Consider the following 144,179-nt stretch of genomic DNA (forward strand, 5'->3'; position numbering starts at 1 on the left):
CCCCTCCCACATTCCCTCATTGTCTGTCTCCGACCATGACTCACCTAGCTTATGTAAGGATTTATCTGACTCCTAAAAATAAAAAAAGGATAATCTGAACTGCCACAAATAAAACCTTGAGCTATCCAGACATGTCGGGCAGCTGTTTCCCAGCTTCTGGGGGTCCCTTTGATGCGGCCCCATCTGGGGAGTCTCACGGTGCAAAATCACTTGATGCCAAACTGAGCTACAGCTCGGTCTATCCCGAGAAAGTTCCAGTAGGTTTCACCCAGACCATCAGCTATCTGGATTCAAAGTGGAGCCAGATTCATACTCAATTTTTGGGCTGATGGCAATGCCACATTTTTGGCAATAATTCCTCAAATGTAGTTATCAAACACTTGTGACTAAGACGTTTAACTGAGATATTTTACAGTTTAACAAAAGACTCTATTTTCTAAAATTACATCAATGCACTCAAACATTGGACTTCACTAGAAATTGAAAATCAACTGCAACCGCAAAACCATAAACAACTACTCTCTGACAGTGAGACCTGTAAACGGCTTTTTAAACATCAATTTTTTTCTACTATTCCAGACAGTTTTCTTGGAAATTCTTGGTCAATTCAATAAGTAAAACACAAGCAATAGCGTTGTAAGTGTATAATGGACTTAAATGTTCAATCAAATTAAGCTCTCAGCTGACAGTTCCTGTCAGATCCAATCCAAACTCAACAGACGTTACTGTATATACAGTAGACCTCTACTATTGAGAGACCTAGCAGGGACTTTTCTGCACTTTGAAAGTGTGACTACAAGATTTATACTAAACCTCATCACACCAACATACTGTGAAGTGGATCAAATGCTGTAAAACCACAGAAAAAGCAAAAGAACAGACCACTTTGCCAACACTAAAGTCACTGCTGTGTAATAGAAAGCCAGGAGCAGACATCTTTATCAACACACAGTTTTTTCTGGGGTGTGAGATGAGAAGTTGGGGAAAAAAGAAAGGTGAAAATGAACTCTTTTGGACAAAGAAATAAAAAATAAAATGATTTAATGAAAGAAGGAGGTCAGGCACGGTCTCTGAGACAGAAAGTGCTGAGCGAGAGGAGGTGGTTAAGTAGTGAAGGTACTGTGCAGGTGGAAAGAGGGAGGACATGAGCAGACGGGTGGGGATGCAGGCGCACAGTGAGCAGCTGTGCCCCCGGAGGATGGAAGACACGGTGGAGAAAGACCATTGAAATGGGTGGAAAGATGGACGAGGGAATGGATGGAGAGTGGAGCAGCTGAACAGAGTCGGGTCTTACCTTCCTATCTGAGGAGTGTGTGCCTGTGCGGAGTCTGGGGCAGACTGAGAGAGGAGGCTGCCGTGAGCTGAAGTTACTCCTGATTGCATTACTCCACCCATCAAGGGCTAATTGAAAGCAGGGGAGGGGCTACTGCAAGCGAAGGGGGTGCCAGCAAGGGGGCAGGGAATCTTTTTTGAGATGATCTATAAATACAGTGGCGCTTCACAGAGATAACCCTAAGGCCCCCTTTCACTTGCTCATTCGGTCACCAGCAAAACCGTGTGGCCTTTTAAGGTCACTGAGTCGTTCACTCTCTCACTTACATTTTACTTCATCCTTCCAATATTTTTGTTTCTCCCCACAGCAGCCTGATCATATCATCCCTCCCTATCTCACTTCCTGGAGGAAAAGCAAGTCATTCTTCTCATTTACTGTTTTCATTTCGTCAGAGATATCTGTGGTTATCATTATCATAATATTACACACAAACCAATGTTGGAAAGAACATTTAATCAAGTACTGTACAAATGTAACATTTTAGAGCTACTTGTGCTTTTTACGCCACTACATTTATTTGACAACTTTAGTGACTATTGTTTGCAGATGTGTTGAAACAGCAGCAACATGGTGATGATAATGTGGTTGTCATCCTCACATTCAAAGTTTGACATCTGGGAAACACTATCCATCACCTTTGACTGCGTGTGAGCACCGAGCGTCAATGACGTAAACACAGAGTCCACCTCTCCTTGTTTCACTGAGCACTGAACACGATCCACTGTCTCTGATTTCCAGTTGTTTGGCCACCTTTTCCAGCTTTATCATTTAAGATATATGTGACATTTTGCAGAAACAACCATACGTGTGTTCTATATTTTTGAGTTGCGTACTTACATTATCTCAAATGTTTGCAATGCTGTTCAAACCCAGGAAAATCTGTTATTTTGTCCAGCTAACTCGTTATGTTTCATTTGGTCACCTGTCACTATAACTTTTGGGTGAGAGCTGCAAAGTCAGGAAGGAAGTCGGGGAGTGTGATAAAATAAATATAACATGAGTCCTGTCAGATAGATTTTCAGTAGCAGTGTTTGTTGTTTGATACTGAAGACAACAACTCCCATGATCCCACGCCGCTTACGTCTTTTGTTCAGTTTTGACTGACAGACCCCTAGCAGCCAAAATTACATGCTGTATAATTAAAGGTGCAATATGTAAGAATCTTAGTTGAACAAAAATGATCGACAGAAGGTGAAGAAAACCACAGTTTATTGTTATGATGTACATGTGTTATGTTGAAAAGATATCTTTAGCATGCTAACCAGCTAGTCACTTCCAGTCCCGGTCCAAAGCTACTGTGTTAGTGTTGTAAATACCTCCTCGGTGCTCCGAGCTCACAGTCTGGACTGCTAACTGCATGGCTAACTGAGCTAACTGGCTAGTGGCAGCTCCAGTTAATGGCAGTAAGTGGTTACTCCCAAGTCAGTGGTTAGGCTCCTCCCTGTTTGTTTTGAGTAGGAATTCGACAGGTGGCCAGTTCTTACATATTGCACCTTTAAAGTGATGAAGACATTAATGTGTATTTAATTATGATCCTGTTAAATAATGCTGTTTGCCTATTCTGAAATGAGCCCTACTGCAAAATGAGAAGTTTTATCTTTGTTAATAATTATAATACTTTTATAAATGCATGACATTTACTTGCTACTTTTCTTAAGTACAATCTGAGTACTTCCTCCACCTCTGACAAACACACACACACACACACACACACACACACACACATATACACAATGCACACTGTAACATAATGCCAACATCTACCTATAGACTGATGCTAATGGAAAAGATGGCAAGGGTCAAATGTTAAGAATTGTTGTCCTGTGAGATTTTGTCCCTATCTATGTCTCATCTGTCTCTACCTCTCTAGGTTTTACTCACAGGGGAATACGCATTCAATCCCAGACCTCCAATGTGTTGGGTACAGTGTCAAGGCCTGGTAATGACAGACACCTACATAGTTTCTAAGAAAATTGTAGCACTATTTTCTGAAGCCCCACACTCTCTAGTTCACAGACCACCCTCGTCCATCAACCACACGCTGTTCCTAACTTTCTCTCTCCCTCTCTGTTTGTCTGAAGCAGGTTTTCCTGACCCGATGCTCCCTGGACACTCTCCAGTTAGAAAATGCGTCACTAGATTCAAGGGCTATTTATAGACAGCCATAAAGAGATGGGTGCATCACAGAGTGTTGTGTTTGTGCTGCGTGTCCATGTGCATGCATGTATTCACATTTGTATGAGTTGTATCGTGTATGAAAAGAGATCTTTTCAGGCATGTTAGTGGCATAGTTTTATGTTGGACTGCCATTGTCATAAGATTGGATAGATACATTCATGTTCATCTCAGAACCTCAGTTGTCCCTTAACTTTACATATTTTGATTATTAACTCCACCCATGTTGGAGAGTATGGTGAATATTTTGGATGTTTTAGCTTAGAAAATGACTAAAACAACTTAAAACAAGTCAGCACACCTGATTTCTTCAGTGATGTGCACTCTAAAGAGTTCATTCTGTACTCACTTAGGTGTTCCTTTAAACACAGCAGCGCCCTGCAGATGTTCTTGTGCTGCTGCATCTGGTGCTCCTACAAATTCCACCATTCCTCTGAAAACACCTGGATTTTCTGAGTGTAAACTTTCATGGCGGCCACGCAGGGTGAGCTCAAACGCACCACAGAACTTTACACAGTCTATTTTCTTAAACAAGATGTGCCTGTTTTTGTTCCTCATTGTGTCTGTGGATCCCTATCCTGAGCCTTCATCAAGCTGAGTATTTACGATATTTACTCTACCACACATGCCAAGACGCAAAGCATTTTCCATGTGGCTCTTAACTTGTTCATGCCTTTGAACTTCTTCTGCAAAGTGTTTAATTCAGTCATAAATGACTAGATTCATGCTGGATCGGGTCCTGCTGTCTGAAAAAGGAAGCCGGGAAAGCAAAATAAGATGCCGACCTCACTGCATGCACTTAGACTTCTTAGCAAACCAGCTACATGAAAAAGACAGGGTGTACTGTCTATTGTCTTCCTCCGCCTTGCAATTGTTTTACGAAGTTGGTTGGTCTTTTCTGAAGTCTTCTGAGACTGAGATATGACAGGAAACAGGATGAGAGAAAGGGGGAGTGACACGCAGCATCCCCAGGTTGGGACTTAAACCCAAAGCCTCTGTATTTGGGACACATGCTCTACCAACTGAGCTAAATGGTGCCCCTAACTGCATTATAATTAGGTTTCTCATTTTAAAATTTCAAGTCTTATTCAGTGAGTGTTTATATGATTCTTCTTCATGTGGGGCAGGTGGGGTGGCACCCTAGCGCCCCCTATTGATTAGTCGCCCTTGCTGCTTAGCCCACTTGGCTAACACTTCAAAAGCCTTGAAAGTGCCACTGGTCCGTCAGTTATGATACCTTGTTACTTCGGCTAGATCCACAGAGTACAGAGTGTACTCGTATCGCCAATACCCGTTTTCTCAGTGACTTCACCGGTGACCTCTTCAGATTCTTAAAATGTGCTTATAGGCACATGTCTGCATGCTAACATGCCTAATTATGATGATGAACATGGCATACATGCTAAACATCAGCATGTTAGTGTTGCACATGTTTGTAGTCTATGTTAACGTTAGCTCATAGCACTGCAGTGTAGCTTCAGAGAGCTGCTAGCATGGCTGTAGATTCTTAACCTTAAATTTGCCATGGTATGGAGATATGAGTAACACAGTGTGCTCTACTTTTTATACAAAAACTAAATGTTTTCTTTACTGCTCATCAATGTAATGTTCTCCAAATATCAGCTGACAAATTTGATTAGCACCAGAGAATGTTTATTCTCTGTTTAGATGCAATCATGTAATTATTGCCACCCTAACCATGTTTTAAGAGACAACTGGGACGCTGTGTTGTTCAGTAGTAGGCAAAATTGAAGTCAGATGTCAGACAAGAGAGGATGTTGTATAAGTTACCAGGGCAATATTTGAAACAGTTTTAATTCGATTACTCTGCCTAACAGACATGTGGCATGTTTTTAGGATGTCCTAATAGTAAAAAAAAAAACTGAAAGGATTATTCTTTTAAAACTTGAGCAAAGATACATGCAAAAAACCACATGTTAATACTACTCTAATAATACTAAACGATTTAATTCAGGAAATCATGTTTATTCACTTAACCTGAAACATGTGGTCCAATGCCTCAAGGAAAAATCTTTTGTATGCCCAGAACTACCCCATCATGCCCTCAGTCCTTGCCTCACAGCCACAAGCCAATTTTGCCCGTGTCCAGAAGGCACACAGTTGTCCCTCCCCCGCTCTGTGCTCTGGATTGAGGCCTCCACCTCAGCTGCTAAGGCCAGGGGGATAAAGGTGCAGCTGTCTGGGCACTGCAAGGCTATCGTGATGCTAAAGCCTGGTGCTTACTTCTGCTGCAAATACAGCCATGTGGAAAGGTCAAGCCAGGCAGACCCCATCATCACCAGTGGACCATTATTATCATTAATGCCACAGCAACCAATTGGACTGGAATTTCTCTGGGTCATCCAAGATCCAATATGATCCTCTGGAAGAACTTCGCTGCACTGCAAGCAGTCAACCAGGTTGAAATGGATCCTAGCAACTGACGTAAAGGAACGTGCAGCGTCATAATGAACGTCCCAAATGGGCAATTAGAAGTGATGAAGAAGGACAGAATAATTTTGGGCTCCCAGTGTGGGAATAGGGTATACTTCTAGCTTAGCAAGTGTACAGCAGGACTTTGTTCAGGACTGCAAGCCTTGATTTGATGCTGAAGGCTCACAAGATTGGATTACCTACACCTACACTGAAATATGTAGTTTGATACAGTATTTTGCTAAGAGGTAAAATAAGAAGATACCCTCTTTATAGTATTCATGACCATTCATTGTAAGACTAAAACAAACATCCAGTTAGCTTAGCATAGCACCTACTGGGAACTGGGGAGACAGCTTGGCTCTGCTGTTAGAAAATCCACCTACCAGCACCTGTACAACTCCAATCCAAATCCTCCAATCCAAAAAATACAAAGTTTAAAAATGACAAGTTGCATTTTTTAGGGGCCAAAAAGACTTCAGGTGTATGTCATTTTTACACATTGTTTTTTGTACAGATGTGTTACCAGCTAGCTTGGCTGTTTTGGATCTTTATGCAAAGCAAAGCTATTCACATTAGGAGTGTTTGGGGGAAGCCATTTCCTTATTTTAGATCATGTGATTCAGTTAGTGTTACCTTACATCTTGTAATAATGATCATTCTGGACTGGACTGTACTTGACATACGGCTATTAAGGTCATGGCTTTTCTTTTTTTTTTGCCTGAGTGATCCAATTCTGCTGTCAATGGGGCAGTCTTGTCACTGATCCAGTTCTATCAAACTGCTTGATTAAATAAGATCAGGGCAAAACATTGGCCTATGTTGTTTTAAATGTCCTGAGATTGGGGCGATGGTGTGGCTACAGAAGGTCTTCGAGTTGCCAGTTATAGCCTTAACTAACTCCATCTAACCATGGGATTTGATTTGTGGTTATGTAACATAAGAATTAAGCCCCGAGCAGAAAAAAGTTAAAAATGTAAAAGTTGAATTAAGCCCCACTTAGTGTTAAATTGCTGTTTCAACTTGCTCCAACAATGTTTTTCAAATGATTCACTGAGGGAAATTTTGGTACAATTTGTGGAGGGGTTTTGATATAAAAAATTATGCAACAAAATGATGACAGCATGTGATTCTTTTTTCCAGCAACTGCTCAAACGAGCAAACTAAAATAATTAGCAATTGTAAAATATTTTTTTTCCCATGTACTGTATTGTGGGGCCTCACGTATCACTGCAGAATTAAGCAAAAAGATGCTTTGGCTGTAAGTCCAAGAGGTTTAAAGGTGTAATATGTCAAAACATTCAATTCCCTAGTCAATTTGTACCACAAGATGTGATAAACTACATCAGCACTCCCCTGGTGCTCCAAGATCCCAGTGCAAGTTGAGTTAGCCAATATGACCACTAGCTGCGTGGTTAACTAACGAGTAATATAGAAAATGGTGTCTGTTGTGATTACTTGTCCAAAGATACAAGAGATCAGCTGATTCTCTAGAATTGGATATTTGCTTGCAGAGGCTCTTGCTGATTAAATCATTCAGATGTTAGGGTTAGGGTATCCTAGCAGGCAATAGGAGAGATGGGCAGGGAAACGTACCGCCAGTCTATCACTAAACCGGAAAAGACAAAAAGTTTTACTAAATTTAAAGGGAGCCTCTGCTAATTCTATGTGTTCAAGTGTGTTTGTTACGGTCTTGGAGACCACTACTGCATGTGTGAAAATGAAAGTAAATGACCTGCTGTATATGATAAATTGCCTCCATTGATGTCACTGAATGACAGTTGCATTCTGGGTAATGTAGGCACCAGGTTTTTGGACCCAGAGTTGACATTTAGAACAGAAGTTGACCAAAATCAATACAGCAGAACCAGAGATATCCCCTTTTTTAATACCATGCATTCTTATTTTTTTTTCAAAACCTGGAGCCTGCATTGCCCACAATGCAATTAAGCCACTAAGTGACATCACTGGAGGCAATTTGTCAGCTTCCTCTGGAGCCACAAAATGCTTATAATACTTTTTTCAGATATGAAGTAGCACTCCCCAACACTTTAATGTGTAATGTGGGGAGTTACCCTTTAAGTTTTTAAACTTGAACAAGGGCCAAAACACGTTATTGGTTCTCGATATTCAAATGCGGGACATTATAGAATTTTTCCACACCTGTCTCCTTTGTTCACAAGGTGACACAGATGATTAAAAACCTCCTGTACACATTTTCACTCACTCTGTGCCGTAGGACAAATGTGGGTCTAAATACAGTCTATGACACAACAGGTCTTGAATCATTTAGCCTGGTGTTGTGTTCCCAGACTGCTAAATCCCTGCAGAGATTGGTGGAATGTTTTCAGCCACCAGACACTTTATTTAGATGCTGAAGTTTGTCTTTTCTCTTGGTTCAGTTTGACACAGGTTTTAATGGGATCTGAAGAGATCCTTAAAAACAGGGGCAGAAAGATCCATACAACAGCATTGATATTTTTCCCTTGAAAAATAATTTCCCAGCTTAGATCAGTTTGCATTTATTCATGTGAGGTTCATTGATTTAATGATACATGTCATTTTATTTGTATAGGTAAATACTTGTGTAGTCTCTTTGTGTATCTCTGTGGACAGTATGTGGACATTTCATTTTATCATTATCAAATTATTTATAGTGAAAGGTCCCAGTCTTAATAATTCCCTCCTGTTTCCATTCACAAACAGGGTGCTTCAGTCTCATCTGACCTCACTTATCTGGAGAACAACTGGGCCCCTCTCTGGCTCTGTTTATCTCACTAATTCTGTCAAAGCAGCAGCAGCTGTCATATGGCACTCTGGCAGCTAGTATCTACCAAGCCCTATGTCCCAGAATACAGATCCACAGGATCTGGGGGCTGGTGGAAGATCGAGCCTGCTGGTGGTGTGGTGGCAGCTGGGGGCCAACGCTCCCCCGCTTTTTATGGCTGTTAGGCTTCTACTTGTTTGGCCACTCTTAGAGCAAAGGCCTGGTTTGGTGGACGAGATGTTTTACTTTTGACTCATCAGAAAAGGTATCGGGTTTAGAACGAGAAGACTAGAGTTCAAAATTACAAATTAGTTCACTGACTTGAATCTTTCCATTGGGTTCAGTCCAAAGACATAAAGTCCCTGATTATGCCAATTGTACATCTTCTTTTTCTTTAGGCTAATCAATTGGACCATCGTTTGAACACACATCAGCGGTTGCCAAGAACGAATCCACTGTTGGACAGTGGATTTGTAATTTGATTACAATTTGTAATTGCTAATCCACTGGATATTTTTTGAGGAGATGTCGGGACAGCGGCCAAGAAAATAGACCCATAAAAAGTAGAATAAATGTGTGTGATAACATTTTCAAGCCATCCATTTTAACACTGCGCAACTCTGTAGGCTACTTTGTAGGAGGTGAATTGAACATTTAAAGGGACAGTCGTTTTTTGTAGAGAAATTGATAGCCTTCCCTGTTTCCAGTCCTTATGATAAGCTAAGCTAAACTAGGTTGAAGCTTCATATTAAAGGAACATTATGTCGAAATTGGCATTTTTTGCTGTTTGGCTCCCCCCAAAACGCAACACCAATGTGGTAAATACAAATCACTGTTACAAATCTGTTCCAATTTTGTCAGACGTAATATAGGTCCTAACTACAAACAAAACTCATTACTAAAATAATGCCATGTGTGTGTTAGATAAACTTTGATTGAACTGCAAGGTATTTTCTAATATCTAAACCTAATCATTATAACTTCATGAAGCAATAATCGATAGCAGGGTTTTTGTATTGTCCTGTGTTTAGACCAAACGTGAGGCAAATGATTTGTATGACTAGTTTACATTTACATTTACAAGTCAATGATAAAATATCAACATTTTCTTTGCATTTGGTCTGAACACACCATTACACTGTATTTGTTTTTGCTAGGTGTACTTAAAGGTGCAATCTGTAAGAATTGGCAGCGTTGAATTAACACTCCCAACAATTAGGGGGCAGTATCTACTGTTAGCTAGACATACTACAAAGGTGCATTTACACTGCTAGCAAAGGAGTTTTGGACCTTGGATGAAAAGGTTTTCAGGCCTAGCTGGTGAGCATGCTAACCTCAGTAGAAGTCTCTTGAACACAAAACATAGGGTTAATTAAAACACTGAGGGATGGTTTGGAGATGGTGTGCATAACACAGCTCCACCAAAATAAACAAAAAACAAACATATATGAATATATTTCATCATACACGTTCTCTACATTTTATGTGATTCACGTTTCACTCTGTCTGGAGGCCGCAGAATAGCAAACATAGCACAGGAGCCGCTGGCTCATCACGTACATCATCACCTTGAATCAGGTGGACTTAAAGAAGCCAAAATAAACATCTAGTTTCATCCGAGTTGTAACTATAGCTGTGCTCAGCTGCAGGGCTCTCAGCCATCACTCAGTGGGATGATTTTGTTCGGCTGGTGAGAATATGAGCGGCGTGGATCTAAAATGGAAGACATCCTGATTATAGCAGCAGCAGATAAAGTGTTGACAAGCCTTGATAATAAGTCAAGCTCCCCCTGGGCTGAGGAGTGGAGGGGCATGAAAGACTATACATTGCAATAATTTTACACTTTAACAGCAGCTTTGAATGATTATGCAATGTCAACTCTAAGTCAATGACCACACGCCGCCTTATCCTGTTATGTTCAAGGAAATTCAAAAATAGTTAGTGTAAACATCCAACTCAACTCATTCCAGTTATGCTGGAGTCAGCTGCGATCAAAGCAAGTTTAACTTAGTATGTGGATCTTCAACAGGAAATCATGCACTTGCACTTATTCCTTGAATCAGCTTCTAATCAGATAGATTTGTTATGTTATATCAAAGTCGTTGTCCATGTTGGATGAGTGTAGGTAGTTTGGTTTGGATCAGTTCACCAGTAGGTTTTGTTATTTTAGCATTCGGACACTAGTAAAGCCAAGTATGTGTGACGTGCACAAATGAAGATGAAGACGGCGTTTAGCTTGTCTGCTAGGCATGATCTGCCCCCTTGTGATGGGAAACTCTACATTTCAAGAGCCAAATACCTGCACAGTGAACTTGAAGTGCTTGACCTTTTATTTTCAGTTTCACATCCAGAAAACTCAGATGAGACTGCAGGCACCCTTCACTTGAGAAAAAACATGGTGCTTAATGCAGATATTGACCTATATACCCGAAGCTTCTGTAACAAAATAAAAGATCAAGATTTTTCACATAACTTGTACATCTTCTACCAAGTGCCAAAAGTTCGATGCTGTCTTCTCTTCTCTTTGTCTCAAGTGCAAAAATAGAGATACACTATATTGCACAAGGATTCACTCATCCATCTAAATAATTGAAATCAGGTGTTCCAATCACTTCCATGGCCACAGATGTATAAAAGCAAGCACCTAGGCATGCAGACTGTTTCTACAAACATTTGTGAGAGAATGTGTCGCTCTCAGGAGCTCAGTGAATTCCAGCGTGGTACTGTGATAGGATGCCACCTGTGCAACAAGTCCAGTTGTGAAATTTCCTCGCTCCTAAATATTCCACAGTCAACTGTCAGTGGTATAATAAAGTGGAAGCGATTGGGAACGACAGCAACTCAGCCAAGAAGTGGTAGGCCACATAAAATGACGGAGCGGGGTCAGCGGATGCTGAGGCGCATTGTGTGCGGAGGTCTCCAACTTTCTGCAGAGTTAATCGCTACAGATGTCCAAACTTCATGTGGCCTTCAGATTAGCTCAAGAACAGTGCGTAGAGAGCTTCATGGAATGGATTTCCATGGCTGAGCAGCTGCATCCAAGCCATACATCGGCAAGTGCAATGCAATGCGTTGGATGCAGTGGTGTAAAGCACGCCGCCACTGGACTCTAGAGCAGTGGAGACGCGTTCTCTGGAGTGACAAATTGCACTTCTCCATCTGGCGATCTGATGGACAAGTCTGGGTTTGGCGGTTGCCGGGAGTGTAACCTTTGGTTGAGGGGTGATTATGGTGTGGGGTTGTTTCTCAGGAGCTGGGCTTGGCCCCTTAGTACCAGTGAAAGGAACTCTGAATGCTTCAGCACACCAAGAGATGTTGGACAATTCCATGCTCCCAATTCTGTGGGAACAGTTTGGGGATGGCCCCTTCCTGTTCCAACATGACTGTGCACCAGTGCACAAAGCAAGGTCAATAGAGACATGGATGAGAGAGTTTGGTGTGGATGAACTTGACTGGCCTGCACAGAGTCCTGACCTCAACACCTTTAGGGTGAATTAGAGTGGAGACTGAGAGCCAGGCCTTCCCATGCAACATCAGTGTGTGACCTCACAAATGCACTTAGGGAAGAATGGTCAAAAATTCCCATAAACACACTCCTAAACCTTGTGGAAAGCCTTCCCAGAAGAGTTGAAGCTGTTATAGCTGCAAAGGGTGGATCGACGTCATATTAAACCCTACGGATTAAGAATAGGATGTCACTTAAATTCATATGCGAGTCAAGGCAGGTGAGCGAATACTTTCGGCAATATAGTTTATTGTCCCACCCATTGGCTGTGGTCTTGCAGAAAAATACAGAGGTTTTGGTGTATCATTGGGCAGGAAATCAGCCATTAATCTAGAGAGTTATCCATGATGCATACTACTTATATCAAACAGCTTTACGACTGATATATAGAAGAAGAATTTATAAAATGCTACAATTCAGTGCATGGAAGTTTAAACTTCAAAGATGGATAACAGACAAAGTCTCGCCTAAACCACCTTGGCATGAGGCCATACTCAAACATGCTTCTCTATGATATTTAACATGCATGCTACATTCTGAAGAGGATTTATTTCACAGAACGGGTATAAATGATGTAACGCCTCAGTCTTGTTCCTGTATAGATGTCAATAGGTCTGTGAGCAGAGATGATTTTTTTGTATTTTTATTTAAAAAAAAAAAATTGTGCCGCATTCTTGAAATCAATGAACGTGTTTTGTTGAAAAACTCAGATGAGTAGAGTTCATCATCGCCCTTCAAGTGTAGGAACAAAGATCAGACATGTGGAGGCGCTGTGGAACAAGGAACAAATAAATGAATCGGCATCAGTTTACCACAACTGACTTCAATTTATGAATGCTGCACATGAGGAACATGGTTAGTAAAATGGCAGGTTTGTTGTGAGTACCAGAGCTGTATGTTAAGATTTGTTTGAACTCGTTTAACAGGTGTGCAGTGGGTGACGAGGCATTTACAGTAGGTAACTGTAGGTCAGATTACAGGGACATGACGCAATCCTCTGGTTTACAGTTTAACCTCAGGAGCAAAACAGTGGAAAAGTTGTCAATAAATTAAGTCAAACACATTCTGGGAGGCTTGTTAACACAACTTTCATCTTTATTGACTCGTTACTTCACACATCCTATTTAAAAGGTTAAACATCATGATATAGACTGACTTGCAAAAACAGAGGTAACACTTTATAATAATTCTGTTAATAAACCAATTATTAAGCAATTTATAATGGCCTTCCAAATGATGTTTGTAGATGAAGTACACAGTATCTATTTACTATTTAGAGTCTTATAGACATGAGTTGAAACTTTACAATAAACAGTTGCTTAATGCATGGCTTATAAAGCCCTTTAAGGTATGTCAACAGTGACATAACTATTAATTAGATTCTAATAAACTATAGATGGACCATAAGTTAATGGAGGTAAATATACACAAAATATATATATATATATTTTTTAAATATCATATATTTAAAAAAAAGATTCAAGGGTATGGCGGACTTAAAAAAATAACACAAAATGATTACATAAAAATGTAAGATACCTTTCATTTTGCACTGTGCCCAAAACATTTTTAAAATTTAAAAAAACCTAAAACTAAAAAAACATTAAAAAAAAAACAAACAAAAAAAACAAAACAGAACACAAACAAGACCTTGACCAAGAAAGAAAAATGTTTCCCCTCCTCCAGGTCAACTTTCAATCAGCTCCACTTTATGATTCACTTCATCTGTCATCACTAGTAATACTGAAGAAAAAACCTGACTCATTTTTACCATGTTGTTAAATATAACCTGTTTGCATGCAACCACTGACTCACTGTCAGTGTTTATCCAACATCCATCATGCAACGCTTGCACATATTTTCAGGACACATGTAGAGCTTATTAATCATACCCTGATATTCTACAGTGTGTTCCGCTTGCTTGTCCCCGACCAGTATGAAAACAAGGAGGGACCCAGGGCTGACCCCACTCGAGCTAAATCTCCATCAATACTGTTTAACATAAATCCTCTCTACTGGTTAGTAACAACACACTATGGCGTATAAAACCTAAATTTGTATTCTCCTCAAAGTTTCTAGAAGCTCAAATAATGTACTTGTTTCAGTTCCCTTATCTGTGCCCTTATGTTGACACTTCTTTAATTTTCCTGCGTGGAAAGCTGATATTATCTTATTTCAGCATAGTCTCATGATTTCATAATGGGGGCTGGAGCATTCAGTGGAAATGTGACTGTTTTGTGTGGTTTGATCATGCCACATGGTCATGAAGTCAGTCAGATGTCCCAAATTACTGGAAATACAGCAGTTGACAAAACAGCTACAAGGAGATCCATTATAAATACTAACATAGCAAATCTTTTTTGTGCCATTGTTTGTTCAGTTGAATCTCAACATCTCTTCCTTTTTTCTGCAAGTGTAGAGAAATCTGCAGGGGCAGTGGCCAGTAAATGAACTTGTTGTGCCACTGTATTAAGCACTGTTGAAATCATGAATGGGTAGAAGTTGAGGCGGGCTGACCTTTAAGAGTTCACCAGACTCCTGATAAAAATCTCTTTCATTAAGATGAACACAGAAAAACAGCAAGCATCCCATTGTCATCGGCAAGGGGCGACATAGTCCCCCAGAGTTAGTCCCTTTCCTCTGGCGTTGCCCTATACTGGTCCCGGCGCTGGTGACGTCACCAACGGGACCAGCGATCAAGCTGTGAGAAAAGAGCAGGGTTTCACCGGAAATCAGATGGTGTTCCTCCACAATTAAGGGTTTCTTTTTCCTCGTTAACTGTAAATGAATTCTAGAGGGGAGTTCATCAGAAGGTTAAGATATTGAAGGAAAATATACAATGCAATGAAATATTAGAATAATAATTATGAGTACAGATTACTAGAGGATAAGTGAGTAAAGACAATCATTACAGCTTTTAATTGACATTTAATTGTCCCGTTCTTTATGGAAATTATGTGTGCGTATTTTTATGTATGTAATTGTGAGACTGATGATCTATGCTTGTGCTCCTTTTTTCTGAATTTAAATATTTGCAAAGCTCCGAGCTGCAACAGTGAAAAACTGTTTATGCTTGTATGCATCTGTAATAATACTCTACTAATATAATAAGTAATGATATTTTTTGAAGGGGCAGCTCTTGCAGAAACAGTCATGTATTTTAGATCACAAAATAACAACCCAAAGCCAATTGCTTATTTGATTGTGGTTCAGATTTACTTTGACCAACAAGCTGTTTTATTTTGAAAACCGATAACGGAAGTCGATTGTTGAGCCGGACTAGCTAGCTTGATAGGAGTGATCGATGTGGAGTCAGTCAGCCTGCGACAGAAAAATAAGCGAGGATAGGTCGGGCAGTACATTGTCAGCCCATGTTTAAAAGGGCAGAAACATAGTGAAACCCAAGGATATGTGGATTTAAGCGTCATTTTTGTCGCTTTTCCGCAGGCTTAGTTACCAACTGTTCGGTACGGGGCTGCTGTTTTCGGCGTGCTGAGTGTCGCCGCTTGCCCATTCTCACTGGAGTGAACACTAAGGTAAGCCCCGAGCCGTAAATGAACTGTGTAAGTTGGTGCAGTTGGACGGGCTACTTTGCTCCACTCAGGCGCTGTGTAGGGGTCTCTTTTTCCTTTTACTTTCCACACGGAAATTTTCTGCCAAACTGTCGTAAAAGTTGGGACAAAAATTGCATCTGGCTCGTGACACTTTGTATAATTTGACGCTGGCTCTTTGTCCACTCAGATGAGCTTTAACTAGACGTTGTGCTTATAGCCTCGGTGAGCCTCGCATTTGTCCCGGTTAGCGTTGAATAACGCACTCTGTGTGGGTTAATTTTTCACCCTCACAACTAAAAAAGCGAGTTTTAATTTATCCACTTTGCCATTTCGCGTTGTTTACACTGGGCCACTTCTTAAAAGGCCTGTAAGCGATGGCTACTACAGCAGGTCTGTAGACACCTCTGTTCTCCAAAACATCTGTCCTGTTTGACTTGTTTACCAGATTTGTCTGCTTTCTTTACTTATATCAAAAACACGTTCAGTCCTTTGTTTCACGCCAGAGTGCGTGCCGTGCGGCTGAGATGCTGTTAAAAACCTAATGGCTTAAACAATGGACCACATTTGCCAGAACACCATAGATTGGCGACTGGTGGCACATGCCGAGCTTGTCAATGTTTCTAGTGGCTTTTCATGGTAACTGCAACTTGTATCCCTCACACCAACCCCAATAAAAGATGGGCTGCATTGTCTTTCCTTTTTGTCTGGAGAAGTTGCCCATTAAAATGTCCATGAATTCATACTTATCAATTGAAGAGACAGGGAGAAAGGTGTTTGTTTGTTTTTGTCTCAGGCAATCTAGTGATCCAGGCTACTTTAAGACGCAGCCAAGCAGATGTACTTTCATGGCACACCTTTTGTGCAGACACACCCTCTGTTAAGGGCACGATAGTTAAACAGTGTGCTGGACAAGGTTCGCTCAGCAATGACAGGTATGTGGAAGGCAGGTGCAGTGATAGACAGCTGGGCCTGTATTACAGAAACTTCCTATCTTGCATCAGAAGTGAAGAACTCTCGAGGTAAAGCGAATGTGACTCAGAATGCTTGGCATATTTCATATTTTCAACGTGTTTGAAAACAGACTAAAACTACTCCACTACATTTCTGGGGGAAATGTTGTACTTTTACGCCTCTACGTTTATCTGCAAACTTATTGATTGCGGCACTTTGCAATAGGGCTGCACAATTAATAGAAACTTTATCAAAAAAGCAATGTCCAAATCGTAGAGCCCTGGCCTACAAATTGTGTTGATAACATTTTTGCCTGTTACACACCCATCAAATGTCACATTTTGAATTATAAGAAAACATATGTTGATACAAAAAGTACTAATTCTCAGTCATAATGCAATTGCAATTTATGTAAAAATAATTGCAATATCATATTTTTTGCTAATCATGATTTTAAATTTGAGTTAGGCCTTCTGTCACTGTGTATATTTTTTATATTCTGGTACTGTTTGTATCACCACACAGTTATTGTTCAGTAAACTTAATTTTAAAAGTTGTTCAAAAAACAAACCATAATGAACCATACATAATCAAATGTAATTATTTTCATCCCGTACTTGCCTGACTTGTATTTACAATTTGAGTACCTCCATGTTTTCTTGTCACTCTCATCTCTTCATTTTCTCTGGCAAAAATATGAAAATCACAATAATGTCACATTTGTTGCGATCTGTACCAAACAAACATGTTGTCTTTAGGCCAGGTCATTTCTGCAGCACTTTATTATTATGCTGTTTTGTAATACATTTTGCCTTAATCAAAGAAAGGGCACACCTCTGTGCTTTGGATATTGCTCTTTTCCTTATTTCTATTAATTGCTTATCCATAATTTCTATTAACCATTATATTGCCGATTTCTAAATTTAGGTACACATCTGAATGCAGGACAGTTTATTTTTTACTCTTTTCACTGTATTGCTACTTTAGCTTAATTAAAATATATCAGTACTTTTTTCTCCCACTGTCTTATAAAGTAGATTTAATGTGAAGACCTGTTTAGTGAAACCCTCAGTAGTTGGCAGGAAATTAATCAGCAACGTTCAAGACTGTTGAATATCGTTGTCATTTTTTTAAGCAAAAATGGAAAAGCGATTATCTTGTTCAAGCTCTTAAAAGAATAGCATTTGCTGTAAACTGTGTATCTGTAGGGAACATTGTGCTGGCTATTATTTCTTTTTTATGTTAGTAACCAAACAATTACCAGATTGATTGAGAACGTTATCAGTAGAAATAATGGGCAGGTGCAGCTCTGCTGTTGCACTGTGTTTATTTAGCTTGACAGCAGGGTTTCACCTTATGTAATGTATTTGTCAAAGGGTCAAGACTCAGCACAATACCCGTCAAGTCTCATGTAAGTTAAGCTGTCATCCATTTACTAGTTAGGCTGCTTCTTGTAAATATTATGAATCCTGGAGGCCAAATACACATGAAAGCATGAATCATTTTCTTGTTGAAGTGAAACTAGACACGTAAAACGGATTTATTCATTCAGGCAACACATCTTACAAAAACAAAACACTTCTCTCTGTCAGGCTGTGTCGACTCCCAGAGGTACAGCTTATGTGAAATCCCCTCAGATGATTAAAGTTGAAAGGCAGGACGAATCATTGTTTTAATGCTTCCCGATTACTGCATTGTAAGTTTTATATTTTGTGGTTTTCGACTGTTGGTTTGACACAGTAAGACATTTTAAAACCTCACTTTTGGCTATAGGAATTTATCATGAAAATTAAAAAAAATATTTTCTGATTTTTTTACAGACAAAACTTTGACTGAGAAAGTAAATGACTGATTAATTAATAGTAAAAATAATCTTCTAGTTGTAGCACTTTAAGTTAATGTGTAATGTAAAGGCTGGCAGGGTGAACCTGTGCCCCTGGTCCACATGAGATGGTTTAGACTCGACTGTAGAGTCCACCTCACAGAGATGAAAGCTGTCAACCCTCAGGAAGTTGGTGTTAAATACCAGCCATAAACATAAGCAAGTTTTATAAAGCCAGAGTTTAAAGTACAGGTTATGTATTTGAAGACATAGTGGAAAAGTGGCATACAACACTAGGTTAATGGTAGATATATTACCATTATTTACATTGTCTACAGCAAGTGTGTGTGAGTAGCTCTAACAGTGTACATGTAATGATTAACTTCATATCCAGGCCGATGAAAGAACAAACAGAGATGGTAAAGCTTGACTTTCACTGTTAACTCGCAGTGGCATTCTCATTGGTCCGATTAATTTGATATATTATTACTTTATTATTAGACTGACAACCACATAGAAACACATTCCAAGAAGATGAAACAAAGTCGTTTGATATTTCCTGATTCTCTCGAATCAAATGTAGTGTGTTAGAAAGTTGATCAAGAAAACACAGGATTTCTCTGTCCTTTGTTGAGTCATTATTCAAGGCAGCCATGTCTACTTATTATGATGTGTTTGTTCTTAAACTAAAGATACATTTGACCAGTTTGACTCATATATGGGGAGATAAATAAGGTGTTTTTTTAGGCCTGGTCTTACTTGACATACTGAAAGGAAAATGTATTGCACTGAGTTGCATCAATTAATTGTTTCATTTATTAGTTCACAGCATTTAAATTAACCACAAACTATTTTTGAGTATTTTTTTAAGGGGAAACAAAATTCCAATTTACCATAATATGAATGTTTTCTGGTTTATTTACTCCACCATGAAAATAAACAGTAATCTGTGGGTTGTAAACAAAACTGACCTTTTAGACCAAACAACTTATCAATTATTCAAGAGAATAATCATCAGGTGAATAACCAAAGACAGTAATTGGTAGTTGCAGCCCAGTTTGTTTTTGTTTGGTTTACATCGCTTGCATTGAACATTGAATTGAAACTGAATGTTTTCTCTTTCATGGGTTGGCTTCTTAAGTCAAACGCTTAGCACACAGACTTGTCATTTGAGCCACGCCTTTGCAGACGAGATAATAAGCACCTTCCTCCTCCTTCTCTATATTTGATTGCACAGTTATGAGCTGAGACTAATTACTCTGCTCCTCTTCACACACTGTAAGTGATTAAAATCACACAGTGCCTACACAGCGTTTTGTTCCTCTACTTTGTTCCTATGAGTAGGAGTTGATGTTATAACGAGAGATGTGTTCCCTCTTTCTTTAAAACTATCTTGTGTAATCTGAACTTGATGGTGTATTTTTACTAAAACATGACTGGTCTTAATACTGTATCCAAAGGTACAATGAGTCTAGGATATGTGATAATAATTATACATTTAGTAGTCTTTGATAATTTAGAAAATTAAATATTCATACTTTAATAATGTAATTGATAATTAAATAATTTAGAATAGTAATTTCAAAACTGGGTGAAATATCTACCATATTAAAGTTGATTGCATCATCCTCTTATATTTAATGACCCATAATAAATGGAGTCGCTCCAGGAAAATGAATTCTAAATGGAATTATATGTCACTTTAAAACACTTAATTACAATCTGTCATTCTAGATTTAGCACAGTTTTAGTCCACTGTAATAGCGCTTCATCCTGTTTGTGCCCTCAGCTGCATATTTTTCAGTGCTATCTGGACACCACAAACAAAATAACATGACTTTTTATTCATCTATGACAGTCTGCCTCTCTGGTGTATATGATGAAATGGTTTACAGTTTAAGTTAACATACTCGTTGAGCGTCTCCATCAGTCCTTCAGGAAGCTACAGTGCAGCAAAGAAAACCATGCAGGGAATACAGATTGCTGTCAAAATTGGTATTTTGGCTTTGTGGAAAGTGAAATATTTGCCTCCCTCAGGAAATCCTAATCTCTCTAGGAGAGGAGAAGGAATTAATAAGTGCAGGCACAGATGGCCGGTCAGGAGACGTGGAGCCACGCTCACAAAGAGCATCATGTTGGTCGCGAGATAAAGGTCATCCCATTGTCCTTGTAATTATCTGTAATCTGGGGAATAGGCATCCATTAAACTCAGAGTACACACAGTTATGACAATAGACCTTCTCTCTGTGACCCATGATCTTTGAAGAGAAAGAGGATTTGTGCTACCGAACAGAAAGCAGACAGTGACAATTAAACAGTATGTGTCCTTTCAGCAAAATAGCCTAATAGTGTTTGTCATTAGTACTGTGTCTTTAGAATATATATACAACTTCCTGTGTCATCAATCATTTTCCTCTCCCATGTTGCTGCAACACAATAATGTGTCTTCATGGCTATGATTTTAAGCTATGTGAGGCTCCATGAATGGATTGCTGTGAAATTTTGTACAGAGATTCAAGTCCCCAGTAGATGAATAGCGTTGAATCTGGTGATCCCCCATCTTTTCCTCTGACACCATCATGAGGTTGACATCTGTTTGACAGATTACCACAAAATTCAGAACAGATATTCATGTTGCCCACAGGGTGAATTCTAATGATTATGGTGATCCCGATTACTTTTCTTGTAACACCACCAGCAGTATTCTGCAAAGCATCTTAACAGCTACATGGTGGATAGGCCCCAAAACAGTCCTTTGACTTTTTTTTTTTGAATGAATCGGCTGCAGGTCAATTTTTTTACTTGCCCGATACCCAAATACCATTTCCATCATCCTCAGCTACACTTTGTGCATGTGTTTCATGCCAACATGTTTAAATAAGATGGTGACCACCTGCGTTCATGTCTGGAGGTAGGGATAGAAGGGTAGAGAAAATTGTTGGGGCTGCATGGCCCTCTAAATGCAGGATTTTCAGAGGCATGCCTAAACCCGAGGTTATGAGAACTCTGTGTTTTCATTGTGATATGGTCTGTTTCAACAAACACGAAAAACAGTCACCTCTAGTTTACTGATGTCTCTTTAGACAGCTGGGTAGCTAACCTCTCTTACCTAGTTCTTGCTTATTTGTGCACGACAGTCCTGCATTTCAACATATTTTAATGTTGTATTCCTCCCCATGATGGCATATGATGCCCAAGATTTTGCTCTAAAAGTGAGGTTACCACACCTTTTACTGCTCCTCTAGTATCAGTGCAGACTGATACTAGAGGAGCAATGGTTGCTAATGTTAGGCTATAAAGCACCGCTAGTGGTCAGGTGATGAAGCCGTGTTTATTTTTTATTTGATGACTTGCTTGATTGTATGAAGTTGTGAATGAATTGCAAACTAGTATGCTTTTCTATTTTGACACTGTAAAGCAAGGGTTGGGGGCAATAATCTGAAATGGCATTGGGCCAAATACTTGTTTGAAAAAAATAGGTGATATAGCATCAATCTCTTTTGCCTGTAATTTACACCTTCGTTGAGTCACTACTATATTTTCTGCTTCTGATCAGCAGTTTGGAGTTTTAGCTGTCTGCCCTGAATGTTCCTCTTTTGTTCCTTTTAGTTTGTCCATTCTCTCCTCCTTGTCCTTCATCTCTGTTATCACCTCCCTCCTCTGTCACCCGGCTTGAGTTCCTAATTCATGCCCAACAACTGAACTAACAGCCTGTTGGCTCCAGTGTCCTTGTGTCACCACTGGGCATCGAGCCTAATCCTGCTCTGGGACACTGGGGGGGAGAGCATGAAGGAGTTGGAGTTCAAGAGGAAGGGAGGACACTCGGAGTGAGTAAAGCTGGTTATAATATGATGGTACAGTGTCTAAGCCTCACACTCACTTGGTCAACAAACCACACCCGAGGACTTTGTAATCTGTAGATGGTGCATGATGATGTCAGGCCTGCGATGGCATTGAAGGTAATCATAGGTGAAGGAGTCCAAGAACTTGAAACATGATGATTAAGGAAACATAATAATGTTGAATATTATTGTAAAAGCTGAAAGACCAGCAGAGAGCTCTGAAATTCATCTCCATTGCTGGTAATGTTTCTTATTTAATGGAGTGATGCAAAAGAGATCTAAGGGCGCAAGGGGACTGTAAACCTCCTGAGGTCTTCAGGGAGATCACTGTGGGGATTAGATTCGTAAATTTGACTCCTCCTACCTCAACAGACAAACGTGACCATAAACTCACAAACAGACCGAGAACTGCTCGTTAAATCTTAATCAAGGGTCAGCGACTCCCTCACACTTTCCTGCTGTGTGTGTGGTTCATGTTACATAGCAGAAAATTGGTACTTAAGGCTATGAAGAGAGACAGAGTGAGGAATGAAACTCGACACTTCTTAGCAGGACAGTATAAACTTTGGACAAAAGTTCAGGGCCTTATGTGCCTCTACATGCCAATGCAGGCACATACTCACACACACACACACACACACACACACACACACACACACACACACACCCCCCCCAATCAAACTATTTCTCCTAAGGTGCAGATTCTGATACACAAAGCACTGGCTAACATGGAGTACTGATGACAGTTCTTTTTATTTTAATACAATATGTAATATCAGGCTTTGTTTCCAGAGCCGCGCTCCTTAAAAAGCTTTGTTAAACTTTTGATAAAATGGATTCCAGATATTTGGACCGCAGGTGCAGCAAATGTCTAAATCCATTGTCAAAAAACATACAGAGTAAATCCTAAATAATATTGGTTAACTGCAGAAGTCTGCTACCAGTTACTTCACATTACAATGCATTTATTGTGAAACACATGCAGGATGGGGTGAATTATTGATAGCTTTATTGATATTATATCACTGTTAATGATTGGGGTGGACAGAAAAACTGTATATGATGAAAATTGGTGAACCTTTTTCATAAGATCAACATTGGTGCACCCCTAAATAAAGCAGATATCGTCAGATAAATCAAAAATGAAAATAATTAGTTGTACCCCCACCAAAATCTTAGAAAAAACAAATGAAGACGAAACCTGTACCCCCGATGAAACTGCCCAGCAAGTCTTAATTTACCTAATTTATTAACAATCATATGATCTTGTTTAGATGGCTTGCGATGTCTAATAATACGTAAAAGTGGAAATAAAGAGACTGCTTATGCATCATTGCAGTTTCTGAGACTCATGAAAAGAGTTAAGCTATCGTTTGAGTTTATTCCATCATGTTGTTTTCAGTGGAGGCTTCAACAGGCCCTTCATGCTCTAATTGATTTAATTAAGTGGACATTCTCCCCTTTGGCGGTCCTGATGCACAAACCAGCAGTATGCAGACAAACATTGAGTTATCTCACCCGGAGCACAAGGGTTTTTGCTTATCTGTATTTCACAGAATGATCCACGTTCCAAGTTCCCCACAGAGCATCACAGCCCACATTACGCAGATCCCTCTGAGGTTCAGACTCATTAACAATCTCTCGCCATTCCTGTGGATGCTCCGAAAGGCATCGACGCTCTAGTAAACACTATGATTCACATTTGTTCAGGGTCTGCCCTCATCAGCAATGAAGAATTGTTCCACACACTGTGATAGGCAGACATACACATTTATTGTAATCTCGATTTCTACAACAACCTTGTTGCTTTAGTCAAATTCTACTCTGCTTGATTTTAATGAAGTCTAATTATTTTTACTTACCCTTGTTTACTCCCAATTTGGAATACCTAATTACCCATACACTGTTAACTTTGATGTGGTCCTCAGTGACTCGTGTTTCCAGCTGTGCTTCTTACCCCCCAGCAATAAACTTTACCAATAAGGAATAGCAAGTAGGTGCTTCAAGCTATGACCCCAGTTCCACCCCCAGTGTGCACGAGCCCCAGCCATCCAGTGCGATTTGTGTAGTTGCTGTTTCTATAACAACATGGCACTCCCTTTCACAAAATGAAATGACTTAATATCTGGCAGCTGGTTATATCAGATGCATCTTATGAACCTTAATGTCAAAACTAACTTGATTATAATTAAAAATTAAAACTTTTGAGTGTTATCTGACAAACATAATTTCAGTTGGTGTCCTGGTGAGTAAATAGAAACATCGCTCAGCAGCACCACTCTACAGCCACCGTCAGTTTATCGTCTGTGTTTGCAGTCTGCAGCTCAGTGAAGGTTGCATCAGTTTCAAGCCACAGGTTGTAGCAGATTGTAACCACAGGTTTTTATCGTTTATTCTCAAAACTCAAAAATACTATTGAACCCAAACCCTCCTACTGCTCCCTTTTTTTAAAGAATTATTTTTCAAATAACTAAACAGTGATGAGTCCTTGTTGCGATCAAGTGTCTGGTGACCAGACTAATGACTCTAAACGTACACCACAAAGTTGTGCTACGTAGTCAACACAGTGGAAGGGATGGGAATAGATAACACTGTATTGATAGCAGTAGGATATACACAGGAGTTCAGCATCAACACAACTCTTATTATCTCTGAGGGCAAAAAACAGCATGCATATGATCACAGCATCATCTTCCAGACATTACAATTAGCTCTGTTGTCATCTTTCTTGTGAAATGAAGACATGCTTTGCTCGTTTCTTCCTCTCCACTATTACATTTCCTTGTTACAAGTTTCCAGAAGTGTATCCACAAATTCGACACCATAGTTTTGCATTTTGAAACTGTCAGAAAAGCATGCCGGCTTCAATGAAAGCAGTGAATACGCTTGGAGGCATAAGATTCCACTGAATCGGATGATTTGGAATCAGTTCTCAACTTGAACCAGTTCTCAATTTTCATCCCTACACAGCAGGATGGTGTTACAGCTTTAGGGTATCGTTAAAAATGATTTCCTCATATACACCTTTTGGATACCCATTTCATGAAATCTGTTTTTTAAAAAAGATTGCATTACACGTACATGTGGTGAGCCCTTTATCAGGGTGTAAACTCGTGTTTTTCCTTAATGCCTCAAGACAGCCAATCATGAGCACTATTAGATCTTGGCACAGCAAGCATGCTGCATGCCTATTGGCTCACTGATGCCGTTGGATAATAAAATTTGGTCTTGAATGACAAGAATATTTTTGATACTCAATCGAAGTTTGATACCCAGCCCCAAACACCCATGTAAAGAATTCAGCAGATGTGTAGCATCTTTTGCTTGGAAGTGTCGAACAGAATAAAACTTTGAGGGTGTTTTATGACTTGATGAGTTTAAGTGATCTAAAATTTGTTCCATGTTACTGTGCAGTCACTGGTGTCAAGGGCTCTGCAGGTTTTCACAGCTGCTGATTTCCCGATTAGCACACCTTCAACCAGATATGGATTGGAGTGAAATAAGCTTGTTTTGCAATTTGTTGGATTTAAAATAATGCACACTCTCAGCTCTCTAGTGTGTTTTCACCTCTGGGCCACAGGATATGTAAGCATGCACCGGATGGCCAATTTCTTATCTTAAATTAATGGTTGGATTTAATCATTATGACACTCCCCCTGAGAGCAAACACCTTGATCACTCGTGTGGTTTAATGCCGCAGAGAGGATTTGGAAATGTAATTTCCCGCAAGATGATTGAGAAATCTCTGTTATTAAGGGAAATTGCCCACACTACACACAAAGAAAGAGAAAGTAAGAGCTTCTCAAGGTGTATCAATAGTGTTGCTGGGACATGCATTATGGGAGGGATTATTTGGATGGAATTCAACTCTAGTGAAGACCTGCCACCAGCTCAGCTGCTTCTACAATGGGGGAGCTGAACAATGTTGTCAGAATTACACAATGAGCGAGACAAGACACGACACAGAATGGCCAAGTGATAATAGCTACATATTTGACAACTGTAGTGTGCAGAGAGCTCTGAACTGCCAGGCCTCCTGTCACATATTGTTAGATGGTTATATTTTCTGATCTGAGGCCACTCTATTGAAACAGCACGAGTGTTAACACAGGGCCAGATTCTGTATTTCTGCTGTTTACCTTACCATGGTTGCGACGAAAGATAAAATGATTGTTGCAGTGATAACTTTCCAGAGTTGTAAAACTGCTGTCTGATACTATTATAAATTGTTGGGCAGTATTTTGCTGCCTCATAAGCCTTTAGACTCATGGACCCATTACTACAACTGGACTTCCTGGAGCAACACTCCCTCCGCATTGCAGCCGTGCTTTGAACTGTTTTCTAACTGAACAACCCCTTAAGGAGGAGTAGCATTTTTTTGTCTCATTTGTACATCTGTTGAACATTAACACAGAAGTCCCCAAGATAAATGGCTTTAAAAACTTTGATGACTCTCACCTGACGTGTCCCACATTCAGGGTCCACAGAATGAAAGAGGGTTTTTTTTCCATCACACTTCACTTGAATTGTCGTTTTAATCTTCCCTTGCGCTCTGATTTCCTGCCACGTTGCTGTAATGTTTTCATTCTCAGTTGGCTTGTCACATATTTTTAATACCACGCTAATTGTGTTGTATGTCCTTGACCTCTGAAATAATTAGGTTACTAGCAGCTGGGTGACGATGATCCTTGATATTTTTATCCTAAATGTCTTTGTGGTATATAAAAGAACTGGAGTGACTTAAGCATATAAAGATCATACAGAGATATAAAGAAGCAACAAGCTTGTCATGTGACAGCAGTTTAGCTAATCATGGCGATAATTCAGACTCATGAAATCTGTATGAGGCTAGATTAATGTTTTGAAAACAAGAGGTCAATTTTGATATTTCTGCTCTAAATATCCTTAAATATTTCATGACAGATAATCAACTAGAATCACTAGTTCATGTATTTTTTAAACATATAGGATACAAAGATTGCATGTCTTCATTTATTTGTCCTGAAATGTTCTGCTGCGTGCTACAGAGTAGATTCAGTTGCTGAATGGAGCAATTTGATAGGCCACCTATAATCCATTTGTGCCTTTCTCTTGCTCTCTTATTTTCAGACACACACACACACACACACACACACACACACACACACACACACACACACACAGGGCTGCAGCTGAAGGAAATCCTGCTTTATTTATGAGATGTATAGCTCAGAGAGCCACAGGGTTCTCCTGAGAATTCAAGACTGCACACACACAGCATTTCGCCTGTGGAATCTCTCCTTCTTTCAGCTCTCTCTCACACACACACAGTCACATGAATGCTGCAGGGCATCTGTTTACGCTATCTGCTGTTTTGGCTGGGCAGAACCACAGTTGTTTGAACGTGACCTCAGTCTTCCTCAGGAGCAGGCACAGAGCTGCAGGCAGATGCCTGCTGAATGTGGTGCTATAGTGTTTTATGTGGCAGCGGTTGAGTGGAAGGAGTGATATCATCTGCATGTCAGGGAAGCAGAAATGCCATCCCATGCTCAGGCCACGCTAAATCACTGTAGTGGCATTCGGGTGCATTTAAAATGTCAAGCAACTATAATAGGATCAATAGAGCTGAAACGGAGAGAAGAAGTATTTCAGATGTTTAAATGATCAGTCGAAGCACTGAACAGAAACGAATATGATGGCATGGAGAAAACACCATGTCTTTGGGCCTCAGCTGAAGTGCAAAAATGAAACCTTAGTAGTTCAAATGATTTAAAGGTGTCAGGAAAAAATCTTGTTCATATAGTAGGGAGCCAGGTGTTACTTTTTTGTTTTGTACTCGCTCTTTGAATTTTGGCACTTAACACCAGAGGCTTAACTGCTAACAAACATGCAATATTTTTTGGTGAAACCAAAGAAAAACAAAGATCAAGAGTAAGTGTAAAGCAACTATAGTCAATACTTTTTTAATAACAATGCATCAAATGGCAATATGAAAACAATGTGATGGTTTCAATGGGATCATTTGTAGTGATGGACCTACAGAGTATTACCACCCAAATCTGTAGCTTTAATCATCTTTACAGAGCTATAGCAAGTTTTAGCTCATTGTTAGCTGTCAGGCCCCCAACTGAACAGTTTTAAGTTAAATCTTACTGCTCCCATAGTTCTGTTTTTTGTTGTAGTTGCAGCTGTTATCACTGTAAAAGCTCCAAACAGTAAAAACCCACAGTATACACTGTTGTTTATTGTTAACATTTTAAAACAAGAGAGAATCAGACCAAAATTAAAATACAGGTTAAGTTGTGATTAGAAATGCAATTTGCAGCACAGACACTCATTACTAATCTACTATGCTCCCTTTAAAATATCCACTTAACCTCTTACCGATAGTTGGATGAGAAGATCCCTCAGTCCTGTCATCACTGTGAGGTTGCCAGGAAATTAGTCAAGCAACCAGTGAAAGCTCCAGGATGTGACTGTGCCCGTTTTTAAGACTTTGTCTCATACATTACGCATAAAACAACCAAGACAAGTGACTTGCTGTTACTTTTTTTTAAAGGATTAGCCAGAGATGGAACGAGATATATCATGTTTAATGGTGAGCCTTACAGGAACCAGGGAACAGATTTTGTTACTGTTGCACAGAGGTTTTCCAGTCTTTATGCTAAGCTAAGCTAAACTGCTTTCTTCTGACTGCATCGTTATATTCCTGTGCAAACACTTAGTGGTTACTTACTGGTTTAGATCAACTCATCTAATTCTCAACAAAAGAGAGCGTATAATAATACTTCCCTAAACGTTTAACCATTCCTTTAACCACCTTTTGTTGCTTTTTGTACTGAAGAAAAATCATACCTAACTTCACATGCAGACATTGGTGCCTGAAATGACAATGTCAATGATGACAAATCAACTTTCAAACTAGTCAAACATTCCTGAGATATGCTTCAAGTGAGTGGTGGAGAGGGCAGTATAGAAACTAAAGAATAACAACTTCCCTTCATTTGTGTTAAGTGGTTGCTTCCTGTACTCATTCCCATAACTTTCTTTCTACCGGCTGAATGTCTTGACAGAGGTCAATGTCTCTCTGGAGATTTGGCAAAGCCGGTTCTGATGCTGTGAAAGAGCAGATACATACAGAGATCTCATTCCGTGTCGTGTCCATTTGATGTTGAAACATGGTGTTGAGAACTGACAGATGCACACCATGTATACACAGAAAAGAGAGGTAGATTTTACATATGTCATTTCTGTTTTCTGCATACTCTTCTGGTCCTCCCACGTGACTCTGACATCCACACAGGTTATGTAACATAGATAAACAAACATTCACAAGAAAGACAAGCAGGATACCAGAAACGACTCTCTGCTCCTGCTCCTCAGGAAGAGTTACCATGTGTCCTGGAAGACCTGGATAAATTTAGACTTTTTTCCATCGGTCATGGAAAATGACAGTCGCTTAGAAAATAAACAGCAAGGTATAATGTCCCAGAAAGTGTTTGTCTTTCCTGAAAATATCTGACAAATTCTCACCTTCCCTATTTGCTGGAAAACAAGACTGTCTGATCTCTTTGCAACGGTTGCTGAAGCTGTGTAACACTGATTTGCTAATATTGAGACTTCTATATGATAAAAGGAATACGAAGAATTAATGACAACAAACTACTATGAGCAAATAGTAGCACTCTTTGCAAGCTTTTCATTTTATAACCTTCCATTGATCTACTGATATTTTTGGAATGTTGATCAGAAAAAACAGCAAAATTCCCTTTTTTTATTTTATCCACTCAAATAGGACAAGAGTTATGTCCTTTACCAAGCATATGTGATTACCTTTAGTAAACAATATACATTTATTCAACATCTAAGTCTTTTGTCCATCTCTTCACCTACCATCGACACTAATTGGATTGATGGTGTTCAGACGGTTTTGCAAGAAAAGTTTTCTTGAGGGCAGACACTCATTATATCTATCCTTTTTTATTGTTTATCTCACACATCTGGAGAGCGTGTGAGATAAACAATAAAAAAGGATAGATATAATGAGTGTCTGCCCTCAAGAGTCATGATGAAGATATGTGACCATGGCATGTCTGGATTGTTATCACCTTCAGTAGGAACTGAGTAAAAGATTCACGTCTGTACTTGGCCGATGGCGGTTTGAGTCGTCCAACAGGTCTGCATTGCGTTGCACCAGCCTTTTCTGCATTGCTCTCGCTACATCAGTCTTTTCTCTCTTGGGAGCCTCAAGGTAGCACCTGATCAAAGAGAATAATTCAGGTCCATAGCTGAGGGAGGAGCGGCGAGAAGACCGTTGGAGCAGAGGGTACAAAGAGAAGGTAAAGCTCAAGCTGGGATAATGTCAACGGTGGTTTGTGTTACACAGGGAAGAAGAAAGGTACTAAGAGACTATTTCTGCACCATGTTTCCACATGAGCTAACCTTATTTTACAATATATTCTCTTACAACTTACCCATAGAGGACGTAGTTTAAAATTGAAGTTGGCAGTCCATTGGGTGATTATGAGTTTATTTCACACAGCACAGGGTCGTCAGTAGTGTTACTGCCTACACACTTATCACAAATAAAGCATACAGAGAATTAACTCACGGATGCAAATTGTGCCAGCAACACAATCACACACAGCTTGTTTAATTTCCCTCCCATGTTACCTCATTAAGAGTAATCTCTTCCTACCATTTGTTGCTTACAGGCATCCGCACAGATGCACCGTAATGTATAGGATTACCTACGTGAGTGTAGAGGTGGATGATTGAGAGTAAAACCCCCGTAATCCATTCCTCAAGGAAGGTTTTCTTTCCCTCTAATGCTCTGTTTTTTTTTTTCCTCGTTCGGTTCCTTTTTTTTAATCCATGCATATACTTGTTTTCCAAAAAAAGATCCACACCGAGGTCGGGGGATTATCCAAACTAACTGGGGCATTGTTTCTGGAAAGAGACACTGAATGTAATTTTTCACTGCTGTGAGCACCGCTAATAAAACTGTTCCATTACCTACATTGTGCTCTGGTGGTGACAGATATTTCCAAACCTGAAGAAATGGAGCCAAAACTTTCTGCATGGCTACATACCAAAAGGCAAAGTTAGGTTTTTTTTTGTGGTTTAAAGTTAACTGACCCTTAGATATAATCAGGCAATTTTTTTTTCATGCGCGGTCAGTGTGCTTTCCACTTAAATGCAGGATCCATCAGTTTGTAAAAAGTAGCTGTCAGGGCTGTGAAGAGAACAGTAATGGGAGGCTCGTAGGAGTACAAGGCAATTTAAAAGTAAAGACACAGCAATGCTGCTGCTGCTTCTGCATCCCTAGATGGGAGTTGTAAACAGCACAACATTTCAGGAGCAGAAGCAAAACAACATTAACAGGCTCACAGATCACCCCTGTGTTTTCATGTGTCATGTGAATATTGTTTGTGTGCGTGGCCTAGATTGTTTTGCACGGAATTCACACTCCCAAATGTTAAGAAGTTATATACACTCCTTCAGTAAATTGTTGCCTCTGTAGTTCAAACTTTGACAAACACAGGGAGCGCAGGGTTAAGTGCTTCCCTGCAGTGGACGAGGGACTAGAGCTGCATTCAAAATTGCATACTTTTTCTTTTTTACTTTTCGTATGTACATCAGCTGCCTCTTACACATGTGCATACATAGTGCTTAATCATAAAATTTAACCTTGAGCACTGACCCTCTTGATCACACGTCTGTCCCAGTCCTTAGCGTCTGTACTACCTAATGAGTTGTCATCTGTGTGTACTCTCTGGCAGCTTAATTGATTTGACATGTTAGCCACAATAGCCTGCTGGTTTGCACACTGCAAAATGCCACCGGATGCTGTAGAGTCGGACGTAATAAATCTTTTTCCAGGCATAATAAGATAGATGGCAGGAAACTGGTCATCACATGCTCTTAGTTCAACATGTAGGAGTGTATTAGAAAGTGTTGTATGTGACCCTGTGGCCATGTAGTTGCTTTCTTTCTCTAATAAAAAGGACTGTAACTTTGTGTGAAGTTGCTGTAATGATACCAAAGATTTTTGCTTGTGATTTGTTGTTTTGATAAAGGATGAGCAGGTTCACCAATATCTGCATTTGTATCTATATTTGTATACCAACTAAATTATCCATATCTCAATCCATACTCAGAATTAGTGGGGCGTAAACCAAAAATCGACAGTGTTCAAGTTGAGTGGGCAGGTCTTACAGGAAGTTATTGACTAAAACCTGAAATTGATATGGGTTGATCAGAAGTGGCTATATTTTTTTTTTTTTTTTTTTTTACAGAACAGCCTCATAATTATCTTCAATCAGCTTACCCAATGAGAATTTTCTGTCATTGCGAGTATGTTTGTTCACACATTTTACTCAGATTACCGTTCAAAACTACATACATTATATGTACTAATAGCTTGTTTCAGCCCTACTGTGTATAAGACTTCACACAAACTTTCGGAATGCTTCCTGGGAAGTACGTGTTACTCAACGAACCAACCACACAACTCTGAATAATACATTATTTTTTTCTACTCGTGCATAGTGTGTAAGATTGTTGCAAACTAGAGTTGTTCGGATTCCAACACCAGTATTGGAAATGCTGCAAATACTTCGGATAAATGAAGGTATCTGCACCGGCGAGTACTTAAGTCTAGGCACTGATCCGATACCACATATTTTAGAAATGGGACCCCGCGACTTCCCATTCAGCTCTGTTAGCTCTGCTCAACATTACACACCAGAAATCAATTTGTCTTCACTGCTCTAAAAGCCAACACAGGAAATTGTGCTGTGCTGCTCTTGGTGACTACTGTTTTTAGAGTTAGCAACATGTCAGCCATTTGTCAATATTTTACACTTGATGACCCCACCAGTAAAACGGTAACATGTTCGGTATGTAATATATGTACTTGCTACCAGAAATTAACTATTTACAGCCAGATGTGGTCACACATTGAACCATCCGATAGCAGCAGGAAAGGGACTCCTCAGATCTGAGAGCAGTTTGCAGGTCATTTTTCAAGCCCACCAGGTCTTCATCAGATATAATGGTTTGTGGGGAATGGGTCCATTCCTAAATTTAGACAACTTTAAAGATTATAAAGATTAAATTAACCTAAGTTTTAGCACCAATATAAAGCCCCTTTTCCCCATTTAATAAAATAAGCCAAGTGCATTTTTTTAATCTTGTCTTAACATTCAGAAGCCAAAAATGATCTTTGCCAAATAAAATATCATCGCGTTCAGTACCCAGCCCTGTTTTAGCCTGCTCCCAGAATTATCACTGTGGTGTAGCTGACTGAGCAACGTGGGTCTCATTGCCAAGATGCATAATTAGCACATTGTTTATTTATATTGTAACTCATTTTCTTTCGCTTATTTCATGTGACCACTTCATGATCTTGTCTCCTCTGGAAAAATAAACAAAAGGAAGAAGAAATGATACTGACATTAATTACCTTATTTACATATTAGATTTTCCTGACAGCCGCAGCTGTTGTCACATTCAACCAGAAGTGGACAGCTGTGAAGATTTTTGCATCTTGTTAAACGTGTTATCCAAACCAGAAGAAGACACAGTGGAAATCATGATAGTTGTGCTGTATTTTCATTCATAACCCTGCTTGCAGATGTAAAATAGGTGTAGTATCAGTATGCCTCATTTGCCTGACTCATTCATTCATTCATGGAGAGTATACAACATCTGGATGTTTATAATATCTGATCACTCCTTACAAGTACATAGCAAGTGTATCCTCTTACTGCTGAGTGCTCCTGTTAGATAGTCTCTGGTTAGCTAATTGACCATATTGACTATATGGGTGTAAGGAAAGCTGAAATGCAGGGCTTGACTTGCTCAGGGCATTTTGTCTATTTGATTTTCTGCTGCTCATATTTAACAAAGTAAAGTTTCCAAGTAAATAAGACACTGCAGTGTGGAAAGGTTTCTCGCCTCCAGTCTCAAAATGTTCGATAAGGCACAGAGCATCTCTTGTTCTCTGAACGTCCTGCAGCCTTTTTCTTTTTTGGCTTGTTGTTGTTGTTCAGCTCAGCCCTGCTTCAGGTGACTGATGAAGTACAAAACTAGCTGTGGTGTTGGTGAGAGAGAAAACAACCGGCCGGGTTGATTTTCAAAATTGTAGTTTACGACCAAAAATGATTTTGAGGTTGATTTTATAGGTTGTTTTCAGACCACATTTTAAACAATAAAAACTGTCTAAATCTGTGCACTGATTGCAACTATCTGACCTGCCAATTCAGATCTTCTCTCTGTCTAAGAGCTATAATTAACAGCTTACACAAACATGTTTGTTATATTTTTAAAGAAATTTCAATTGTATGTTCATAATAAAACTGACTATTAAATAACTAATCCAAAAAACAAGTTTTAAGCAATTTTAATGGTACGTTACAGAAATGTCCAAGTGAATTTTAGATTTCTACTACAGGCATTTATGCCGTGCATACTAGTTTTGCCTCAAACTTTATTGTGAAAGTTAAAAACAGAAGGAGTCTGTCTGTAATGCAGAAAACCGGCTAATTATAGTCCCTGGCCAATCAGTCCTTGCATCTCTAAGTCTGTTCTTGTCCATCATTTTTTGGTCAGCAGAAATCAAAATTGCCACCATCACAGGTTTAGGATACAGACGCCTGATGGTTCAGGTTCACCCTTCAATGTGTCCCATTCAGCTCTCTGTGGTAACATTTTGTATTTAAATGCAGCCAGCCTCATAATTTAATTGTTCTCCATTACATGTTTTTTAATATTTCTTTTGTCAGGAAACTGAACAGACATGAATTAGTGATTTAATTGAAGCTCATAAATACTACCTCTTAGCAAGACATGTTTCCTCAACTGCTGTGTTTTGACCCGAGTCAAATCATGCATGATTACAAACTCGTTTAACATAATCAGGGAAGGAAGAAAGGACAGGCAGTAGTTTTGCCCTGAAGCACACTTGCATCATAATTTTCCAAAAGCCAAGTTGTCATCGCCTGCATGCGTTTTAAGTTTTTCTGCTCTGTGTGACGACTTGTTTTTTTAAAAAGACTCTTAAACTTTTAGGGTGTTAGTTTAGTCTTTACGTACTGGGGCAGAATGTCCCTGGAGACGTGCTTTATGATGAGGGGTTAGTAAAATGGATCCAAATTTACAGTGTGTGGTACGGTTCATTTGACAACAATAGCTTATAGCGCGGGCAACATCTTTGTTGTTTGACCTAGTAGTGACCTGTGTATCACAGATACTTTATTCCTCTCTTTATCTTTCTCTCTGTCAGACACAAACACACCATCACCTCCGGGTTTTCTCCGTCTGCTCCAGTCAGAGGAAAACGGCTGGCGTTGTACATCAAAGCCGTGTTCGCTACATTTGCCCCGCTGTGCTTTACAGTGCTCGTCTTTTGTTGTTCTGCCAGGGGACATGGATACCAGACTGTCACATACAGAGTTAAAAATAGAGACACTCCTTCCCATTTTATGAACCAAAGCTGTAAGGAAAACAATAAAAAGGACACGAGGAAACCTATGCTGATAGATGATGGCTCGCGGCACCGAGAGGTTCTGTACAGAGGAGTGTGTTACAGACCTTACAGAGAACAAGCTGCTCAGAAGAGACGACTCATCATGTGTTTGGAGTGCAGGGAGCTATGCAAAGTGAACAAGCGCTGCTCTGTTATGGAAAGAGGTAAAGTGGGCATCAAGGAGCAGAGAAAACAACCCAAGTTTGAAAGCAGCTATTTATGGCTGAGGAGAAAAAATAAATCAATGCAACAGGGATTCAACGTTGTTTATCTTCTTTCAGGGAAATCATTATGATTGAATAGTATTAAAATTAACTTGAAGCAGTACTCTGTGCCTTAACTAAACAGATACTAATTAAAATGGCAATTCACATAATGTGGCATCTGGCAAATCATGGACTGTAGGTGGATGCTTTGGTAGAAAATAATCAATATCCCCCATCTGTCTGCAAAGATAATGTGTAATACAGGGATTAAATAACAGTGGTGATGCACAATTATACCCCAATGTAATGCCATCATTCTGCTGTCAAAATATGGTGTTAGTACATATTCCCAAGTCATTTCTGGGGACACTCCTGGAGATGTTGTGCTCTCTATCCTCTTTAATCCTCTGCTTTTCTCTCTGACTTTAATGGGGGGAAGCAGAACCTTTTGTTGAAACCACCCCGCTGTGGGTGCAGAGACTACATGCACCTTTTTGTAGAATGAACGCTGATCCTTTTGTAAAGAAATATCGAAAATCTAAAAGTGAAGGGCTCAACGTCGGATTCTTTGGGGCACGCCCATGTCAGTAAAAAAATGGGACCACCCATCGACTGTTGTCATGGAGACTCACTCAACAATGTTGGATCCTCTGAGGAGAGGAGGGCAGAGGCAATGACAGAAAATGAAAGTGACATGTGAAAAATTGCTTTTAAAGAGAGGCTGGGGGAAGGACGGTCCGGTTAAAGAAAGAAGGGAATTCCACCTTTCTGTCAGCATCCATTGAGGCAAGTTAAGATTTAAGGGATTTTTCCCTGGAAGTGTGTGAAAGTGCAACATTTCTGCTTCAGGCCAACATGACTCAACCTGTAACACCAAATTTGTTTATTTGAAGTGTTAGATCACAGATATACCATATACACTATATATCGATTAAAAAGTTGCAAAAAGGGGAAATTTGAAAAAATACACTAAATAGGGGGTTCAAACCTTTCTTTTTACTTGCTCCTCCTGTCCTGAACAGCCAATCATAGTGATTTCCCTCAGTAAGGGCGTGCTGCAGATTCAACCTGCTCTGTTGGCTGAAACAATGGCCGACTGATGCTAACACAGATCATTCAGTGCAAGCTTTCAGCACTGTTATGTTAGTCCGTGCAATAGACACATTTTGATCTTGAAAACCTTTTCAGGAAGGGGGTTTAGATATCCAAGCCTACTTGTAATGCTTCCATATAACAGTCTTTAGATCACCCCTGTCAAAGCAGTCAATACACTGACTAATACCCACACTTGAATCTTGTATTATGAGTAAACATGCTGGCTTTTATCTGGCACTTTTGAGAAGTGCTGTCCTCTGTGAAGTCTGTGCCATCTGTGGTTCAGCTCATGACACTCATGGGAACAATCAGGTGTTTTTTTTGTGCTCAAAGCTGCTGCAAGAATTGAACCGAGGCTATAATAAAATAACAGATAATTCTTTGAGTAGGGATGGCTGTGTGCAAGCTACATGGTAGCATGTGTACACAACATCAATTTAATTTGCGCAGGATGATAAACTTACAAGCGTGACAATGTATTCTGTGCAAACAAACTGTGTCGTTCATAGTGATGATAGTCGCCCACAGCGAATTATCACCTGATTCTGCAGCTCCCCTTGGCTTTATGCAGCTTTACAGAGCTTAAAAAGAGTGAATATTGGGCTAACATTCATCAGGTGGACACACGCACAACTCCAAATGAATGGTCATTTTGCTCAGCAACTGCTGGATGTGGAAATAAAATGTTTGATATAACGTTTGCCTGTATCAGCTAAAAAAGGTGATGATATGTGGGTGTTGTTGTGGCTGGCAATGGCCTATGAAATCAGTTATTGCAACTTTAAAGCAGTTTATCATAATTAAGAGGAATTTAAAGGATTTTATTTATGTGCTTGGTTTTATTTGTCATCTGGTTTAGATTGAGATATTAACCACAGTTCAGAATTGGTTGATAAAGATTCCTCTTCTGTCGTCAAATTTGCCGTCATATGGTGTGCTGATATCAGCCTTTGAGCCGATTGTGTGGTCAGAGTGTGCCATTCTTCTCTGCCCTATTTTGAGCTGACCACGAGGAACCCTCCCGATGTTGTACTTGAGACTTCTTTGCATGGTTTGAGTTTTGGTCATTTTGATGGCATCCACATGTACTGTACTCATTTTCTCCCCTGAAACTTAAGAAGAGCAACCACTGAACCGCATCACAGAGAGGCAGATGAGCTTATGTCATATACCACACCCTCAGACTTGGGCCCTGTGAGTGTGTGAATATGTCCTGTCTGTGCGTGAGTGACAGACTGAGAGCTTGTTGGGGTTGCCCGTTTCACAATATAGCTGTCACTTTGCAGCTGTGCATGTGGAAAACATTGTTCACACTGACTGCATGTGAAAGGCATCTAATTATGTGCTGGCCTGGTTTTGTTGTCAGAGACAAGTCTTTCTGTGAAGAAGATCATTAGATCCACGGTGGCTGTTACAGTGAGTCTGGCATCCGCATGTTTCAGTCTGTTCACTTCACTCCTAATGCTTCAGACACTGATTGCCAGTAAAACAGTGGTCCACCACTACTGCTAACAGTGTGGAGTGGAGGGGGAGGGTGTTAGAAATGTCTCCCATTGGCTGAATCCTGCCTGTCGTTGACCTGAATGCCAAACACAGAGAGCTCTGCCAGACGTTTTTTTTTCTTTAAAACATCCCCTCTTTTTTATAATCCTCTTTTACTTTCCCTTTCTCTTTGTGTGGTGTTGAAAGAGCCTGCGAGCACCCCCCCCCCACCCCCCTTCAGTGAATCGAGTTGTGAAGTGCTAGTGAAGCCCAGCTCAGCAGTCTGTCGCTCATCTTTCCTCTTTTAACTCTCTCAGCAGAGGAATGAGGGGTCACAAAGAGCTCGAGCTCTCAGGCTTTCCCTCTTTTTAAACCTGCTCTTTCTGAGATCTGTTTGTTTTCTTTTGTGTGTGTTTGTGGGCTCTCCCTCACAGGAAACGCGTCTTTATTTGTTCAGCCATCTGTCTGTGAACCATATCAAGGAAAGTGAGTAAGTGGCTCTGATTAAATGGCGAGTGTAATACGACATTTTCTGTTAAGTGGATTCAGTTTCCACGCACAGTTGACTCGAGCACAAATGGTTTCAGACCAGACTTTCCGATTGATTTCTGTATAAGCTTCCCTCATGGATTTCATTGGCACGTTAACTGTCATGGCATGTGAGCAGGCATCAGAATGAGCAGTGGTGTGCAGTATGTACTGTAGCTGCCTGTCTGACATACATGGTTGCCAATGGAGGAGGATGGACTTGATTTGGAGTGGCGTTCCCATCACTCAGCCTAACGAGCAAGGTTGTCAAGGAGACAGAGCTATTGGTATCATGGATTGGGGGGAAGCACTCAAGCTAGTATGGGAGAGTAGCACATGTTATTCTGCCAAGTTCCACAAAGCCACAAGTGGAAAGAAATGACACTGAGCTAGAATGGTTGTGGAAGTGATTTGTTGTGTATGAGAACGCTTCAGAAGGTGCTTTCACACCTAACTTGTTTGGTTTTGTTCAACTCTGGAGTGTTTGCCTGTTTGGTCCACTTTGTGTTGGCTGATGTAAATGCTGTCCTATGCAACCCGCACCACAGGGCCAATCTTCAGTGCAGTTAAATTTTGCTGTGAAAGTAAAACGCACAAAACCTTAGGATTTTTAAGGAGACATGTGATGCAAATTTTCTTGGGGCGCACCCAAACATGGCCCAGTTAGTCTGTACAGGGCTGGAGCACAATTGTCCCTCTTCCCCATTCCCTCACTGGCCTGCACTCGCATTGCTTCGCCCACACAAAGTCATGGAATTAAAGGCAGGACCACTGACGAGGCGTTTCAGGAACAGTGTTTTCTGTGGGAGACAGCTTCTGCTGGTGTGGACTTTGACCCTTTTATCTTTGTAGATCATGTAAAACACTGAAGGAAAGGGGGGGGGGAGACAAAAAAAACAGAACACTTTACTTCTGTACCAGTTCAGTACTTCATAAGCTTAAATACCAACCTAAGTCAATTTTCTGGCCATGATGAGTTGAAAATAAATAATTGTGCTCCATCGCCAGTCAGCAATACCGGCAATAGTCAACAATCGTGTAACAAGCCAGCCACTTGACTGACTTCCTTCCTCTCTGTGTAATGAATCATCGAGTGTTTCCCCTGGAAATTATTGCAAGTAGAGGGAGTAGAGGGGATTTGGTATTGACAGGCGTCCAAAAAAAACACACCATCCAGTGATTTTAATCCAGAAATGTTACTTGTCATTTCTTTGAAGCGTCGTGTGGACTGACCTTATGCTGATTCCAGGTCTCCATGACAGCCATAATCTTTAAATCTTTGCTCAGAGCTAGAAATGAACACCACTGAACCCTTATTTGATCTACTTTGTATTTCAATCTCTCAAATGTTGCGAATGTATCACCATGGAGCGAATCCAACAGATACAATCAGGTTTTTTCATCCATCCATCCATGCCAGGAGGAACAAATGCAATAAAATGAAAGGAAAGTGGCAGCCTGGGCCTGAGGCGGATAGAGGCCACAGCACGTTCACATACCTCCTGTCTCCTGGAAGAGTTGACGTCACCGTCCCTCATCTTGTCATAAATCTGCCCTTCCACTTTTATTTCCTGTGCTCTGAAAAAGAATCACAGCTGTGTTTTTGTCTCGTCCTTTGTTCGTTCCACCATCTTCCTTCTGCTGCCTTTGTTGGCGCAGTAAATGTTGTCACATCCGGGGAAGTTGCAAACCTAACTTACGGTGAACTTGACATCAATTCTCCCAGTGGTGTGTTGCACAACCCCACCGCCCCCTCCACCTCCGCCCTCCTCCTCTGTTGTCCCTGTCCCGGCCTGTGAAGAAATCCAGTTTGACAGCTTTAGTGATGGCAAGCAGAGGCACATTCACAAGTGCAACGCTCCACTGTACAAACTGTTGCACTTTTCACAGCTTCTTGTAGAGATAGAAGAGAAGCTATTTGACACGTCTCAAGCAGTGACACACAAGCCTGCCTTTGGCCGTGGCTGTAACTGTAAGAATGTATTCAGTCGTGGCTGCACTGTCTCTGTGGTTGTGGCCTAATTGAGGTGGAATTGAATATCTTTGGGTGAAAAAACAGCCAGCTCCCATTTGCATTTCATAAAATGTAGCCTTCACAGAAGATATCAATCTTTCCACCAGTAATGGAATCTTTTTATATGCTCTAATTTGTGCTGCTACATTTCTCATCAGTCACAATTCTGTTTTGTGGTTTACGCTTTATCTGTGCTCTGCCCTCTCATTAAAGAATGAAATGTAAATGACAATATGAGTTAAGGAAAATATAGTCCCCCCTGCATCTTTAATGTGTGCCAGTGGAAAATTGTGCATTGTTGTGCACATATACTTAATATGCATGAATGTACTCATCCACATGCTTCCTTGCACATTTATCAGATGTGATCTTTCCATTAAATAGTTTGACTCAGCTTGGTTACTTATAAGCTCTGTAATAAGTATATATTACGTGTAATTGTCTTGTAGAGGATATTTAACTGTTACCGTGTCGCTGCCATAAATCATAGTGTCCCACAATAGCTACTGATAACCTCACATGAGATTAGATATGAAGTAGACAGTTTTACGTCATTATTCAGGCAGAACAATTGCAGACACTGAAGCTTTACAGCATCACTATTCATTCTGTATCTTTAAATTCACTGCTATCTTCAAAGAGCTTCTTCACCGCTGAACCATTTTTTCCGTCCTTTTATTTATTCCAGCAATGTTGTTTCCAGCCGCAGACTCATAACTCGGCGGCGAGCTAAATATAAACCGGATTGCTCGGATAGTTCTCATACCGTGAGAAGCCTTCCATCACCAAAAAAAGAAAAAAAAAGTTTTTGCAGAGCAAACTTTACTGATCCTTTTCCTGCATATTCTGAAAAACAGGCAATCTCTTTCCTGTTTGCCTGTCCGATGAGCAGATGCATGTAATTCCTCAGCAGCTAAGGTGGTCCAGCAAGCCCATGTCAAATCACTTCACCTAAGGCCTGGTGAAATAGAGCATGTAATCGCTCACTGTCTGTCTCAAAAACTAATAGGCAAGGCTTTGCGTGCGTGTGTTTGTGTGCGTGTGAGCATGCAGAATGAGCACATAAATTGATTTTGTGTGTTCATGCAGCTTTCTACCAAAGAAACCTTTTTCAGAGGTGCTTTTTTTGGGCCTGAATGTTGCAGTGTAGAGGCGCTGTTGTCATTAGACCTGTGTGCCTAGTCATGTTTTCAACTGTTGAAAATAATTCTTAATACATTCTATGTACGCGCTCCATTTTTCTCTCACATACCTGTCCGACCAACATGGACAATTGTACGTGATGATTGCACCCTTAGTGATACATCCACAATGTATAGTAATATACTACAAAATTGATTTGTACAGAGAAACTGGATTGCACAGCATGCAAACAGGATACCAACAGGATACACAACAGTTGCATAGTCTTATGTATAAATATAGTATGTAAACTGTGTAGCATTTGTTATACATTTACATGTGTATAATAGATATAAATATGAATAATCAGTGTTCCCCAGAGCCCAAGATGTTGTCCTCAAATGTCTTGTTTTGTCCCGGGCTCTGATGTGACCAACTATGTTTGATGACGTAGCTGGTTTCCTCTTTGAGCGTGTGGTTTAACAGAAAGTTTGTCTCTAACCTTACTGTCAAAGAGGAGTCAAAATAATGAATAATAACATTTAAAAAGATGGAATTGGAAGTTGTTTCTCCTTAATGATTTACAAAAAAAATTCAATCAGTTCTCAAAATCAAACTGGTTAACTGTGGAGCTTTGCTCTACAGTTTAGGAGTGTGTTGTGGTTGTGACTGCTCTGTTTTATGGGGACTGGTGATTGTGATGTAAGCAATTTGAGATTGTGCCATAATTTCATTCAAGGAATTGTCAGTTCAAGTGCCAGTTTAGGCTCTGGATATTACCACTAAACTGTAAACTCATATTTAGTTTGGTTATGTAATTAAGCCTGGTGATGAACCGGCAACCTGTCCATGATGTATCCTGTCTAATGCCCACTGTGAGCTGGGATAAGCGGTTTAAAAATCGTGTGCATGGATGGATATGGATTATTTTGTAATGACTTGTCACTTTTCACAGCAAGACCTCACAGCCTCACCCACAACAAACACACACACCTCAAAATAAGACTCTACGATAGAGAGTGATTAAATGTGTGAACACATTCACAGATTAAAGAGTTGATATACTATGTAGTCTTGTTTCAGTCATGGATTTTGACGGAAAGTCATTCACGCACTTATAAATCTTATCAGTTCATTCAAGTAGTCATGATCAACCCATCTGCCCCCTAGTGGCTGCATGAAGGTGTTGCAATATTTACAATATTTTACAATATTTTCATTTGAACCAGTAGCCTATATACCACTTTTTTTTTGTTTTTCATCTTTACCCTGTGACAAATTGTTGCTATGCTAATAGTAACATCGAAGCTGCCACAATCCTCTTTGTGGTACTTCTTGAGCCATCTTACTCCTCGGCTCACCCCAGTCCTTGTCTTCTCCACAGGAGGACTCCATGAAAGATGACAGAGGAGGTGATTGTTGTAGCCAAGTGGGACTACACGGCCCAGCAGGACCAGGAACTTGACATCCGTAAAAACGAGCGTCTCTTCCTCCTGGACGACTCAAAGACCTGGTGGCGTGTCCGCAACGCCTCCAACCAGACTGGGTACGTCCCATCGAACTATGTCGAGCGCAAGAACAGTCTGAAGAAAGGCTCGCTGGTGAAGAACATTAAAGACACGCTGGGTAAGAACAATTTTAGTTGCACTCTGCTTGGAATTTAAAGGTTGCTTGTGTGTGCAAAAGTGGAGTCAATGTCAAAATATTTTTTATCATTATTATTATAGTGGAAAGTCCGTGCACTTCCTGTCTAATGCTCTGTGTTGGGAGATGAGGTGTGATCATTAACACTGGTCAGTATGTGTGGATGCATGTATTAGCCTCAGTCCTCATGAAGTAAAATGATTCCCTCACTGTGTCTCTATCTCAGCTGGGAGCTATCACTGCATACTCCAGGGATCCTGTTGAGTTGGCTGTTGCTCTCAGCTGTCAGCACACTGTCTCTCAGTCCCCCAGTCACGACTTGAATACATTGGACTGTCCGTGTAACCATAGCTGCCAACCTTTTAAAAGGGACTGCGGTGCATATAGTATGAGTGGATTTGTCTGGGAACAAAGATAAACAGGCGATTAATAAGCTTCTCAAAAATAAATGGGGCTTTTAGCTCCTTCATAGCCTGCTATAAAGATAATAACGGATCTAAGAAAATGAAATAATGGCTTTTATACATATAAGCCAAGGTCATTTTTAAAGGTTCCCCTGTAACAGTGAGACAGGACCAACGTGTCATTTCAGGCCCTAGTCCACACATACAGATATTTTTCTAAATGGGGTTTTAAGCACTGTTTCAGTGATAATCTCCGTCCACTGGGCACGCATGTGCCGTTGTAAACAGGAAGCAGATTGTATACTCTGGTCGGTTGCCTTGTTTCAGAATCTGCTATGAATGAAGCAGTGAAACGTGACTGCTCATCACAGAATCTGGATAACTTGTCAGCAGACATTGTAAGCACCCCTTTGTGTCCATCTAAATATAACTTTAAACAGTACATCATCCATTCCTTCTCTGTACAAGCTAAAGTACTCCAATATCATGACACATACTCCGAGTTAACGTTAGCCAATGTGTGGGTGTCCACAAATGTCAGTTTCTGCCCGCACAGACGTAAACAATGAAAACAGAATTTCTGAATATCTTCACCCTGGGAGGACTTTACCAAAAGCTCAACTGTCTAACCTTAACAAGTGTTTATTTGTGTGTGAGAGGCCAAAACACAGAGCTTTGTTTTGAGCAATACCTTTGTTTATGTGGACAGAGCCTCAGAAAACACAGAATACACATTTAATTTACATTTTAAAGTTGGCTGCCTTGTTCAAAATGGATGAATAGAAACAAAGACCCCACAGCTGGACATCCCAATACTTTTCGTGTTCATAGCATTATAGTATAGCATTGAGCTGTCAAAAATAGAATTGCAAACCAGGTACTGTTACTTGACATCCAACAGTTGATTTGTCAGTTGATTGAGTCTGACTTTCTTAACAGTGGATCATATTCTCTCACCCTATTTTTTTTTTTCAATGCACGGGTGATCTGAACATGTGCACATCACTCTCTAACTGGCCGAGCTTTGAACCAATCGAATCAATTGCCTGTTCCAGCTTTTTAAAATACAGAGTTTTTGTCTGTTTTATAGTTTGTTCGTAAGTGAAAACCTTTTATGTTGACTGGACGGACAAAGTGATTTGAAGAAGTCCGCGCAGGTTCTGGGAAATTGTGACAAGCATTTTTCAGTATTTGCTGTGTGTGCCATGTGGTTCTTTGTTTTGAGTATGAATAACATGACCTGACTGTTCATACACACTTTATTTCAAGGATGATGTGAAAATGTATGCACACCAGGCAAGCATAAGACTGAAGCTTGAAGTGCTGCAGTGTTTGTGTGTGTGTGTGTGTGTGTGTGTGTGTGTTTGAGACACACATAACACCCCCACATGTCTGTGAGCTGTGGTTTTAACCTTTTCCTGACACAATTATCTTGTTCTTTGGTATTTTGATATTTGCCAGAGAGCTCTTTGTACAGCTGTCGACTCTGAGCCTTCAGCTTTAGAACATGTGCATGTCACTGAGCCATCATGAAATTGGTTTAATTTATTAAGACAGATAGTGAGAAAAATGATCTCATAACCAGTTTGTAATACATATCAGGCTTCCCAACAGACAAATCTAATTTATTTGTTGGATTGTGAATATATAATATAATTTGGGGGCTACTGAAGCTCCCCATCAGCTGCAGATGCCACAGATGTGACAGCTAGAAAGCAGCCTTGACAGAGTAAAATGGCCTCAGTGCTAAACTGGGCTGTGTCGGCACGTAGTTCAAGTTGAGAATAAAATAATTAAGCAACGAATCATGAGCTTGCTCTACTTTCTTTGAAGTGGGGAGAGGGCAGGTTGGAGCATGGCACGGAAATCCTTCTGTTTTGACAGTTTTCGCATCAGTTACTACTACCACACAGAATGATCCGGAAGTACGTTTGTTATGAAAACAGTAACTGAGTGGCTTTTGACAGGCAGCCATATTTAGAGTTGGGGATGAGGAGAATAGAAAAAGATGCAGGCAGTCTGGTCTAATGCGCTGATTCCTGTTGGCTCTGTGGATACCAGCCCTCAGGGGAAAACTCTGCAGCTTTATGTGGGCCAGCGTGGCACAGCCTGCCACTGTCACCCACACCCAGGGTCTATTGTGCGCTGAGACAGCATGTACACACCCCACACCCCCGCCCCCCTCCCACTTCAATACAGTTAACATCAGACCCCTTTCTGTGTCGCGGTAGGTCGCTGCTTTTCTATGATCAGTAGATTGATTGGTGGAGAAATCAGCAGCCTAATGGTTGTGCTGGAGTGATGGATTACCTCTCTGTCCCCGACTGCTACATTTCAGCTACAACATTATATTCCATTTCAGTCTAAGTAGTTTGCTTCCAGCCTGGTAGCCCTTTAGTGTTAAAAGCCTGAGCAAATACGATAGGCGAGAACATTTTCACGATGAGGTGATGAGCAATAGGTGAGGTCAGGGGCTAATGGAAATTACTCACACACTTGAAAAGAGAATCTGACTGGCTGAGAGCGTGATTACTTCATCCGGGCTCCTTTTCTCTCTTTTTCGGCTCTTCGGCACGTCTACGTCGTGATTATGGACCTTGCAGGTAGTCAGCGGCTGCTGTCAGCTCCAGCTTTCCCCCCTCATTTACTGTGCTTTTAATGTGGTTATATCATCGACAATCCATACAGACAGAATTGAATTGTAAATGGCTTCATGCTGCTTCGTGCCCCAGTTTCCTCTCACAGGAAATAAAAACAGTAATGGGTGAAAGAATTCAGCAGTAATATTACTCACTGCTGAAACTGGGCCATTGCTCACCAGTAGAACCAACTGCAAGTACGATTTCAACAGTTTCTACCTGGCAGCTCTGCGGTCATCAGTTAGTGCGTGGGTGAGGTGTTTTAAAAGTACTTTGGCTTGTCCGCAGGTCAAAAAGCATTACACATCTGCACTCCATTTCACTCTGTACTTTCTAATGAACATAGTTATTGTAAGCGCTAAGCGAAATAGCCCCAATTTTCTGCTCAAACAAGCTCAAAAGTGGGCAGAAAATGTTCAGGAGGGTAAAACACTGTGTGGTCTACAGTAGTTTATTCAGAAAGCTTCTGGTAAGATCTTGGATTTCTGCTACAGCCTCCACAGATCTCTCTCTTCTCTAGGCTGTTTTTCCAGAGCCTATCAGGTATAAGGGTTACATTTTCTAGTCACTTGCACACATGAATAAAAGATTTGTGGGGTCTGCAGGTGGCCTGTTGGTCTAATATGGACTATACAGCTGCATGTTCTCACTTCCAAGTCCAATGTTTAAGTCATGCTGGTCACAAGTTTCTCTGAGGTCACTGGGGAAATGATTATGGATGATACATCTGGTGTTCATAGTATTACAATTACTGACACATTGTTTGCACTTTTAGGGAATTAGGAGCCTTAGCTAAGTGGGCAAAGCAATAATAATAGAGTTAGTAGCGTTCACTCAATAAAGTTGCTCACCAAGGTCGTCATGAATGAATGTTAAACTGTACCAATCACTTTAAGAAAGATTATTTGCATCCTGTTACTATGGAAAACTCTGGTTCCGGTTAAGGGACAGGATGCGCCAAAAGTCATCGCAATAATTTGTGAAAGATATCATGGAGGTAAGGAATGAGGTAGATAGGCATGGCTCTAGAAAATGGCAAGAGATGGTTTTGTGTCAGTCAGTCCCCCACTTTGGTCCAAAGTGAGTAGGGGACAGATTGCCATAAAATGTAGCAGATGTTCACATCCCCCTCAGGATGAATGGCGTTCAGGTCCAAATGCAAATGTTGTTTGTGACCAAATACCTTCAAAGTTGATGACATTCTCTTCAGGCTTAGCTGAACTTCATGCTTTGTACTAACTATCAAATATGAACTGCTGAATAAAAAGCAAATACAACATGTAAGTAAGTCAGTGTGAGTATACTAAAGTTTGCATTTAGCTCAAAGCACAACCCTGCCCAAGCACTGCCCAAAAGAACCATGAGCACGGCTGGAGAGTCACCCGATCTCCTCTGCGGGTATGTGCACTCTCTACAACAATGAATGTGTACATACTAACGCAAGTCTAACCCTTGTCAGTGCAGGAGCTGCCATTGTGCTGCTTTACATTTGCCAAGAAGAAACAAATAGTTTTGACTTTCAGCCTTTATTTGATAGGATGGCTTAGAGAGTGACACGAAACGAGAGTGGGGTAAAACACCAGCAAAGGACCACTGGGTGGAAGTGAACCCCGACCACTGCTGATGGTGGACCAGATGAGCCGTAAGGGCACCCCAAGAACTTGATGTACGTTTAACAAGCCAATTCAACCATTTGATTAAGGCTAAATGCCAAAACCTTACTTTTAAAGTAAGTAGTAATTTAAACCTTCAAGTGACTCATTCTTGCACATAATTCATGGCACGTTTAGAGGCATGAATTATGTGCAAGAAGAGTGTGTGATGTGCAGGCGGCTGCGGGTTAAAGCTTTCCAATTTATTTTCATTTGTCTCTCTGAGCCCCTGTTCAGGTGTTACTAGTTTCACACACAGTAATGCATTAAGACCCTGTGGCACTTATGGAATATTGAGAACAGAGCAACGCTGCGAGGGTTATTAAAGGGCTGCGTGGCTCGTCTGTCATCCACTTTAGAATACTCTTTAAAATCACAGCACTCGCTGACACTGTACTAATGCTTCATTTAGGGGCCAGGTTGTGCTTTTTCATTACTGCACACACTGGGCTGGTGGGTGGCGTGGTATCGTGCACACTCATTTATTACAGTGACTTCCGCACTGCCCTCTACTGTAAGTGACGGAGTGAAGCAATATGCTGCAACATGCAGTCATGGAGGCTTTCATCAACTCAGCTCCCCCTGAGTTGGAGTCCTCTGGGCTTGAATATCTTGTCTCCTTCCACAAGATGAAGAGGTAGGTGAAGGTTTGCAGTGAATGTGTGGGAGGAGGGAATATGGTCTGCTGCTGCTCTAACCAGCAGGCCAGTGCCTTGAAGTGGAAATGACTGACGTAGAAAAGTGTGTATGTTTCTGTGTGCAAGTGTTTTCGCTTGACTCAGGAGAGTGTGTTCTTCTTGTGCGTGTCTCTTCTGTACCTCATGGCAGTGACGGTCCATTTCATTTTTCCTAAGGGGGCACCTGATGTAGGCCCGGGACTCCACCTTTGTCTTTGGTTTACAGTCAAGAGATGGAATCTTCTCGCGCACACACCGCTATCAGATATGTAGGATACACACCGCTATCCATAAACATGATCTGCTTGTTATTCCCGTCTCATCCTTCTTCTTTGCGTTTTTGTCAGCTGTGGCCTCTGATGTGCTCGGTCTACTGTCTGTGTGAGAAACAGCTGCCAAGGGACCCCTCGCCTTTTTTTCCACAGCTCTCTTCCTCTTCTTCCTCTTCTCACTGCCAACAAGTTTCATGCTACTCTCTGTGAACCCAGCAATTTTCCAAACAATGCAAATGTTCCATTCACCACTGACATTTCTGTGGCATTTCAGCAGGCTCTGTGAAGGGGGGGGGGGGGGGGGGGGAGCTGGGTGATTAGCTGTCAGGAAACTCACTTCAGTCATTAGCAGCACACACCAGCGTATGCTGACACCAGCCTCAACTGTCAAGTGAGCAGTTTTAAAACGTTGTCAGCCACATGGTGTATCATTATTATTTTAGTATGAATTTGAAAAGGGGACCTCCTCTGTTATGTTCAGCTGAGACTCTTTAGAAACTTTAAGTTCTGACGTGTGCAAACACACATTTAAAGATGTCTTTGAAAGTACCTGAATGGGAAAAGTCAGAGACAGGTAAGACAGGGGCTGACTTTGTTCCTGGATATGTCTGTCATTATCAAGCCCATGGTGCCTGCTCCACTTTTCATTCCCTGTCTGCACCACCTATTTTCATCCCTTTGATTAGTATAGATGTGTATACGATGTGTAGATGGTGTCGACAGAATACCAAGCAGATAATGAGCTTTCGTTCCAGTGGGCATGAGTAAAAGGATGTGGTTCACTCAGTGCGCAGCTCTGTGTTAATTCTATTATCAGGCGTATCGATCTGTCCTTCACCACTGAGGTTTCTCATAGGATATCCTGCATCCTCTATTTTCTGATGTAGTTTTAGTGCATCTGAAGGGTCCATGAGTGCAACTTGCAGCCTCAATTAGTTTCCTGCTGACCTAAACTGCCTCCTCTCCCGGTGGACCTTTCTCTTCTTTCTAAAATCTTCTTTCAGTCTTAACGGCTATAAAACTGCTACAATCAATATTTTTTATGATAGCAATGGATCAAATGACTACTTATGAAAAAAGGATGCTAGTAGTGACAAACCAACAGAGTATTATCACCTGACTCTGTAGCTCCCCTCAGCTCTACAGAGAATGTTAGTATCTTTTAGTGCAATGTTTTGATTTAATACCTCAAAACGTATCGCATCAGTCCATTCCCACCGCTTTCATCAGCGTTATTTCCCACACATAGACTTTACTATTATGTGTGTATATTTAGCTACCAATTTTAGCATTTTTTAACTTTATTTTTGTTTATCCATCTGAGAAAAACGATGCCATCCATGATCAATTAAATATTGGACAATTTCCCCTTGCACTGCACTGCCTACCTACTGACAAGTCAACATGCTCTGCAGAGAGACAGAGGGGTTGTTCTCTGGCCCTTCCCTGTAAATACACTGTGATATTCCATGTAACACTCTTTGTGCTGTTGTCTTGTAAAAGCTTGTAAGTGCACCTGGTTTGTAGGGGTGGTGAAAAAAAACGATTATTGATTAATCGCGATTATAAAATTGACAATTATGATTCGATTATTAAATTTCCAATAATCTATTTAAATTTATTTTTTTATTTTTTTATTGTAATACAAACTGGAGTCCTCCTCTTACTGGCTTCCGCTACATGGTCCACAGTCTGGAGCCAAGATATGTTATTCCATCCCGGAGCTTTTTCACACTTAAATCGATTCCAAATCTTTACAAGGAGACAAACCTTTCCGTGCAAGAGTCCCTCAACTCTGCTCACAGGGTAGCAATAACCTGCGATGCCTGGACATCCAGAGCTACAGTCTCATACGTGATCGTTACAGCTCATTATGTCAGCAATTGTTGGAAGCTAATGTCCTACGTAGTTCAGACGAAAGCTATGGATGATAGCCACACAAGCGCACATATGTGTGAGTTTCTCAAAGCAATGGCAGACGAGTGGGGAATAGAGAAACACGCCCTGCTTCTCGTCACCAACAATGGTTCTAACATGAGTCCGGCTGCTGAGCTTGGCAGCTTTCTTTTAACAGTGAAACACTACATTTAAAACAAATTAAAAAATATTAATTTTGATATTACAGTTACACTATACAATATTGAAGGTGCTGTGAGGTGTTACTCAAAAGAGAATTAAAATAATTCAGCAGCTGACTGATGTTAAATGGAAGATCAATAATCGTTAATAATTGAAAATCGAATCGGTAATTGTTAATAATCGAAAATCGATTTGTAATCGAATCGAGACTTCAATAATTGGAATCGAATCGGGAAATTGGGCCGATTAACCGCCCCTACTGGTTTGGTACCTCGTTGGTTTGGATAGTCAAAATTGGCTGCATTCTTGACAACAAACCTCTACCACATGCAGCTCACCTATTGTCATGAAAACGTAATCCAAGGTAAAAAAAAAAAATCCAAAACACAATGTGTGTTTCCTGGCTATACTACTTACGAAGAAAGTGTGTGTGTGTGTCTGTGTGTGTGTCTGTGTGTGTGACACACTACTAAGTAGACAACATTAGTGAGTGAATTTTGGACTTGCATTCATTAACTAAATTCAAACATGATTCCAGATGTTGCTCCATGTCTGCTGGATGTTTCAATAAGTAAGTGTTTGCTAACACCTTTGCCATGTGAACTTTCTGAGGTGATGATATTTCAATCTTGGCAACGACCAATGTTTTCTACGTTGAATTGCCAGCGTGAGAGACACAAGGATGGATGTCAAACAGCATTTTTAGCTGATCTGTATGAACCAATATCTGTGCAGAATTTCTTTAGAATGCTAAATGCACATGCACTGTTTACCTGCATGCAAACAAAGCTGATTGGTCAGTACTCCTCGGACTACCACCACAAACTAGAATGCTTGTGGAAAACGCGTCCCCTTTCTACTGGATCTGCATTCATGGGCTGAAGTCTGGTTTATTTTGTTGATTTGTTTCATCAAATGTAGGTTTAGAGTCAATTTAAAGCAAATGGGAGGAAAAACAATTTGGCTCTTGTTGTCTGTTTAACAATTTTCTCTTATTTTCTGTTTATTGTGCAGGTCTGGGAAAAACTAAGAGGAAGACAAGCGCCCGTGATGCTTCCCCAACGCCGAGCTCAGACACAGAGTACCCGTCCAATGGCAGCGGGGGCGGAGGGGGTGGAGGAGGAGCAGCTGAAAGAATCTATGACCTCAACATCCCCGCTGTGGTCAAGTTTGCATACACAGCAGAGCGAGAAGACGAGCTGAGTCTGGTCAAGGGCTCCAGAGTCATCGTGATGGAGAAGTGTAGTGACGGATGGTGGCGGGGCAGTCAGACAGGCCGCGTGGGCTGGTTTCCCTCCAATTACGTCCAGGAGGAGCTCGGAGGGGCCGATGACCGAGGGGAGGGAGATTCCTCGAGGGTCTACCACGGAGGCTCTCAAGGGACTTTGCTGGCCAACGGGCGTGCAGGCGGCCGCGTCGAAGTGCTCCATTTGGTCCAAACACTCTACCCTTTCAGCTCTGTGACCGAAGAGGAGCTGAACTTTGAGAAGGGAGAGGTCATGGAGGTGGTGGAGAAGCCCGAGAACGACCCAGAATGGTGGAGGTGTAAGAACTCACGTGGCATGGTGGGCCTGGTACCTAAAAACTATGTGATGGTGCTGGACGAGCGGCCCGACCTGCCGACGTCGAGCTCCCCGCAGAACCGCTTTGTGGCACCGGCGCGCTCAGGGAAGTTCGCTGGGAGGGATTGGTACTATGGCAACATCACCAGACACCAGGCTGAGTGTACACTCAACGAGAGAGGAGAGGAGGGTGACTTCCTCGTACGAGACAGCGAGTCATCGGTGAGTGTGTAGAGTGAGGTCATGGCAGAAGTGTTTTAGTAATGCTGGGGGAAGAGAAGATTTGATCAATTCTAGCAGAAGGAAGAGCAGGTTTTAGAAAATTTTGCTCCAAAGTAAAAATAAATATGAACCATATCCTGTATGACGTGTTCTGCATCTATATTTAAGAGCCAGGTGTAAAAACATTGAAGAAGTGCCAAGCTGATTACACAGTGATACAAATAAATGCTCAGCCCAGGAAGAGCCAATCAGACACATGATTTAATCCTAAATCTATCTTTTTGATCACGATTATAAGAAAACAACATTTTGTCAGTGAAGGAATTTGTGACAACTGGTGAACTCGTTTGTGAAGATTGTCAGGAGAATATGATGTCTTACACTGGAGCTTTTATTGAAGCTCAGTCGAGGAGAGTAGCCATAAGAGATACAAGTGAGAACATTGTTTAGTGCCACACCAATTCTGCTTGACAGAGTTTCAATTAACGCTCCAGCGTAAGTTCAGGAGACGTCAGGATTTCTATCTTCAGTAAAAAATAGATCAATTCTCAAGTAATCCTTGCCTAATTGGTGCAACAATCAAGATCCTAAGAAAATGATTAGTAAGTGCAACATTTCTTGTATTTTGCATTGCCGTGTCTGTGTTTGATAAAGTGACTAGTGTATTTATTTTTTTCATTTGAGCATCTGAAACCTGAGTCAGAGCTCAGTATCTCGGTAATGTCGATTAGGCTGCGTGTGCAGCAGACCTCTCAGTTGATGCTCAAATTAATTTTGATTGAAGTAGAAGAGAAAGAAAAATTCCGTCACATATCTATCCTGCAAATATTTATGTTTTTCAATATTTTTTTTGGGATGAAATTTACGTCAAACCATAATTTCACATGTGAAATAAACAATACATGAATTAAACTTTTAAAGATCCCCTATACACATGTATTAAGGTCATATAAACATCTGTAATGTATGACTCAAATGTTTTTGTGGAAAAAAAAAGGTATGTCCACATTGAAATCCTTAAAATGACACTTATTCCTTCTCTCCCATTTAAAAAATACCAGAATATATGAATATGTAATTAAAAGTGCTGGACACGAGATGCTTCCTGCACTGTAAAGTCTGGTCTCTGTGTTTAGAAGCTTCAAGTTTCCACTTCACCTTTTTGTGTGCTTGATAATGGACCATTTTCAATGAGCATGGATAATTTACACTTTGAGCAATGAATGTGTGAACAGCCTTCCAGTGTCAAACTGTGCACTTCCATCACTGCACATGTTGAAGCTCAAACATTCAACTGACAGAACAAGAAGGAAAGGATACTTAATACAAGGGGGACTTTTATGTCACCACTAGTAATAAACATGTGAAATACACCTTTAATTAACTCATTAAGCATGTCTAATTTAAAATAAATGTTACAAGGACCTGTTTTGTTTTTTTTTTTTCGTTTTGAAGTTGTGGACCTGAAGGATTTTTTTCTTTTAATTCTGTCTTTAAGGACCAACATTTCTAATTAAGCAGTTGGATAAACTGTGTTCAGATCTTTAAACGTGAGAGTACACTGCCACCTGCTGGAGTAGAGCAGTCTGTCTTTAAAATTCATTGCATCGGTCTTTTTGTTATACATCTAACCCTATCAATGACTGTCTCCTCTGTGTGCTTTCAGCCCAATGACTTCTCTGTGTCTCTGAAGGCGGCCGGTAAGAATAAGCACTTTAAAGTGCAGCAGTTGGACGGAGCGTACTGCATCGGCCAGCGCAGGTTCACCTCCATGGACGAACTAGTGGAGCACTACAAGAAAGCCCCCATCTTCACCAGCGAACATGGAGAAAAGCTGTACCTGGTCAAAGCGCTGCTGTGATTCACACATCCTCACACCTACACTGGATCTCACACACACACACACAAACACAAACAAACACACAGGCTTCATACACACTAAATACACTTAATACTAATGCCACTCCCTAACCGTCTTAACTCAAGCCTTAGCTCTGGACCCTCTGGCTGTGGCGCTTGTAACCACATCCAGATCGCAGTCACTCCTCTGAGGTTTCAAGTCTGTCGCCCTCTGGTGGCGACCAAGTGAAGCTCGTTCTAGCTGTTCAACCAAGCAGTCAACCCCAAAGACAGTGAGCACTGTGTCAGCCGCTTCCTCCACGTACAGCACAGTGCAGAACAAGCCTGTCTCCTGGATGTGCTGTGGCCACGTCCGCCGCTAACAGAACGCCTGAGGCCTTGTTAGGGGTCGAGCTCTCCTTCTGATGTCATACATGATGTCCATTTACTATCACGCACATTGTAGGTTACACCATTGCTCTTAAACCGCACAGGAGGACAGACAATAACAGCTTGAAAAGGACTTGAGCCTCTGAGGGACCTTAATCTGGTGTTGTCCTGTCAACTTGCTGGCCATTATTTTATTTTTAAAGAAATGCTTGTTCCTGCGTTAACTACTTCTTCTTCTTCTTCTTCTTTTTTTTTTTAAAGATAATTTAAATTCCTCTCGGGATGTTTGAATCATTGCTCTTTCATACAATGACTTCACAAAGTGACCAGAACCACTCTCTTGCCTTTTTTCTCCTAATTTTCATCATTCCTCGACATGATTTCTCTTCCCATTTGAACTTATGTCTTCTGTCACTTTCTCAACTTCCTCCACAGACCTGGTCAGTAGTAGTGACGTTATTGAGAATCCGAACACAAGACTTTCTTTGGTACTTCTGAGGCGCAGTGTTGGGAGCACTAATGCAATAGGGGAGACCTCTGATTTCCTGTAGAGTCTGAATGTTTTTCAATGTAACCAAATGTGCCACCCTGTACCCATACTACTGGCTCCAGGTCTGCACTGCACTCACCACACTTGGCATTCATTCATAGCTCTATGCTCATGCTTTATATCGTGTCACATTAAACATGTTCCTGCCCTGTTCTCCAATATGTGTCTGTAGCTACATGAGGATACTGACTGAAGAATGATTTAAAAAAAAAAAAAAAAAGAAGCTTCTCTTGGTAACACTTTGGAGTGACTACACTTGATCTAGATCTGAACAAATGCAGTTATGAAAGAGTTCCTCTTCTGATGGAGCATTTGTCAGAGATAAGTGCGTCTTTGCAAATCGTGTGATTACACAGAAGAGAATGTAGCAGGAACAGTGTAATTGTTCTCAATTAACTGAACAATTTAGTGATTGACTAAGACCCCAATTACAGAGTAACAGAGAAGGGGCAGCCCTGAGCCCTCCACTAATGAATCACAAATTATTGTCAATAAAGGATTTGGAAATGCACAATTAATGAGACACTACAGCAACAGACTGCAAGGTGACGGCTATTGACCGCTCGCTCAGTCCCTCCCCAGAGCGGTGATTTACAAATCATAGTGTAGCAAATACAGAAATGCAAGGCAGGTCTGTCTAAAAGTAAGCCAACGAGAGAAGGTGTAAATCCCAAGCCTAGAGAAGCAGATTAAATGATGTGATTATCTGTTCTAATGTCATTGACCAGTTAGATGCCTGGCTAACGAGCATTCTTCATAACCCAATTACCAGAATAAAATGTGTGCATTGTGCATATTGGGTCTAGGCACAAAGGCGCTTGGTTGGGGGTTTGAAAAAATACGCCACAAACGCATCTGGAAGATAAAAATAATCTAATTTTGTAGTTGTTTCTTGCTGGGCAGCCATCTTGGCTAAGTCTCATGCCAGCAAAGGTCCCTCCTTTTCTCTCCTGACAAGATAGTCAGCTCAAATACATCATCTGAGCATTATAGGTGTCACACATGGTAGAAATGTTGATATGATGCATAGAAAACATGCACATTTATCCCAGTCGTGCTTTTGTTGAAATGTACAACGACAACGTTTTATTCTGGCAACTGGTCTGTACCACCTGTAGCAGTAAGGAGACATCACTTACAACATGATTAGCCAGTTAGCCACAGCAGATAAAATCTGTCAGCGATGGTTGTCGTTCAGGATGGCAAAATCTATGAGAAGCCAGCCTGATGTCTGCCTCTGAAATCAAGTACAAATGTTGAGTCGTTAAAGTGCCATCGTTTGCATTTTAAACCGAAGCTGATGCTGTGCGAGAATGGAACGTTGGGCAGACGGAGCAACAGAAGCCAAGGGCAGTGGGACTTATCGAACGATCAATTTCCCTCATCTTGTCCTGTCAACAAACCAAATATACGGTCATCTGGTCTATAATGAAAAAGTACTAGTCCTACCAAACGTTTTCAGTGTTTCTCTTCTTTTGCTATGTGCATTTGTTTACCAATGGAAGTGTTGTTGATCACGGGGTCCTCAGCTTTTATATGATATATCTGAATGTTATTGAGCATTGTTATTTAATTCTTGTCTCCACTGTATGTATATATTCAAAATAAGATGAGGTGCATATATGAATCGTTAAGATCAAACTATGGTACTGTATCACCGACTACGTGATGAGAATTGAAATACTTTTGTTCAATAAAACTTTTTGAAGAATACTAAAAAATCAAACGTGTTGTAATGTATGATTGGTTGTAATCTTCACAGTGCTGCTGGTTATTGTTTAAATGAAGCTACTGTGAAGCTGTGTCTCCCTGTTACCGCGACCGGGAGGCCACTCGCCAACTAAACGCTTAAATAAGAAAGCTTGGTAAGGAACAATCTGGGATTCAGTGTCTCTCTCAAGGACACCTTGACGGGCGAACAGGAGGAGCCACAGATTGAACAATCAACCCTGCGCGTAATGACCGACACACACGGCCACCTGAGCCTCAGCTGCCCGATCTGTCTTCCAAACCTGTGTTCCACAGGTACAAAAAGGCTCACACAGCCACCAAAATTACAAACAGGAGTTGAAGTTAAGAATGGGTGTCAAATAAAAGGGAAACCCAAAACAAAGTGTTCGATTGTACAAGAGTCTGCAACCCTATCAGAAGGATGGAACACCATTCTGTCTGAGTGCCGTCTAACACGTCCCGTATGTTTTCAACAATATGTTGTTTTTTGTAGGTGCCATTAGGCTTTGAAACCATTGAGTGAGTCCCTGTGTTCTGCGGATTGTGGCATTGTCATCCCTGCAAAGGTCACTCCCATCAGGATAGAAACATTTCCTTATTGTTATCCTAGGATAAGCTGATAACTCAGAACAATTTTATTGATTTGCTGCCAATCTTCTCTCTATGGGAAAAAGTGAACAAGACCATACCAGCAAAATGCTCCTCCACATCATAACAGAGCTACCGTTTGCATGTTTCTCCAGTCATTTATTTACATTTTCCTTGGATTTTTCACATGTCTGTACACTCTATTATGCACTCAATGAACATTGGTAATTTGGGATTAAAATAGGCTTACACTTGGAAACCATAGCTTGAAGAAAACAAGCTTAAGGATGAGTTCATCCAGAAATGAAAATCCAGTTAATATCCCCCCCAACGCTGATGGAGAGTCAAGTGAAGTTCAAAAAATGTTTCGGGAGTTTCGCGGCGAAACAACGTCATGTCATTCTCCTAAACATCTGAAGTAGATGGGGACTTGTTTTCACAGGCAAAAAACGGAAATGTGAAAACTTCAGACGAGTTGACATCGTATTTGGGGCGAGTAGATAATGAGTGAATTTTCATTTTTGGGTGAATGCATCCAATAATTCAGGTCTCATGTACTAAATCACTCTGAATGATTTTATACTGAAGAGTAGAGTAGACCCGATTTAAAAAACAGTTCATTCAAGGAGTGTACAGGTGTGACTGGGTGCTTGTATTTTGTACTCAAAATGTATTATAAGCTCGTCAATGATTAGTTATTTTGCAGAATGTTAAACTTCACATTTGACCAAACTCAGACTGCAATATATAACTATAAACTATAATGTTGTCTTAATATGGCCTTTTTTCAGTAGCCTAAATCTTACATCGGATCACTGTGGTGCTTCTACATTCTGAGAGTTTGTCCTGTGTATAAACTCTGTCAGCCATCATCAATCCCCTCAGGCCGCTCGAGCCCTGTCTTCGAACAGCTCCGTCCCTCACACTGTATCCGTCAGCTGGTGCTCCCACATTCTGCCTAATCTTCAAGGTCACCGGAGAGTGTTTTGCATCTGCATCAGTCACGATTAGACCACCATCTGCCTCAGCTTTGATGGCAGAGAGCTGCCAACAGTTGGGATTACATGTTTCTATGTGAGGCTGACAACCGCAGCCTCTCAGCACACCTCCTCACAGCGTTGTGGTTTATTTTCTATACCTGAGAGCACGTTCCCCTGTGGAGGGATGTCTGCTTCCCACAGGAACATCTGAAAAGGACAGCATTTTTTGTTATGGTTAATGGAAAAACAATGGAGGAGGAGATATTTTGACATTGCAGAACTGTTGATGAAGTGTGAGCTGCAGTGCCGGCAAATCACCACACGATGGCAGTATTGGGCTTCTCGTGTTGAGAGCACAGCATCATTTCAGGTTGCTTTCCAGTTAATTCAATGTCCTGTAGTGACACTAGGATTATGCACTTGAATGTCAGCGACTTTTGTTCCCCGTGTGACTTCCTGCTGTCTGGGCAGAACCGTTCACAACGAGCTCAGTGCAGAAACAGTTTATTGAAAGCAGAACACGGGGGGCAGCTCAGCCTGTCGACTGTGCCCCTCGTTCATGTAATTTGAAATGAAAGAATTCAAGTTTGGCTTAGTATCAGAATCTTTTAAAGTTAAAATCTGTGTTGCATTAAGGGCTTCAGTTTCAAAAAGTAAGCAATAGGGAAGACCACACATGAGCTGTCCCTTAGGAGAAAATGAGTGGAGGTCAGGGTAAAGAGCCGACTGCTACCAGGTTAAAGGTTTAGTGTGTAGGATTTAGAGGGCTCTGTCGGCAGAAATGGAATATAAAACTCATAATAATGTTTTCATGAGCGTCTGATCACCTGAAATTGAGAATTGTTGTGCTTTTCATTACCTTAGAACAGCCTTTTATGTATACAGAGAGAGCAGGTCCTCCTCCACGGGGTCCACCACGTTTCTACAGAAGCCCAGAATGGACACGCCAAACACACAGTGCTTTAGAGAGGGCCAGATGAGAGTTATTATGTGTGTTTCAATCTGCAAACTCTTCTCTAAAGGCCACTCAGTCCTACACACTGGGTCTTTAAAAAATAACTCGACATCTTGAATCTACCTTTGTGTCAGTGTATGTTCAGTTCTCTTATTTTGCTATCAATCGATTAAACATTGTCAGCCAAGCAGACATCGTAAATAAACAGCAAAATGTAAAAGAACTAACCAAACATCAATAGCTGAACACACATTGATACATAGAGGACAAAGGGCTAGAAAACCAATCCTTCCACCCAAAATCTTAAATGATGTTAATGATAATACTAATGATATGATCATATGATTATGATTCGATTCATATTACTAAACCTCACTTTTACTTTTGTGTTGAAGTAGGAAGCCTCCTCATAAACTGCAAATTTCATAACAGTGTTCCCAGAGAGTTTTTCTGCGGCAGTTTTTTATATATATTATTATTATTATATTATTATTATTTGTATCTATTATTATTTGTATATATTATTATTATTTCGGTGGTTGTCTTGTCCATTGGCCAATCGGGGTGGGTGAAGTTAGGAGGGAAAACTCTTGTGGGGCAATTAATAGCCGGTGATTGTAATATTATACGTGGATAAACAAGAGTATCCAGCTTGTATTGTTAGGGTTAAAATGATCATTGTCAGGTGTTATATACATATATACAAATATATTTGAAAGCTGTCATAGTCAACCTAACCACCAGTATTGGGAGAAAAAAAAATGGATCAAAGAAAATGTTATACAGTTATAAAGTTTCATGTACAAGTGGTTCGAGGCTGTACCTATAAGGATAAGAGGGCTGTGGGCTTATACAGGAACTGAAATCTGTTGTTTGGCATAAAATAGAGCACTTCCACAGAGAAGTGTGTGGGAGAGGCAAAGGTAAGTATAGTTTATAAAGTGCAGATGAGTGAAGGTATGATGAGAATGATCGCTTTGCAGTGCGACAACATAAAGGGTGTACTTTGTGGAGGATTCTGTCAAAAGAGAACCAGAAACAGAAATGACAGACAGATTGGAGTAAATGGAGTATTTGGAGGGCAGAATATATGACGCCTCATCAATACAGCAGCCGGGTTGTTAGGAAGCATTAATACAGACAGGATAATGATTCCTCCGTCTTGCTCTTTACGTTTCTTCTCCTCAAGCCTCTCTCTACATTATTCAGCCCCTTGATACGCTTTGCCCTAATGGAAATGCTTTTATCCGATCCCTTTCTCTACATTTTCACTCGCTCCATGTCCCTTCGACATGAGGTGGCTTCTTTCTCCAAGGATAAAGGCTGGAGATGTTTCTTTAATGGTCTTATTGTTGAATCTTGTGAAAGGCCCAAAAGCATCAATGAATTTATCACATAAACACATGAATATGTCATACTATTTATCGAGCATATTTGCTTTAAGAAAAAAAAAAAAAAAAAAGACTTAAAGCAACATTATGTTCCTTTTGTACCTTGAAATAAAGTGATGTTGATGGTACAGTGTCTTTAATAGGGTGAATTTGTTTTTGCAGTATGTGACTTCAGTGAGAGGGTAGATCACAGCGTTACATACGTGTTTACTTCAACATACATGTTTTCAACACATAGCATTGTTATGACGTAAAGAGTTTCGTTTGTAGTCAGCACCTACAGTACGTCTGACAAACTGTTACAGACCAGGGGTTTTGATTTACCACATTGTTGTTACACTCAGGAACTGTGGGGGGTGCCAAATCACACAAAATGCCAATTTCTACGTAATGTTGCTATAAACTATCAATTGACCACCAAAACAGTTACATTTTTGTTACACGAAATTGTGTTTATTTAGTCATATTTTCTTTTAATCTAAGTTTTGTGTTTCTACACTGTCGGATATTTATTTATTTTACGACTTAAGCCGTTAAAAAATCATTCAAATGAAGCAATCTAAGAGGCCGTCCGTACGAAAACGCTCTTTTGCGAAAACGCACATTTTTTGTATCATTTTGGCCGACCGTCCACACGGATCCTGAAAACGCATTTTTTAGAAAACGGGTCTCAGGGCGGAAAAATCAGAAAACGCAACCCTCCCGATCTCGTGTGGACAGCGAATCCGAATACTTTCCGAAACGATGACGCCATCGCCCCACCCCTCAAAGATTGTTTTCGTCCGCGTGGACCATCCCTAATGGAGAGAAAAAAAACCAAACTCCGTCTGGATCGCTCAAAACTCTTGTTTACATGGCGGTTACACAACCTGTAACCAAGTCTGGACAAGTAGGCCCCGACTTGTTTTTAGGTGTTACAAGTTAAGTAAGTCAGATGCCATTGAATTCTATTGCTTTCAAGAACGATTCCAATTACATCAATGTTGAGGTTCATCCTGACTCACACACACACATGCACGCACGCACGCACGCACACACACACACACACAGACACACAGCATCCGGCTGCTGTAAACAAACCAGTGCACAAGCCTCTGCCTGATGCAGGTGCCCACACACAGCTCTCTCACAGTTTCAACTTGCTTGTGCCATCACCTAAAACTCTGCATTACAAGTTGGTCATGAATATGCTATTCGCAACTCTTGTTACAGACCATGGTGAAACTATCAAGTAAACTTCCTCATATACATATTTAAGATTAGTCCTCTCTGTCACATAAACGCAAACTTGAAAATGTTTCGGTCAGGCAGAAATGTAACGGTGAGGTAATGTATTCCTTTTACATTTTAAACACCTTCACCGGCTTCCTCGGTCGCTCTCTGATGCTTAGTCTGAGAAATCTCACACACCATTACTTTAAATACAACGATGGATTCCCTTGGTTTGAACATTTTTAAAAACATTTACACAACTCAACAAAATAGCCAACAAAGGTCTAATTGTTTTGGGACATTTAATACAAAAATGTTACATTATATCTTTAAACTTGAGCTTGTGATAAAGCGATAGATAAAATTCAGTTTTTGCACTGGAGGACATGCTTCTCCTTGTCAGATAAAAAGAGGTTTATCTCGGACAATTCATTTGCCTTTGCCTGACATACAGGGACGCACTCTGCAAAAATTCCTCTTTTCATTTTATCGACAGTAAATTGCCACATCACCGTGCACTGGGGCTGGCGGGCACACTTATCTGTAAAGCTATTACCACCATCTTAACCATGTGAACAGCTAGATCCATACATCGTAAAATGCGGTTCCTTCCTGGGACTTCAAGTCACTTCTGTCAGTGCGTGTTATCTCTCTATCGTGCAGAGGGCAGTGCATGTAACTCTAAAACACTTTCCACAAACTGGATCAAACGTTTTCGAAAGCATAGTCAGGCAGACAAACCCTATCTGCACCATCAGAAAGAGAAAAATAGAGAGAGAGATAGAAATCACGATCACAGATAAAGATGTATGTAAACAATGAATGCAACACGACATATAACAGGTTCTTAAGCCAGTGCTCAGAATAGAAACAAAGCCACACTTGGAAATTGTGCAAGTTTATGTAATTTTGTGCAATTTGCAAAGTTTTCAAAGCTAAAGGCTGTAAAACCCAGTTAAATCATACACACATGTGCTCGAAATCTCACTTCCAGTTCATTGGTTTCATTTGCATCAATCATCCAGAGGCTGGTTTGTAAAGTGGCTCAGGAGAGAGTTGATGGGACAACCAGTGGATCTCTAGCTCTGGCTATGAAATCACTCATTGGCTATGGTGGGCATAGGAGCTCATAACTTCAAATGAAGTGTCAGTCAATAGCTCAGAAGTTGGTAGCCAGCTTAGGTAAATCTGTGTGGTGTTTTGCTTTCATTTGCGGAGTTCTTTGTCACACAACCTGTTTCTGGCTCTGTACAGCATGTCTGCTGTGCTGTGGCGGCTAATAATCCTCAGTGAGAGAGAAATGGACAGAGAAATGGAAAGGAAAGGAAAGGAAGATAAGAATGTTTACACAAATTTCAGACGCCCTGGGGAGAAGAATTCCCATTTCAATCACCAATCAAAGTCTAAAAACAGTCACATTTGTTGCTAGTCATGTTGCCATCTCGTCAAAATATTTAGCTGAAATGGACCTACTGGACATTTGGGAATAACAGAAGGCGACTTTTGTTGGAGGGGCGGCTGTAGCTCAGCGGGTAGAGCAGGTAGGCTAGTGACCGGAATGTCGCTGGTTCAAATCCTTGTGTCCTTGAGCAAGATACTGAACCCAAAATTGCTCCTGAGTGCCCTGCGATGAGCTTGTGACTTGTCAAGGGAGTACCCTGCCTTCGCCCGGAGACAGCTGGGATTGGCTCCAGCAACAAACCCCGCAACCCCTTGAAAAAGGGATAAAGCGGTTACAGGCGATGACATGACTTTTGTTGGATTTTGAAAACACAAAATCAATCAATACATTTGAAATGCAGAATAGAAGTTTCTTGATCAGCGGTCTCAAACCTTTGGACTTTGGAAAAATGGGCAGCAATCATTTTCACTCTGTGAAATAGCTGAAAGTAACCAAGTCTGAGAGGTTCGTCTTCTGTCGGAGCGCTGTGACTCGTCCTCTGGCCAACAACAGAAAGACACAGCATGAATTCTCTGAATGTCCTCAGAGAAAAACAAACATTGGCGGACAGGATAAATGGATGGATATTAGAAAAAAACAAAACAAAACACCTACTTTACACCCAGTGGCTGAATGGTGGGACAGTCTGTCTGGACACCAGGTGTGAAAACTGTCTGGTACATACCAGGCGTGAAAACTGCCTGATGCATGCATGCATGCTTCATCTGCTTCCGTTTCCACTCTCCCCTTTTAACCTCAGAAAGATCCAAATTAGTGCAGCAGCTCAAGGCTAAAAATCTCCCGCTGAGCTCTTGATGGTTGTGACAACAACAGTTAAATATATATCGTAATAAAAATAATTTGTCTGTCGATATGAGAGGAGGGCCAGCGGCTGGATCCAGATGTGACCTCTCCTTTATTTTACCTCACCTTGCCTAAAAACACGAGATTTTGACAACAAATGGGGACATTTTTACACCATGAAACGCTGAACAGACATGAGACGTGTGAAAGGAGCTCTGTGATGTGCTTTGTGGACAGGCGGGCAGGTGTGAAGAGGCGAGATGTGCAAAACAAACATGCACGCCTTCCTGTCTACTTCTAATCAAGTTGCAGCCTTCTTCCTGGGATCAGTCAGAGAGGGAGAGGATGAGCGAGAGCAGCATGAGCGTAATCTCCGGCAGCTCAGGTGAGACGAGATGGAGGAGGATATATGATGGGGCAAAGATGTACATGGAAGCTTTTTAAAATTCTTCATGGATGCACGCAGTAATGTGGCGGCCTGTTCTCAGGGACATGTAACATTTCAGCAGCCAATGTTTTTTAAAATTCTGATTGAGATGCTCTATTCACACACACACACACACACACACACACACACGTTTCTCCAGGATTACTTTATTTCATCTCTTTTGTCTTTCAGTTCCTGGGAGCATGCGAGCTCTGTGTGTGTCAGTGCTGCTCGTCTCCCTTCTGCTCAGCCTCCTGCCGTCTATAGGTACATCAGCGGCTCACACAGAGCATTACACATGAGCGGTCTTGACAGTGTAATATGCAGTAATTCTGACATGATGGACAAAGTGTGAAATAATGTTCACACCTCTCTCTCTGTCTCCGTCTTTCTTGACAGGAGCAGAGGAGAGCGTCGCCGGCGGGAGGAGGGAGGACAGGGAGAAACGAAGCCCACCCTACTGGGGCCTGTGGTCGTCAGACTTTTATGGGTGGCTGGAGGAGCTGCGAGCTCGGGCAGATCACGAGGGGATGCAGGACCTGGCTCGCACCTTCTGGTCTCACTTCCCCATCAGCACCGGGCTGGGCTACGATAGTCCCCAGTCTGACCCGAAACCTGAGGAGTGAGGATGAAGAGAGACAGGGTGCAGATTTAAGAGTGTGAGGGTGGGTGGAAGTGTCCTTCAACATGTGTTTACATGTTCACAGCATGGGGACGTAGATATTTTAACACTCATTGATGTCTGTATTTATGACAAATACATGTCTTATACATGTCTTATACAACACTTTATATATCATATTTGTTGCAATTGCCAGAATAAATGTCGACAATGTTTATTTCTGCAAACTACAGATATGTTCAAACATTTCTTTGTGTTTCTGCTTATTAATTCTTTAGATTCTATTTTCAGTTCATTCTTGTGACAATGCTGTGCTTATAGTGTGATCAGGCGTAAGCACAAAAACCACTTACCAGAAGAAAAAAATATGATTTGGCTTAAAATACTTATTTTGTTCGTGACAAACTGCCTCGACATGTACCTTGGTCTAGTTAAAAGTTTGGTTTGTAGAAATGTTTACTGCCACCATTGCAAGGCGACTGAGCTTCTGCCCCAAATGATAATGAGACAAATTAATTTACATTGTGTTTTCCTACAGTGATGTTATGTTTTAGCAGCTTTACTGTTTATGTTTAATTCAGTCTAATACAACACTTGTGCAAAAATCTTCTCTTCATGAAAATTTGAAGGTTCTTTTCATCCTTTCAACCCTCATGATTTTCATTGTCTCCTCTTGGGGTCACACTTCTCTTGTTTTCTCTCCCGAATATTTTTCCCTTTTAGTTATCACAACCTGTTTCTGGCTCTGTACAGCATGTAGTCTGCTGTGCTGTGGCGGCTAATAATCCTCAGTGAGAGAGAAATGGACAGAGAAATGGAAAGGAAAGGAAAGGAAGATAAGAATGTTTACACAAATTTCAGACGCCCTGGGGAGAAGAATTCCCATTTCAATCACCTTGAGGAGGCTGCAGGGCATTGGCGTGGGCAGACTCTCTAAGGGGCAGGGGCAAAACATGGACCAAATACTACTTTATGCCGCAGATATACACAAGTTCACACATTGTTTCCTGAGAATTATTTATTTTGTTGTTCAAAAAGGTGTTTAATCAACTGTAGGACCCTTCTGTAGTAGGACAGTATCAGACAGCATTAGTTTGAGCTCAGTGTGGCTAATTAACTGCCAACTAACACATTTTGTTGATTATTATGGATATCAGTCTGCAGGACTTTTTTCGATCAACTATTCTAACATTGCTGTGCACTTTTGCTGAAGTTAAGGATCTGAGTACTTCCACCACCGGGCGTTTCAGAGACTCCAAACTGACGTAAAGCATAATTTTTTCTGCAGCAGATTTGGACATGAAAAATACCTTAATGGTTCATAATCCTCTTTATAGGCATTCTCATGAAAATGTAAGGAAGAGAGAGTCAACATGATAAAACAAGGTAAATGAACCTCAGGGTTTTTTTTTAAAATCTTTTAGCTTAGTAAAATGTGTCCTCTGTGGTTTTGATCTTGAGAGTCGTCTTTTGAGAGTGTTGCTGTAAGCCTTCAGGGACGTCTGTGTGCCGAACTGTGAGACAGACACTAAAGTGAATCTGAGTTGGCTCAGTCGAGTCAAGTCTGAGGAGAAAGGGAGAGGGATGATGGAGTCGAATACATTGCATATATTTACATCTGACACATTTACCTTATTTTCACTTGGATGATACTTTCATGCTTTTTCGGGCAAATAAAAATAAAGCTCTGTACATGAGTTGTCGTGTCCAGGGATGGTTCTATATAATGTAGTATATAGTGTGTGACATTCTTGTTTTCTGTCTTTATTTGAATGTCCAGGATAACTTCTAATCTAATAGCTGTTAACAAAAATGTGCAACAATTTGAAAACAGAAGACGGCGTATGTGAAAACCAATGTACTGTAGGTCAAAGCGACCACAATCCCGGCTTACGGCAACAGCAAGGAGATGAAGAGGGAGAAGAATTCTCCAGACTCCCTCTTAAAATCTCTGAATTTTGTGTGTGGTTGAGTTGAGAGAAATGTTATAAGCTTTGTACAATGCTTTCCACGATCAATTCTTAATCACTTGGTCCTTCTTGTAAATTCGGCAAATGTTTGTTGTGACCAGAATTGTCACCCCGAATCCTCAGGACCTCAACTCTGTAAACACTGGAGGGAGAGAAGATTGAATGATCACACAGAGTCAAAATTAACTTTCGCCTGTTGCAAGAGGGAGAACTCAACAGCTCAATACAGATCACGTGACCTGCTCCTGCAGCTGTACCCCAAGAGTTCCGAGTTTTCCGTTGTTTGCAGGCTCGTTTTATTGCAATCAAAGGGGCGTTACATTTCATAAAGCATAACCATATTTAGATACATTTTACAGTTTGCTCCACATCTTGTTGTTTGGTTGGGGGTGTTTTTAGGGTAGGGGGTGTTTTAAGCCATAAATGGGTGCATTCACACTTTGCTTCATATCCTGGTTGGGGGTGTTTTGCTTCCCCCCCCTGTCGTACCATCCCCTGTGCTCAAGGACGCATATTTGTATCTTACTCCTCTGCTTCACTTTTGCTTTTGTAACTTTCCACTCTTCTCCTATACAGGGGTTACTCTATGTGTGCATAATAGACTGTTTGTCATCTGAATATCATAAAGCATAGAGAATATAAAAATCCACAATTCCCCCTTTTGAACTCATATATAGAGTTCAACACCAATAAAATTCAAAACAAACACACACTTGATATAAAAACAGCAAGAAGTATGGATACAGTATAAATCAGCGAGTAAAAAATAGCATAGTTAAGCTAAAAACGGTCAGCAACATCTTCTTCATCTGAGTCTGGAGATTTATCGGTCAGAAGCGGCACCATGCGAGTGGAATCTTGTGAGTGAGGAGCGATAGCTGTTGTGATTATGATTCACATGCATGTGGTTCCTGTAAGAGCTAGTTTGGTCAAAGCCCAAGCAAATGCTCCTAAAATAGCTAACCAACATAAGACAAGAATGAAAACAGTGAGATCCTTCATCCCATCTAAGACGACGACCTAAAGGTTCAAAACATACACTCAATCACACTCAAATAAAAAAATAAAAAAAAAATAAGAGAATAAACAAAAAAGCCCTGTTTTTTGGTGGTAGTTTGGCACACTACATGTAGGAGAGGAGCGCTATTTCACCTCCTCCCAGCCGGGGTTTCTTCGTTCTTCAGACTCCAGGGGTAGACTACCCTGGAGTCTTTGGTCACTGCAGGGGATTATTCTGCCCCTTTCTTGGCAGGACCTTCTACTGAGTCAGCCGACTCAGCGTTCTGCTCCTGGAGGTTTCTGTGTATGTCGGCCACAGTACGTTGTGGCTCCTCTGCTGCTGCGCACTGGCTCCAGTGGAACCAGGTGTCCCCCTTTCCTTTAAGGCGGACGGCGTGTGTTGTTCTCTCGGTGATCTGGAACGGACCTGTCCACCTAGGCTCCGTCCACTTTCTTTTGATTACTCTCAGTAACACCCACCCCACCTCTGGGGATGTGTGTCCACTCTCCTCCGTGCGTTGGCTCTGGACCTGTTTGGAGAAATGTGACACCAAACTATGCAGTTCGTTATAATACGCTCTTTTAGTCATTGTTTGTCCCTCCTCTTCTGTTAGAGGAAGTTTAGAGCTTGGTCCTGGGAAAGCTCTCCCTGTTTGTAGCTCGTGGGGAGTAAAACCTGTCGAGGTATTTACCGAGCTACGTATTGACATTAGGGCTAGTGGTAGGGCATCTACCCAATTGAGTTTGGTCTGTGCACAGATTTTTGCCAATTTGGTTTTGACTGATTGATTCATCCTTTCCACTTTTCCCTGGGACTGTGGATGATACACTGTCCCAAACCCATGTTTTAAACCCAGCATTGCCTCCACCTGCTGGAGGTCTTTATTTTTGAAATGTGTTCCATTGTCAGATCTAATTTTCTCAGGGAACCCGTGTCTAGGGATGTAATGGTTAATCAGACTTTTAATCACAGTCTGGCTGTCCTCCCTCTTTGCTGGCCATGCTTCCGGCCACCCTGTGTATGCATCCACACACATCAATATGTATCGATACCCTCGAACTGTCTGGATCATGTCAGTATAGTCTATTATGATCTCTTTTCCTGGGTTGGTCTGTAAAGGGTATCGTCCTGGTTCTGGCTTTATTGTTGGTTTCACATTAAACTGTGTACACTGTTCACACGTTTTAGTCAGGTATTGAGCCATGTCTTTCATGTACGGATGCCACCAGTGGTTCAGGTTCCTCATCATCTGAGCGACTCCTACGTGGCCTATCCCATGTGCTTCTTCCATAGCTGTCTGTCTAATTTCAGGAGGTAAAAGTGGTCTGCCGTCTGGACCACGCCATAGTCCATCTACTTCAGTCGCCCCTCGTGCTTTCCACAGAGTTTTCTCCTGTGGAGAGGCTTTGGTCTGTAAGTCAACTAGTCTTTTTAGGTCGATCGGTGGTCCGGTCTCTGTCTCGGAGCATAGTAGTATGGCTCTTTCTACGTACCCTGCTGCTTGTTCGCTGTCTGATCAGCTGCATTGTTCCCTCTGGCTATTTTGTCTTTCCCTGTGCTGTGCCCTTTGCACTTGATGATTGCTACTTTCTTTGGTAACAATAATGCTTCTGCTAGTTCTTTCATTTCGGTCTCATGTTTGATTGGTTTGTCTCCAGCTGTTATGAATCCTGCTCTGAGCCACTGTCCTAATTCCACATGGACTGCTCCAGTGGCATAGGCTGAGTCTGTGTAGATGTTTACTTCCTGTTCTTGTGCTATTTTTAGAGCCTCTATTACAGCCACTACTTCTGCTCTTTGGGCGGATTGTGTTCCTTCAAGTCTCTCTGCTTTTAAGACAACTGTCTCTTTGCCCTGATCTTCTACTACTGCGTATGCAGCGCGGAGTCCATCTTGTTCGTGTCGGAAACAACATCCGTCTGTGAAAAGATCTCTAGCTCCTTCTATCGGGCTGGCCTGTAGGTCTGTTCTAACCTTTTCATCTTTTGCTGCTCTTTCTACACATAGGTGTGGTTCTCCTGCACCTATCTGGTCTGCCATGTTTATCCCCTCGTGTGTAAAGGTGATGTTTGGTGCTTCTAAGATTTTACTTAGTCGTCTCTGTCTCAGTGTGGTCAGCGTAAAAGTTTCTGAGTTAACATACGCTACTACACTGTGTGTTGTCAGGATTTTAAGCTGGTGCCCCATGACGATGTGCGCAGTTTTTTGGATGATTTTTGCTATCCCTGCCGCATGTTGCGTGCAAGGAGGATGCCTTCTTTCCATGTTATCTAGCATTATGCTCACAAACATGAGAATCACTCTCTCTCCCCCTTTTCTCTGGAACAGGATGCCATTTATGCATCCTTCTGTTCCAGAGACATCAAGAAAAAATGGCTGTTTGTAATCAGGTGTTGCAAGTTCAGCAGCAGTTGCAAGGGATTGTTTTAGTTCGATAAAGGCTTTTTCCGCCAGTTGTGTCCATTCTACTTTAGCCGAAAGATTTCGCATGCCCTGATCCCTGACCAGCTGCCGGAGTGGTTGAGTCAATCCCGTGTAGTTTGCCACGAAGTTTCTACTGTAGCCTGTCAAGCCAAGAAATGATAATACGTCTTTTACCTTCTCAGGTTTGGGGTGATGTAAGATCGTTGATCGATGCGCTGGAGACAAGCCCACCCCCTTTTGTGATACCATTCTTCCCAGAAATGAGACCTGTTTACGAGCAATTTGTAATTTTGATTTGCTGACTTTGAACCCTGTTTTGGCCAAATGTTCAAGGATAGTTTTGGTGGCAGCTAGACAAAGGGCGGCGGAGGGCGCGGCGATCAATAAATCATCAACGTATTGGACCAGAGTGGTGTTTTCTGGTAGCGCGCAATCCTTTAAAACTTGCTTTAGTACCTGATTAAAGATACCTGGGGAAAGGGCGAAACCCTGTGGGAGTCTGGTATATCGCAGCTGCCTGCCTTGATATGTAAAAGAAAAAATGTCACGGCATTCTTCAGCGAGTGGTAGACAGAAAAATGCGTTGGCTAAGTCAATGCATGAAAACCATGTTTGTGATGGATCGAGGTTAGCCAGAGCCACATAGGGGTTAGGCACTGGCACCGTGGGCGTAAGAAGTATGTCATTAATACACCTTAAGTCATGTGCCATTCGATATTTCCCTGTACCTTTCTTCTCTACTGGTAAAATAGGGGTGTTCCAAGAGGAGTATGATTGCTCTAAAACACCGGCTTGTAACAATCCTTCGATTGTGTCTGCTATGCCTGCCTCTGCCTGAGGTTTATGCGGATATTGTCTTATCCATAGCGGCGAATCAGTTTTCACTTTAAATGTTACTGGAGTGCATTTAGTGAGTCCCACGTCCGTGGGACCCTCAGCCCACAAATGGTCAGGCAGTGAGGAAAGAATTTCCTGTGCCAGGTAGTGATCTGTTTTTTCTCTACCGTGCGAGCGAGTGATTTGGTCATGTTGTAACGTCGCTATATCTGAGCTGTTTGTCAAGATTTTATAGGTGCGCGTAGAGTCAGAGAATAAAACCTGCGGAATTTCAGTATGTCTCCAATCCGAGACACTTAATGCCCTTTTTACCATCCCACCTAATTCTTTAGCCTGATGCTGAGGATGTACAGCCAGCGAAACATGAGGGGCAGCTTCGTCCTCCATCATGTACCACTGCAACTGTTCAGGAGCCAAATCAACACCCGCAGCCACCCCTTCTGGTGCAACGTAAATGTTTTGACTATGTACATCCCAACACACCCCTTCAAGTTGATCCCTGAATTTCTCCTGATACCAATCAGTTTGTTGTCTATCATAAAACAGAGTCACATGCGGAGGGTCGGGGGGAGAGACAAACGGTTCGATTTGGGCTATCAAGGGCTTCCACTGCAGGTACGCAGAGAGGATGCCAGATGTGTCGGGGGTCTCTGGCTTTATCATGCCCCAGTATATGTCCGCGCATGCTTCTTCGACGGGAGCCATCAAATATTGACCTCCGGAGGGAGTGCCTGAGCAGTGTAAGGTGGTACGGTCTGGTAAAGTCACTGCGAGCCCGTCCGGGCTACACAAAATGGAGGCTCCCAGTTTGATGAGGAGGTCCCTCCCCAACAAATTCGCAGGGACGGTGGGGGAGTGGACAAAACTGTGCATCAGTGTTTGCCCCCCAATTTGAGTCGTTAGTGGAATAGTAATTGGCAGAGTTTGTTTTTCCCCAGAGAAGCCCATGACCGTAATGCGCTGTTTCGAGAGTTTGTCAGGTGGTGCCTGAATAAGTGTGGAACAGGTAGCACCCGTATCCACTAGGAAAGGGAGCACGTCTGTGTCGACCTTTATCGACAGCATCGGGTCTGCCGGATTGCTGCTGTCGGAGCCTCTCCGTGGGGTGTGCTATTGTTGTTGGTGCGCCTCTCCGTCCCAGCGTTCCCATCCGAACGCGGGAAGCTGGCGTGCAGCTGGAGCACTCTGCCCGCGAGGCTGTGGAGGTTTCTGCTCTCCAATGTGTGGACAATCTCTCACCCAGTGTCCTGTCTCCTCACAATAGTAGCAACGACCTCTCCCTTGTCCTCCCCTAGGTGGACCGCCCCTTCCACGCCCGCCTCCCCATGAGCCTCTGCCCCTACCATACCCCCGCGTGGGCCTCTGCTGTTGGTTTTGATTTTGATAAGGAGGTGGCTGGACCCAGGGTGGTGTTGGGTAAAGGTCTGGGGTTCCTGCGGCGCCCTGTGTAGCTACCAGCACCTTTTTATCAGGCTTTTTCTTATCATTAGTTTTTTGCCTGGCCTCTGCCAGCTGTATTTTCAGTAATTGAGCCTGCAGGTCTTTTACTGTCTGACTCTCATCCTCTACTTTATCCTGAGCTCGCAACAAATGATGTATGAGGTGGCGGTCCCATACTGTGGAATCGCAACCTGCCATGTCGGGGTTATTCTCCATGGCTTTTCTCACCTCCTCTGGAACACCCTTTAAGACGGCCGCCCTATACCACTCTCTCTGTACGCCTTCTTTTCCGGGGTGGCACCCGGTTTGTTTGATCCACATGTCCTTACTATGGTCTAAATACTCACGCGGGCTTTGTTTTGTGTCCCATTTTAGCTTTGGTACTGCAGCGGCACTAGGAAGAGGATATTTAACCCTCATGGCCTGACCCATTTTTGTGCTAACAGTAGTAAAAGGGATATCATCTCTGTCTTTATTTGTGCCTGCATCTTCCTCAAGGTCCCGTACATCAGACCCTGTAAGGCATCTACTTATTACTGCCCTGAAATCTCCTAACGCGAGCTTTTGGCCAGCTGTCAATTTATCTAGCTGACTCAACCATAAGGACCCTCCTTCTGCCACGGGGGGTAGTTTATCCACTAAGGCTTGGACATCACCTATGGGGAATGGACGGTACTGCATAGTATTGCTCGAACCTGCCTGTATCAGTGGGAGTTGATATCGGATAGGTGGTCTAGATGAATGTCCTGTCTGAGACCTAGTTTGCATGCGGGCCTTTTCGGTCAGTTCCTTCATAACCCGGTGTGACTCTTCGATCTCTTGTTCTAGCTGTTCTAACGCTTTTCCGTCGTTATCTTCGCCCCATACTCCCCTCGCATGCATTGCCACCTCAGCTTCCTCGTCCCTATAGGGTCCTGATTCCCATCTGCCTTTTGCTGACATTTCAATCTCCCCTTCTCTGTCTTCCCTTTCATGTAGGAATCGGGCAATTTTGTCTTCGACTATTTTTTCTTTTTCCTCCTGCAATTGTATCTGTGTCAATTTTTCTCTAAGTAGTCTCTTTCTTTCTTCTGATTTGTCTTTTCCTCCCTGTGCTCCCTGCACCCACCTATCTATATCGGGCCCGCAGGCCCCTTCTGGTGTCTTTGCTCCCTCCTTTTCTTTCGGCCGCATCCATTTTATCAAATCCGCCTCAGAAAGGCCTAACTGCACTTCCTGATTTGTTCCGTCTCTCTGTCCCCTTAATAAAAACGGCTCTGGCTCAATATGATTTGTCTGCTTCTGAGCAGTGTCCTGCCTTTGGGGTGTGGGAAGCGGTGCGTGAGATGTTATTTCTGAAGCTGCCGTAACGCTTATACTGCTACGTGATTCTGTCCAGTCACTATCTTGGGCGTTATCTATATAGATTTTCCCTGATGTTATCTGCAGTGAGGGATATATACCCGGTGTAGGTTTAGTAAGCGGAGCACTTGGACATGCAGTCGAGTACGGTGGGGGATTTGGAACCGGGGGGTTGTCTATTTTTTGTTTTTTGGATTCTTCTATCATGAGGTGTTTTACTCCCTGCCACCACATAGCCCATTTGCTCCATTGAGCTCTCTCCTCACTGGCTTTTGCCTGTGCTTTCTTATGCTTTCCCTTATTTATGAGTCCGCATATTTTCCCTTCCTCTATCTCTTTCTCCTCCCTTTGCTTGGCTTCCTCTTCTTTTTCCAAAACTCAGCCTTTAAGTTACCTTGACCTTGCATGCTTCTCTTTTTCTCCTGCATCAATTTTATCACTGCTGCTTTTAGCTTAGATTTTTCTTCTGCCGCTGACCGGGGTTCGTGTGTTCGATCTATCACTTTATTGAGAGCCAACACCTGCTCCTCGACAGTCCTAAGTCCCGTAATCGGTCCCCACCCGTCATCATCTATTTCTCTGTCAAACTCGCCGTCCATTGTTTTTCTCAGTTATTTCAGTTGGCGGTGTACTACAAGTTTTGTTCCTCTCCGTACTACAAGATGTTACTTCCTCAATTCAGAGTTTGAGTGACTTACTTCAACAGGCCACTGCGTATGTTAACACCGTTAGGTTTCAACAGTGCTGCTGCTTCAGTTCACTTTTGCTCTGACATTCACACACATACACATTCATTCATTACCCTCTAATTATGGACTGCTCACAGTAGCGCTATGGTCTTGCTAGTCCCTGGCCTGCTCACATTTATTTCACTGGTCTTGCTAAGCCTGTTAGCTCACATTTATTTCACTGGTCTTGCTAACTTTTATTCTGAGTAGCTCACATTTATTTCACTGGTCTTGCTACTCTGTGTGTGTTTTCTCGTGTTCTGGAAAGGAATGCTTTGACTCACAGGACTTATCTTCTCTGTTCTTGCTGCTTCAGAGCATTTAGAGACAACTCACGTGGGATGTCATGCGATCTTGAAGTCTCCAAATGTTAAAACAGCTCACAGTTATTTTTTATTTTATTTATTTTTTTTTTTCTGGTCTCGTTATCTCAGGGGCTGGAGATAACTCACAGTTAATTGCTACATATGTGTTTGTGTTCCTATCCCAAGTTCTGGCCGACTGGAAACTATGGCACGCTATGTCCCTGGTATCCAGTCCTTGCTGTGAATCTAATCTTCACAACTGACACCAAAACTTTATATATCTGTAATTTGAGATTCCGTCCACTTACTGCAGCGACCACCTAGATAGTGCGATCGTGTTTCAGTTTTCAGTCACTCAACATTCACACCATGTGTTTTGCCTGGTCTTGCCTTTTCTTTTTTCTAGCTTTCCTTGATTTAGCATTTGGGGATCCTCAGCCCCCGGGACTCAAACCCAGCTGTACAGCCCTGCTGTTTTAACAGCCCCTCGTCAGAGAACTGTGGGAGTCGCCACTCTCAGGATTTACACACACTTCCTTATTCTTAAGTTCATTCACTCACTCTATATATCATAGTGTAATCATTCACCTCGTCCCCCACTAAATTTGCAGACTTTAACTACTAGGATTTAGGACACAATAATTTAGTTCTATGCCAATGCAGAATAAAGATCTGCTTACCTTAAGTATGCCGGCTTGTGTCCCTCGTCCGTTCGTATCGGTCTTTCGTTTCTCAAATCACGTGATGAGGTCCGCTTTTGTCAACTTGGAGTTGATCCCGGACGAGCCCCCAAAATTGTTGTGACCAGAATTGTCACCCCGAATCCTCAGGACCTCAACTCTGTAAACACTGGAGGGAGAGAAGATTGAATGATCACACAGAGTCAAAATTAACTTTCGCCTGTTGCAAGAGGGAGAACTCAACAGCTCAATACAGATCACGTGACCTGCTCCTGCAGCTGTACCCCAAGAGTTCCGAGTTTTCCGTTGTTTGCAGGCTCGTTTTATTGCAATCAAAGGGGCGTTACATTTCATAAAGCATAACCATATTTAGATACATTTTACAGTTTGCTCCACATCTTGTTGTTTGGTTGGGGGTGTTTTTAGGGTAGGGGGTGTTTTAAGCCATAAATGGGTGCATTCACACTTTGCTTCATATCCTGGTTGGGGGTGTTTTGCTTCCCCCCCCTGTCGTACCATCCCCTGTGCTCAAGGACGCATATTTGTATCTTACTCCTCTGCTTCACTTTTGCTTTTGTAACTTTCCACTCTTCTCCTATACAGGGGTTACTCTATGTGTGCATAATAGACTGTTTGTCATCTGAATATCATAAAGCATAGAGAATATAAAAATCCACATGTTATACAGAAATATAGACATCTCATAGTGGAGAGGAGTGGTTCTAACATGGATCTGCCTGTTTGTGACAGTTAACAGAGACTCCGCTGAAAATAATTCACGGTGGGGATGCCAGGAGCTTCCACTCCCCCCCTAAAGCAGTGGCTTTTGTGGAGACTCTCAGGTGAACTACATGAGTCACTAGCCAATCTGGATGAAAACTGTTTTGAAACGTTTTGAACTAAGTTTGTTTATGGGCAGATCATATATCTATTTTCATAATGATGCTGACTCATAAAGCTAAACTGAATAATTTCAAATGTCAACCTTTGCCCTACTATCCTTTGTTTATGGCTGGCTGATAACATGATGTGTAGACCAATTAGTGCAGAGTACTTTAATTAGTTTTTTGTGGGGGCATGAGACTTTTTTCTTTCTTTTTTTTCTCACTGTTTTGTTGGTCTGTTCACCCTGTGGATATCATTATCATTCTGGTAGTGTTATCTGAGCTTGGAGCTGTAAGAGAAGTTAGTCAAGTTAGTGTCTAGTTATGAAGAAGGTTATGGCAGTCCCCTGGTTATCACGTGGGGAAGGTTCCTCCAACAGTGTTGACACATCTGTTATTTGTAATGTGTGTTGTCTGTTTTTTGTTCCTTAGCTGGCTTACAACTAGGTACAGAATCAACATAGAGATTTCAATACCTTTGGGAGCTTAAATCTTTTCAGTAAAAAATGTTACGACCTGTGACACATTGAGACTGTGCACTTTGGATATAAGGGGAAGCCACTTGCCCATCAACAGGAAAAATTGCAATCTTTAAAAAAGGAAAAAATTGCCATCACTATGTTGCAAGAAACACACCTTAATGGTGAAGAGCATTTAAAGTTGCAACAGTGCAGCTTTGATCAAGTATATTTCTCATTGTTCACCACCAAAAGCAGAGGGCTGGCAATACTCATTAGGAAAAAATTACCAGTTAAAGTGTCAAGGTGTATCAAAGATAAATATGGACTGTTTGTACTTATACCAGCCTCCTTACATGGGGAGGATTTTGCTCTCTTAAATGTAAAATTTTTTGATGGAGACATTTGCCAAGTTGTCTGATCTTGTGATTGATGGAACTTTTGGTGGGAGAGGACTTTAATTGTCTTATGAATCCTTTGATGAACAGGTTCCCTTTGGGGGCCTTACCCCTATCAAAACAGTCGAAACAAATGATGGTCTGGTCTGGACGTCTGGAGGACAATTCACCCTGCAGATAATCAATTCACCTTTTTTTCTAACCTTCACAACTGTTACACAAGTTGATTTGAAAAGTTTAAGTATATCAGAGAGGGAATATGTCAAGCAACCTACAGCAGCTAAACTGAAGGAAATAAGTGCTATTCACTCTACATTAGACTCTTCATTAACAAAGAAGGCGAAAGGAAAAACAAGATAAGATATGGAGAGATAGAACAATCTTCCCATATCATGGCTGGGCCGAATCTCACTTCTGAAAATGAATATCCTTCCATGTTTGCCCTATCCAATGCAAATGATTCCCATCTTATTCAATCATAAAATTGTGAAAAAACTGAATGGTTGTTTTAGTTCTTTTATCTGGTGTAAGCGAAGACCACGGATCAGGATGTCGGTATTACAGTTACCAAGTGCTATGGGTGTGCCTGATCTCCCAGATATTAAAAGATATCAATTGAGTGCCCATCTAAGATATAAAGCTTAATTGTTAAAAAGCGATGCTTCCTCTTCCTGGCTTGATATTGAGAAGTCCCCATCCAATTGTCCTCTAAAAAAATCTACTTTTTATTGATAAACTGAAATGTATTAAAAAGCTTTTCAGCAAGTCTGTTACAATTAATACTATTAGAGCATAGAAGATCACACAGCATATGGAAGGCAGATCAGGACTTAGATCAGTTTTCACCCCGACTACTGATAACCCTGACTTTCTCCCAGGGATCTTGGACAGGGCTTTCAAATGCCGGACAGCTAAGGGAATTTCTTCCTTGGGTGACCTTACTGATCGTCCTACCCTCATGACTTTCAATCAAGTTATGGAAAAAATATGGCATATCAAGAAATGATCTTTTTCGTTATCTTCAGGTCAGAGATTTTATTATAAAAAACACATCGCTGCTTGCTGATGTTAATGTCACACAGATAGAAAAACAAGTGCTTCTTTTTCCATTAGAACCTTTTATGCCGTTCTGAGGGGTCGCTAAAATCTCGGTGCTCGGATGCTGGGGGTGATCTGGGAGAGGGAGCTGGGTGTTGTTATAACTGAAGAGATGTTGGATGACATCTGGGAAAATGCACGGAAAATAACGGTTTGTAATCGGACAAGAGCGATGCAACTTAAGATACTGCACAGAGCACATGTTGCCCCAAACCGTCTCTCCAAATACAGAAAGGATGTCTCTCCACTTTGTCTTAAATGTAAGACAGAAATTGGTGATCCAACTCACTGTTTCTGGTCCCGTGTTAAGATACAGAAGTATTGGAGTGATGTCTGAAGGAGCTTGAAATTGAACCAGTTTACCTCCTTCTGGGTCTTCCCCTTTGGCCATGTAACTGATATGTAATGGAAAAAACTGTGTAATGTTATGAGATTTTGTGCCAGGAAAAACATTCTTCTGCAGTGGATCTCAGATAAAAAATATGTCTCAGATAATGGAATATATACCTCTGAGACTGACCTGTCTCCTGCACTACAAAACGAATGCCTTTGAAAGAATATGGAAACCATTTCTTGATTACATTTAAGTAAATTTTTCGCCTATAATGACCAGAGCATTTGTATTAAAACAACTGTATAATTTTTCTTTATTTAGCTCCCATTGTATTTCACCCTGTGCAGTATCCGTCACATTTACCCGGAGCTGATCTTTCCATTTGTGTTTGTTTTTTTATGTTGTTATTCCCAGCTTGTTTTTGTTTGTTTTTTTTGTTTTTTTTATAAAAAAAAAAAATCTATAAACACTTTTGAAAATAAATAAGTAAAAAATCTTTCAGGCGTAGCTGCAGCCCCCTCAGCAAACCCACCTTCTCGCGTCCACTGTCGGGTCCACATACCCCAACACTCAGTGTGGTGTACGTGTGACGTGAGTGAAGACCAGACCAGATGTCAGATGAGGGTTTCCGATCATTAAATATTTCTTCCTGTCAGAAAAGCTATGTTCTCTCTGCGCCACATGTCTTTCATCCCCTCATTCTCATCCTCCCCTCTTGTTCCAGTCTTCTCCGTGGTGGCTGAAGGATTACAAATGGACCCAGAGGGACACATGACTGATCAGTGTGTGTGTGTCTGTTTCCACTATGTGTTTTGGGGGGATTTAAGGCAAAGATCTGTGAATTTCACGCTCAGGAAATCTGTATTCCTATCTCGTAGATTCACAGACATCTGTTTTCCCTTTAGTATTTTTGTTTTTCATCCACAATGAGAATGTGTGCCTGAGGACATTGAGCCATTCATGAGATCCACTGTAGACAGAGAAGCCAGGGACGCAGACAGCTCCTTCTCAGAGGTATCTGATGAATAAAAACGCAGGGGAAATCATATCTATCTGCAGCCAGAGGTTTGAGCCTTTTTCGGCTCACACTGTGAGATGACTCACACTGTTCAGTTCAATTCAATTCAGTTAAAGATGAACTGAACATCTTTTCTTTCCAGTATCCACATGTGAGTGTGCAGCAGAAATGCTTGCGAGGGAGGGAGTACACAGGTAAAACTCATCTTTTCATATAGAAGACACCTATGGCAGAGCTCGAACAATGGAGTGCATTAACATTCATCCTCACTCTATATGCATCTACTTTTCAAGCCCTCCCCTCTTTCTGTCTGTCTGTCTGTCTGTCTTTCTGATTTGTTGCTCAATTCAACACCTTTCAGAATCCAGCGTAAAAGTACTGCAGTCGTCCGCAAGCTTCTGGGTTTCCTGCATTCTGAGAGAGAGAGGGACTCTTTTTAGATCCAAACCAAACACACACACACACACACACACACACACACACACACACACACACACACACGCACACACACGCACACACACACACAGTGAGAGTAGGAATTCGTCAATGAAACCTCAGAAAGGCTGTGATGACTGTGTGTACAGTGGTTTTATGTGGAATTTATGACTGAGTTACACTAACAGCAGTCAGCGGTCATCAAAGTGAATCTAACAACAAACAGTACATCACAACCTTCCCTTAACAAATGAAAAGTTATATTTATAAGAAATGAAAACCACATTCTGTCAGTTTAATGCACTTGTTACTTGACAGGTAACCTGTGGTGGCTAGTGTTAGCAAATATGTGTTAACACTGGCTAATGTTTGGAAAACCTTTAGTAGGTCTTGAGCATGGATGTTATAAGTGAGCTGGACACAGCGTTGCCTTAAAGCTAATGGTCCGCTGGCCACTTGCGGTACTGTTATGATAAAACTGCGCACATTTTCCCATTGAGCATCATCACAACAGAGATGTCTGTAAAACTGTTGACAGGACACCTCGAACTGCAAACACACTGAAGTACCAGCCTGACGCCTGTACCGTTCCAACACGTGACTATTCTGCAGAAGCCAAGACATTATAACATGAGTACTCAGTACTTAGGGGTCAGACTAGAACCATCTTCAAAATCTTTTCTAAAATTTGATCTCTATAGACCAGTCAAGTTTCAAGATGAAATAACTGGTCCACAGGAGGCTGGCAACATACACCTGACAATGTACACCTGACACACTGCTCAAGCTGCTGGCAGTTACTAGCTGTGACAGCATTGGCTGGTAAAGTTTTCACTGTGAGAGTCTGTGTTTGTCATTTAGGCAAAATGTGGTTCTGTAGACACCTACTGTAGCCTGGACTACTTAAGAAGTGGTTTGCATATTTTGTCAAGTGTTAATATGTATATCATATATATGATTTTTGTCTGCTGGATTGCATCACGACTGTGCAAGATGCAGACATTAAACTTCACAGGTGTGCAGCTGAGAGTGTAGAAAGCTATTCTGATGTACATGTGTGGCCCGCACAAGTCAAAAACAATCCTGTAAGATATAAAACGTATTTGCCAAACGCGGGAACATTTTCATTCAATTGAAAAGTTGCTATCTTTGCTGGAAACTTGAGGACAGAGGTTATGTTAAAAAAAGAATGGCAGTCAGTAGAGCACACCCCCTCCAAGGGCCTAATGTCTGCTTTTGTAGTCGTTACTCCCTGAAAAATGATCAAAAATGTTGGCCTATCTCGAGATAGAGACAGTGAGAATATATTCCTGGATCCACATCAAAAGTGAATGGGGTCTCTTCTGGGCTGAGAGCCATTCTCCATCCAAGTTCAGTGGCAAGGGCGTAAGTTTGGTCTCAGCTTTGGTAGGGACACTGCCCAGCAACCTATTGAGTGTTAATGTTAGGCTAGGAGGCTTGCATTGTGTAGGTGGTTAGCTAACTAACAACAGCCTAGCAGCTAGAATATTACTTACTCTTTGGGTGGTGCAGCTTTGGATGTCTCTTTTCTTTTTTCGGTGGCATTTTCTATCTACAAAGCAGAAAATGTTGAGACCAAACGAAATACTGATGTGAGGAATTACTTTCATGATTTCCTGGTGTATTTACGTCAGCACAGTCTGCAACAGCCAGCCTGATATCTTACCGTCAGTCCTGCTAGCTTGCAGCAGCTCTGCCACACAACGCGTCTTCTTCACGACAGGTGACGAGAGGGGGTTTGATATCTTCATGTGCTGAGAACGTAATAACCCTTCAGCCAATCAAGCTGCAGCATATCTAAACGTGTTGCCTTGCAGGTTACACTGAAGACTGCATTGATAGTGCTCTACATGTGCTTAATACTAAGAATTAGTTTACGAAAAATATTATATTCAATGCATTATGTAAAAATAAAATGTGTTGTGTTAAAATATATCAAAATATTGGTAGGGACAACTCTGTCTTTCCCAAACTTTGGTCTTGACTTATCCCTATCATCCCTCTGCAAACTTACGCTCTTGTTAAGTGGAAATTAGGGGTGGGCGATACGATACTAAGTAATTACAGAGCCAGTATTGCCGATACCAATACTGATACTTTTTACTTGAAAATTCCTGATCATTGAATGATTTTGTACTTCAGCCTTTAATTAGTTAATCATGATTATGATCAAAAGAAAACACAGGACAAAGATTTTAGCCAATTAAGTAATATTTAACATAATTAAATCTGTAACCTATCTGCATGTAGCCCAAATAGGAATACTTATGTTCCTTCAACAAAGGGCTATTATACTCTTATTAGGTTTGAGGTAGGCTATATATCTAAATATAAGTACATATTTTTGAGCTCCAGTAAAACAATTAAGATTTATTTCAACTGTCTGACTATAAGATAATAGTTTAATCACTAAAATTACACCTCTGACCACCAATTAGACTAACAGCATTAATCAATGCTGGAAATAACTACCTGGATATTATTGAGGTTTTTTCTTCTAAAGGTCTCTGTCGGTGAAGTCTGTCTCTGTACCAGGGGTCTGGCTCAGGTTTGGAGAGCTCCCTCCTACTCCTCCCTTCGTTTGCTTTGCAGCTCAGCGTTTTGGGTGTACTGCTTTTAAATGTGTATACAAGTTAGTGGTTTTACCACAGAAACGTACTGATTTCCTACATTAGTAACAGGTAGCAGTTTATCTGTCTGAAACTGGGAAATAACTCCAAACAGCACTCCTCTAAGGGTCGCCAGTCTGTCTATGCTCTGGCAGGCAGCACAGGAGGGGAGGGGGAGGTGCACAGTGAACCTAGAGAGACGCTGCGCTCACAAAAGCTCTGTGAAGAAAAACGAGTGATTTGCTGAACTTATAGAAGAGAAACTACAACAAAAATATCGATCTCATCACGCTCCAATCCTCACCTTGGTATCGATACTCTCTCCTCTGCAGAGGTAAATATGTGAGAAATGTTTTACAAAATGGCATTTCTGATGATGATCACAAGATTAAGTCATGACACAGGGCGTGTACATTGCTTTAGCACTGTGGGATCTAATAGGGCTTAAGGTTTTATATTAAAAACCCACAGTTGTATCTTGTTAAAGCAGCACATGCAATTAAACTGAAGATATTTGAAATTCATGCTGCATTTAGCTTGTTTCATGTGCAGCCTCGTGCTGTATTCTCACTGCAGTAATTAAGCCTTTTTTATATTCCTAGTTGATGAGACACCCGCTGCCCCCACAGACCTGCTCTGCCTCTCATACTGTCAGCACACAGACCCTCAGGTGGCTCACTGTTGCCACTGACTTCCTGTTGAAACTGTAACTGTTGCCACAGCTCAGTTTTACAGCTTTAATCCATCTTAATGTTACACAAAGCTGCTGCAGTGAATATTACAGAAACACATTCAAAAAGTTTGAATTGAGTGCACATGATTTACATTTGCTTCACTTGAATTCTTTGCAGACGGTGAAATCATTTTCTTGTTAAACGGAAACAGATCAATTTATGACAAATGTGTCCTGCCACAGAAAGCGCTTCTCACTGAGTCGACCCGCGTGAAAAAAAAACTGATTCAGTTACATGTGTTTTCTTCCGTCTCGCAGCTGTTCCTGTGCTGTAAGCAAGGGAGATGGAAAAGAACCTGGGACACACATGAAAATCCATTAAAGAGCGGAAAAGCTCCCGGCTGCAGCCTTGTGTCTGTAGGCAGGAGGTAAGAGACATTCCACCTCCATAGGCCAGTTTTCCACTTGGAAAGTTTGGGTGTCCGCCCACTCTTCCTTCTGCTTGTGCAGCAGCTCATGGACAGTTGTAGCCTTTAAGCAGCCCTGTAAAGACTGAGAGGGGACAAGATGGCATCCCAGCAGTTCTACATGAGGTTAATGGGGCTGGCTGTGTTGCTGACACTGCTGGCTCTTAGGGGTGAGCTCAATCCTCTTCTTTCTTTGGCTTTCCTTCTGCTTCACTAACAATTTGCTTTTAAAACGTCACATTCTTTCATCCACGTTAGTCCGTCCTGCATCATCTGGTTCTGTACTCCTGTCCACTGTTCTGGGATTTCTTAGGTTTCTGACAGCACTGTCAGTCAGAAAGATGAATTGCTGCATATCAAAGTGTGTGGGATGTTATCTAAGAGAGGTCATTCTTGGAAAACATGAAAGGAGAAGGCAACATTCCTACAGGATTTTAAAGCCTTGTGAATTCTGTGTCACTGTTTTCTTATCTCCTTGAGACTCAGGGTAACTTCGAAGATTAAAATTCAGTTTAGAGAAAAACGATTCAATGGTAGACAAGAGAGCCGATTTAAAAGGTTTGGCAAATTATTTTATCCATTCACTTTGGATCGGCATAGTCTACATTTCCGCTGCACAGTTTTTTCAAAGCACTTTCCAAACATCTGTTTGAATATATTTCATCAATCTTTGATGCAGACTTTCCATTTTCTTCATTTCAGTTTGGTGAGAAACTCAAACAAAGACTTTAAAACTTGCTTGAGATAGAAGAAGGAGAAGGAGAAGACTTTCAGGGTTTCTTTTTCTTTTGGTTTTCAGAGAATGGGAAATCCATTACAGTGATACCACATCTGCTCCCCTCATGGTCTAAGTTTAACCCTTGGGCAGAACTGTATTTGAGGGGGTTTACATAAGACTGAAAAGACTGTTGTAATTAAGTGTCATTCAGTTTTATTCGATCAATCATGTCATTTTTAAGGTGTCATGTCCATCTGCACACCCTTCAAACAAAATGTTGTCAAATATGCCATTCTTCAGAAAGTAGCTGGTAGTAATCTGAAGTACATCAGGTAAAAAAAAGGAGAAGACAAAAACACTGGATTGGACCTTTACTGAGAAATATGTCACTAATATTTTATTGTTATCGGACAGGCATTTTATCAAATCCACTATTTAGACAGCTGAGGTTGTAAACATTCATTTCAAATCTTCATTTCAAACTTCTCATTCTGCAGTAAATGCAAAGTCTGTTTCACAGTGTGAATCATGTAGTTGCTACAGCTGCAGAGCACTCCGTTGTTTAAGGAGGTAACTCGCCAATCTATTTTTTTCTTTTCTTCCAAGCTCGGCCTGGTATTAAATCATCCATATCTGCAGCTGCAGTGGTGTGCCACCGGGCTCTACTTTAGAACCAGTGCTTTTTAACCTGTAGTGGTCCTTGCTGCCTGCTTTGCTCGCTCGCTGGCTGCGTCGCTGAGCTGCTGCTGCTGCTCACTCACATGTTTGTAACATAGCATTTTCCTTTGATAATAATCAATACATATCATTTTCATTTAACCCCTGTTAAAAGAGTGTGAAATTGGGAGAGAGGGAAAGAGAGAGGGAGGGGGAGAAAGCAAAGCAGAGAGCAAAGAGAGTGCACAGAAAGAAAAAAAAAACTGCCCTTCACCTGCTGTGTGTATGTTCTTCATTTTTCTGATGCATTATACAGATACAGACATTTATACTAGTGAAATGCTGGTATGAGGTACAATTTGACTGTCTACAGCTCGTTTTCAGGCCTATTTTTGCAGAAAGGTGTGCATTTGTTCGGTAAAAATAGGCGAGACTCTGAATCTCTAAATGAAGCATCGCTGCAGCCTCGCTTGACACGTGTATCTGCTCTAAACTGTTGACATTGACACCGAAATGAAAGGCAGTGTGTTCAGCCTGTAAGTTTTGGCTATGTCGAAACAATTACATGGTTTGGATCTCAGTGGTCACCAATGTCAACTAATTCTGTGAGCAGAAAGAGAACTTGAAATGTATGACATGTCTTTTTCGGTTTTTAACACAGTCATGCTAGCAGCTGTGTGAGGCCGTATCGCAGCCCTGTTTATCGTGCTGAGCATCTTAATTTATAACATGCAAACATGACCCGATGCCAAAGTGATTACAATGTCACACATTTGCATAATTTATGCCTATATTCATAGCTGAAGTGAAGCTAACTGGAAGCTAAAAACACAGTGGAGCTGACAAAAGAAATGGTGAATGGTGCCGTCTCAGGCGCGTGTGAGCCAACCAATCAGAGTAGACCTGCGAACCTGAAAATGAGCCTGATATATCTCCTTTAAATGCAAATTTAAATAATTTCATGTTCCTTAAGACTTCAGTGTTGTTCTGCCTCTGACTTTGTTTGCTTTACATCTTGAGAAGTGCCATTTTATCCTTTTTATGGTTATTATATGGCGACGGTACTGCAGCCATTCAAACGCACTGAATAAGATGATAACTGCACTATTGTAGGAGTGTTATTCAAGGAAGTCGCCACTGTGCTCTCTAACAATGGCTGTGGATCCACCAACTCCATTCATAAGCTGTGTAAAGAATGACTCATAGTGTACAGTTTACATCATGTACAGACTGCAACAGTGATGAGAAAAGGTCTGCAGGAGTGTTTCTTTCAAAGCTCAGGCATCAGAAACCGGAGAAAAAGAACACGTGAGCAAGTTTCTCTAACTGTGTCCTTGACATTTTACTGCACAGTGAAAATGTTTAGTGCATAAGCAAGAGTCAATCTTAAGATATAGACTGGATTTCTGTTCATATTCTTAAGAACATGGTATTTGGAGGTGGGTTTAGCAGTTTTCAGCTTTTTAGATGGGTTAAACTCTCTGAGGACCAAATGTAGGGAGGGATTTCAGTGCTGTGAGAGTCAACTCCCACTCCAAGTGTTGTGAAAGATAAACTGACTCAACCTGCTGTGTGCAGCGAGCTACAACACACCTCATTAGTGCACACTTTGACTGCATGGACTTTCGCCACACGCAGTGCAGCTCGATCGCTCCACCTGGAATTAAGAGTTGCAGGAAGGAAGTCACTGTTGCAAAAAGGTAATTGGCCACAAACTCAGTTATTTGGATGTGTGTTGGCAACTTCTCCTTCGTCTCCTTAAATTACACTTTAAAGTTGGCACCTATAATGAATACTGAGAACAAACTAATCTGTGAAGATGGTTTAGTTAAAGGATAAGTTCAACCAAAAATGAGAATTCAGTCATTATCTACTCACCCCGATGCCGATGGGAAGCTGAATGAAGTTTCATTGCCACAAAACATGTCTGGAGCTTCACAGCGTTGCAGCATTCTTCTGAACAACTGAAGCAGATAGGGAGTTGTTTTAAAACATTCAAAAACATCTGTAACATTTTGCTCATCCTAATCGATTTGAAATGGTGTTATGAGCATCCTTTGAAAGAGACTTGGATCACGCTGGACGAGCTGTCGGAGCCATTTCATGTTTATTTTAATCAGTTTTCTTTAAATGTCAGTTGTTTATGAGAATGCTGCGGTGCCATTTTGTTTGCCATTTTTGTATGACGGTGAGTAGATCATGACAGCGTCCTCATTTCTGGGTGAACTGTTCCTACAACTGAAATGAAGGAATGTGAAGAATCAGCTGAAGAGGCAGCGGCATAATTAGAAAAATTTTAAAAAATGCCATTTTGATGAAGCTTTGACAATGAAATGGAAGCTAGAAGGTCTGATGAACCATCTCTGTATGAGCATCCTTACACTTGTACACAAATAGAAATATGGTTTGTCCATTCAAAAAAAAAATCTACCTCACCCGTTTTCTGCCTGACACAACTGGCAAAAGCCTATGATTTACACCAAACAACCATAGTGTGCGACTCTTTAGAAATGAGTGACAGCTGACAAGGTTGTGGTTTAATCTTTAATCAACAGTGTAACTCACCCAGCTTGAAGTAGGGCGTTTCATACTGCCACTCATTAGCTCTCTTTTGACTCTCCTGAACAGATGTGTCCAGTGACAGCAGCTTGCACCGGATCTTGAGGAAAAGAGACGGTACCATTTGACACCACAGTATTTTCTTTCGCTGATTCAAATAACAACTCAAGTGAAAGGTGTTCTGAAAATGCCTCTCATTCTGCTGCTTCCATCCAGTGGCAGGAGCAGGTACTGCTCTCTCAAAGTCCTCTGTAGCCGTCCCCTCTTCCAAGGCTCTGGAGTTCCTGTCCAAACTGAGCAGAACCAAGAGGAACGTCTGGGATCGCAGCAGACCGGACGTACAGCAGTGGATTATGCAGTTTATGTACATGGGATTTGATGAGCAGGTGGGTTGCTTGTTCTTCCAAGAGAGTTCAGGTTTTATCTGAACTCCTGAAGCCTTTCAAACACAAGGATCAATATCCAGTGGAGGCGGCAACATGTCGGGTATACTTCAAAACAAAACTGATCTACATAACAAAAACAGCAGATAGATTTACAGCCTTTTGAGAAATTACTTTTCACATGGGAACAAAAGACACAAACAAACACACACACACACACACACTCACACACCAGAAACACAATAAGTCGCTCACAGTTTGTCTCTAACAACGAGCTCATTTCACCAGAAATTCTCTCATATGTTTCTTATATTTTTGTATAAATGAGTTTCCATGTCCTCATGTGTCATTAAATATTGAGAACATCGTTTGTGTACACAGAGTTTACTAAAAAGAAAGTTTCTGAACAACTCACGCTACCAGTAGCTTGTTCTGCTCGCCGTCGTCCTGCCAGTCGAGAAGTGTCGATCTCCGAACGCAACGTAACGTGGAGGACTTTTGTTGGCTAACGCACCCAGATTGTAAAGCATCTGTCTGTCTGTTCTGTAGTTTTAGATATCAAACTGAGATTACCCTGATGAGTTGGAGTTATCTCCTCAGAAACAACATTTTACAGTTCTTGCCAGATGAGAAGTAGCATTTGTGAGTCTAAATTTAGTGAAAATAATCTCCTAGAAACCAAAATGACATCATCAGATTGTTTCTTTGGTCCATCCAGCGGCCCAGAACTCAACGACTGATCATTTTCTATTATACTTGAAAATGTCTGTTTGACAGAAACAACTAATTGATTATCAAAATTGTTGACAATCAGTTCTTTTTCAATCAGCTAATTGTCTTATTGTTGTAGCTCTAGTGAATTTTGGCTTCACAATCCGTGGCGGTACACTTTTAGTGTGTAGTTTTTAACCCATATGGAGAGGGGAAGTCCGGCCCCTTCCAGTTGGCCCCATGGGACGCTGTTTCAGAAAGAACATTTAAGGTGGTTCCTATTGGAAGACAAAGACATTTTTTTGATTTTTTTTTTTTTGATCCCGTTTGAATTTGGTCTCGAGTTTCACATGGGATGTTTGCTGATTTAAAAACTAAGTAGCAAGTTTATTAAGTTGCAGGTTGTTGGGAAGTTATGGAACTTCCTAAATTTCCCTCAGGATCCATCTATCCATCTAACACCATAAGGTTTCGCTTAGTGGTACTGGAGAGTGTTAAAAAACAAGACGACAACGAAGTGACTGTTGTGTTTGTAGTCTTCACAAGTATTTACTTTCAGTCTTATTCTTAATTAGTTTTATGTCAAACTGTAACTTTCTTGAAAAATGTAAAAATCGCTTTCTAACTGTCGAGCATCATATGTGTGACTCATGGCAGAATTTAATCATTTCCCATAAATTATCTGCGTCTACTTTCTAGGTCACCACTGCCATATATATTTTTTCTAAATCCCATGGCAGGCTTCACTGGAGGGGGGCGGGGCTTTACCTCTCTGGGGTTTTGTGCATCAATCTGCCTACTGCAATATTTGAAGGTTGACATACGTATCCTAGCTGATGCTGCCACCATCAATAGAACCATACCCACATAGTTTGATAAAGAAGACTCATTATTAAGTTTCAAATTATTAATAAATAACACATGAGAAGAATGTTGCTTCTTTAATCAGGAAAATTTTATTTTATTTAGAAAAAGTGGATTGTCAGGTTCTCTGAACCTGATTAAAAGATAGACGACGCAAAAAGGATAAATAAGAACCACAGACAATTATAAAATATACTACTCTGGAGTTGTATGCTTTATATGGCAGATATTTGAAGGGAAACGTGGAGTGACAAGGATGAAGTAACCTGAAGTCTGGTCTAAAAGATGGTCTTTTCTAAAGGCACAGTTATCCTCAGACTGATGCCATCCGGCTGAATGAATAAGTACAAGTGTGGAAGTGAATACAGCAGTTCCTTCCGTCACACACAGATATAACCCCACTTGCAGAGACTGTCTGAGCTTTCCTTCAGGTCACTGACTGTGATGTACAATTCACCTGGGACGGCCAGGAATGGAGGGAGCAGATCATAACAACAGATAAAAAGGGAGCAGAGTGCACAAAATAACCCTCTCCCACTGTTTTTGACAGCCGACAGCCTTTTCCGTTTCACCCAGCTGGATTGGGATGCCATTTGCTGTGAAAGCATTGGCCTTTTCAACATTTGCCTTTTCATGCATCTCTGCAGCTGATGGTCTCAGTGGACACCTTATCAGCTGCCTCTGTGTCTACTAGCTTGAGGTTTGTCGAGTTTCCTAACGAGTCACGTCCGTGGCGTGGGTTTTGTTTCCTTACCAGAGGCTGGAGGCCGACCTGTCGTACTGGATGGACCACGCTCGCTCCACTGACCAAGGCCGTCAGCACCACTATGATGAAAATGCCCCCATCGGCCCGCGTGACCCTGGTTCTTACAGACATGGAGCTAATGTCAACTACGACTACTATTGACTCGAGCCTGTGATGACTCAACGCAGCTAACAAAATTCAAGTACTCCACAGCTGCATCTTTGTTTCTTTGTCACATCCACCAGTATAATCCATTCTCATAAGTTTCTCTTCATCAATATATTTTATTTCCTTTTCACTGCTCTCCAAATTCAGTTTTGGGGCAGCTGATTTGTATGAAATACTGTTCAAATTTGATGTTGTGACGTCTCTTTTTCTTATCACTAGATTCTTGTAATAAAGATGTGGCTTTGTACTGTCCCCTGCTGCTTAGCTCTCTATCCCTCTCGCTCTATATATCTCACACACACTCTCACACACGCACCTAATTATATCATACATGAAATATTTGAAATATTTTATTAAAATAACATCTTCATCTGAAATCGATAATGCACATCCTGACATGAGATTTCACAATGTAGAACACACTGATGTTCTGATAAACACGGAGTGATGCTAAACAGTCTGTCTGAGAGATTTGCAGGATCCTGTGGTGCGCTGCATGATCAGCCAACAGGGTGCACACCGCTGGTAAGAGGACAAACAATCCAGTGGAAAAACAAAGTCAGGTAGCTCATCTCCAGAGGAAAAACACCATAAAACTGATTAAATAAACATGAAGCACTGATGCACAGTACAAGCTGTTTGCAAGATTCTTGAGTCGGTAATTTTAAATAGCAAAAAGCACAAATTCACAAAAGAAGGCAGGCTGGGTTTCAGATTTCTTGCCTCAAATTTCTGGTTTTGATTCCTGTCCACCCAACACACAAGTACCGGTAAGGAAGACCTTATCCCACAGTGCATCTGCAGCTCCGACGCAAGGCAACATCGTCTTTTTTTAAAGAGACTTTTAAGAGAAAGTTGTCTCTGCGTCTCAGATAAGACACCATATCTCAGAGCTCTTCACTCAACACTGTATTTCAGAGAGGGGAAGTCTTCTGAGGGTCCTCCGAGGAGTCTGATCATCCTTCTGTGTTTCAGGAGAGTCTGTGGCGGGACACCAGACTTCAGTTGTGTCTGGGTCGTCCTTTCTTCATGCGGGCAGCTTTAGGTTTGGGGATATACTGGTTGTTGGCCTGGTGTTCCAGTTCCCTACTGAAATACTGGATGGTTTTGTTCAAGCCTTCCTCCAGGGGCACCTGTCAACACAATAATGTGACATAAAGATACTGCCATACCACATGTTGCATGTATATTAATGTAATGATACAAGAAGTAGTAGTCAGATATTGGCTAAAAGTAAATGAGGTATAATGACCCGATAATGATGGCGGCTGCTCTCTAAACACGGCTTATACTCATTTTGTGATCCATTAATACTTTTAATCGTACAATGTTTTGTCACTGTATCTATCTAAGGGTCTCATGCATCACAGAGTTTCTCCTGTGATTTAAATGATACACTGGGTCGTAACAAGCTGGACTTACCTATATATATGAAAAATAAATATACATTTCAGTGTTTTATTGACAACTGACGGACTTCAGATTGAAAATACATATTACAGAAGTCTACAGATTGCTAAAAAAAGAAAACGAATCAGCCTGACAGATATTAGCGTATCACCATGCCCACACAGAGTCTGCAGCTGAAGAAATGACGATTTTCCACAGAATTTAAGGGAGTAGAGTTGCTGCTTGCAAAACTCATCGAGACATCTCCATCCCCCTTGTGCATGTGTGAGACAGTCATGCGCCATTTTCACGTGATGATCAAAGTTTGTGGTGCAGTGTGACGATGTGTCAAAAATGACATTTGCTGCTGAGGACGTAAGAGGTTAATACTTCATTCAAGCTGCTTGAGCTCATTTTTACTCAAAAAAAAAATCTTTGTTATCTGAAAAAAATCTGCAGATTACATTTGAGTCCGCTGATCACAGATACTAAACTGGTTTATATACTGTGCACGTTGGGCAAACGAGTAACAAAAATTACAGTACAGAAATACCCAAGGTATGAGAGCTGTTTGGTTTTCAACTGTAAAATGTTCCATTCAGTAAATATATTTGTCACAATTCAAATGTAATCAAAATGGATGGATGTTCAAAAATGTTAGTGTTATGCATCAATGTTACAAGAAGAATTATGGGCCGATATTAAATATTAATATCAGTATTGTCCTAAAACAATCTTGTATTAAAGGACTTCACTTTGTATAACTTCTGAAAGGATTTTTCTTTTCCACTGGGTTTAAAATCCTCATTATGTGACTTTGAGTACTCATATCAAGAGAACGTTATAATGATGGTTTTAATATTAAGGTTGTTAATCCACTAATATTTAAACATTTCTGTATTAGCTTGCAAGACAAATTACACTTCTCAGAATCTCCACTGCACTTATCAGGAGACAGAAAATTAGGGGCTTTTATGTGTTCACTGTGATGATGAGACACCAACCAGCTGGTGTAACTGATCAGATCTGCAGCATTGTGACAGTAGGTTTGGAGGTGCGTGTGTGAGCATATGAGCATTCATCTCATAACACTGAGTTAGCCGTGTGTCACACATACCACTGGCTCCCAGCCGAGCATCATCTTGGCTTTCCGGATGTCAGGTCGTCTCCTCTGTGGGTCGTCCTGGGCCTCTGGAAGGAACTGGATCTGACTACGACTCACTGTGTGTGTGTGTGTGTGTGTGTGTGTGGTTCATGGACAAGTGCACAGAGAGAATGGTATTGTTAGTATTCTTCTCCATGTTCCTTTAATACTGTTCATGCTCACAGTTTAATTGGACAGAGTGAGACGAATGAAGGCAGTTTGTTGATGTGTCTGTGTCAGGATGTTGTGGTGGCTTCATGTGTAGGTGTGCTAACTCTGCCACAGGAACTACTGGGGCTGAAGTACAAAAACATGACCTCAGGTTGTGGCTGTGAAGATACCACATGGATCACCATAACTGTGACTTGACCGCTTAGGCAGCTTGTTTGTTCTCCTACATGATTCTGATGTCTCTAGAGTTATCAAGCAAAGCCACTTCCAGTGCAAACTTTGTCACTGCAGCTACTGCCGCTCTCTATCACAGCGAATGGGATAATGTCAATATGATCACTTTGTGTATACAGCACAGTTACCGTAAGATACAGTTTGATGATACCAGACGCATACATTGTTACAACAATAAAAGGTATTTAGTCCTATTCTGAGATCAATTTCAATTCCAGGACCACCATGACACAGAAGCACACTGTAAATCTACTTTTAAAAAAAAAAAAAAAAAAGTGAAACAGAACGGACAAGAGGAAAAATGAAATAGAAAATAAAGAGTTTGCACAGACACAGGATGATATCGTAATCAAACCAACACCTTACCAACGAGACTTTTGATAAGACGAGCAAACTCCAATATAGTGTGTTCCTCTGGGTTCCCCTGCGAACAGATTTCAAAAGCCTCCATCACATCAGTGTCAACTGGAGACAAACATTCAATTAAGGTTGGTTGCCCTGTGTGAAATTAACTTTCTGTTTACGATTTGACAAACACAGCTGGGTAAGATGAGCTCACCAGATTGACTGGACTGCTGATGTTACTGTTCATCAACAACACCAGGCCGTTCACCAGGTCGCTGGAAAACAAAATCAGACAGCAAAGCAGATACATTAAAATCTTTTTTTTTCTCTTGTGATTTGAACATATTTGAACAAGAAGTCAGAGCTGGGGAGGATATCGAGATCCAATCTGACTGAAAACTCTGCATTTGCCCTGGCAGTAAACATGTTGGTCACAGCCTAGCCATGTCCTAAAGCATACTCTGTTTAATTATATTCTTTAGTTGGAATGGGACCATGATAAACAAAATGGACATCATGCTGTATTTAACAACTGAGATCATAAACCAATTAGGAATCTTGGGTAATAAATAAATCATGATAAACAAAAGAAGTATGGTAATTTTCTCATAAGCTTACATACAATTGAACTTCTGGCTATAAGATAAAATGCATGTGAATGGCACTTCCACATTGGCTTCACTTTTCAGGTCAGGAAGCTTTCTCCAAATATCACACTGTCAATGGTTTAGCACAAGACAAAGTACAGCTGAAGCAAATGGAACGTTGTCATAAATCAAAGTATTAAAAAAATCATGATGATGCTAGATAAAATAATCAAGAGATCACCAAAGTTATTGCAGTTCATAGTAAGTTGTCTAGACATGTCAGTTAAAGCCAAAAGGATAAACCTGATGTTTTCTCAAGAGGAAAAGTCAAAAGTCAAAGGACCATCAACCTCTGTAAGATGAATCTTCTCAGGACAGTAATTAATAATAATAATAATCATAAATTCCATGGCAACCTATCTACTCACTGACACATTTTAGACTGGAATAAAGTGACGGACCAACTGACCAACAGATAGACCACCTGCAAGAGTGTTATTGAAGATAAAGAAAACCAATTCACATCATTCTCATAACACTGTTGTTAGACCTTCTTGTCAACAACAAATGTAATAAGTTACTAATTGCAGAGATAAACTGTGTAATTATAACCGATAAGAGAAATCATAATAACAACTGATTAAATCTCCCATCCTGCCTTGGTTTCCAGCTTTTGAAACTGATGTTGCCCACAGAGAAACACATAACATTCATTAGTAGAATTCTGTCAATATGTATTAGACCTTGACATTAGCAGGCATGTGCAAACAGAGATAATCATATGACGGGCTGCCTCACAGGTCAGGGAATAGTGGATACAGCTTTACTACAAAAATGTAATCCCCAACACCGCACTGTATCCCTATCAGCTCTCTCCCAAATGCCAAATTTGCATTCATGCATATATACATGATACAGAGATGTATTTTGTCCTTCACATTCATACAATGAGGCACGATAAATATCCCAAACGCCTCGAGAATGCATTACAGCTCACAAGCAGCGAGAACTACATCTTCGCCAATGACAATACAGTTAAATAGATACTCTCCTTGTGCATACTTGAGGTCTAACAAATATGTTGAATGCATTTCTTTCAAAGCCATTTTCTCCTCCCACAATGACATGATGTTCTCACCCATTTCTGCTTGTTTTGTTACCGGGTTGGTTAGTTTGTCAGTATGACTACACAGAAACTACCAAATGGATTTCCACAAAACTTGGATGGAGGATGGCTATCGTCCCAGAATTGACGCCATTAACTTTTAGTGTAGAGCCAAATACAATTTTTCCTCCATTTCTTCAACATTGTAAGATGGAGAGATTTTCTCTATGCAATATAGTCACCGGAGCAGATCACGCCCGTCCTAGACAATGCTTGTGTTTCCACTGGCTGTCAGAAATATTGTCATTAAAAACATTTAAAACGGACAGATAAAGACATAACTACTCAGCTTACTCAACCACAGTAAAGCATAAAAAAATCAAGTTAAAACGATTAAATAATCGTCCGAGCAAGTCAGGCAAGCATGTAGCTCCACAGCTGCGCACACATAGGCACCTTTAAGGAGATGCTAAGGGGGCTGAACACTGATATTTGTGAGCATTTGTGGGATTTCTCTCCTCTCTCTGTTTCTTTAGTTCCTCATTTTCGTTGGCATGATTTTTCATATGCTTGAACAAATTTGTAGTGTTACCACTGTATTTTGCTCCCTTCTTACAAATGATACAGGTTGCCGTTGTGTCATTTTTGGCCTGAAAATATAACCACAGGGCGCTCCTCTTCCTCTCTGGCAATTCTGGCTCAGTCTCTGCTTCCTTTTTTGCCTGCCGCTGCTGAGTCACGTGACGGTACAACAAACAATCACAAGAGGGGGGAGGAGGAGCAAAGTGTGCCTGCTCCGTGCTGTGAGGAGCAGCACTTGAAAGCAGCGGACACAGACAGTCAGGCTGCCACATTAATGAAACCGCCGCAGTGCATACAGGAGAGAAACTGAAACCAGTAGTACAAACCAAGTATTAATCTCATCACACTGGTATCAATCAATATCAATACTACCACTGGTATCGATATAATCGATATCTGGACCAATCCGCCCACCCCCATCTATAATGAAGGATATCATGTAAGTTTACCAAAGTCATTTTGGAATTTTCTGAGAGTTTAATTTGAAGGACAGTTTATCAAACAACCTTGGCTTTTCCCTGCTTACATAACACTAAGATCATAAAGCAGCAGGGGAATGTTTCCCAGAGATATGAGAGCTTCAAATGATCTGTGTCTCTGATGTCTCTTCTTCAAACTGACCAAATTAATCTCATCATCACCTGCACACAAGTCAATAAATACTCCTTTAAACCTACAACATACACACATAGTCTGCTCTTTCGGGCAGAAATGCACATGATGGTATTTAATAATAAATATTAAAGTTTAATTTCAAATACCTTTGATATTCTTCAGACACTGGAAGAACAATCTGGTGGTCTGTCTCAGTGGCCCCTAATTCAATAATTAACTACAAAAAAGAACAACCAACTGAAGGGTAGAAAACAACCCTGAAAGGTCAGGTTTACGTTTAGTAATCTTACCTTACATACTGAAAGGCTCTTGTTTGGGAACCAGTGCCATACACCTAAAACAAGAGAAAACTGATCAGCACTGCTGCATGATGCACATGTGCATCTCACCAAAAGGTAAATATTTGTTACCTCAACATAGTTAAAAAATGAGCACACTGGCTGTAATCATGTTCAAGTTCATTGGATTTTGGAAATTTTAATTCTGAAGAAATTCTAAAAAACAAATGGGAAATTTGCCATGTACAGCACTCCTGACCATTTATTTTAAGTCTTACATTATGTTCAGCTTTGTGCATCAAAATAAATTGTTTTGAAACCATATTTAAAATATTCAATTTAATTCAGAAATTTCAAACCGACCTGTACTGGATTAGGAACACTGAAGTGTCTGACTTTTCAGTTAACATCATACTCAATCAGAGGAAGAGTGCCAGTGTTTTTCCATATGTTCTTATGTAATACAATCAACAGCGGTAATCAATCACCATCTCACTGAGGCTAACTAAGGAATACTGGAGAAGCTTTAAGTGCGTACTGTGAGAGGTTCTCCCTGTAGAGCCTGCAGGATGAAGTTGCTGACAACACGTCCATCATTCATGTGCATTCGAGAGCCAAACGTGTTGAAGATCCTCGCCACCCTCACCTCCACCCCCTCCTGTGAGCAAACAAAACAAGACAGTGGACGACTCGTTAGTCATTTTGAACTTGTTGCATCCCAGTCTCAGGCTTTTTTTTATTATCCAACATTTTACTATAGTGTTTTAATGTATCAAGTCAAACCATTTTTATTTATATAGCCCAAAATCACAATCACATTGCTTCAGTTGGCTTTACAATCCGTCAGTGAACCACATCCTCTGTCCTCAGACTTTTGTTTCGTCATATTGGAAAACTTTTTATACAGAGAACATTGGATACCATGTTGTAAAAACTGTAGTTTATTTATTATATCATTTTTGTTTTCATTTATTGGAGGAGTATTTATGCACAAATATATCATAAAAATGTAATTTTTTCACACCTGGAATAATATGTATACATGAATTAATGACTCATGCAAACAAAAATGGCAGTTTATAGCCATATAATTCTAAATTGCTTGGCCCCAATAAATAAGTTACTGAAAGTCAAGATAAATGAGCAGCAAAGCAGACAGCAGCCTTGAGTTCCCCCTGTGATCAATTATTAGCAGCACATATGAAATTTCTGCTATTTGCCATCATGACCTATAAGACACATAAGACACAGACAAGCATTAAAATGTTAGATGCTTAGTATATCAAAGCTAAATATCAGTTATCCATCAGGATTTATTATGAGCTACAGGGGGAATATAAAACAAGGCTGTGAACACTTGTCAATCACTCATCTCTGAAAAGTTTAACTTGCTAACTTTTTGTCTTTTATTCAAAACAATCAAAATGTGACTCAGTGTTTAGTATTCATCAGAAAACCAGTTATACAGTACACCCTATAATACCCAAACCCCAACACTCAGTAACAAATTAAGCTCCTTTATCTCAAACCAGATATTTCTCCCTCGCCCATTTACGGACAGAACAATCTACCACTTCATCAAAATCGGTTCTCTTCCCTGATTGCAGGATTTAAATAGCTGCTTATATACTCTGAGCTAAAATGGTTAGGTGTTCCTCTAAGAGTTTGGAATACCTTCCACCCATCACTTAGAGGTGTCACAATTCTCCAAATCCAACATTCGATGTGACTTGATTTTAAGATGGTTCAAAACAACTTTTTCTTTGCACCAACAGCTATGCCATTGTTTGACTGTTCCAATCTGGATATGTAAAGATATACAGATTGTTGGTTTTATGCTCTGACAAATGTCATTTACATTTTCAAATTCTCCTTTACAAACACATGCAGTTTTTTTTTTCTACAACAACAGCCTGAGATTGTCATGGTGGCTTCGGGTTTGGCAAGTTCAAGATTCTAGAGTGCAACAAAAAACCTCCACAAAAGATAGAAATTAAATTTGTTTCATATCAACCCAACTTCCCCAAACAATGTCTGACTTATTTCCAGAAGTAGTTGATTGTCGACGTGTGTATTTTTTTCCTTTGGGTGTTTGAATTTAGGCAAGTGGAGAGAAACAAAATACAAGGAGAATCACAGATCCTGCTTTTGAGATCTTTAAGTGGAATTAATAGCTCATTTTGATGTTTTGTTTTTTTTTTTTATTTCAAAATAAATCTCCTGACACCCCATAAACTACTTTTGATTTTTTTGATCTACCTACTAGTTGATCTGATTTCGTCCGGGTCTACATTTCAAGATGGTGTCACCATATTTCACCGTACATGTTACTTGTTGAACAACTGGAATTTTTATTGGATTCTCTGAATGCCTTCTGACATCTGGCCTTGGAAGAAATCAAAATGGTCCCTTTTGGCATCAATGATCAATACAAGTCGTCCCAACAGATAGACCTAGACTTTATGGTGTCAAATTTAGCACATAGATCATTTACGTCCCATGCTCCCTTAGCTTTCAGCAATTCCTTACACAGATCATTAAATGACCAATGAATTGTGAGCAGATGTATCAAAGGAAATAAAGCTGACCTCTTACAGCATGATGATATAGCCTTACATATTTTCCAATGAAGAATTAATTCATGAGGCCAACTATATCATAGATAATCCCTCTGATCCCAACGATGTAGAAAACACCTCCTTTTAAAAAATTCCAGGGCCTTCATAAATCAGCCTTATTGCATCAATAAATGTAACTTCAGATGGGATGTAGGTCACATAACATGAATAAAAACATGAACATTATGTAGAATTTTCCCTTGAAAATGACAAATACGAAATTGTACAGACACGGCAACATGCAAATATATTCAGTATGGTAGAACAAGGACACAATGAGGACATAGTGATGAAAAGGTCTTGGGAGGTGTGTGGGGGGGGGCATGTGCATTGGTACACTTATATGACAGTGGTAACTATTTGCAGCTATTCTAGATTTCCTCAGTCTTAGTCTTCAAACAAAAATGCATATTAGTTTTAGTCACATTTCAGTCATATTTATAGTTTTAGTCAAAAAAAAGTCATGATATGTTAGTCAACTTTTAGTCATCGCAATTTAAGAATAGAATGAACAATTTGTTAATTTGTTCAATTATTTTCTTGAAATTAAAATTTTTCTTTAATACTGAGCCAGCACTGTTCTGAACAAATACATTTTATAGAGTATAATGTCATAATAAATCAAACAGTTATCTATGGACAAGTTTTAATATGTCTTAACAGCCATGTTTAACAATTACCCATTAGTAACTCTATGATGTTGTGATTACTAATACAAATTAAATTAGTCACAACAATATAAAATAATACAGTGAGCATTAGCATGCTGCAGACTGCAGAATGACTTAAGCATATACATACATACATGGGTTAATAAATGTTACTATTAGTCAGCTGAATATTTAGCTATGTGTTCATGAATTATGTCTGAAATGGTGAAAGCATCAAGCTGTCCTTCTGAAAATAGCTAAATTAGTATCTGAATTACTAGATGTAATTCTGATGGACAGAAGGAAGACTCTTTCACCAAGACTGCATAGCCTATCATTCAGTGGATTAATGGTTACCACCTGCCATCAACCCAGGCTTGTATAATTTAAAGAACTCTGTGTGGGCTCCTGCTAGCATAACATACCTGAGGTAAATGGGGAAATGGGGAAATCGGAGCGGAAATACAAGCTACGATGTCGAAAACTGTGCATTTCTCTGTCTGTATGTGATGTAATTTCACTACATGTTTTGAAAGAGTGCTCGTGTTCCCGCCACTTTTGAATGTTTGGCTCTCTGCACTATTGCGCGCGTGCGTGCGTTTGTGTGAGTGTGTGTGCTCAGTGAAGGACAGACAGTGAGAGCCTAAAACAACGATTCCCATGATCCCACGCTATTTATGTCTTTTGGGGGCTGCTATGGCTCAGGAGGTAGAGCAAGTCTCCACTAATCGGAGGGTTGGTGGTTTGATCCCCCTGGCTGCACATTAAAGTATTCTTGGGCAAGATACTGAACCTTAAATTGCTCCCGATTTGCTGTTTCCATCTGTGTGCGGGTGAATGGTACAGCATAGAGATATTGTTGGGCGCTCAGGTTAGGAAGCCAGTGTTTTCCACAGATAGGCTTCACTTGGGAGGACTCCGCACAAACATATATATTAATGGTTGCTCAAATATATTAAGGGATGCATTTCAGCATTTTATGATTTTACTTTTTAAACCTGTCTGAATCACAGATTAAAAAATCCTTATATAAATCCTTTTTGGCAACTTCATAAAATGTATTACTGATGAAGAAATCAGATACAGTTGATGGGTAAGAGAAACAGAAGAGACAGAAACAGAAAGGAAAGAGGAAAGAAATGCATGGCAGCCAAGTAGACATGCATTAGGGAGGACAATAAAGCGACAGTATATAATGTTAATGTAGACAAACTTTTAAAGCTATTCTGAAGAAAGATAATTAGCTTGTGAGTGTTATTCACAAGTGCTGTATCACTTGGTATCTACCATGGCAGCCTCTACCATCAGTGTATAAATGTGCATATGAATGGGAGAAGAAAGTGACTATTCAAAGAACCTTGAGTTGTCAGTAGACATGAAAAGCGCTATAAAAATGCAAGTCCATTTACCATTTTGTTTTGGGGTCCCTATCAGCAGATATGACATTCTGTCTAAGGATCAGCTTAAAGCAGTTTATTAATGACAACCGATTGAATATAAAACCAAAACTACCGTCTCACGTTTGCATGCCTCCGAGCATCAGTCTCGTTGCTGTTCCTGAGTTATGGCATAGATTAATGACCAGAATGTTTTTCATGCAGAACATTATGATGTCACAGTGAAGTTGACCTTTGACCTTCTGGATATGAAATGTATCACTATATCATTTTATCCTATTGGACACATGTGTAATTATCATATGAATTGTTGAAAAGTGGTCAAAAATGTGTTTCGTGAGGTCACAGGGACTTCTGACCACCAAAATCTGATCATTTAATCCTTAAGTCCAACCAGCCATTTGTGCCGAATTTGAAGAAATTCCTTCAGTGCGTCCTATTCTTGTGAATGTGATATCTAAAAAAAACAGTGAGTTCACATTGGGGTAGACCGATTACTCGACTGGACGGTTATCTGGGCAGACATTCAGCTTTTTTCTGATTATCTGTACATTTTGTGTCAGAATGCCAATAAAATAAAGTGATTTAAAAATGCACTACTTTGGCTCTGATGCAGCTTTTTTCCTTGTGTTTAATCACCACTCTTTGTTCTCACAAAATGTCCCGCCCACAATACTATCTGATTGGTAAGATGTCCAATCATCGTTTATCAGCCTCATTGATTAAGATCCCCTGGTCACAGTGACCTTGACATTTGACCACCAAAATCGAATTCAGTCCGTCCTTGGGCCCAAGTGGACATCTGTGTCAAATTTGAAGAGATTCCCTCAAGGCTTCTTAAAATATCACTTTCACAAGAATGAGACAGACGGCTGGACGGTCAGAGAGACAACCTGAAAACATAATGCCTTCAGCCACGGCCATCACTAGCAAAGCAACAAAAAAAAATAAACCTCCTCCAGTCACTATAATCTTGTTACCTGCCACTAATTGTATTGTTTGCCACTACACAATGTGTGGTGTTGCTTGCCATATAAATCCTTAACATCTGTGTTATTGCATCCGATGATCTGTGACTGACATTCAGCCACACTGCCTTAGGGTTATTATTGTCAATGTCTCGGACACCTCCTGAGAGACCCACGTCAGAAAAGCTAATTGTAGAAACACTCTGCCTGAAATCTGCTTTAAGTCATTTTCTGGTAATTTATGTTTCAGTACACAATCATATTGGTGCAAACAATAAAACAAATAAATAAATAAATAATGTTCCAATGTGAGCTCAGTCAGAATACCTGAACTCTAAGCTCTGAGGAGAACAAATCTGTAAATTGATATTAATTCTGTAAATAACTTATATGCTATGAATGGGAGAAGAAAGTGACTGTCATCGGCTTATCCGCACATAAGATGATATTCAGCGAATATGCAGTCATTACTTTTTCCATGTCTCTGGCAACGTGCTATGTGCATGTGGTTTGATTCCCCCCAAAAATTTAAAAGTAAAATGTCAGCAGTGCAGATTTATTATAAGCACTGGAGAGATGCCTTGGAGAAAAATAAGCAATTTGCAGACAGAGTGAGTCTCCACTGGTGAAGTCATCTCAATTATTGCATCGTGTCAGTTTGAGGAGTCAGTCTCACTGTTAAAAATGTATTCTTATAATATCAATACTTTATCAGTTCAATAGGTCTGAATCAGACCTTAACCATGTGAAACATGAAGCCTTTGAAAAATGAGCTGTGCAAAAGTCAGTATGCTAAACATGCCAAGTCAACGAGCCTGATACATATTTAATCCACCTTCCATTTTTTATGTTGCTCATCACATTTTCAGGCTGTATCTGCAGATTGTGAACTTTGATTAACCTGTCACCGAAAACTTACTGATGTTTCTGTCTTCTCAGAAAACACATTTCAACATAATTTTGAAAGCTGTATTCAGCTCAAGTTGAATGCTAAACCCAAATTGACTAAGTAAGGAAATTTGAATGGATTAAATAAATCTTATCAAATGCCAGCCCAATTTGCCAAATTTCCTAAACGGAAGAAAGAAGAGAAAGACCTTCATTGACTGATTCTGAGCCTGCCACCTGTTCTGAGGACCTTTTTTCCTCTGAGGACAGCTTGTTCTCAGTTATGGGAAAAAAAAAAAAAAACATTTCTGAGTTTGTATTATTACCTCACTAATATTCTAAACATTTACATTCTGAGTTTAAATTTTCTCCTCATAAACTACAAAGTGCCCCTTTTGGGACCCAATTACTGAACATTTACTTTACTTAAAACTCAGTTTGCGCCTGTGTTATATACACACTGAATATTGACTGTTTAAAAATGCATTAATGTGACAGTATTTCATTAAAACATGTGATTTTCTCTTACCCATTTGCACAATACCCCTTAAAAAAACATGTCTAGTGTAGAGCAGAACATTCTGCAGCTGTGACACTTGTCTTCCGACCCATCAAAGTGTCACTTACTGCATTCACCCATTCACTCACACATTTATATACTGATAGCAAAGGCTGCCATTCAAGGTGCTGATCAACATCAAGAGCTATAGAGCACTTCCTAACCAAAGTGCCCTACTATTTTTCTGGGCTAAGCTGCTCAAAGATTCACTCACATTGATGGAAAAGCCATCGGGAGCAACTTGGTGTTCAGTATCGTGCCTGAGGAAATTTGCACTCGCAGCAGGAGCCTCTGATCAAACTCCCAACCTCCGGATTAGCAGACAACCTGCTCTACCTCCTATAGCAGATGCAACAGATTTCCCAGGATACTTCCCAGTTAATTTGCTCTAGACTATAGTTGAGGACATGTTTTAAAATGCTTGGAAGAGCAGCCTGACTTGTGTGACACAGTGAATGAAAATGTATGAGTGTAACAGTTGTGCCTAACAGGAGAGACACAGGAGAGCTAATGAGATATGTGCAGCCTGTCAATTTCCCATGGCTTGTTGTCAAATGTTGGCAATCAGCTTTGACACACAGAATTATGTCACAACACACTCATTATAAGAAAAAAAATCATTATCAATTTCAGAGAGCAACACTACCTGGATCAGTTCAAACACCAATGATAACGTTTGCTACTGTAGCACCGGCTCACTGTGTTGGTCCAGTGGTGCTCTTGTTGTCAAATGAAACAACTCTCTGCTTGTTAATTCATGCCATGTCTATTAATGCTTCATTAGGCTCAATTTAATATGATGTGTTCCATGAATTTTAACCTCCATTTGAAAAAAAGGGCTCTTTGTTTTTCCTGTATGTCTGCCACGTGTTACCTACAGTAGTTAGCCATTCACAAGACTTTTCTGTCTGAGATAAAAATAATACAGAAAATAAAAAGTCCAAGATCGGCACTGATAAAATCCTACATCTGTACACACTGAACTTCCATTGTAGTAAAACTGAGAATTAGGCACCTCAGTTAGAGAAGCAAAAAAATATATTGACCCATTAATGATCAAAAAGAGAAAATGTATATCATTAGCAATTTTATTGGTATCAGTGAAATTATGGCTGATGCATATCGCTGACCTACAGTCATCGGTTTTTAAATGTTAATGAATTTTGATTACATGACTGGGCAAGAGATGTACTATGTGATATTCTCGTCTCTGTGCACAAACGACTGACAGTCGGGTGTTGAAAGCCAACCATTTCCAAGAATCCTTGCTGTGGGTGTGAAAAAAAATTAATGAGCAGCTGAGGAGGAGGAGGAGACAAGGCAGATAAATAAATATCACCTGCCTGGAGGAAAGGCAAGAGAAGTCAATCATATCTGATCATCAAAGGCTGGTGTCAATCAAGTCATAGCAGCAGAAAAAAGCAAAAAGGTTCAAGAACTTTTGGATGTTTAAGGAAGAATGCATGGAATTTTGAAGAGATTATTACTGATATGCATGAAGTGTGTTGTGATTTTTAATGACACAGTTCAAGGTTGGGTTAAATTAACACAACATTTGCATATTTATCTTTACCGATGACAAAATATCCTCTTCAAAACTGCCTTTTTACAGCCTAGGAACAATTTAAAATGACTGTTGATATAAGGGACACATTTTATAACTGATAATATAATACACTTGTAATGATGTCTCTCAAGCCAGTTATTTTTTCAAATGCACACTGCTGCATTAGAGTGATGATACCTGTTTCATGTATGCGTAACACATGGTCTCCGCTACACGTTTTCCCTCATCGTAGCACGCTCGTGGACCGATTGGGTTCACATGCCCCCAGTACTCCTCGTTTTGTGGGTGGACCTCTGGATCTGGAACACAAACATTTTATAACCATTTTAATGTGTCATTTTTTTGCAAAGAGAAATAAATAAGTTGATTTGGAGCAGGGAATGGGAATGTGGCGGCCATTTTTGGAGGACCACCCATCTAGCTAGGTAGTCCCAATCCGTTCAATTGGATGTAACACAGTTTATCTTGAATTTCCCCATAGGCGGTCAAATGCGCAAACTACAAATGTTCTTTTTTTTAAAATGAAATTCTTTTTACAAAAAGTAAATGACTGCAGGAGTACGTGTAAGTACAACATAGTTTCACTTTTAGATGGATGGGGAGATACATTGGGTACGTAGTTAAAATTAGACATTTTACTACTACTACTACTACTACTACTACTACTACTACTACTACTACTACTACTACTAGGCCATAACATGTTATTTGCTACACAGTGAAAGGCCATACAGAATGATAGTTATTCAGGATCTTGGTACAACTGTATAATGAAATATAATGTCTACAAGGGTAAGAGTGCCACCCACTGTTCATTGTAAAACCCCACTGAATAACATTAAAAACACAAAACCTTCATACACTAAGCACAAAGTTTGGCCAACACTAACATTCTGGTAGATACCGAGAAATCCGACAAATAATGTACAATTAGCCAATGTTTTGTTAGCATTCAGTTAGTGTAACTAATATATATCTTTTAGCCTTGCCTAACCCTAACCTTTAAAAGGCCACCAGGATAAAGTCACTTGTTATTGTAAAAAACATAAAACAAAATCCATCTGATGAAGAGTCACAGTATTTCAATTTCATAAAAACATAGTAAGAACCCTTCCCAAAACTACTTCTTCGTCAATCACAATGTTTCACTGTGGACATCATCATATACCAATTGGATAGATATCTTTCAATTGTAGCAATGATCTATTAAGCTTCACAAATTCAGATGCAGTACTACAAAGACCCAGCTGTCAGTGCTGAAAAAAGATGTCTAACTTGGAAAATAAAGCAAATACTGAAATTACAATCAGAAGTCAAATCAAATAGTGGTTTTGGAGATACTACACACGTAGTTTATACATAGACATTCATCAAGTATCCAGTCTACACAAAACATTAAGTAACATTAGGAGTTATTGGAAAGCAGAACCATTCAATAAGGTTTTTTTTTAAACGATGAGTGGGAAACATTTTTCTTACCTCCATAAACCTCAGAAGTAGAAGCCAGAAGAAGTCTGGCGCCCACACGTTTGGCCAGACCTTAGAACAAACAACACAGTGAAAACAGTCCTCTTTGGAAATGTTGACATCAAACCTGTCCTTAAACTTGAGTAAATACACTGACTGAAAGGAGTAAGACAGGAGTAAAATTTGGTCTTTTTTAGTATATACACATTGTAATTGATATTTCTTTCTTTTATTATAATGAAAGAAAAATGTAATCTAAGTCAAAGTTAATAACCATAGATTCATATAAAGCTCTTTAGTGATAGATTGTTCCATCTTCTCTCAAGTGTTTGTCCATTGTTATACCTAATTTCCACATTAAAATACAGAAACACTGGAGTCACATTTTAATGCAATTGCAGCGGCAGGAAGTCTCCCAGCGTCTGTTTTTGGTTTCAATTATTTCTATACTCAAATTCTTAATTCTTGTATCTACGAAATGCCCCCAATGATGAGTCTGTGAATCACCATTGGGTGGCCAAGTCATTTTCATTGAGATGGCAAGACTCCTTTCAAATGAATTCTTCTTAAGTACACAAACTAAAAGACTGAGGAGGAAACGTTATGTTCCTACAAAAACATACAGAGATAAGAGGCACATTGTGCTGTTGTGCTCAAGAGAATCACAGACTTTTAGAGCTTATTTCTTGTTAAATGCTCATGACTCGTTTTTAAGTACAGCAGTTTGATTAAGGTTTATGTGATGGGGATAGGGACAAAGCTTAAGTTGTAATGATAAATGACAAGTGTATTACAGTCTTCTCAAGTCAATCAAGACTCATAATCAATTAAAATAAATGTTAATGTGATGCGATTCAGTTCAGACCTGGAAGACCAAATGAGTTAAGAGAAAGACTTCATATCAAGCCTTGTTTTAAAAACCTATCCTACTCTTACATGAACTCAAACAGCCACTTGCACTTACCAAGCATGTTGAGGGTGCCAATAGTGTTGGTCTTCAGTGTTTTGATGGGATTGTACATGTAGTTGGGAGGAGATGCAGGAGATGCCAGGTGATAGATCTGGTCCACTGTAAAGAGAAACAGAAATCATTTAAACTCCAGACATAGATTTCAGCAAAATGCAAAGACAGCGTGACTGAAAGGTTTCCTTTGTTTTGGTTTTGTAAATGGTATACCGTTTGAGCATCGTCATCGCAATGTACGTGTGTGCAATGGTCACATTGCAGGGCCTGCAATGTAGGAGGCAAATGAACTCATCTAATTTAAAGGGTACCTGACACACACTGTGCATGCAGACTCTGCATGCACAGCTATCCACCAATCACATTAGTTTTTAATCAGTGTGCCGAAGCAGAGCATATCCCTGCACATGGATTGAGTTGCTGGTAACAACATTGAAAAATGAGCAAGGAACAGAGAAAATCGCTGAAAACGAAGACTTGGTGCCAAAAAGAAAAGTTATCTGGAATTATTTCGGCTACAAGAAGTATGATATTGACTAAACACGTGTTCTGTGTGGACAGTGCCTTGCATCTGTTGCCACAACGAGAGGCAACACAACTAATTGGTTTGACCATTTACGTCAGTACCGCACAGCTCAGTATGACAAAAACAGGTAAGATCAGTGCAGGTTAATTTTCCACAAGATAGCAGCAGTACAGCATAACAAAAAGTGCTATTCAGGTCATCTGATGAAAATTCCTGTATTTTTTCATATCGCAATATATAGCACAGGGTTAAAAAAAATCGCAATGTCACTTTTTTCCAATATCGTGCAGCCCTAGTACACAACTAAGGGAAGCAAATCATATCCATTCTCTAATGTAGCTCTGAACACAGACATTCTGCTGCTACACACAGCCACTATCAGAGAAAATGTGTCATACTTTATCAGCCCGTTCTCACCAGAATAATGGCAACAAACATCATCTGTGGCAGCAAGGATCTTATTAGTCTCATATTTACCTTTAATGTTAGGTGGCAACCTCTAGTAGCAAGTAATCATAAGGGGAGCAAAGGCTGAAGTCAGGTGACATAGTATGAAGTAAACAAAGTCCACATAGGGAACAGACTGAGCACAGAGCTTTTTCTTCACCTCAAAGCTCAACTAAGCTAATACTGCAGTGTATGTCGGTAAGCTGGTCTCTTTTTACCCCTGCATGCTTGCTCTCATTATTTACCTATATACCAAGCTAGTCTTGTAATTATGAGCTTTGAGCCTGTACTCATCACAGCCGCAGTTCCCGCTCTCTTCATCAGCCTTTTCCCTCTTTCTTAGTGCAGCTGAGGCAAGAATACTGAATACTGATTTGGAGGTTGATTATCATGGCAATGAGCAAACCTACACAGCATTGGGTCAATCAACCTATTCATTAAGGTATCAGGACATGTTGCACTTTATAGTTATTGTGTGATTTTAATTTTTGACCAGTTTCACAGTTTGAAAGGAATGTAAAATTCACAAAAAAGGGCTTCTATAATCCATTTTCTAGTACTCTTTATCAACTCATTGTATTTTCTAAATCATTTCATTCATTTTTCCTCTTTCCAGGGTTTATTTCCTACCTACTGAAGGCTTGACCTTGTTGTTCATGATTCACACATTTTAACTTTCAACGTGTTTTTCTATCTTCTCTGTCAACAGCTCTATTCATTGTGATACCCAATTTCCTGTCTAAAATAGACACCGATGTCTGATTTTCATGCATAAGTCAACAGCAGAAAGTCCCTCAGTGTCCGCTGCTTGTTTTCTGAAGAGACTTACATTTAACATTTATAACATTACCTTTTATTTACTTTATTTCTACAAAATGTAAGTATACAGCTCTGTGGACAGTCATGGTACATTTACACTGAGTTGGCAAGACTCAGTGTAAATGTACTCATGTCCTTCCCTGCTTTAACATTTATACAATTGCATAAGAGACTGCTGCATAGCACTTAAGGTTCAGAGAATGTATTAAATAACAGGAGTGAATATGTTTTTTTTATTGCAACACATTTCTAATACATCCTTTGCATTGCTTGATGTTATCCCCTCAATCCACAGTTTTTTGCTCTGCTTGGCCTGTACATGCTTGTGATCTGCGAAAAATTGCTATTATCACTTGCTGCCATTGCTGTTTATACAGCATTTCAAAATCCTACCCCACCCCCACATCCACCTGTAGTCTCTGAGTCTAACAGAGCTCAACAGGGTGCTACTGGCAGCTGGTATACAGAAGGCAAACAAACAAAAGATCAGAAATGGATCAGGCTTCATGTACAAAATACATATTGATCCAAAAACACCGTGATTTGTTCCAAGCAACAGAGGTGCTGGTGCCTATAGGCAATTGTCAGAATCCACCAGGAGATTATATTGTGATGTGACCATTACTTAAGTATAGGCTGTTGTCCACTGAAGATGAATAGAGAAATGAAAGGCTCGCAAAGCAGAGTTTATTGCTGTGAGCTAAACCTTGGTTGATTTCTATATTTAACTTTGTGGGCGTCCTGACAGCCTCCTGTAGGTTTGGACCACCCTGAGGATTCATACAGTGGGGGTCATTTTGCATCACTAGGGGAATTACTGCTGTCTGAACAAAATGACAAGCTGCGGAAGCAAGGCTAAAACAAGCAGCATACCATATCTCATCCAACTAAAAACAAATACCTTTTTAATACCTGCACCTCCACGGGTCACTGAGCTATATTAATATTGTTGAAGGATATTTTTTATGTCAAGTGACAGTCCATTTGTGGTCCTTGTCATGTGTGACATGCATTTCTTTTTAAAATCTCCACAAGTAGCCTGAGCTTTCCTTGTGGTTTGTTATAATAAGCCAAAGTATTTTGTCCATTTTCATCTGTTGTGTTCATTTCAAATGCAGTTTTAAACCAGCAGCAGTACTTCAGAAGCGTGGCAGAGTCACAAGTGAAGATGTGATGAGTGTTCATTCTGATTACCACAGCTCTTAACGATACTGAAATAGTCTTTTGCAGGTTCGGGGTTGGAGTGGGGTGAGAACTCTCTACTTGCAATTCATTCCTGTAAAACATTCAGGGGACCTGTACTTCGACCATACACTATGTTCATATGATTGTTTTGTGTTGCTCACCTCCTACAAATTTGTGTGTGGTGTGGTGTACTGTATTCACACTGAAAAGAAAAAACAAGCCATAACCCCATGTAACCTTTTCAAAAAGAGATGGGCCTTGCCAACTAGCACCATCAGTTACATTAGATACAGCTGTTGTATGCAGAGAGCACAACTGAATGAATTGTAATGACTGCGTTGGCAAACAATTTCCAGAAACAGAGACCTGGCATTTGCTCATCAAAAAGGTGCTATTCATCATAGTCACTAAAGGATGATTATTTTCTTAGGTGAAACAGAATGATGAATAAACATTGTGAAATCAATGGAAAAATAATCTAGGAAACTGAAGATGAAGGCATTGTGGTGAAGCCTCAAGGTAAATATAGATTATTATTGTACTATTGGCTCCATAAAGCATTTCCTTATCTGTGCAGCAGCATCATTCCAGTTGTCATGAATGAGGCAAGAGCGTGAATTAAATGATGCTGGACTCATCCCCTGCCACTCTGGTAACCAAGAAAATGGGGGAGAAGGTTGTTTCAGGTCATGTCTGTGTTAGGGATGGGCGATAAAACAATAATGATATCTATCGCAATAGACACATGATCAATATCAATAGAAAATATGTTCCATAGAACGTTCGATAATTTCACTGAACTCTGTTAGAAAAAACAGGAAGAAAACCCCAATCCAGATCCGCAAGGCATTCTGGGGGATGTAGGCAAATGAAGGGCTTTAGCCTCTCGACCTGTTCCGGCCCAGCAAAGCAAGGTTGGTGGCATGAACAAACTCACTCGCTCTTTGGTAACCTAGCAACTACCTGTTGAGTGACATGCACAGTAGCACTTTTATGTTTCACCATCGTGCCTCATAACTGCTTTAACAAAAAGAACAGCGTGGAGTGAAAGGAGAAAATGAGTGCGACAGCACGAGAGGAAATCGTGGATATAAGAGGAAAGGACACATCAACAGTTCGGCAGTATTTCGGACAGTGTTTCTCCTATATGCATTCTGCTGGATTTTCAGTGCCACCGCAAAAAAAAAAAAAAGCCGTGATTTTTGTTGGTTTAATATCACGGGCGAATGGCGAATTTAAGTTGCACACTGTGAAAGCACTACACCCCAAGTTATCTTGAAATTGATAATTATTGTGATTACTGGTATTTGTATAATTTCTACAAGTCACCGTTTTAAGTTGAGTGACTGAAATTCTTGTCATCCTATTCAAAGGCTGCAACAGTTAGTTTCAGGCTGAATATTCGGTGGATATTCACTCGGGTCCAGCCGCGACTTTACTGAGGTTCACCTAGTGTCAGCAGCAGGAGGACGGTTAGCTCACCTCCCAGAGCCCCGCGCTGGATCGCTGGAGACTGATTTAGGGACCGTCATTAAATTACTTAGCATAAATATATTAATACAAAATAACTGCAGTTTTTTCAATATCTTTTATGTCATGTGGCTGATATGACTGATATGAAACACTTATATCGTGATACGTTTTTCTGCCATATCGCCCAGCCCTTAAGTCAGCCCCAGTCTTTACCTCCATATTTGTTGTAAGCTTGCTGTTAGCTGTGTAGCTACTTAGCTAGTATTAATCAAACCAATGCACAGCATTTTTTCCTCACCAAAAATTGATTTGATTGAATTGATTCCCAGCATCCTGTCAGTAAAGGTGTGGAAATTACTTGATTATAAGATGGATCACGACACGGACATGGAAGATTCTGCATCATGATTCAGAGACAGAACATTAATCGGTAGATTTTTGTTGTTGATTTCCCATCCATGTCTGGAAGTTGTAAAGTTACCTTGCAATGTTGCTCTCATGCTTCATCAGGCATTAGGTTAACGTTACTTATGTTAGGAGATATGCCAGAGGAAGGCAGAGATCAGCATCAAGTGATTAAAAAAAACTGCACCCAGTTTATTGAAAGCGGACATCTCGGGGCACATGTCACATTTTATGAACTTGCATGGACGCATGAACTGGACTGGACGTAAGTTCTGCCCCACAACTCTTACTAACCGCCTAAGCTATTTTCACCTGAAGCTAACATCTGCGGCCATAAAGGATACAGCGAGCTTTGATTTCATGATATCTCATAGACAAGAAAGCACCTTTGCTTCTCTTGTAATCACAGTCATTGACTTTGTTATCCAATACATTTTTTCTAAATTTCCCCACAGCCCCTATTTAAATGCCTAAATGCACAGAGAAGGCAGAAGATAAAGACTGATTATTTGTCATCAAAAGGTATCAATACAAAACTGTATTTTGAATTCTCCCTGGCTCACCCATAAGTATGAGTTCAAGTATTTTTAACTCTGGCAAGCTGTTCCTTCTATGAGCCCCATCAATAAGTAAAATAAAAGTCATAACCTCCCACAATTTCTCTCTCACTCACCCTCAATATAGAGAGGCTCCACCACATCATGATTGATAAGCTCGAAGTTTTCGTGGCCAATCCAGTGCTCCACATTCCTTTTCCTTCCTGTGAAGAAGTTGTCCACCACAGTGACCTCATGGCCATCCATCATCAGCTTATCAGTCAGGTGAGATCCCACAAAACCAGCCCCGCCAGTAATCTGGTAGAAGACACATGTACGATAACATCAGTAAATTATATTTTAGCAGTAACATCCGTCCTATTGAGGGTTGATTTCTTAATAAGGCAATGAAATACTACTTTTCAGCATGTACCTAACAAAATGTGGTGGTTGCTTTGTGTTCAGTTACAAATAAAATACAACATATATACAAATAAAGTGTAGATTTATTTTAAAAGGAATTTCTGGGTCTCATATGTTTGAAGTAATTGATGGCCAAATATTAATAGTCATGATAAAATAATAGTCAACATTGACTAAAGATCTGTCAATGATTCAATTAATTGAAAAAGATCTGATCGGGTCACTAGAGTACCATGAAGTCTGATAGACCAAGTCACCGCATTAAGTATGGAAGGGTATTTATGATACACTACTTTCAGTTCAGTGCTGATTTCAAAAGATTATTTCAATAACTACCATATATTTAGATAAATGTTTATGTGCAAGACATTTATTCAATTTGCCAAGAGAAGGCTAGAGACAAGCATTCACACAAAAACTCTGGCAAAATTAAATGTTAAACCTTATAAAGTATAACTGAGGCTGGGCTGGGAATGTCAATAGTTTTTCAAGTATTTGGTCGTTAACCAATTATTGGTAAAAATCAACATTTCAACCTGCTGGGAGTGCTTGGAAAGTCAGGAGATTGCCAAAGTAATACCATGAATGTCCGTGCAATGTCAGCCTTGACCAAAGTGATGGAGAACAGAGCTGCATTGCCATTATTCCTTTTAAATTATGTGAAATAACGTCAAGTGTGGTTAGGGTTAGGGAAGGGGGGATTTCATACAGCCCATGACAAAGTGATCCCAAAGTGTCTCAATATAAGGGCCATGGCTTCGGTATAATAGGATAATTGGATGTATGTTGCATACCAAAATTCTCTTCCGATCCTTTTCTGACAAAAATTTCACAGGCGGGTATTTCTGAGAAAAACTGGGAGAGAGAGAGGACAAAGTATGTAGTGAGAGACATCTCAAAGTAATAAATAAATGGCATTTTACTGCATTTGTATGAAAACAGTTACATAATACACACCATAAGTGAATTGCTTTCTTTGAGAAACAATTTTTTTTTTTTTTAGAAGGCACCTAAGCAATTACTCCATCTTCTTTTGACCTTGAGTTTGGGGCGGGTGATTTTATTTATCTACAACACTTTGCACTTTACTAAAAGACTCCCTTTGTTTTAACTACAGTCAAAACATTTGATTAATGATTTGCTTTGACAGATTCATTCATTCATTCCTTTAAAATTTAAAGGACAAGTCAGTTTAAAGTTTAAATCATAAAAAATATGTACTGTATACAGTGCATTCAGAAAGTATTAAGACACCTTCATCTTTTTACATATTGTTATGCTGCAGCCATATGCTTAAATCATTCAAATGATTTTTTCTCTGATATGCATTGTCAGCTGTGCGGCCTTATATAGACAGGTGTGTGCCTTTCCAAATCCTGCCCAAACAATTGAATTTACCACAGTTGGGTTCCAGTCAAGGTAGAGAAACAACTGAAAGATCAAGATGATCAAGAGAAATGGGAGGCACCTGAGCCAAATTTTAAGTGTCGTAGCAAAGGGTGTGGATACTTGTCAATGTGATATATCAGTTTTGCTGATCTGTTTCTGCTTTGTCATATGCTGTATTGAGTGTAGATTAAGGCTGCAACATAACAAAATCTGTAAAAAGTGAAGGTGTCTTAATACCTTCTGAATGCACTGTATATTTCTGATCTGCATTCAAGGTGTAACACATGCCTTAAATAAGTTCAAATATCCTCCAGTTGCAAAATAACAGACCTTTGTCATACATTCACAGGTCACTCAGTGCACTGCACAGTGTACTTTCCAGGAGGATCAAGTGGATATACAGCACATTAATTTTAAGGGTCATGAAATCATGTAGCACATTGCAGGGTTATGAAAAAAAGCATGCAGACGGGTCATGGTGCTCACATGAATGCAACTGTCTAAACAAGTGTCTTTATAGCCATGTATAGACTAGGGCTGGGCGATATGGCTGAAAAATGTATCACGATATAATGGTTTCATATCAGTCGATATCGATAATTATTGATTTCTTTTTTTACCTATTTGAAATAAGAACATTTTGAAAAATAACCCTTGACTACAGGTGAGATTTTTTCTAAAAACACTTTTTTTTTAAGATTTCAGAATCAGAATCTAATACATGGGACAAAATAGTGTAGAAGTTGACATTGCTGCTTGAAAATATGTTAACCTCTTGAGCATTAGAGAACTTTTTTACCATTATTGTCTTTATAGTTATGTGTTTTTCATGGAAACAGAATCTGTTTCAGAAGGCAGTGGGCCACATGACATGGAAGCTATTGAGAAAAAAATCATAATTTCTGCATATTAATTTAAAGACGAAGAAGCACTAAAGTACAATAATAAAAGGTGAGTCTCATTTGTCCAGTTAAATAATACAATCTGCTACTGGTTTGGAGTCACTGGGCCACATGACATGAAAGATATTAAAAAAACCTGCAAAAAACGGGGGCCGTCAACATGGCGTAAATCCACTTTTGATGGTTGGAGATACAAACATTAATTTGAATTTGTTGAACTTGAGGAAAATAACTTGACTGTAAGGTGCACACTTTGCCCGTGTTGGAAACTTCTCTCCACCGCTGCTAACACTACCTCAAACTTAACGAAGCACCTACACAGACAGCATGCACACCCAAACTTGTTGCTAAGTTACAACATTGGACAAATGGAAATCTCTAATTGTTGGTTGTTCAAGAAATGGCCTGTTGGCTTAATGGTAATAAAGAGCCTAAAGAACACTCCTTCCATCTTATGCATCTCAGGCAATTTTATAGAGCAAGTAGAATGAACGTAACGAGTAATGTAACTAATTACTTTTTTCAGGGAGTAATCATGTAATGTAAGGCATTACTATTCTTGAGAGTAATGTATAATGTGTAATATATTACTTTTTTGAGTAACTAGCCCCAACACTGCCAAAGAGCGAGTGAGTTTGTTCATGCCACCAACCTTGCTTAGCTGGGACGGAACAGTCTAGAGGCCAAAGCCCTTCCTCTGCCTACATCCCCCAGAATGCCTTGCGGATCTGGATCTGGGTTTTCTTCCAGTTCAGGGAAATTATCGAATGTTCTATCGAACGTATTTTCTATTGGTATTGATCACGTGTCTATCACGATAGATATCGTTATTGTTTTTTCGCCCAGCCGTAGTATAGACTCATTAACATTCATGGCATCACAGGTGACAGAACATTATCCTCTAAAAGCACGAAGTTTCTGCCATCAGCAGCAGGAATGAAATAATCAGTGATGGCTTTTTAATGGGAATCCTGCAACACACAAGTCTTGTACCACGTGTCTTCAAATGTTGCAATATGTTTGGCTGTAGTGCTTTTCTGACATCTGGTTAATAGTGAGAAAACATGACACTGATTCATGTTAAAGGCTCATTTGAATTGATTGATTTGGGGAAAACAAATTCATTCATTGATTTATGATCTAAATTCTATAAATTAGCCCATTAACCTTTACTGAATATTGAAAATAAAGAAAATATACTTCTATTGAGAGTGAGAAAAGATATAAATTGTCAAGATTCACAAGTTTACAGACAAGTTTCACACACATTTCTCTTATTCCACTTATTCCGAGCATCTGTGTGTGTGTACATGTTTGAGCACAATAAAGGGGTACACACCTTTGTTCCAGATCACGAATCTTCTCTCTGAGAGGAGCCACAGCCTAAGGTGATGTGAGAGCGCAAGTTAATGTGGGTTCATTGTGGGTCTACAATGTCTCCCAACAGCCCATACAATTAAATACAAAAATATTTTCTAATTTACTTATAAAATATTAAACCATTTTTTTATATTCTCTAAAACCCTCTCAGGGCTTTTCTTCCAGAAAACTGAATTAAATGTTTAATTCAGGGAAGTCTTACAAACATTAAATGTTCATAAGACTGTTCAAAACAAGCAGATACTTTATGAAAACCAACGTATGACCTTCGGCCCCTCTCTTTTCTTTCTTTCAGAAAACTGAATTAAATGTGTAATTTAGTTAAGTCTTTCAAACATTAAATGACTGTAAGACTTTTCAAAACAAGCAGATACTTGAAAACCAATGTATGACCTTCCAAGAGAGCCAATAAACCCAAACCCTGCTGGGGACCAAGTTACAACAACAATTTCCATTTAACATTCTGTAAATGTATTCACTGATATTTTCTATAGAATTTATGCAGAGGAGCAGAGATATAAAACCTGACATTCTGAGTCATTTCCTAATTTCTGGATGTCAATAAATAAACAGGTCCATTTGCCAACAATATTTCTTCTTATTTTTATTATACAGAATCCTTATAGTTTGTACTTCATGATTTCAAGGCAGCAGAAGGTTTTAAATAAGTATAAATGTGTCTTTGTGCTTACCTGGTTTTTCTGTTACAGGAATAAAATAACTTTCATTTAAAATGCCAGTTACAGCTAATGAAGGAGACCTTGATATCAAAAGCACTATTTAATCAAGGAAACCACAATTTAGATTAAAAAACTCCTCTGGTGGGACATTAATAACTACATAACTATCAGCAACCAGAGACAACAAACCAGAACCTAGTTTATTATTTACAGAATGATAAAACATGTGAATAAAGACTTCAGCTATGTATTCTTTAACCAGTGGAAGAGTGTACAATTGAAAAAAACATTTCTTTCCATGTCAATAACATTAATCCTGCATGAGAAATTGTTTGTGTGACATGTAATAGACAAGTCAGATGTGAGGGGATTGATGGTGCCTGCACTTGGCTCAGAATATGGTAGAAATTATCTGAGGTTGTACTGAAGTTCACGGTGAGCAGTGTTTACTTAAACCAACTCACTCTTCTCGTCTGTTGTTATCAATGCGATACAAAATATGGAGTAATACGCATCAAGTCATTTGGCAGTTGTCGTATGTATGTAGGTATGTATATTAACCAAGTCAATTCAACGCCATTCACTCGTTTAGTGATCCCAGTACAAAACACAAAAAATGAAAGCTGAGAGATTTAATCCTGTAAATTGTCTACAGCCATCTGCTGTAAACACATGCTTCAACTGTGGGGGATCTGTCTGTCAATAAACACATCCAGTGTTCTTGGAAACAAAAACACACTCAAATTTTCTCAGGACTATTATGGACAACAGTCAGTTCATTTAAATGTGTTATAAGCCTAAACAGACAGTTGCTTAACTATTAAGTTTGGGGTAATGGCAGGATTAGTTTAACATAAAAAGGGATTTGATTGTAATCTCCATCAGTGCAGCTTGACCAAAACGAAATTTTTCAGGCCAATACCAATATTAGGTGTAATAAATTCCAATAAGAATATGAATGGCTAATATACATACAAATCTAAAACTTGTGACAAATATATAACAAAGGCGGATATTTCACACGTTAACAATAAATCAGTGCACTAAAACTGTGATATGAATGAAGAATTTTATGCTGCATTACAATCATGAAAAAAAAGTCATATTGGTGCCTATCTTACAACATTAACACCTACACAATATATCTTGATTGCCAGCTGATACTATTTTTAAATCAGTCGGGCTCTACCCATCAGTTATGCAGCATTTTCATTTCAGGGATAATTCACATAAAAATACATACCTCAAGAGTTGTTATTACAGGTAATAAAGAAATGTGTCTTGTTTTTTGTTATAGACATATTCTACTTCTGTCTTTTAATCTAGCTGTTGTGTATTGTTAGTCAGTGTGTTCAAAGACATCTATTTTAATTAAAGGTATTTTCTTTTCAGTGTAAATGTGTTCCAAATATCAATTTTCCCCAGCAGCATTTACTTTGCCCTTACAGAAAGGAGAAAGTTTCTGATTTTTGGAACAACTTTGACATTGCTATTGACAGTTAAATGATATGTTCTTTGTTAAATCTGTGTAAGTAGTGTGTGAATCCAAAAATATAAAAATATGTTAAATTGAACTTGAAATGGACAACGGCATCAAATTTAATGGGCCCAATCAAAACTCCAGAGTTGGCTAAGGCATGTGGAGGTCATAAATTAATGTGAATCAATAGAATGACTTACATATCGGTCTTTAGAAGAGTGCATTCTAGTAAATGTAATTCCCTTAATAAGGGAAAGAAATACTAACAGATAACATACAGAAGAGCTCCTTGGACCTGTAAAAGACAAAACGTTCAGAGGGTGAAAACTGGTTGTGTGTAACTCACTTCATCAATTCTCTGTTCAATCCTAATATCTCCGTGTTCTTGTATTGATCTGTGATGACAGAAAGGCAAAGACAAGGAGAGCGGGTTGAGATGATAGCAGCCATAATCACAAGGCCACAGAAAATTGCCTTTGACTTGAGGAGCACTGTTGCAGTACGTAGCAGCGAATGACTGCATCCATTAACAAACAGCTATATGAATGAAATCCCCTCATGGTATATATAACTTTTACATCACAATATACTGTAGACATTTATTGATACTGTTGCTTTTCTGTTTAAGGTTGTCAACAAATGAATTCTCACTGTCAAAGCAAAAAAAGAGATGGATCTGTGACACAAAACATTACTGATTAGTTTACTAATATAAAATAATCTGATGTTTTTGTATACACATTTCGTTTTGACATGGCAATGATGCCTCACAATTAAAGAGAGAAATATCCCATTAGTCCTAGCCCTAGTCCTTTAAGCAGCACCATGTCCACCACGCTGTGGATATCAGGGCTCAGCTGTACGTTTTGCCATGTAATGTATATGCATGACGACAGTGCAGTCTGATGCTGACAGTTTGTAATTAACACAGTGCCACATCACTGGGAGACTCTGCAAGTCCACTATGAGGATCAAGCGCTCATGACAGGATGGGTTGGGTCAAACTATAAAATGACAAGTCTTCAATATTTGAGTGTCAAATTTATTAATAACATTTAATGTTTTATAACCAGAGAATATCCACTACTGTGAGGTCCTGATTTTGCTTGTCGAAATACATCATGGTGAGAAAAAATGACTAGTGGTCTTCCTCAATCCTTTTGTCAAGATTGGTTAATTTAACAGGTAAAATTACACAGCATCAAGGAGTAGAATGGCTCATGCTAATAAAATCCCATCATTTTCAGTTAATAACCTCATTAGACGACACGCAAATCCCAAAAATATAAATACCATGAATGAGGAGAAGAAATTATATAAAGATTAAGGATAGTATTTAAGTACATTACTTAACCTAGCCGTATTAATGGTCTTTTTACAGAATATAGTGATCTATTAAAGAGCCATCTCCTTAATCTATAAACTGTTGTTCAGAACGATAAGTTTAGTTACCACCATATTTAAAAGCAGTTGGGTTATAGAGAAATTAATTACTGTACCTCATGTTTGTAAATGTTCCCCAGACGGCTGGAAAAAAGAAAAAAAAAAAACTTGTCACAAATATGTCACAACGACACATGTTAGTGTCACATTCAGCAAAATACCAGTCTGTCTTGACAAAGACAAACAGCCACACAGCTAAAGACAGCAAGATGAGGAAAAGATGCTCCAGCTGATCTTTACTCCTTATTGCAAGTGGAATGCAAACCATTGAAATGTTCATATTGATCCATGAAAACAAGTTTAACTAAATTAAAATGGATTAGTAAGAAAATGTCTCTCAAATCTTGACACTTCCTATTCATTGTCAGGTCTGAATGAGGACTTTGATATCTGTGTGTTGTCAATATGATGAGACGATATGGGATCTTTATGATGATGTTTGACACTATGGACTTGACTAGATTTTGATGGGAAATTGGGTAGATTTTGATGTTTTCCTGTACTGTTTTGTTCTGGTCTGTGTAGTTTATATTGTGGCCTTTATCTTTCCTTGAAATTCTAGGCATCAACTGTAACTTAGTATACTTTGTTGACTCCAGTGTAGGGGTGTTGACGATAACCGTTATTGGCAATAGACAATTCAAGAAATTAAATACATGTTGTGTTAATAACAGACATATGATAATATTGTGTAAATAATCCAGCACCTCTTAAATTGTTCCTGTTTCTATCTGCTCTTGTTTTGTTATAGTAGGTGGCAGTAACGTGCCTTTACTATGGTTGCCAATTGCCATAAAACAGAAAAGAAAAGTTGGGCAGCATCCAAACGCCCAGACGTCACTGCACTTGCAGACGGGCAGACTTTTCAGGCACGTTTGCGGGAAGCCCACAAGTCTTGAGGGCTGTCTAAACTCACAATTTATCCAGTCCACAACGGCTCTCAAGTGGACTTTCTGCAGACTTCCAGAGAATCCACTTGGAGAGCAGACTTCCCAGGACTTCAGGGATTTAATTATTCACAATTAATTGTGATACAGATGTGATGTTATAGAACTTATTATGAATGTGTAAAACAATGATTTTACTGAAACAATACTTGAATCATGTACTTTCTTGAAAACACATAACTATTATGTACAAACTGTATGTACAATTATCAGTTTGAAGACTGAAATAACACCATGAACATGGCAGCTTTATTATTTTCAGTGACGAAAACCTGTTTTATCAATCATTTTGACTTAATTCAATTGTAAATTTGCATTTAGAGAGAAAGATTTGTTACAATTGTACTAGCTCCCATGAGATCTTTGTCCCCGAGTGCTCCATGATGACAGATTTCTGTATGAAGTTTAAGAAACTACATGTGTAGGCTACCTTCTTGGGCTGGGCTATAATATCACAATATTTTTATGGCTATATCGTTGTACAGGTTATCTATTCAATATTTTTGGAATCTACCCAATAGCACTTCATAAATGCTAGGACTGTACATTAAAACCAAATAACAATAATCATTTTGACAAAATGCCTCAAAATTGATAATGCGCCGATATTATTTGGATGAGTGTTGGACCATTCACAGCATATCAACACGATGAGATTATTTGACCCAAATAATTATCAGTAATGTGTAAAGTAAGTTCAGAAAATTACATCACTTTTCTGCGGAGCAGCCTTTCAAACCAGGAAAGCAAAATACATATACCATATCACAATTAACGATATACAAAGCCTATGACTAAGATATACTGTCTCATATCATGACAAATATGAAAATTGCCCAGATGTATTATCTCAAAAGTAAATGCAATTGCTTTAACTTTCTGGAAACTAATTCAGTGAACAAAAAATAAAAACCTAAAACTAGATCACATAAATCTGTCTCTGTCCAAAAGTAAAGAGGACCCCAAAGAAGATGAGTGAATACACAAATATGATATAAAAAAATAAACAGCCCATATCCATTTTGCAGACATCCACATTATGTCTGACTGTGTCAGTAGTGACTCAGTGACCTGATTCTCACTTATGTCCAACCACTCTTCCAACTTAAGTGTAACCTGGGGTGACAACTCACCATACGAGTTTACAGTTTGGATGTAACAGGTGTAGGCGAGATACATTTAATTACACAAACGTGTGTACTTACAGGCAATGTAGGCGATCAAAGCGAGGGCAAAAAGTAGCTTCATCATCCTTCTGTTTAGCGTTAATCCTGATATCAGCCAGATGACCCGCTTCATCATCCGCTCAATGCAACAGGACCAGGAAACCAACGAGCCAAACGTTTAAGTCCAGCTATAGCATTCTGAGTCACAGTTGTTCATGTCTACGATTGAGTTCGGTCTTCAGGGTGTCTTAGTCTTATTTATTAGACAGTCTGCAAGTGACGTGCTACACCAAGTTCCCATGCAAAATAACCAGCTTGACAGGACTGGCAAGATAGCTGCTCCTGAAAAATAACCAGCTTGACAGATCTGGCAAGCTAGCTGCTCCTGCTACGTCAACACCAAGCAGGAGCAGTTTACGTGGCTAGCAGGGTACAAACAGGTAGCTATCAGGTGGGCAGCTACACTGCGGAGTGTCAACATTCACAACTACATATAAACTTATTTATCAGCGCCATTCAACCCCGACAAGGTAAATAAATCTATCAACCGCAGCACATCGTTGCCTCTTACGAAACGGATAACTCAAAGATACGTTTACAAACTGCGACAACGCCTCAATAACAAATAACACTGAGAGCCCAAAGGGTTAGCCGTTAGCACCACATTAGCTCTTAGCTACAGCTAGCTAGCAAGCGAGCTACTAAACTGACCGCGTATTTGTACTTTCGTTGATTGAGGCCGCTAAAAAAAACAACATCCCCCACATGTATCTTCGGGTAAGTGCCGGGGAACTAAAACAGCTGCTAATTTTAGCGTAGCACAAATGCACACATGTTGGAGTTCGCTCCGCTCAATTGGGCCGAGGAATAGATGAGCGATTAGTCACTGCTCGATTTAGCAGCCTGACTGTTCCTGCAGGGACCGTGTGACGTTCATTGGATTTGGCGAGCCTCTGATGACAACAATACTCGTTTTGTTCTAACTATTTAAATTTACCAAGACAGTCGACATTTGTAGATGTACAGGATGCTTTGGTTGTATCTATCCTCATGAAGGCGTATCATTAATGTTGAGGAATAATTTACTTCCAACATTGACACAATGGCTCATTCATTCCACCTCACGAAACTTTCCACAGTGCAGTAGTAACCTAACCCTTGAACACCTTGTTGATTTTCCCATGTCAACCACTGTGAGCTGTTTGGCTCCTAAAGGTTTTTGAATGGTGTGGTTTGTTTGCTAAGCATTTACTGTAGTTTGCTGCCGGTGTTATTCAAAATAAGACAACCAGAGAGACGTCGACTTTAGGACTCGATGATAATGACATTGTCGCTGCTGGAATTGGACTGTACCAAAATAAATGTACTCCAGACTCCAGAGCATGTAAGAAAATGTGAGGCTTCAATAATGTAGGATTGATTATAGAAAGAAAGAAAGAAAGAAAGAAAGACGTTTTTAAAAAAAAAAAAAAATGTGTGTACTTACAGGCAATGTAGGCGATAAAAACTTCATCATTCTCATTCTGTTTCGCAAAGAAGAAAAAAAGAACGAATGAACAAACGTACATACGAAAGAACAAACACTTGAACGAAAGAAAGAAAGAAAGGAAGAAAGAAAGAAAGAAAAGATAGATGAAAGAAAAGAAAAAAAAGGGCTCTTGGTGTCCATTTCATGTCAATCACACATCTAATCAAATGTTTTTAGGCATTGAAGCCATTTGTTGTTATTAATTATTTTTGCTAATAACTTTTATGTTTTTGTTTGAATATTCTAGATGTTTTATTTTTTTATTTTATTTTATTTGGATTAGAGTTTATTAGTTAGATGAGTTCTACTTTTTCTTTCTTTGTTTTGGTATGTCATTTGGGTAACACCGTGGGCACCCTAGGTTTTACAGGTAGAAGGATAGGTGTTGTTACAATATGGTTTACCCAAGTCTCATTTATTTCGATTCTTCCAAGTGAGGAGTTATCTTCTTGATGTTGTGAAAAAGAAATCTATTCCAGAAATAAACCCCTTAGTAAAATGCATGCTCAGGATGTATGACTGTGGTACTGAAACAAAACTCGTAACTAAATTAGTTAGAATAATAAAAGGTAATTATCAAGATAAACAAATGGATCTTAATGTAAAAAACAAATGGGAAATTGAAATTCCCTGCAATATCTCACCAGTAGATTGGGAACAAATGTGTAAAAGCATACATGAAACAACTAATTCAAACTGCTGGAAAGAATTTGCATGGAAGATTATAAATCGATATTTTAGGACACCCCAAATCCAAAGTAAATATAAAAGTAATGTAACCTCAAGCTGCTGGAGGAAATGTGGGGAACAAATAGCCCACCACAGTCATGTATTCTGGTCATGTACAGTTTTAGGTGGTTTTTGGAAAAACTCTGTTAGAGAACTGTCAAATATCCTTGGACTCTCTGTAAATAAAAATCCATTAGTTTTACTACTTGGAAAGCTTCCAGAAAACATTAGGAAGAATGATATATATTTATTTTTAATAATAAGAGTAGCACTAATTAAACAAATAACAAGAAATTGGTTAAAAGATGATAACTTAAGTAATTTCAAATGGAAGGATCTTGTAAATGACATATACGTAATGGAAAAAATAACAATGAGAATTAGAAATCAAGTGCATATTTGACAAAAGATGGGAAAAATGGGTAAGATATATAACAAATAATATCTCTAATGATTTGTAAAATGTGTTTCTCATAGATATTATATATATTTCGTCTCACCTATTCTGTATACTTGCAATGAACTATACATTGCTTTTGTTTGTGAATACAGGCATATGCAATGGTGAGTGGGTACTTATGTGTTTTTTGCTATGGTACCAACTGCATATACTTTTTTTTTTTTGAAGATGTATCCTCTGATTGAAACCTTAAGTAATTATTTTATTATTATTATTGTTACTATTATTTATTTACTTTTTATATTTGTTTATTTATTTTACTTTACTGATTACTTTTGTAATGTGTTTTCCGTTGTCTGTTTGTTAACTGAAAGAAAAAGATAATAAAAAAAAAATAATTAAAAAAAGAAGGATAGGTGGAGGACCTGGGTGGGGTTGTTCACCAGAGCAGGAGAGGCATGCAGGGTTCTTTTGTTCTTTGTGTGCTTGCTTTCTTGCTTTTTGGAAAAATAAACCATGAAAACCAGAAAAACATTGACATTGGACTTCTTTTGCCTGCATACAATACAAGACCATGGTGCAGCAGTTGCTCTTTGCATCGTTTGCATTTTGAAGTTTGTTTCAAAGTCTGATTTTGATTTTACATGATGTACATTTGTGGACCAGGCTTTTATCATGTATACATGGATAAGCCACATCACTGAAGGGGAAAGGGCGAAGAGGATTACATTGATTATCTCGATGCAATGTTCTGCTGGGAATCCTTCAGTCCTGGCATTCATATGTATGCTGCATGACACGCAGAACCAACCCAAAAACCCTTGCCCACCGAGTGCTACCCCTGTTAGTTGTTTTTTATGTTAAATTAATGGATGATCAGTTTATGTTGTCGCCGATGTCTCAAGCCTTAACTGACAGCTCTTTCAGTCAGTGCCCTGGTGAAGCAGAAAATAAGAAAATAAGTGATGTGAGTCACTTAACTCACTGAACACTCATTAAGAGCAGCTGATGAGTAGGAGCACATTAAATCTCAACAACCTTAACCACTGAGATCTGAAAATAAGAGGCAGCAGTTTTCTGCAGTAGAGCTGCAAGAAGAACATTTTTATTCTCATATTAAACAAAGTGAAGATATCAAGACATCATAATTACCTCACAGAGGACTAAAACTAATGATCGCTTTCATTGTCGATTAATTGGTCAACTATTTTCTCAATTAATTGGGAAGTTGTTTGGTCTAGAGAATGTCATATGATGGTGAAAAACGTTGATCTGTTTCCCAAAGCCCAGGATAAAATCTTCTAATGTGTTTTCTATATACAACCCAAATATATTTTGTTTACTGTCAAACAGCCATAAAAACACCAGAAAATATTTATATTTAAGAACCTAAAATTAGAGACTTGAGATTTTTTTATATCTAAAAAAATATCCACGCAGATTAATGCATTATCACAATGTTTGCTGATCAGTGCAAGGAGTGATGCATCCTCACATACTCGACATAATTTCTTTTTTCAACTGGAGAAGGTTCTATTGTGTTTATTTGCACACTAAGGCAACACAGAGGACACTTTGTCATGTTTTATCTAGCAAGGGGACATCCAAGAGGGCTCTTGTGCCCAGTTTTTTTCCAACATGAGTACCCTATCAGTGCTCTGAGTATGCAGTGTATATAAATCAATACAGATCTTATGAAAAACAGGAACACACACCACCTCTGAATGCAAAAAATGAACCATTTAAAACTAAAACTGCTCATACCGTCCATACTATTTGGCTTTAAATAGGCTGAGGTGACTGATAAGTTTTACACACCCAGTCCGGCGTCATGGAGCATATAGATGCCTTCAAGACGGCGTCTTGGAATTCCAGAATGTGGTCCACAGCAGCAGTAACATCTCCACTACTGTCCAACAGCTCCTTCCTCATCTTGGTTGAGAGGTAGCTGTATGACAGTGTCAAATCAGGTGAATAGGGCAGACATGTTCAAATCTGCACTCTTTGGATGGCAGCCATCACCACTGTGGACTTGTAAATGTTCTCAGACAGTGCTGATTGCCCTTTTCAACTCTCTGAATCATAAGCACCAAAAAACCTATTAACTTCAAACTTTCTGCATATTCACTTAAAGAGTTGAGCTGCCACACAGATAGCTGTGTAGATCATCTCTGTCTACCTAAGGCCATGAACTTATTAATGACCCCTTGTAGATGACACCCAGCCTCTCAGTTAATCAGCCTCTGTTAATTACGGTGATCAACCGCATCTTGAGTTGTACTAACAATCTATTCACAAGTGAAGGGTAGATTTCACTTTGAATTACCTTCTCCAACAGGGGTGTCAATTTTGTCAGTTACGAAATGATTGTTTTGAAGCCTCAGAAGCCAGCAGCTTAACAGCATTGCATCCTCGTTACTTGTGCATGCATAATATCTAATGCAGGAAAGCAAAATGATAAATAAATAAATTGAAGGACGTGAACAAACTGCATAAACGTTCTTCCAGTTTACCGCCCATTTGAGTTAAAATGCATCAGTTGGTGACTTTGCTAACACAAACAAATGCATAGCCCTGAGATTTACTGTATGAGGCACTGGAATGATGTCTAAACATTGCTATAATCCACAGTGCCCACCTGAACCAACACAGTATATAAACAGATCATTTCATCTCTTCCCTCTCTTCAGATTTATAACACTCCAGAATAGGTGCGAATAGATTTTAAAACCTAATCAAACATGCATTAAAAGTATGCTGTGCAGTTGCAGGCCACACGGTGTGCTTGTAACAGGGATTACACTGTCAGAAACATTCACAAACAGGCCAGTAGGAACATTACAAGTTTTAACAGGTAAGGTTAAAAAATGTTGCTACACTAAGCAGATGAGAATGTTTTTGATCTGGTTACTTTACATAGAGCCAACAGCAAGTAAGCATTTTCAAGCATCCTGTAAAACATTTCATCTACTTGATGCTCAGGGACAAACGTTTGCATATGGCCCTCAATTTTAGGTGAAAGATAGCAAGTTTTCTCTGGATTTCCATGAAATGTGGTATGCACAGTGATGTTCCCCTCAACACCGGTTCAAATGACTTTGGTGAGCATCTGAGTTTTTCATCAAGCACCACCATCAGATCGATCATTTAGTTTGTTTGTAGTATTTGACTGAAAACTCGGAAAACTAAATACATTTATGTCAGCCTCAACTATTTAAGAAATTGTTAGCAGTCTGCCCCATACAGTTACATAACATATGTGATTTAAGAATATTAAGTTAAAACATATATGTGCAGGAAATACAGGACGTAAGTGTATTTCTTGACCTGAAAATGTTTCACAGAGAAAGTGTAATCTATTAGAAACACATGTGAGGAACAGCAACACTAATTACAACATAATAGGTCTAATTTGTGTTGACTTAGAACACATTTAAACACAGTTTACTTTGGCTTATGGCCTCTAAGCCATTGTCTCAAAGCATCCTAGGAAGCTCCACCCATCAATCCCCAACATGCTACAATATTTCTTCTCTTAATATTTGAACAAATACTTTACTTTACTATACTTTTTACTATGGGTATTTCATGTTATAAACTTATGTCTTTACATATGTGAATTACATATATATTGTTAACATGTATGGGCATAGCTTATGTAACCATATAAAAACTCATATTTTGTATACATGTTCACATACAATGTATACTATAGGTATTTCATATATGTTATAAACCTATATATTCATTCAACCAGATTATGCATGTATGGGATATTCACACATTACCTTATAGGTAATGTATATAGCAGTCTCACTCTTGATATAGGGCCAATATGTCATATATTACATTTCCATTTAGGTGCCATTTATTTAACTAGGAAGTTATTTTGAGATAAAAATCTCCTTTATAAGTGAGACCCAGCCAAGACAGGGTCAAAACAGCAGTGTCAAGGACATGATAGATAATTTATAGATAAAAATGTCAAGGCTTACAGTTCACCTGAGATTATTACTGTAATGCTAATAGAGAAACCTTGCCTAATTTGTCTTAAAAAAATATTGTTAAACAGGATGTACCGGTCGCGTGACGACAGTGTCTCAGTCTTGATTAATTTGAATTTTTCAGTCCAGTGAGCACCACAAACAAAATTCCCTTCAGCTCTGTTGTTTTCTGTTGAAGCCGAACTGACAGAGACAGAAACTACACTATTACACAACAGAAATATTCAGATCACAATGTCAGGTTTCACACATATTGTCTGTTTCATGTATCATGTTACTAACCATGTGTGCAAACACATTTTGTAAGAAGGATAGTAAAATCTAACAACACGTCAGTTCTCTCAGAAGTCAGTTTGGTAGCTAAAACACACTGCAATCCCACCAGCCTACTGCTGAGCTTAGTATGCAGTACATTGATAATTTGCAGGCAGGTTGTAGATCCACACACAGATTCTGCATGCGTCCAAAGGGCATTTTCATAAATATGGGCTGAGGACTGTCATAATGCAATCAACTCAATACATTTCTTGGCAGCCTTTGTAATTATAGATTTTGCAGAAGGTACTGATATGAGCACACAGCTGTGAATAATCCAGTTGTTTGCCTTGAACAGTAAAGCTCATTGACCACTTCCTTCTGGCAAGCCACTGTCCACTTTGAGTCACACTAGAGAAAGAAAGACCAGTTATCTCAGTAAACAACTCTGTGGTGACACACATCCTTGTTTGCAAAAAGGCAACTGCCGTCTGACAAAAATAAACTGATTGGCTGCATTTCATAATTGCAAGATAACTGCTTTAAACTTGCTCAGAAGTGATGAAGGCAAATTAAATGTCAGAGAAAAACACATTTTCATTATTTACCAAATCTAATTATGAGGAGGTATTACACCACATCTGCTTCTCTTCTGCCCGTTTTGATGCGCTTATATCATTTGCAGATAAAATCTCTCAGAGATAATTTTCAGAACAACCAATATGTCAGGGGAGGTGTTCGGTAATAGACCATCTGACAGCTGTTAAGTGTGGGGATTAACATGAAAACAGCCACAGAGATTCTGTCTCATTACTTGTGGCCCTGCTGCGCCATCAAAAAAAAAGAAAAAAAAGGACACAACTGATTCACAGAACAGCAGGGAACAATGGAAAGAGAGCATACAGTTATGATTAAATGTAATCTGCCACTTGGCAACAGTTGGATGTGTGTGTTTATGTGAGGAAACAAGTGAATTGTGATGAAGAGGATTTACACCCACAGGTTTTGTTGCTAAGTAAGTGAAACAGGACTGATTGTGCACTAAAGAGATTTTGTAGAGATGACGAAAAGCACTCTAAAATGTCAATAACTAATAAATTAACTACAGAAGCAAGTTGGCATTTGTGGTTTTAAGTGAAATGTCTCAACTATCAAACGATCTGACTGAGATGAAAGTTTTGCTGTCGATGCTCACTCACCAATCTAAGATGTTGACCACTGAAAATGTGTGGTTGCTCAGCTTCAGCATGTTAGTAAGTATTATCACTGTGAACATGTTAACATGCTGATAATATCGTTCAGCTCAAACCACAGATGTGTCTGGCAGCAGCACTTGCTGTCTGAAAAGTGAAGCCACCACAGAAGTTTTTTTAATGGCCAGGAGTGGGTAACTTAACTAGTGTGAATAAGAAGTCTGTTTAGTATCAGCTTATGAGAAAATGATACCACTTCTCACTTGATTCATTGCCATAGTAAGTTTTCTAATGAGTTTATGTTCTCGATTGGTAGTTTCAAGTCTTCTTTAATTGACCAGTGTTCATTTTTTCAAAATGATAATACAATTTAGTCATGTCTGACTGACAAGTAGCTACCACGGCATTTCCTTGAGCTCTAAGTCACATCCAATCAGGATAGCCTCCCCAACTCCAAATTAACTCAAGTCCAAACAACTCAGAAAAACAAAACACGGTGATGGGCTTCAAGTTAAACTTGAGGCTTTGAAATGGCTTCAAAAACAAAAATGCAAATAATTTGACAAGAAAAGAAAATGTATCTAGTTTATGGCATAATAAAAGTCCACAGAGCCTATGTGCCTTTTGTTGATCAATCATAGTGTATCTCTTTGATGTGCTTTATTAACTCAATGTTGTGCTATTTTATTTACAAAGACTTTGATAACTCGCTGTTTGGCCTGATGAAGCTACCAGATGAAAGCTGGTTATGTTGATTGGAATTTTTGCTTTTGATCTGGAAGGGATAATGGATTTCAGGTAATGTTCACACAATAATCATATCAAAAGCATCTTGAAAATGCCCTGTATATCAGCAGCACTGTTTGGCATTTACATTTCTACTTGATATGTTGCCTTACAAAGCACATTGCCTTTAAGGACTTCCTCTATGCCTACACCTTATGTCTAAATTCTGACATAGGATCACATAACGTGTTATTCTAGGTCAGTATAACTTCACTTTAATTTCTCCTTCAAAAATGAAAAACAATGTGTTAAGATGAACGTATCATCAAACACATACACACCAAACTAAGCCAATGTATGGCTTCCTGCTCTCATCAACAGGTCATTTTCACTGAAGACATTGTGACAGGTCACAGAGGGAATGGGTGTAGATAATAAATGGTGTGAGTGATGGCTGCAGTTGGTTGAGCTGTGTGCTGAGCACTAGTTCACATGCTACAATCCCTGCTCATGTGAGGTGTTAGGACTAGCAGCAGAGCATCCTCTGAGGATCAGAGGCTGTAGACAGTGCAGACTGTCTAGTCTGGAGTGATTAAAGTTTAAATGTTTTCATCTCTCTGAAAACGAGCAGCTTTGGGCTAAAAAGAAAAAAAATGAACTCATTAAGGACATTTTTCTTCATTTCTATATTCAAACCACAGACTGAAGCCTATAACAACATGCATGTATCCCCCGTGAGATCTGTCAGGTCTGTGAAGCTCAGTGCGGTGGCTCCAGCTGTTGCCATTTTGGCAGTGCCTGACTCCCCATAACTCCTGGCTAATCCCAAAATGGGCAAAGAGATGGAGTGGTAGAAAAATGAAGGCCAAATCAAGCCTGACAACAAGCCGCCTTCAAAGCTAGCAGACACTTGCACAATGTTGTTTTCCCACTGAGCAAGCAACATCTATGGACGTCCAAGACAAGTTGATATCACGTCGGTTGGTCCAGGCCATGATCTGGACGTCCATATCTCAGCCAGAATTTGTTGATAAATGACATTGCGATTATAGCCCAATCTGACCTGGTTCTGGACGTCTATAGACAACAAAACCGAGTTGCAAATAGACGTTCTGCTACACCAATATCTTGATGTCCATATCACAGCCAGAATTAGTTGATGAAATTGTCCTGTCAGCTGTTGCATCAGCATATGATAAGCTAATGATGATCATGATGATCATAAAAGATTCCAAAACTTTTAAATTGTATTATGATTACTTTTGTAAGACTGAATAACAAAATGTATGTATTTCATGTGATTGTGATCAGAAGCTGTAGTTTTATGTAATTTGCAACTTGTTCCCATGTAAATAAATATAATAGTGACAAACACAAACACACACACACACACACACACACACACACACAAACACACACACAAACACACACATGCATTCTGGGAAAATTATGAAGCAGAGTAAACCATGAGTAAACCAATGGGACAATCAGTGAGTGTGTGAGCTGACGGTCTCCTTTAATCCTCCTCCTCCTGTAATCATGTCACAGTATAAACATAGGAACAGGCTTTACTTGTCTTATGTGTTAATGGGCCAAGGTTGGCCGAGGTGAGAATTTATGATGTCCCCCTCAGGTGAACATGTCGTGTCCTTGTACAGTTTGACCTCAACAACAAAAGGACAACCAAAAAATGCATATTAATCAAATAAAGGAGGGGCATAACCATGAAGACGTTTGCTCTTTCCCAACAGTATAAGTAATTTCTTTGATTCTTTTATTTAAACCACTAGAGTATAAATGTCTAAATATGAGTATATACTTGGTCAAAAAGCCTAATTTTCCAGTAACAATCGACTCAAAGGATAATTGGGTGTCTCCCTGTTTTCCTGGCAGTCACACTTTCTCAGAGTGAAACGTAAAGAAATATTATCACACATTTGATTACAAACCAGCTGCCAAACAGGTATTTTCTAGCTCTGGAGCCACAAAATGCTTAGTTTCCTAAAGTGGTTTAATTGATAGCCATTAGTGATCATGGGGGGTATAAGTAGTGTGTGTGTGTGTGTGTGTGTGTGTGAGAGAGAGAGAGAATGTGTTTGTAAGAGTGGGGGATGCCATTCTGTTGTCCTTTGTTTTTTTCAGCTATAATATAACTGCTTGTCGTGTCTAAAATCATCTGTCATGGGAAATCCATGTAATGTTGTCGGGGCGGCTGTAGCTCAGTGGGTAGAGCTGGTTGACTAGTGAGCGGAAGGTCGTTGGTTAGAATCCTCTGGGGCAGAACTGAGCTACATGTGGAAGTATCCTTGAGCAAGATACTGAATCCCAAAATTGCTTCTGATGTGCAGTTGGCACCTTGTGTGGCGGCCTCTGCTATCAGTAAGGATCCTGCGATGGACTGGTGTATTAATAATGTTCATTCTGGCTCCTTGAATGACGTCTTTTGGATGTTCATAATTATGTCTTGACAACGTCTTTTAATGACGTCCATATAACATCCAAAACAAGACGTCTATCCAACGTCTAGAAAAGATGTAATAAAAACTTTAATTCTGGCTAATCTGAGGACGTCTTCTGGATGTACAGAGAACACGTCTTTTTGAAGTATTTTGGACCACTTTTTGCTCATTGGGTTTGGGAAGAAATGTATTTATTTAATATTGAGTTTTTCTATGCTGATACAAACAAAATAAACAAACTACCTTTGTTTTCATGACTGAATGAACTGAATAAACAACTGACCTTACAGGACAACACAATTCACACTGTTTTACTTTGTGTTTTGGCGGACGCCACCACCTTTCTAGCTTCAAACTGGGTTCTGGGGAGCCCACTTTCCTCTGAGAACAGATTGTTTATTCAGTTCTGGAAAAAATAAACATTTCTGAGTCCTATTACCTCAATAATATTGTAAATATTAAAATTCTGAGTTTGGATTTTTTTCTCCAAAACTCTATAGTGCCTCTTTAATCAAGTTTTATCATAATCGAAGTGAGCGATTCCTATAGAAATTCTGCACCCAGTTGTCATGAACTGGGATATTAGCTATACACAGCTATGTGATTGGCCACGGGAAGATGATGTCTGCTTCAACAGGAACCCCTTGGGACTAGCCAAAAATGGACAACCTTCACTAAAAATGAATAGTAAAACCTGCGTTATCGCTGCAACTCAGGATCCAATGTGAATACAGCCGAATTTTTCAGCTCAGGAGGTTGCTCTTTGATTATTACCTTTTGAGCACCTTTTCACTTATTATTATTATTATTTTTTTTACCATGAATCCTTTGTATCCCATCAGTGAGAAGAGTGCATTTGATTCAGTTACCAAACAAGCTAGTTAATGATCTGCTAAGTGTGATGTTAGTCTCAACTAGACAACAACAGCAACTGCATGGACTTTGACAGGACTGTCACATTATAAAAACATCCTAGCAGTGACATTAAGGAACAACAGCATAGATACAGGCATAAAAGCACAATTATACACCCGCAGGGGGATGTCAAAACATGCACAGACTGCCTGCAGGACAACAGAAATGACTGCTACTGTGACTTAAGAGGGAAACAACTATCAAGACTCTATTTTGTTCAGTTTTACCAATAAACAATACATTACTGATACATCTCAGAATATAAAAATTATAACGGTCCTCCAGTGAGCTTGGCACAGCAAAGCACTACTGCTCATTTGGTGCTGTGTGAGATGAAAAAGTCAGTCATCTGGAACAACTTCTCACCCAAATGTACCAGAAGGTGTTTTAAAATAAAAAGTAAAAATAGGAACTTCTTAACTCAGTAATGCATCTGACAGCACATAGGAGCTAGACATCATATTCATTCATCTGTTTGCCTCAGGCTCAGTGATTGCAGCAGCTTATGTTTCATTGCTGTGCCATTATATTCTGCCTCGCCTGCACTTTTCATTGCAACATATTCAAATTGTGCATTTAAAGCCCTTCAAAATGCAATCAGAAGATGCTGACTGTTAAGGAATGTGGATGTCACAGATAAAGCATCTTTTGAATAGTGTCCTGCTTTAAATCGCCTTTCATGGTTGCTTTTGAATTATTTCCTTCAAAGAGAAAATAGTCAGCAAACATATTTCAGTCCTTATCAGAAAGCTGGACTTTACAGAAACAGTAATCAGCAGCCAACACATTTCTTAACAGTTTCTTGAATGCACTTCCTGTTATTACAGCATTCATAGCACAGTGATCTATTATTTAAAATGGGGAGAACATGTAAAAGCGCCCACTGGTTCTCTGGAACATGTGGAAGTGAGGGAAGGAGCATATGACTGAGCTGATCAGAAGAGAGGAAGAGGGAAGGTTGAAGTGCTCTTAGTAATACGCAAATAATAGAATGGGAACACGATGTCTCATTTAAAGCAACATTACTTAACGTTTCCCCTTAAACTTACAGCTTCAGAATCATGATGATGGTACAGAGTCCAGGGTGAATGGTGTCTCTGTCACTTGTTTCTGCACTATGTAACTTCAGTGAGATCGTAGGATCACAGCGTTACACGTTTACTTCATGATAGTTTTCAACACACAACATTGTTTTGATGCAATGAATTTTGTTTGTAGTTAGCGCCTACATTACATCTTACAAAATTGTCACAGACCTGAGATTTGTATTTACCACAGTGATGAAGCACTTAGAAACTGTGGGCGGCATTTAAATTTTAATGCCTACTGACTAAAGTTATAGTGCTCCGTCAGTTTAAGGGGGGGTCAGAGTAAGTCAAAATCATACCCACCAATTCTTGATCCCAGCACATCCCTTTCTCTCCTTCCAAGTGACACCACATCACAGGTTTTGAGAGACAGCAAACTATTATTTGTTGGGCATCACAGGGTAGTCAATTTGATAAGCCGAGTCACAGTAAAAAAGCACATCGCTATTATCAGCTATTCTGACACAGCGAATCAAAAAAGGCCACCAAAACAGAAACAAATAATGTGTTCATTAGAACCTGAAATTAAAGATCGTTAAACATGTTACAGTAATGCAGCAAAAATGCTGCATATTGAAAAAACACAAATGAACAAAAAAAAAACAACAGCTTTCTGTTTTTGGTTGTATTTCTTATTTTGGCAGCAGTATTTTCTCATGTTGCAGCCATTTCTACCTTCACTAAGGAGGTTATGTTTTCACCTGTGTCTGTTTGTTTGTTTGTTTATTGATATGAAAACTTGGATGGAGGATGGGTTGACCCCGTCAACTTTTGTTGTGGATCCGGATAAGGGGCTGGATACTTTCTGCCTTTCCTTAACATTGTGAGATAGGGCTTTATTTATTTATTTATTTATTACATTTTTGTAAATTTTTAATGGAATTATGCATGGATCTTTATGAAAAAAACAGCCATTTTTAGGTGGCTAGTATCTATGAGTGAGTACAAAAGAGGACCGTTGGGCCTTGGCAGAAGTATGTGCTCGACTGAGTGCCATTCTATTTTCTAAATGCTGCGTGTGTCGTCAAATTGTTGAGGATGTTTTCTTAATTTACTTTTATTTTACCTCTAGACAGGACTGCTTAACATGCAGTGTTATTTCCTCTGTTTCTGTTTGGCCATTTGACAAAAGCCTCCTCATTTATTTCACTGAGACCACTGATGACATCACTACATGCACTCTAAACACCGATGCCTCTTTAAAGCTCCTGTTTGTAAGATGGTAAAACTAACGCTTTGGGTTTCCCAACTCGTCAGATACTGACGCTTTGGGATTGTAAGTCGGGTCGACCACCATATGAAAGTGTCAGTATCTAACGAGTTGGGAAACCCAAAGCGTCAGTTTTACCATCTTACAAACAAGAGCTTTAAAAAAAAACATATTTTATCTTATTTTCAGGCAAAAAAAAAAATATGCTGTGCCAAGAGTGTGTGAGCTGACCAATCAGAGGATACTGGGTATTCAGGAGGAGAGGCCTTAAAGAGACAGGACAGAGCATTTCATACAGAAGGATGAAACCCTGCTGCAACACTGGACATTATGAGAAAACTTGTGTTTCTTTTTAGCATATCCTGTTCTAGAAGTAACTCCAGATAAAACTTAGAACCTAAAAAGGCGCAAATAGTCTTCTAATGCTTGTGATCATGATAAAGAACGGCATTTTAAAGAACGCAAGCTAGACTGTTCTCGACTTCTGTGCCTGTTATTGAGCCACTGCTCTGTAAGACATACAGGCCTGTTGTAGTGACAGATATGCATGGACGTCATTGCGCAGGTGATCAAATGTGCGGCTAATGTACAGTTTAGTGGTAATTGCACAGTAATTGCAGGGTTGTGACAGCCCAGGTTTGCTGATTGTTATGTTGAGTGTGATGGTCCTGCCCACAGCAGCTCTGTGATTTGAAACAGCATTCATATCTATCAAACTATTACCCTGCTGTCAGAAATCTAAATTGAATAAAGGTGGAGTTTAATGAGCGCCACACACACACACACACACACACACACACATACACACACCTCCCACCATGGCCCCTGTCATCCCAATGTCTTGTGACGTAAGAGTCCCCTTTAAAGATGCTGGTCAGCGGAGCAGAGCGCACTTTACGCAACACTGTTCAGCCGTCAGGAGGCTCCATTGTGAGGGCGCGGATTACAATTCATCTTCATATTGGTTGACTGGGCGATTGCAAACAACAGACTTTAGTTTGGAAACGTTCACTTGTGGACACTGTGATGAATTATGACAGCTTTGCTAAAATATTAAGGGGTTTTTAAGAGAAGCTCGTGCGCTCACTGAAATGCCCTGAACACGGAGAAAGATGCGTTCAGGTCACAGGTGGTACTTAATTAATTAAGTTTTTTATTTTTCTTATTTTTTTTTATAAAGCCTTTGTGACGTGTTCCTAGAAACGAGTGAGCAGCTACATGCTCTCAACATCAGCCGGAGGAATGTATGCGAGAGAGCATGTAGCGCACTCGTGTCCCAGATGCAAAACAGCATGGAGACAGATTTGAGCAGTAATTCGCTATTCATAAAGTTTCCAGGTGAGAAAGGTGACCAACCCCAACCGCCAAAGCGGCTCCAGAGTGAAGAAAGGCTCCGATGAATGGACAGCAGGATGTTTTCTGGTCAGGCTGGTCTGAATTACAGCTTCAACCTGAGCGATGACCGGGAGCTGGTGGACGCGCCGGCGGGCAGGGGGAAGCTCTCCCCCACCGGCTTTGTCGTGTTGTCCGTGGTGCTGGGCTTCATTATGACTTTCGGCTTCCTCAACAACTTCATCGTGCTGCTTCTGTTTTGCAAATTCAAGAAGCTGCGCACTCCGGTGAACATGCTGCTGCTGAACATCAGCGTGAGCGACATGCTGGTGTGCGTGTTCGGCACCACGCTAAGCTTCGCCTCCAGTATCCGGGGGAGGTGGCTGCTGGGGCGCAGCGGCTGCAGCTGGTACGGCTTTATCAACTCCTGCTTCGGTAAGTTCCTCCTATGTTTTGATTCGGAGCTAAAGCTGGCTCCAACTGGAATGTTTACGGCACATGTTGGAGAGAGAGAAACATACATATATATTATGAACTAAATTGAACTTGAGATTAATGTTCTACCTAAATTGATAACCATGAATTTGATGTGTGTTTGCATGGCCACGTTTTAAAACATTTTTTATTTTTTATTTTTTCTGGATTCATTTATTTATTTATTTATTGCCCACAACTGATAGCCTACACTCTGAAATATCAAAGTGCTCTTTCTCAGTATAAATATACACAATGTGACCATTACATACATATAAAGAATGTATAAGCCTACATTTCCTTATTTAAACATTAATTATGAACACTAATTATACAATTACCCTCAGCATCCTTTTGTGCCATACCTTCATATCAGCACTTATCAGACAATGTGTAGCCTACCGATGCTGATATATCTGTGATAGGCCGATTTTATCACTCTAGGGCGATATATCAGTCTTGGCTGGTTGACCTGCTTAGAAGATGTACTTTTTCAGTGAATAAAGAAACCGCAAGAAAGTAGGCAAGAAAGAGCGACTTACAGATATTAGGTTTTAATACAGAATAACGCAGAATTAGGGCTCGACTGATATATCAGTTGCCGATATTATCGACTCATATTGATATCCGTATATACTGTATGTTGGCTGACATATATTTTAGAGATTATAAGGCTATAAAGATGCTTGGAGTTATTTACCATTCTTGAATTCGCAGTGAGTAACTGCTTAGTTTTTGCCATATATGTGAATGTGAGTGTGAATAGTTCCTTGTCCCCACACGTTAGCCCTGTGATGAACTGGCCAGTTATTCAGGATGTACACCGCTGCTCACGCAATGTCCACTGAAACAACTCCAGCTCCTCCCTGACCCTGAAAAGGATAAGCGGTTACGGACAATGGATGGAAATTTCCACTGAAATTTACTGTTTCAGTGCACAGTTGTAATTGTAGATAATGAAGTTCAAATATCTTGCCTCTGTTACATATCTCTGTTTGCATATTTGAGGCATTACTTTAAAAAAAAGTGTATATATCTGTCAATATATAGATATTGGAATTTACTCCCTAATATTTGTATTGACATCAGCCCCAGAAAATGAGCATTGGTCAAACATTTGTACCAATTCCGTTTCAAGGCTGATTCCTGCTGGCTAGGTCTCCAGTTGGATAGCAGCTCTTTCTGATTTTACATTTGTCTGTGTAATTATGGGTTTCCATTACATGCTCATACTCATATCCATTATTGGACACTCAACTTAGCTCCCCTCCCAAAGATTTCATGATGAATGAATTCAATCTGCACCATCCAGATGCTTATTTAATTATTTTTTCATATTTTCTCCCTTTTGATAATCATTACTCTACTAATCATATCTCCACCATCTCTAACCCCACACCAATACCTGTACTGCTGTTATTTTAACTCCCTGTCTGTCTGTTTTCATATCCTCTGACAGTAATGTCTTCTTTGTCTCAATGTATACATATTTTGTCAGGCTTTGCTTGTGTTTATTCCCCTGCCGTGCTTTGTTAGGCCTTGCAGATTAAGGAAAAAAGACATTTTAATATGGAGGATGTTCCCTTTTATTGAAAAAGCAGCTTGCACATTTCATACTGTGCTTTTCAAATCAGTGTGTTTATTTTGACTTTGTTCCACCTCTGGGTGGCCATATTGTGGCGCAGGTGTCTGCCGGTCTACAAGACTTGACTCAGCATGGTACTGAACGCTGGAGATAGTGCCCATCTCATTGAGCGCAGCTGTGATTCAGTCAGTTACCGGTCACCGGTTGCTAGGGCTGGGACGACGCGTCGACGTAGTCGGCGTAATTGACGACATAAATTCGTCGACATTAATAATTTGCGACGATGCGTCATCCCAAACAGGAAATGGTAGTACCTGCGGAGGCTGAGAATAGCCCCTCTCACACAGAGACGCTGCGTTAACGCCGCAGTGGCGGTTCGTCAATTCTCCGCCGTTGGTCATTCACACAGAGCGAAGCACAGCTGGAATAAAGACGAACCGCCATGTAATTCACATAGAAAGCTGAGCTGCCGCTCCTAAAGAGGAGCGCGAAAAACGTATCTCTTTCACCTTCTAGGATGTTTAGGGGGCCGGGAAACACCCCGACGTCATCATCATGACGTGTACTGTCACAATGATGACATTGGGGTGTTTCCCAGGTGTCCCCCCTGTCAATCTAAACCCGCGGACCGTTTATAATGTGTAGTGGTTGAGAACCCGGCCCCCTAAACATCCTGGAAGGTGAAAGAGTTACGTTTTTCGCGCTAAATCACATTATTACATAATCGCCATCAGTAAACAGGTCGCTGCGTGACTCTGTCACTTGTGGGGACGGAGGCTGTTTTCTGGGGGAAAGTTCACTAAAGTCTCGGTCGGGAGGGCTGACCATCGCGGTGATTTCTATCAACACAACCACTTGGGTGTGTGACAGACGCTGTTTTTCGGGCAGAAATGTGACGAAAAGAGGACAGACGCTGCTCCGCCTACAACTGTGGTATTTTTTTCCTCATATAAGTTAACAACGACAGTTACAGTTACTTTTGTTTGGTCATGTAACGTTAAAGTAATTGTTAGATTAGTTGACTAATCGAAAAAATAATCGCTAGATTAATCGTTTGAAAAATAATCGTTTGGGACAGCTCTACCAGTTGCTTCACAACACCTGTCGATATTACAAACTCACGTATCAACAAGATGGACTGAATTCAGGTGATATAAAACTTGGATCAGGAAAAACTGGCAATACAAATGTAAAGAGCATACATCTG

The 144,179-nt window shown here is 40.1% G+C and overlaps 6 protein-coding genes and 1 pseudogene across 8 annotated transcripts in view; 4 read left to right on the top strand and 3 right to left on the bottom strand.

The window, feature by feature from the left end:
* LOC115588419 (four and a half LIM domains protein 2) overlaps positions 1–1,411 on the bottom strand; it is a 4,933-nt gene extending 3,522 nt beyond the window's left edge. Inside the window, exon 1 of the mRNA XM_030429033.1 lies at positions 1,295–1,411. The gene's annotated coding sequence lies outside the window, so the exon portion shown is untranslated. The remainder of the gene's footprint in view (positions 1–1,294) is intronic.
* A 14,064-nt stretch (positions 1,412–15,475) lies between these two features.
* On the top strand, positions 15,476–57,995 carry nck2a (NCK adaptor protein 2a). Its single transcript, XM_030429047.1, has 4 exons — positions 15,476–15,749; positions 43,724–43,965; positions 52,721–53,490; positions 55,157–57,995. The coding sequence occupies exons 2-4, from the start codon at positions 43,740–43,742 to the stop codon at positions 55,349–55,351; spliced, it is 1,191 nt and encodes a 396-aa protein (XP_030284907.1). The 5' UTR covers positions 15,476–15,749; positions 43,724–43,739; the 3' UTR covers positions 55,352–57,995.
* A 7,677-nt stretch (positions 57,996–65,672) lies between these two features.
* On the top strand, positions 65,673–67,138 carry otos2 (otospiralin 2). Its single transcript, XM_030428959.1, has 3 exons — positions 65,673–65,756; positions 65,991–66,065; positions 66,198–67,138. Exons 1-3 carry the CDS (start codon positions 65,717–65,719, stop codon positions 66,422–66,424), a joined length of 342 nt encoding a protein of 113 aa, XP_030284819.1. The 5' UTR covers positions 65,673–65,716; the 3' UTR covers positions 66,425–67,138.
* Positions 67,139–68,572: 1,434 nt separating this feature from the next.
* Positions 68,573–75,678, bottom strand: LOC115588611 (uncharacterized; annotated as a pseudogene).
* A 9,840-nt stretch (positions 75,679–85,518) lies between these two features.
* ecrg4a (ECRG4 augurin precursor a) lies at positions 85,519–92,597 on the top strand. The gene is made up of 4 exons (XM_030428643.1): positions 85,519–85,710; positions 89,544–89,591; positions 89,691–89,860; positions 92,190–92,597. The coding sequence occupies exons 1-4, from the start codon at positions 85,641–85,643 to the stop codon at positions 92,337–92,339; spliced, it is 438 nt and encodes a 145-aa protein (XP_030284503.1). The 5' UTR covers positions 85,519–85,640; the 3' UTR covers positions 92,340–92,597.
* Positions 92,598–92,680: 83 nt separating this feature from the next.
* On the bottom strand, positions 92,681–126,601 carry uxs1 (UDP-glucuronate decarboxylase 1). 3 transcript variants are annotated; one of them, XM_030428641.1, is made up of 16 exons: positions 125,442–126,016; positions 125,114–125,398; positions 123,018–123,045; positions 121,865–121,913; positions 119,318–119,361; positions 116,482–116,542; positions 115,402–115,582; positions 109,874–109,978; positions 108,922–108,981; positions 107,620–107,741; positions 99,334–99,453; positions 98,808–98,851; positions 95,843–95,903; positions 95,650–95,707; positions 94,852–94,955; positions 93,347–93,478 (listed from the first exon to the last, which is right to left on the bottom strand). In XM_030428641.1, exons 2-16 carry the CDS (start codon positions 125,208–125,210, stop codon positions 93,347–93,349), a joined length of 1,266 nt encoding a protein of 421 aa, XP_030284501.1. In that variant the 5' UTR covers positions 125,211–125,398; positions 125,442–126,016. The 3 variants fall into 3 exon arrangements, with proteins under 3 accessions (XP_030284500.1, XP_030284501.1, XP_030284502.1); XM_030428640.1 differs by lacking the exon at positions 125,442–126,016 and having other exon boundaries at positions 92,681–93,478; positions 125,114–125,210; XM_030428642.1 differs by lacking the exons at positions 125,114–125,398; positions 125,442–126,016 and adding an exon at positions 126,561–126,601.
* Positions 126,602–140,487: 13,886 nt separating this feature from the next.
* LOC115587793 (vertebrate ancient opsin-like) overlaps positions 140,488–144,179 on the top strand; it is a 44,251-nt gene continuing 40,559 nt past the window's right edge. The window contains exon 1 of the mRNA XM_030427789.1: positions 140,488–141,348. Coding sequence (XP_030283649.1) covers positions 140,982–141,348 — 367 coding nt within the window. The 5' untranslated portion in view covers positions 140,488–140,981. The remainder of the gene's footprint in view (positions 141,349–144,179) is intronic.

The sequence above is a fragment of the Sparus aurata genome, chromosome 9, assembly GCF_900880675.1.
Source record: "Sparus aurata chromosome 9, fSpaAur1.1, whole genome shotgun sequence".
NCBI classification, from domain to species: Eukaryota; Metazoa; Chordata; class Actinopteri; order Spariformes; family Sparidae; genus Sparus; species Sparus aurata.

Excerpts from the sequence above, each read along its gene's own strand:
- nck2a (XM_030429047.1), top strand. The coding sequence starts at position 43,740 with ATGACAGAGGAGGTGATTGTTGTAGCCAAGTGGGACTACACGGCCCAG. Across the intron at positions 43,966-52,720 it reads GAACATTAAAGACACGCTGG|GTCTGGGAAAAACTAAGAGG; the intron begins GTAAGAACAATT and ends TTTATTGTGCAG. Across the intron at positions 53,491-55,156 it reads TACGAGACAGCGAGTCATCG|CCCAATGACTTCTCTGTGTC; the intron begins GTGAGTGTGTAG and ends GTGTGCTTTCAG.
- otos2 (XM_030428959.1), top strand. The coding sequence starts at position 65,717 with ATGAGCGAGAGCAGCATGAGCGTAATCTCCGGCAGCTCAG. Across the intron at positions 65,757-65,990 it reads CGTAATCTCCGGCAGCTCAG|TTCCTGGGAGCATGCGAGCT; the intron begins GTGAGACGAGAT and ends TTTGTCTTTCAG. Across the intron at positions 66,066-66,197 it reads CAGCCTCCTGCCGTCTATAG|GAGCAGAGGAGAGCGTCGCC; the intron begins GTACATCAGCGG and ends CTTTCTTGACAG.
- ecrg4a (XM_030428643.1), top strand. The coding sequence starts at position 85,641 with ATGGCATCCCAGCAGTTCTACATGAGGTTAATGGGGCTGGCTGTGTTG. Across the intron at positions 89,592-89,690 it reads GATCTTGAGGAAAAGAGACG|TGGCAGGAGCAGGTACTGCT; the intron begins GTACCATTTGAC and ends GCTTCCATCCAG. Across the intron at positions 89,861-92,189 it reads ACATGGGATTTGATGAGCAG|AGGCTGGAGGCCGACCTGTC; the intron begins GTGGGTTGCTTG and ends TTTCCTTACCAG.
- uxs1 (XM_030428640.1), bottom strand. The coding sequence starts at position 125,210 with ATGATGAAGCGGGTCATCTGGCTGATATCAGGATTAACGCTAAACAGA. Across the intron at positions 121,914-123,017 it reads GGAACATTTACAAACATGAG|ATCAATACAAGAACACGGAG; the intron begins GTACAGTAATTA and ends CTGTCATCACAG. Across the intron at positions 99,454-107,619 it reads GTTACGCATACATGAAACAG|GAGGGGGTGGAGGTGAGGGT; the intron begins GTATCATCACTC and ends GTTTGCTCACAG.